A 144,179-nucleotide genomic window follows, 5' to 3' on the forward strand; every position below is an offset into this window, starting at 1 on the left:
AATGATGAGCTGTAGCAACGGTGCACAGTCGGGGAGAACACAATGTTATCTTGAAATTTTAGCGAGGGATCACCTTATAATCTATCGTCGTCCTAAGCAAAACAAGGTGCTTAAAAGGATTAACATCACATGCAAATCATAAGTGACATAATATGGCCATGAACTTGTGCTTCTTGATCTCCATCACCAATACACCGGCATGATCTCCATCGGCACCGGCACCACACCATGATCTTCATCATCATGATCTCCACCATTGTGCTGCCATCGAGGTTGTCGCGCTAATTACTATGTTGTTACTACTAAAGCTACTAACTAGCGATAAAGCAAAGCATCTCCAAGTGCAAAATAAATTTAAAGACAACCCTATGGCTCCTGCCGGTTGCCGTAGCATCGACGTGCAAGTCGATATTTAACTATACAACATGATCATCTCATACATCCAGTATATCATATCATGTCATTTGCCATATCATATCACAAGCATATCCTACAAAAACAAGTTAGACGTCCTCTAATTTGTTGTTGCAAATTTTACATGGCTGCTATGGGTATCTAGTATGATCGCATCTTACTTACGAAAAGTCACAACGGTGATATGCAAGTTGCTGCTTAACCTTCTCTAAGGACCACCTTGGTCAAATCCGATTCAACTAAAGTTGAAGGAACAGACACCCGCCAGTCATATTTATGCAACAAGTTGCATGTTAGTCGATGAAACCGGTCTCTCGTAAGCGTACGAGTAATGTTGGTTTGGGTTGCTTCAATCCAACAATACCGCCGAATCAAGAAAAGAATAAGGAGGGCAGCAAATTGAACATCAACGCCCACAAACTCTTTTGTGTTCTGCTCGAGATATCATCTACGCATGAACCTAGATCTGATACTATTGTTGGGGAACGTGGCATGGGAAACAAAAAAATTCCTACGGACACGCAATATTTATCCATTGTGATGATCATCTACGAGAGGATAGAGTAAATCTACATACCCTTGTAGATCGCTAAGCGGAAGCGTATATAACACAATTGATGTAGTGGAACATCTTGGAAATTCAAATCGCAGCCCGTCTCGCGATCTCATCATGATCCGTGCTGCGATTCCATCACGATCCATCCCGATCTAGTGCCGAACGGACGGCACCTCCGTGTTCAGCACACGTACAGCTCGATGGCGATCCCCGCCTTCTTGATCCAGCAAGATGGCACTACAAGAAATTGGTTCGTTATTGACCCCCCCCCCCCCCGCATTTTGGTTAAAGAATTGTCATTATTTTTAATTTATGACCTTTTTTATGACCAAATACTGAAGGTCAACAGTTGGCCAAGAATTAACAAAAATGACGTTCACAAATTTTTGGTCATAGACCTTATGACCAAAATGTTTTCATCATAAAACCCATGACAATAATTTTGGTCATTACTCATGCGTCTCAACCACATAGGATCTAATGTGTTGAGGTGATGTGGCATAATCCATGTGGCATCGAGGATGATGTGGCACTAATGATGACATGGAGTACACGTAGGATTTGACGTGGATTTGCCCACATGGTAGTTTACATGGGCCAAGCCCAATAAGCTTGGCCATTTTTAAACAAGCTAAAATATTTGAGCCCAATTACAGCCCAAATAATATCTGATCCAGCATAACTATTACTCGACCGTAATTCAGAATTAACCCTTTTTATTTTAGGCACATCCACGCCAAGCCAAAATTCTCATGGCAGTTGCACGTGTCCCATTTCCCATGTAAAAAAATAACTCTGCTCATTTCCAATAAGAGAGCAACAAATCACATTACCACCCATCAGCCACATGTTACAACGATGTTACAAACGAGAATGCGGAAATTAGAAAAAATAAAATTAACAATCATACAAACTGCACGCAATAGCAATTCAGCTAGCACTAACTACTAGCAATTTCCCATGCGGCGGTAAGTTTCTTCCTCAAATATTTTGCTTCTTGGCAACTAGAGACTGCTGCAAAAAAGGAACAAACATTCCAGTAGTGACTTTTATCAACATATTTAAGACAACAATAAAATATTTAGCACTTCATCACAATTACACACTTGCATACAAACATTATATACTATAGTAAAAGGCATGTACCATTGACTGAACACCGAAATTTCTATAAAAGCCATAATACAAACATTGAACATTGAACATTATATACTATAGTACAAGGGATAATGTAGCCCCAGGTATGTTGCATAGGATAAACATACAAGTGCAGACAAGATAGAAGCCATATGCTTTCATCCTTGCTAAAATTCTTTTAAGGCTTAGATATATTCGAATATAACTGTGAATTTACTCAAAGTTAACATGGTGAAGCTAAATACTAAATCCAATTATATATTCAGTACAATAAAGACAAAATATATGAGCTTGCACGGCCGGTGAGGACACGACAAGGTATATATGCGAGTGCACCTAGCTCACTTGAGCTGATATGAAAACTCATTTACATGCTAACCCAGTCCATGACAAAGTCTTCTGCACTAATTAACAAGTGAATGATTACAGATCAACCACCATGGTGCAGTACAACCAAACCTATAATGCATGGCATGGTGCAATCAAAATTTAACACGCATTGTATATCATCTCATCAGAAGGAGCAAGAATTGAAATGGAGTAATTGTTGTTTTACTCCTGCTATGTATTTTGATCGATCGAACACACAACCAAGTTCGTGTCACATGTTTGCATGGTAGCAATTGATAAATTGTACGTGTATCATTAGGCCATATGCAATTAAGAATGTTTGTCAGTCACAGGCAAAGCTTTGCTCGCCTTTTTATATCCATGTATATATATTTTGTTATAAACAAACATGTGCCTGTTTATATATAAAAGTGATTGAGATTATTCTGTCGTCTAGAGCGATTTAAAAAAAGTTTCCCAGTTTTCTTTTAGCTGAACTAATTTCGCATCTATTTAGAAGGCTTACTAACAACTATATAAAAATGAAGTTGTGGACTTAACATCAGTAAAAACTGTACATTTTGTTCTTTGAAAGAAGAAAAGGAATGGCATGCTTACTTTGCTAAAAACTGCATGCACGACTATTAATTCTTGATTTCTTGTTCAAGCCTTTGCTAAATTTAAAATGAGTTTTTGCCTAAGTGTTGTTACTGCAAGGAAGAATTTGTTTTATGCATAACACACACAAAAAAAACTATGACAAAAGATCCAGAGTTATGCCGAGAATTCAGATGGATAATTGGAACCCAAGTTAGCAAATGTGATTCTTAAGGGGGTGAAAGACTAGTTCGTGACAACCGATAGAAAATTACACAAGCACGCTAAAAGTGTTCCGGCTTTGTATATACTCGGTGAAAGTGTAGAAGCAGCGTAGTCACAATTTATCAGTTCCAACGAGGAGTTTAAAAGTAAATCAAAGTTTAATCTCGCAAACCACAGGTTTCACTAGATATGTACTAAACAAAACTGATTCTTCAACATAACCAAGAACTCAAGTAACAGTCCGGTGATACAGGGCATATCTGCTAGTTGTATACTCTAATCACTTCCAAGCCAGCACGTAACCAATATGTGTCAATTGCTTTCCTAGATGCTTTGGTAAATCGACCAGGCAAGTTGTGCTGCAATGTACCAATACCACGATCCTCATACAGAAAGAAAGAAAAACCGATTCTTGGCATAACAATAATGCAAGAAAAAAATCAAGAGGGCCAGCGGGGAGAAGATGTGTGAATATACCTTACCGACAATGATGAGACAACAGTCGTCCTTGGTGTTGTGCTTGGACAGCTCCTTGCTGCTGGCTACGCCTATAGGGATTTCCTTGGCAAATATGCAAAGGATTCCCCCGCGGCCTTGGATCCTTGCGTTGGTGTTCCCTTGAAAAGGAAAGGGTGATGTAGCATAGCGGCGGTAAGTATTTCCCTCAGTTTGAGAACCAAGGTATCAATCCAGTAGGAGGATCGCGTCAAGTCACAAGTACGTGCACAAACACAAAGAGCTTGCACCCAACGCTATGAAGGGGTTGTCAATCCCTTATAGATTGTTTGCAAAGTGAGAACTGAAAGCAAAAGTATACAAAGCAAAGTAAAAGTAAAAGCGGAGATGATAATTGTGAGTAGACCCGGGGGCCGTAGTGTTCACTAGTGGCTTCTCTCATGAAAGCAAGTAGACGGTGGGTGAACGAACTACTGTCAAGCAATTGATAGAACCGTGCAAACTCATGACGTTATCTATGGCAATGATCATACATATAGGCATCACGTCCAAAACAAGTAGACCGATACTTTCTACATCTACTACTATAACTCCACACGTCGACCGCTATCCAGCATGCATCTAGTGTATTGAGTTCATAAGAACAGAGTAACGCCTTAAGCAAGATGACATGATGTAGATGGACAATCTCAAATCTATGATGAAAGCCCATCTTGTTACCCTTGATGGCAACAACACGATGCGTGCCTTGCTGCCCCTTCTGTCACTGGGAAAGGTCACCGCACGGTATGAACCCAAAACCAAGCACTTCTCCCATTGCAAGAATCATAGATCTAGTTGGCCAAACAAAACCCAAGACTCGGAGAGACTTACAAGGATATCAAATCATGCATATAAGAAATCAGCAAAGACTCAAATCTAATTCATAGATAATGTGATCACAAATCCACAATTCATCGGATCTCGATAAACACACCGCCAAAGAAGATTACATCAGATAGATCTCCATGAAGATCATGGAGAACTTTGTATCGAAGATCCAAGAGGGAGAAGAAGCCATCTAGCTACTAACTACGGACCCGTAGGTCTAAAGTAGACTACTCATGAGTCATTGGAGAGGCAATGATGTTGATGTAGAAGCCCTCCAGCTCCAAAGTCCCCTCTGGCAGGGCACCGGGAAGGGTCTCCAGATGAGATCTTGCGGAAACGGAAGCTTGCGGCGACGCAAAAGTGGTTTCGTGGACGCCCTTATTTTTTCTGGGATTTTAGGGAATATATAGGCGAAAGAGCTAGGGCAGGGGAGCTCCAGGGGGGCCACAAGCCTGGTAGCCGCAGGCCCCTTGGCCGCGGCTACATGGCTTGTGGGCTCCCTATGGGCCTCCTACCTTGGCCCTCAAGTCCCCTCATCTTCTTCTGTTCTGGAAAAATTCATTTCGGGGATTTTATTCCATTTGGACTCCGTTCCAAAATCAGATCTGAAAAGAGTCAAAAACACAGAAAAAACAGAAACTAGCACTTGGCACTGAATTAATAAGTTAGTCCCAAAAAAGATATAAAAGGAATATAAAACATCCAAAGTTGACAAGATAACAGCATGAAACCATCAAAAATTATAGATACGTTTGATACGTATCACTCCTCTAGGGTCAGCGCCTCCTCTCGATCTCCCTCCCAAAAAACAGAAACATGTTAAGCTATCAGCACCTAGTAGTAGCATGGAGGCAAAGCAACTCAGAAGTATGGACAACCAACACTTGTACAGTTTTATTGGCATTAGTTATTCATAGTCTATGATTCAAGTGATTATGGAAATTATAAGAACCGGGCAGGTATACACTAGCAACCTGTAGATCAAATAATAAGTATGACAAAACTGAAAGTTTTGCATAAACATGAAAAAAACATCGTTTTACAACGACTTCTAAGGGACAATGAGGATCAGTGGTTACAAGTTACGGTTTGCTTAATTCTTAGAATCGAAATAGAACATCAAATTTTTGTAGCAAGGAATAGAACATTAAGTTACGGTCAAAGAGATGGTAGGAAAATGTGTTTTGATTGGGGACTAGGTGGCGGCGTCGAAGGAGAAACTCTAGCAGCTGATCCGAGCAAGGAGGCGGGGAGCTTGAATGGGTCGGATCTGGGATGCTCCTGCACGTTAGGGGAGGGAATGTAATGTAAGGGGAGAAAAATAAATCGAGTAGGAGAGGAGATGAGAGCGGGCTGGACCTGGATTGCGTTAGGGTAGTGGTGGAGCCGCTTCCTCCATGGCGTCCCGGAGCGTGAGCGAGGATGGCGTGCTGGATCGGAGAGGCAGAGGGTGTTGGAAATATGCCCTAGAGGCAATAATAAATTAGTTATTATTATATTTCTTAGTTCATGATAATCGTTATTATCCATGTTATAATTGTATTGATTGGAAACACAGTGCATGTGTAGATACATAGACAAAACACTGTCCCTAGTAAGCCTCTAGTTGACTAGCTCGTTGATCAAAGATGGTCAAGGTTTCCTCACCATAGGCAAGTGTTGTCACTTGATAACGGGATCACATCATTAGGAGAATCATGTGATGGACTAGACCCAAACTAATAGACGTAGCATGTTGATCGTGTCATTTTGTTGCTACTGTTTTCTGTGTGTCAAGTATTTGTTCCTATGACCATGAGATCATATAACTCACTGACACCGGAGGAATGCTTTGTGTGTATCAAACTTCACAACGTAACTGGGTGACTATAAAGATGCTCTACAGGTATCTCCGAAGGTGTTAGTTGAGTTAGTATGGATCGAGACTGGGATTTGTCACTCCGTGTGACGGAGAGGTATCTCGGGGCCCACTCGGTAATACAACATCACACACAAGCCTTGCAAGCAATGTGACTTAGTGTAAGTTGCGGGATCTTGTATTACGGAACGAGTAAAGAGACTTGCCCGTAAACGAGATTGAAATAGGTATGCGGATACTGACGATCGAATCTTGGGCAAGTAACATACCGAAGGACAAAGGGAATGACATACGGGATTATATGAATCCTTGGCACTAAGGTTCAAATGATAAGATCTTCGTAGAATATGTAGGATCCAATATGGGCATCCAGGTCCCGCTATTGGATATTGACCGAGGAGTCACTCGGGTCATGTCTACATAGTTCTCGAACCCGCAGGGTCTGCACACTTAAGGTTCGACGTTGTTTTATGCGTATTTGAGTTATATGGTTGGTTACCGAATGTTGTTCGGAGTCCCGGATGAGATCACGGACGTCACGAGGGTTTCCGGAATGGTCTGGAAACGATGATTGATATATAGGATGACCTCATTTGATTATCGGAAGGTTTTCGGAGTTACCGGGAATGTACCTGGAATGACGAATGGGTTCCGGGTGTTCACCGGGGGGGCAACCCACCCCGGGGAAGCCCATAGGCCTTGGGGGTGGCGCACCAGCCCTTAGTGGGCTGGTGGGACAGCCCAAGAAGGCCCTATGCGCCATAGGAAGAAAATCAAAGAGAAAAGGGAAAAAAAGGAGGAGGTGGGAAAGGGAAGAAGGACTCCACCTTCCAAACCAAGTTGGATTCGGTTTGGAAGGGGAGACCTTCCCCCCTTTGGCTCGGCCGACCCCCTTGGGGCTCCTTGAGCCCCAAGGCAAGGCCCCCCCTCTCCCACCTATATATACGGAGGTTTTAGGGCTGATTTGAGACGATTTTTCCACGGCAGCCCGACCACATACCTCCACGGTTTTCCCTCTAGATCGCGTTTCTGCGGAGCTCGGGAGGCGCCGTGCTGAGATAAGATCACCACCAACCTCCGGAGCGCCGTCACGCTGCCGGAGAACTATTCTACCTCTCCGTCTCTCTTGCTGGATCAAGAAGGCTGAGATCATCGTCGAGTTGTACGTGTGCTGAACGCGGAGGTGCCGTCCGTTCGGCACTAGATCGTGGGACTGATCGCGGGACGGTTCGCGGGGCGGATCGAGGGACATGAGGACGTTCCACTACATCAACCGCGTTCACTAACGCTTCTGATGTACGGTCTACAAGGGTACGTAGATCACACATCCCCTCTCGTAGATGGACATCACCATGATAGGTCTTCGTGCGCGTAGGAAAAATTTTGTTTCCCATGCAACGTTCCCCAACAGTGGTATCAGAGCCAGGTTCATGCGTAGATGTCTTCTCGAGTAGAACACAAAAGTTTTTTGTGGGCGGTGATGTGCGTTTTGCTGCCCTCCTTAGTCTTTTCTTGATTCCGCGGTATTGTTGGATCGAAGCGGCTCGGACTGACATTACTCGTACGCTTAAGAGAGACTGGTTTCATCGCTACGAGTAACTCCGTTGCTCAAAGATGACTGGCGGGTGTCAGTTTCTCCAACTTTAGTTGAATCGGATTTGACCGAGGAGGTCCTTCGATGAGGTTAAATAGCAACTCATATATCTCCGTTGTGGTGTTTGCGTAAGTAAGATGCGATCCTACTAGATACCCATGGTCACCACGTAAAACATGCAACAACAAAATTAGAGGACGTCTAACTTGTTTTTGCAGGGTATGCTTGTGATGTGATATGGCCAACGATGTGATGTGATATATTGGATGTATGAGATGATCATGTTGTAATAGTTAATATCGACTTGCACGTCGATGGTACGGCAACCGGCAGGAGCCATAGGGTTGTCTTTAAACTAACGTTTGTGCTTGCAGATGCGTTTACTATATTGCTAGGACGTAGCTTTAGTAGTAATAGCATGAGTAGCACGACAACCCCGATGGCGACACGTTGATGGAGATCATGATGATGGAGATCATGGTGTGACGCCGGTGACAAGAAGATCGTGTCGGTGCTTTGGTGATGGAGATCAAGAAGCGCATGATGATGGCCATATCATGTCACTTATGAATTGCATGTGATGTTAATCCTTTTTGCACCTTATCTTGCTTAGAACGACGGTAGCATTATGAGGTGATCTCTCACTAAAATTCCAAGACGAAATTGTGTTCTCCCCGACTGTGCACCGTTGCGACAGTTCTTCGTTTCGAGACACCACATGATGATCGGGTGTGATAGACTCAACGTTCACATACAACGGGTGCAAAACAGTTGCACACACAGAACACTCAGGGTAAGCTTGAGGAGCCTAGCATGTGCAGACATGGCCTCGGAACACATGAGACCGAAAAGTCGAGCATGAATCGTATAGTTGATATGATTAGCATAGAGATGCTTACCACTGAAACTATTCTCGACTCACGTGATGACCGGACTTGAGATAGTGGATTTGGATCATGTACCACTCAAATGACTAGAGAGATGTACTTTTTGAGTGGGAGTTCTTAAGTAATATGATTAATTGAACTAATTGTCATGAACATAGTCTAATGGTCTTCGCGAATTACGATGTAGCTTGCGCTATAGCTCTACTATTTTTATATATTCCTAGAGAAAATTTAGTTGAAAGTTGATAGTAGCAAACTTTGCAGAGGATTGTCCTCGTTGTTGCGCAGAAGGCTTATGTCCTTATTGCACCACTCGGTGTGCTGCACCTCGAGCGTCGTCTGTGGATGCTGTGAACATCCGACATACACGTTTTTGATGACTACACGATAGTTCAGTGCAAAATACTTAATGGCTTAGAAGCAAGGCACCGAAGACGTTTTGAAACGTCACGGAACATAAGTGATGTTCCAAAGAGATGAAATTGTGATTTCATGCTTGTGCCCTTGTTAAGAGGTACCAGACCTCCAACAAGATTCTTTGTCCACAAATTAAAGGAGAAAAGCTCAATCGTTGAGTGTGTGCTCAGATTGTCTGAGTACGACAATCGCTTGAATCAAGTGGGAGTTAATCTTCCAGATGAGATAGTGATGGTTCTCCAAAGTCACTGCCACCAAGCTGTGAGAGCTTCGTGATGAACTATAACATATCAAGGATAGATACAATGATCCTTGAGCGATTCGCGATGTTTGACACTGCGAAAGTAGAAATCAAGAAGGAGCATCAATAGTTGATGGTTAGTTAAACCACTAAGTTTCAAGAAAGGCAAGGGCTAGAAGGGATACTTCGTGAAACGGCAAAACAGTTGCTGCACTAATGAAGAGACCCAAGATTAAACCCAAACCCGAGACTAAGTGCTTCTGTAATGAGGGTAACAGTCACTGAGGCGGAGCAACTCTAGATACTTGGTAGATAAGAAGGCTGGCAAAAGTCGAAAGAAGTATATTTGATATACATGATGTTGATGTGTACTTTACTAGTACTCCTAGTAGCATGAGGGTATTGGATACCGGTTCGATTGCTAAGTGATTAGTAACACGAAATGAAAGCTACGGCGTAAACGGAGACTAGCTAAAGGCGAGGTGACAATACGTGTTGGAAGTGTTTCCAAGGTTGATATGATCAAACGTCGCACTCTCCCTCTACCATCGGGATTGGTGTTAAACCTAAATAATTGTTATTTGGTGCTTGCGTTAAGCATGAACATGATTGGATCGTGTTTATTGCAATACGATTATTCATTTAAAGAGAATAATGGTTACTCTATTTTCTTGAATAATCACTTTCAATGGTTTATTGAATCTCGATCATAGTATTACACATGTTCATGATATTGGTGCCAAAAGATACGAGGTAATGATGATAGTACCACTTACTTGTGGCACTGCCGCTTGAGTCATGTTGGTATAAATTGCATGAAGAGGCTCCATGCTGATGGATCTTTATACTCACTTGATTTTGAATCACTAGTGACATGCAAATCATACCACATGAGCAAGGCCTAGTTTTCATTGAGATGAAATAAGATAGTAACTTGTTGGAAGTGATACATTTTGATGTATGCAGTCCAATGGGTGCTGAGGCACGCAGTGGATATCATTATGTTCTTGCTTCAATGACGATTTGAGTAGATGCTAGAGTATTTGCTTAATGAATCACAAGTCTGAAATATTGAAAAGTTCAATTCTGTTTCAGAGTGAAGTTCGTCGTAACAAGAGGATAAGCTGTCTACGATATGATCATAGAAATGAATATCTGAGTTACGAGTTTTGGTACGCAGTTAAGACAATGTGAAAATTGTTTCGCAATTCATGCCACCTAGAACATCATAGTGTGATGATGTGTCTGAACGTCATAGCCACACACTATTTAGTATGGTGCATGCTGTGATGTCTCTTATCGAATTACCACTATCGTTTATGGGTTAAGCATTAGAGACAACCGCATTCACTTTAAATAGGGCACCGCGTATTTCCGTTGAGATGACACAGTATAGACTGAGGTTTAGAGAAATCTAAACTGTCGTTTCTTGAAAGTTTGGGGTTTCGACACTTATGTGAAAAAGTTTCAGTCTGATAAGCTCGAACCCAAAGCGGATAAATGCATCTTAATAGGATATCCAAAACAGTTGGGTACATCTCCTATCTCAGATCTGAAAGCAAAGTGTTTGTTTCTAGAAACGGATCCTTTCTCGAGGAAAGGTTTCTCTCAAAAGAATAGAGTGGGAGGGTGGTAGAACTTGATGAGGTTATTGAACCATCACTTCAATTAGTGTGTAGCAGGGTGCAGGAAGTTGTTCCTGTGGCGCCTACACCAATTGAAGTGAAAGCTGATGATGGTGATCATCGAGCATCGGATCAAGTTACTACAAGCCTCGTAGGTTGACAAGGTCGCGTACTACTATAGAGTGGTACGGTAACCCTGTCTTGGAGGTCATGTTGTTGAGCAACAGTGAACCTACGAGTTATGGAGAAAGCAATGGTGGGCCCAGATTCCGACAAATGGCTGGAAGGCATGAAATCCGAGAGAGGATCCATGTATGAAAACAAAGTGTAGACTTTGGAAGAACTACTTGATGGTCATAGGACTATTGAGTAAGGATGGATATTTAAAAGGAAGACAGACGATGATAGTGATAGGTCACTATTAAGAAAGGCTCGACTTGTCGCAAAGATGTTTCCGACAAGATCAAACAGTTGACTATGATGAGACTTTCTCACTCGTAGCGATGCTAAAAGTCTGTTGGAATTATGTTAGTAGTTGCTGCATTATTTATGAAATATTGCACATAGGATGTCAAAACATTGTTTCCTCAACGGTTGCCTTGAGCAAACATTGTATGTGATACAACCAGAAGGTTTTGTCGATCCTAAAGATACTAGCAAGTATGCAAGCTCCAGCGATCCTTCAATGGACTGGTGCAAGCATCTCGGAGTTGGAATATACACTTTGATGAGATGATCAAAGATTTTGGGTTTGTACAAGGTTTATGAGAAACTTGTATTTCCAAAGAAGTGAGTGGGAGCACTATAGAATTTCTGATGAGTATATGTGGTTGACATATTCTGGATCAGATGTAATGTAGAATTTCTGTAAAGCATACAAGGTTGTTTGAAAGGAGTTTTCAAAGGAGTACCTGGATTGCGCTACTTGAACGTTGAGCATCAAAGATCTATGGAGATAGATCGAAAGCGCTTAATGGAAGTTTCAACAAGATGCATGCCTTGACAAGTTTTTGAAGGAGTTCAAAATAGATCAGCAAAGAAGGAATTCTTGGTTGCGTTGTGAGGTGTGAATTTGAGTAAGACTCAAAACCCGACCCCGGCAGAATAAAGAGAATAGACGAAGGTCGTCTTCTATGCCTTAGCCGTAGACTCTAAAGTATGCCATGCTGGGTACCGCACCTGATGTGTGCCTTGACTCAAAGTCTGTTGAGAGGTACAGAAAGTGATCCATGATTGAATCACTAGCAGCGGTCAAAATTTATCCTTAGTAACTAATGGACTAAGGAAATTTTCTCGATTATGGAGGTGGTTGAAGAGTTCGTGTAAAGGGTTACGTCGATGCAAGCTTTGACACTAATCCGAATAACTATGAGTAGTGAAACGGATTCGTATAGTGGAGTAGATATTTGGAGTATTTCCGAATAGCACGTAGTAGCAGCATCTATAAGATGACATAAAGATTTGTAAAGAACGCACGGATCTGAAAGTTTCAGAACCGTTGACTAAAACCTCTCTCATGATCAAGACGTGATTAGACCCCATGACTATATGGGTGTTGGATTCGTTGGAATCACATGGTGATGTGAACTAGATTATTGACTCTAGTGCAAGTGGGAGACTGTTGGAAATATGCCCCAGAGGCAATAATAAATTAGTTATTATTATATTTCTTATTTCATGATAATCGTTTATTATCCATGCTATAATTGTATTGATTGGAAACACAGTGCATGTGTGGATACATAGACAAAACACTGTCCCTAGTAAGCCTCTAGTTGACTAGCTCGTTGATCAAAGATGGTCAAGGTTTCCTGACCATAGGCAAGTGTTGTCACTTGATAACGGGATCACATCATTAGGAGAATCATGTGATGGACTAGACCCAAACTAATAGACGTAGCATGTTGATCGTGTCATTTTGTTGCTACTATTTTCTGCGTGTTAAGTATTTGTTCCTATGACCATGAGATCATATAACTCACTGACACCGGAGGAATTCTTTATGTGTATCAAACGTCGCAATGTAACTGGGTGACTATAAAGATTCTCTACAGGTATCTCCGAAGGTGTTAGTTGAGTTAGTATGGATCGAGACTGGGATTTGTCACTCTGTGTGACGGAGAGGTATCTCGGGGCCCACTCGGTAATACAACATCACACACAAGCCTTGCAAGCGATGTCACTTAGTGTAAGTTGCGGGATCTTGTATTACGGAACGAGTAAAGAGACTTGCCCGTAAACGAGATTGAAATAGGTATGAGGATACTGACGATCGAATCTCGGGCAAGTAACATACCGAAGGACAAAGGGAATGACATACGGGATTATATGAATCCTTGGCACTAAGGTTCAAATGATAAGAACTTCGTAGAATATGTAGGATCCAATATGGGCATCCAGGTCCCGCTATTGGATATTGACCGAGGAGTCACTCGGGTCATGTCTACATAGTTCTCGAACCCGCAGGGTCTGCACACTTAAGGTTCGACGTTGTTTTATGCGTATTGAGTTATATGGTTGGTTACCGAATGTTGTTCGGAGTCCCGGATGAGATCACGGACGTCAAGAGGGTTTCCGGAATGGTCCGGAAACGAAGATTGATATATAGGATGACCTCATTTGATTACCGGAAGGTTTTCGGAGTTATCGGGAATGACGAATGGGTTCCGGGTGTTCACCGGGGGGGGCAACCCACCCCGGGGAAGCCCATAGGCCTTGGGGGTGGCGCACCAGCCCTTAGTGGGCTGGTGGGACAGCCCAAGAAGGCCCTATGCGCCATAGGAAGAAAATCAAAGAGAAAAGGAAAAAAAAAGGAGGAGGTGGGAAAGGGAAGAAGGACTCCACCTTCCAAACCAAGTTGGATTCGGTTTGGAAGGGGAGACCTTCCCCGCTTTGGCTCGGCCGACCCCCTTGGGGCTCCTGAGCCCCAAGGCAAGGCCCCTCCTCTCCCACCTATATATACGGAGGTTTTAGGGCTGATTTGAGACGATTTTTCCACGGCAGCCCGACCACATGCCTCCACGGTTTTCCCTCTAGATCGCGTTTCTGCGGAGCTCGGGCGGAGCCCTATTGAGATAAGATCACCACCAACCTCCGGAGCGCCGTCACGCTGCCGGAGAACTCTTCTACCTCTCCGTCTCTCTTGCTGGATCAAGAAGGCCGAGATCATCGTCGAGCTGTACGTGTGTTGAACGCGGAGGTGCCGTCCGTTCGGCACTAGATCGTGGGACTGATCGCGGGACGGTTCGCGGGGCGGATCGAGGGACGTGAGGATGTTCCACTACATCAACCGCGTTCACTAACGCTTCTACTGTACGGTCTACAAGGGTACGTAGATCACACATCCCCTCTCGTAGATGGACATCACCATGATAGGTCTTCGTCGTAGGAAAATTTTTGTTTCCCATGCGACGTTCCCCAACAGAGGGGACGTGGTGAGGAAGAGAGGGAGCAATTTGACGAGCGGGAGGGGACGTACTTACCTGAGTCGTCGGAGCCACGCCGGCTATGCGGCGGCCGAAACCCTATCCACGAAATATGGTCGCGCGTGGCTGCTGGAGGACACGGGCGTCGGATCTGTCCGGAGAGGATTGAGGAGCGGAAGTACGGGATCACGGATTCACGGTGGTGTTCGGCGGTAGATCCTGAAGAACGAAACTGAGCGGATCCGGCAGCATTCGCATGGAGAGTGAAAGGATGGTACGGGTGACGAACGTGGGCGAGGTAGGCAGCCGGGGCGATGCGTCGGACAGGGGCAGCGGGTGGGGGAGACGACAAGCAGTGGCGGCGGCGGTGAGGATGTGAGAGAGGAGATTACTGGGCATCGTGGCGGCGGCGGTGAGGATGGGGGAGACGACATGGTGTTTGTTTGGCTGCTAGGGTTACGCGATCAAGTTATATCTGACTTCTTTTTAGTATGTCCGGCGGGATAACTTTTTTGTGAAGAAAAACACCATGGAACTCATGGGAGGAATTAAAATCCAGATCGCTCGTCCACTCACAGTGATAACAAAATTATAGTAAATCCTCCTACTACCCCCACGGTTATTAAAACTAAAAAAGACATTTCAAACTTTTGGTAATTTTCGCAAGCATGTGCATATATGGAGTGACACTTCAATAATATTTATGGACATTGCTTACAATAAAGTTACTCAAATAAATTTTATTTTATACTAATATTTAATCTATTTGTAAATATGTCATGTTGAATGAATTTTGATACCAACAATAAAATCCTACGACCACAAAGTAACAATGAGTCAGATCTTGTCTATTAGCAATGAGACAATGTTGTTTATAATAAAATTACAAAAATTAATTTTATTTTATACTAATATTTAACCTATTTGAAAATATATCATGTTCAAATGATATCATATTTTTCACAAGGGTGCATCTTGGAATGAAAAACAATGTTGCCTAAGAAAGTTTTCATTTTTTTTTGAACGAAAATTTCATTTTCCATTTTTCGAGTGGCCAAAATGAGTTTTTTTGTGTCGGGACCCCGATCCTAAGCCATAGGAATCCAGCCTGTAACACATCACATCTCTTTGCGGTCTCACGCACGGTTATCCCCACGGCTGCAGCCTTACCTTAGCCGGGACCGTTTGCGCCTTTTGACTCGCGTATGCAATTGTGTCGCTAGCAATCCAGTGACACAGAACCCGGATCGACATGTCTAGTCATAAACCAAAGCGGCAGTTCCGCACAGGGACACGCATACATGACCCAGCAAAGCAGGTGTCGGTCATCAGCGAATGTAGATGAGTCGTAGCAAGCTACAGGGACTCCATTACATCGCGTGACATTTCCTCAAAGGGGATAGACACAGCAACAAAGAAGGACACATGTCGGTCAACCAATGTGTCCGGAGAAGTAGCGAACTACCATGGCTCGTTGGATCACAAAGGGGCATTTCCCTGCAAGGAATGCTGCTGAAGCCTACGACTAGGTAATCGAACCCCATACATATCAAGTACAACACACGTACGCATGGCATACCGATATGTATAGATACATCGATGGCATCACAACAAAACCATAAACATGCAAACTTTATTTAGAAGGCTCGGAAGAGCCACACACATAATATTACAAAGTAGGGGTCTCACGACCCTTCATCACAAGTCAAACACACAATTCTTACAAGCCAGCGGAAGAGTAAAGTTGTCTGAGTACAGACAGATGGAAAGATAAAGTAACATGGCCTGACTATCTATAGACCCACCCTAGGGCCAGACCGTAGCTGGGATACCAGCTACTCGTCGTCGTCGATGTCTAGGTAGAACCCTCCATTAGGGTCATTAACAACCTCTGCAACAATTATTAAGCAAACATGAGTACAAAAGTACTCAGCAAGACTTTATGATAAGCTATCTACTCATACAATGTGTCAATAAGGAATTGTTGGGTTTCATGCGGAAAGCCAGCACTTGACTCGTGGCTAGACAACTTGCATTTTTAAATAAATTTTACAACTTGATTTCTCACACACGAGTCCACTAACACCACAACAATACTCCATCGTGGAATCATTCCGTCTCCATACGGAAATGCCGTCCACGACACTCACGCTTATCTTGACAATTTTATGAGTAGCCATTATAGTTATCTATGCACAACATATGCTTCCAAGTAGTCCATATCTGAGCACGCAGCTATTCGAATAGATCATAACCCTGCAGAGGTGTACTTCTTCACACACGCTATCGCCACTTATCGCCATGTGCACGTCATGCACCTCGGCAACCTTCAAGCGGAAGCCCAGCGAGGGAGTCGGCCACGACCGTTAACCATGCTAATAATTAGTCCAGGTCTATCGCCTATCTGAGGGTAACACGCGCGGAAGTCCGCCCGAGGTTTCCGCCACGGCCCCAAACGATGTGCGCAGGGTTCCCAAGTCCACCATCCGGGTGCCACTTGGTACACCGTGCCACTGCCTACCGCATCATAGCCCACCTCTAAGGTTAGCGCTACGCACGGCCTCCAGCATGACTATAAACACCAGAAACTACTTGCAACTCCTGGACCGAGTACTAAGCGATTAATAAGTCGAGAGGGTCAATTAAGTATCCCAACGCGTGGTAGTATCTAGTCTTGGATTACATACACGAAACTCAGTTCCTAAGGACGGTTCCAATGAAACAACCCGCCATGTACTCCTACATAGCCTTTCACCGGTACCTTTACCAAATCAGGTTCAACACACAACCTTTACTTACTGAACACATTCTCACAATTCTGTTCATCACCTAGATGACAGACCATACACAACTCTAAGCATAGCATGCATAGCAGGATAAGGCACATCATGGCTCAAGCATCTACCAGGTATGCTAGGTTGCAAGGTTCACCTATTTATTGTGACAAAGACAGGTCATGCAAAGGAAGTGGGTTCAACTAACGTGGCAAAAGAATTTGAAGCATTTGATCCTAATGCAATAAGTCAGTGCAGGAGCGAGAACATGGGATTTATCGAGATGATCAAAATGGTTGGTTGCCTTGTTGCTCAGCAGAGGGACAATATCCGTCAGTCGAATATTCGGTGGAATCCGGAGGAGCGGAGCCTACCGTTAGAAATGACATCAATCAATATCAATCATATGCAACAAGATGATGCATGAGCATGGCATGAAGATGAAAGCTGTTAGGCTAATGTAGCTATCATTTATTAAGTTGAAGTTGATTTGAATCAAGATTCAAATATCACTTCAAACCAGGTATTTTTCGAATACCCTTTTAATTGATTCGACCTGATGCTTAGGTCATCTTGTTTTAACATGCATGGGAATGATATGTTGAGTTGCTGGTTGTGATTGAGCATAGTTTGGTCATGGCATTTGAAGTGGAATTCAAATGAATTTCAAATTCCAAATCTATATTTTTTAATAAGGTTATCCCAATCATCATTTAATCTGTTTGGTGATGTTAACATTTTCAAACATGTTTGAAAATATCAAAATCAGATTCCTTGGATTTTTCTGATACTTTTTCATATATAAATTGTTTTCATTGGAGTTACACATTATTTTCTATGATTTTTAGAAGTTTTGGGCATTTTATGGAATTCTTTTATAACAGAAAAGCTATTTATTGCGTCAGGCCCACGTCAGCATGGCGTCAGCTGTCGGCCAACCTGGTCAGGTCAAACCTGACACGTGGGAGCCACTGGTCAGCGTCACAGGGCTAATCCCACGCTGACCAGCCCCTAAGTGAGTTTGACTCGAGACTGGGCCCACTATCAGCGTTTGTTTATCACTTAAACTTGAGGATTAGTGCGGCCAGGTCATCCCCTGCCGGAGACTGACCGGCGGCGACCAGATCCGCGGCGTATCCTCGCAGGAGGGACGCCAAAGATCGCTGTGGTGCTCGGGGTCAAGTGCCGAGAGCACTAGGAGGATCCCCAGGCTCGGCCTCATCCATTACGGGCTTCAGGAAGGACTGCGAATGACCGGAGGTCACCGGCGACGAGCTGAGGCGGTAGCCGGAGCTCGGGCTCGTCGGTCTAGTGGCTAGCGTGCAGGAAAATGAGGGGAAGAAGAGGGGAAACACGCGCAAGCTCACGGTGGAGGCGATCGGAAGCTCAGACGGCTCGGGGAGGTGCTCTGGACGTCGAATCAACAGAAGCTTGCCGGCGGCCGGAGGTTGAAGACGACGACGATGTGGCGCAGCAGAGCTCGGGCAGGTTGAATGCTTCGGCGTACACGGCTAGCTCCACGGGGCGGAGAGAATGGAGCACTCTAAGGGACTATCCTGTGGCTAGAGGGCTCGGGCAGCTCGAGCTCGAGCTTCTGTCAATGGCGGCAGGAGGAGAGGGAAGAAACCGAGAGGAGGGAGAGGAATGGATAGCGGGGACGGATAGGGACGCGCTCGGGGTAGGCATCCCCGGTGTCGCGCTGTCCTGGGGGGCACCGGAGCGCGCCACGGCGAAGCAGGAGGTGGAGGAGTCGTCGTGGGCGTTCACTCCTCTGCCAGAAGGTAGGAGGAAGAAGACGCCCCTGCCCCTGTGCGCTGGGCTTCCTCACGTGAGCGTAGCTTAGGGTTTTTTCCATTTTTTTTATTTCTTCAGTTTCTGTTTATACTTTCTGACATTTGTTTTTATTTATTTTTTTCTCCAAACTATTCCTAAAATAGTTTGAATAATACTGGAGTGTTAGTTGGTATATTCCCGACCACATATAAAGTTTTCAACATTTTTGGAAACTTTGAAATATTTGAAATCAAATATATAATTGATTTCAGTAGCTTTTAACTTAATTTAAAATGCCAAAAGCATTTTGAAAATATGTTTCACTTCTAATATCTTGTTTTCAACAAATATCAGAAAAGTTGAACTTTTCTTGAGGCCATTTTGGGTTCATTGATTTTAACAAGTTTTGAATTTCCTTGAATTAGAAGTGGCTAGGGTTTTGGGGGTTTTGTTTCACCACTTGCTTTGAATTTGTTTCAAATTCTTGAATGCAAAGAAGGTAAACATGAGCACAATGCTAAAACCTAGTTAGGGATCCAAGGATGTGACAACTCACCCCCACTCAAAAGAATCTCGTCCCCAGATTTAGAAGTCGTCGTGAATAACGCGGGATACTCAAGTCGGAGACGATCCTCTCTTTCCCATGTTGCCTCCTTTTTTGAATGATTTGACCATTGAACTTTAAGGAACTTGGGGTTTCCACATCGAGTGGTACGCTCAGCTTGATCAAGAATACGCACAGGGTATTCTCGGTATGAAAGGTTATCTTGGAGATCAAGCGTTTCGTGGTCCACTTCGCGGATAGGATCCGAAAAGCAACGCCTGGGTTGCGAGACGTGGAAGACATCATGAACCTTGGAATGCGGAGGAATTTCCAACTGGTAGGCAACTTCTCCTTGTTTGGCAAGAATGCGAAAAGGACCCATGTAACGAGGAGCCAACTTTCCCTTGATACCGAATTGATGGGTACCCTTCAAAGGTGTAACCCGAAGGTAAGCCTTCTCGTCAACTTCAAAGGTCACAGCCTTATGATGACGATCATATTGGCTCTTTTGACAAGACTGGGCTATTTTCAACTTTTCACGGATAATGCGAACCTGCTCTTCTGCATCCTGGATCATATCCGGGCTAAAGAGTTGCCTCTCTTCGGTTTCTGACCAATTAAGAGGTGTTCGACATCTTCGTCCATAGAGAACTTAAAAAGGGTCTTTGCCCAAGCTTGATTGATAACTATTGTTATAAGCAAATTCGGCGAATGGAAGGCACTTCTCCCAATTCATACCGAACGATATAACACAAGCTCCGAGCATATCTTCTAGGACTTGATTCACTATTTCTACTTGACCACTTGATTGAGGATGGAAAGCAGTGCTAAAAGATAAGTGAGTCCCCATAGCATTCTGAAAACTTTCCCAGAAGCGAGAAGTAAAGATACTTCCACGGTCCGAGTTAATCTCCAGGGGAACACCATGAACAGACACTATTCGAGAGATATATAACTCTGCTAGCTGGCTAGCTGTTATACTCTCCCGAACTGGAAGAAAATGAGCTACTTTGGAGAGACGGTCAATGACCACAAAGATAGCATTATTTCCTTTCTTGGTCTTGGGAAATCCATTAATGAAATCCATACTGACTTTATCCCATTTCCATTCAGGAATAGCTAAAGGTTGAAGGGTGCTAGCAGGCCTTTGATGTTCTGCCTTAACTCGACGACAAACGTCGCAGTTAGCAACGAACTCAACAATTTCTCTCTTCATCCTAGTCCACCAAAACCTCTGGCGTAGGTGCTGATACATCTTAGTACTACCAGGATGAATGGTGAGAGGAGAATCATGAGCCTCCTTAAGGATTAATTGTCGTAGATGTTTGCTCTTAGGAACCACTAAACGGTTCTGAAAGAACACAACACCTTTCTCATTGATGGAGAAATCCCTAGCGTTTTCGCTAGCAATATTCTCCTTGATCCGAGATATACCCTTATCATAAACCTGAACGGCTATGATTTGATCCTTAAGAGTAGGCTTCGCCACCAGGGTAGAAAGGAATCCTTGAGGAACAATATGAAGATTTAACTTCCGAAATTCCTCATAGAGATGTGTTTGACCTTGTTGTAGCATCAAATTGTTACAATAAGACTTACGACTTAGTGCATCAGCCATAACATTGGCCCTCCCCGGGGTGTAAGTTATCCCTAAGTCATAATCTGTGATCAACTCAACCCATCGTCTTTGCCTGAGATTCAAATCCGGCTGGGTGAAGATATATTTGAGACTTTGGTGATCAGTGAATACTTCGCAACGATTACCAAGAAGGTAATGTCGCCATGTCTTAAGTGCATGGACTACAGCTGCAAGCTCAAGATCATGTGTGGGATAATTATCCTCATGTGGACGCAACTGTCGAGATGCGTATGCAATCACATGACGATCTTGCATGAGAATGCAACCTAATCCTTGTCGTGAGGCATCGCAATAGATAACAAAGTCCTTACAAAAATCTGGTGGTAGCAACACAGGTGCGGAAGTCAGGCGTCTTTTCAGTTCCTGAAAACTATGCTCACACTATGGTGTCCACTCGAACTTTTTATCTTTCTTGAGGAGTTCAGTTAGAGGCTTTGCAACCCTGGAGAAATTCTCGACAAAGCGGCGACAATAGCTCGCTAGACCAAGAAAACTCCTAACTTGCTTAACCGATTCAGGTTGAGTCCAATCAAGGACAGCTTGAAATCTCTCGGGATTGACAGCAATACCCTTACCAGAGATTACGTGACCTAGATAGGTCACTTCTGGTAACCAAAATTCACATTTTGAAAACTTGGCATAATGGCGATGCTCTCGAAGTTTCATCAATACCAGCCTTAGATGCTCGGCATGTTCTTGTTCGTTCTTTGAGTAGATGAGAATGTCGTCGAGGTATACTACAACGAATTTATCCAAATACTCCATGAAGATTGAATTCATCAAGCGAGAGAAGGTGGATGGGGCATTGGTTAAACCGAAGGACATGACGGTGTACTCGTATTGGCCATAACGAGTGACAAAAGCCGATTTTGGAATGTCCCCGTTCTAGATCTTGATTTGATGGTATCCCAACCTCAAATCCATTTTTGAAAAGACCGAGGATCCAGCGAGCTGATCATATAGGTCGTTGATCCTGGGGAGCGGATACTTGTTCTTTATGGTGACCAGATTAACTCGTCGGTAATCTACAACCATCCGATCCGTTTCGTCTTTCTTCTTGACAAAGAGGACGGGACAAGCCAAGGAGAAGAGCTAGGACGAATGAAACCTTTATTCAAGTCCTCATCTACTTACTTCTTAAGTTCGGCTAGCTCTAGGGGTGCCATCTTATATGGTCTTCTGGCTATTGGAACAGTTCTCGGAACAAGATCTATCGCAAACTCTACATCTCTATCAGGTGGAATTCCTGGCAGTTCCTCTGGAAAAACATCCGGGAAGTCACGGACTACCGGAATGTCTTCAAGTTCCGAAAGAGGGTTGCCATTGAGGGAATAGAGTTGCCATTTGGCAACTCGAGTAGAGACATTGACTATCTCACCCGAGGGATGGGTAAGCTGAACATTTCTGGAATGAGTATCAATCTTGGCATAGTGAGCTGACATCCAGTCCATACCCAAGATGATATTAATATCCGAAGATTTCAGGGCTATCAATGATGCTAGAAAAACTAGCCTGTCTACTAGAATTTCATTGTCATAGGTTATCCTGGAGGTTTGCCACTTACTACCGGGGGTTTGGACAACCAATGGAATCGGCATATCACAGAAAGACATGTTATGCAACTGTGCATAACTTTCTGAAATGAAGGAATGAGAAGACCCAGTGTCAAAAAGAACAGACGTTGGGTGATGATTAACAAGGAGCGTACCCAGTATGACGTCGGGATCCTCTACAGCTTCTTCTGTTGAAACATAGTTCACACGGCCACGTGCAGGAGTTGGCTTCACATAGTAAGCTTTGCCCGACTTGCCTTGCCCAACGGACTTTCCGGGTTGCTTGGCACCCACATTCTGAGGACACTCACGGGAATAGTGCCCTCGTTCTCCACACTTGTAACAGATCACTTGATTGGCACGTGGTGCTGCATTGCTAGCTGGACCACCATAGGTTTTTGCTGGAGGGTTGGACTGATTCGTCTGAGGCGCCACATAGGATGTCCTCGGAGTGTATCTTGGCGGCAGAGAACTGTTTGGAACCCATAGCCTACGTTTAGGAAACGCGGAACCAGATGACGAGCCAAAGTCACGGGAGTGCTTCTTTGTGGCTTCATAGTCGGTATGACCAGTCTCGGCACTGATCGCCTTGTTGACCAGGGCTTGGAAACTTGTACATTCGTGGAGGCGCCAGTCACAACGAAGCTCACGGCTCAAGCCCTTACGGAATCTTGCTTGCTTCTTGGCGTCAGTAGATACCTCCTATGTTGCATAGCGGGCGAGGTTACCAAACTCGCGGCTATAGGCATCCACAGTCAACTTTCCCTGGGTGAATGCACAGAACTCCTCTCTCTTTCTGTCCATCAGGCCCTCTGGAATATGGTGCAAACGGAAGGCTGCACTAAAGTCTGCCCATGTAGCTGCTGGTTCAGCAGGACGCATGGCTTCAAAGTTCTCCCACCACAGATTGGCGGGTCCTTCCAGAAAGTATGCCGCAAAGGTCACCTTGTCGGCCTCAGAAACATTTGCGGAGCGAATCTTACCTAAAATACTGCACATCCAATCATCAGGGTCAAGGGATCGACGGAGTGATGGAACTTTGGAGGATTCAACTTCACAAAGTCATTGAGCGACACTGCAGCATTCCTAGGCTGACGAGCCGTATTTTTTTCAATACGCTCTAACAGTCGGTTGGTCTCCCTTTTGTTTCTCTCTGCCTCAAGCATAACTTCCGCCAGAGAGGGCGGGTGAGGCAGTTCTTCCTATGACGCTTGACTACCCTCGCCTTGCTCATGAGCAGGGGCACGGTTCAACCTGGTGAACACCATCCTGACAAACAAACTCATAGCTTAGACCAATATCATCATCAATACTAGCTATGGGTTAAGGATGCACTCAACACATGGAATGCGGAAATGAATATCCGAACAGCATGGTAACAAGCAACTCTATATATACACCATGGTTCATACACACCATTACATAGTTCAGTACAACCTTAACCGAAGAACAAACTACTGAAAATATGAAACTACTCATCAGAGGCTTCCAAGCTTCCTATACATTATTTATCTATGCCTCCGGAATTCATTTCACAACACAAGCATACTTCACAAGTCACACAGGACTCTGAAAGTATAGCTACTACCATACTATCCTTCCACTCATGGTTCAGGCATCCGCATAGAACATCTCATAAAGATTGCCTCCATGGCCTGGAAGCTCAACCTGTGGATCAGGAAATACTCCAGCCTGAGATCCCTGGGGTCCGTAAGGACACGGATTTGGCCTTGGACCCCTGACTGGTGGTAGTAGAGGTCCCCGAAGAGGGGTGACTCCTCCTATAGCAGGCCAGTCTACATGAGCCGGAAGATGGGTTCTAACAGGGTTCAGCATCTTCATACCTTGTCTGGACTACCGGTGCCAGCTGCGTCAAAGCCGTCCACAAACGGGCACGTGTAGCATAAAGCTCCATACGGAGGGCACGAGCATCCCTCTCTCTATTCTCTAGCATCTCAGCAGTGGACTGCAGCAGCAGATCCACCATAGAGGAATCAAAGTAGACCCCACTGAGGTATCCTTCTTCACCTGGTTGAGAGGCAGGAACATAGCAGAACTCGGAATTCTGCAGCAGTGCATGTCTAGCCCTCATGATGGTCAGCATTGAATAGGCAGCATCTTGTACTGCCATGTCAATAGTGACTCCCAATCCATAAGACCAATGGATTGGCTCCTCAGCTCTAGGGTAATCTAGGAATACCCTAACAGTGCAGAGGTACTGGCTCTGATTAAAATCCCGGTACTGCTCCTCCACTGTGTACTCTGGGTACCAGCTGTAACCGGACACCGACATCATCCTGACTAGCATGGCAGTATGACCTGGCACATCAGTGCACCTAGTCAGACGAACCACCTGATGAGAAGGACGGCCAGGCATATGAAAATAGATAGTAATGCAAAAGCATTAGAGCTCTGAATACAAAATTGGGCAGCATAACGGTTGTAAATGCTCAAAAACAATTTGAGACAACCCATAAAATAGAATAGCGTAATCACTCAACCATCAAGTTCAATTCTCTGATCATCAAACTTACTTCCTTTTCCTTGGGATAAAAGAAACCCAAAACAACTCTCGACCCGTTGTCCGATAATCTACCGATCAGAAACACGAGCCTAAAAGAAGATGAGTAACCTAGTCCTTAATCCCCGCAGAAAAGACGAGGATGACCAGAATAGAATAACTTGAGAAGAGAACAAGAGTCTTACGTTCCCTTCCACAAACAATTCCCTTATATATAACTAAAGCAATTCTAGACTCAACTTCGGCCAGTTTGGCTTAGTAATCCTATAGTCAGTCAAGCTCTCATACCAACGCTGTCGGGACCCCGATCCTAAGCCATAGGAATCCAGCCTGTAACACATCGCATCTCTTTGCGGTCTCATGCACGGTTATCCCCACGGCTACAGCCTTACCTTAGCTGGGACCGTTTGTGCCTTTTGGATCGCGTATGCAATTGTGTCGCTAGCAATCTAGTGACAGAGAACCCAGATCGACATGTCTAGTCATAAACCAAAGCGGCAGTTCCGCACAGGGACAAGCATACATGACCCAGCAAAGCAGGTGTCGGTCATCAGCGAATGTAGACGAGTCGTAGCAAGCTACAGGGACTCCATTACATCGTGTGACATTTCCCTAGAGGGGGCAGACACAGCAGCTAAGAAGGACACATGCCGGTCAACCAATGTGTCCGGAGCAGTAGCGAACTACCATGGCTCGTTGGATCACAAAGGGGCATTTCCCTGTAAGGAATGCTGCTAAAGCGTACAACTAGGTAATCGAACCCCATACATATCAAGTACAACACACGTACACATGGCATACCGATATGTATAGATACATCGATGGCATCACAACATATCCATAAACATACAAACTTTATTTAGAAGGCTCGGAAGAGCCACAGACATAATATTACAAAGTAGGGGTCTCACGACCCTTCATCACAAGTCAAACACACAATTCTTACAAGCCAGCAAAAGAGTAAAGTTGTCTGAGTACAAACAGATGGAAAGATAAAGGCACATGGCCTGACTATCTATAGACCCACCCTAGGGCCAGATCGTAGCTGGGATACCAGCTACTCGTCGTCGTCGATGTCTAGGTAGAACCCTCCATTAGGGTCATTAACAACCTCTGCAACAATTATTAAGCAAACATGAGTACAAAAGTACTCAGCAAGACTTTAGGATAAGCTATCTTCTCATGCAATGTGTCAATAAGGAATTGTGGTGTTTCATGCGAAAAGCCAGCACTTGACTCGTGGCTAGACAACTTGCATTTTTAAATAATTTTTACAACTTGATTTCTCGCACACGAGTCCACTAACACCACAACAATACTCCATCGTGGAATCATTCCGTCTCCATACGGAAATGCCGTCCACGACACTCACGCTTATCTTGACAATTTTATGACTAGCCATTATAGTTATCTATGAACAACATATGCTTCCAAGTAGTCCATATCCGTAGACGCGGCTATTCGAATAGATCATAACCCTGCAGGGGTGTACTTCTTCACACACGCTCTCGCCACTTATCGCCATGTGCACGTCATGCACCTTGGCAACCTTCAAGCGGAAGCCCGGCGAGGGAGTCGGCCACGACCATTAACCATGCTAATACTTAGTCCAGGTCTATCGCCTATCTGAGGGTAACCCGCACGGAAGTCCGGCCGAGGTTTCCGCCACGACCCCAAACGATGTGCGCAGGGTTCCCAAGTCCACCATCCGGGTGCCACTTGGTACACCGTGCCACTGCCTACCGCATCATAGCCCACCTCTAAGTCAGCGCTATGCACGGCCTCCAGCATGACTATAAACACCAGAAACTACTTGCAACTCCTGGACCGAGTACTAAGCGATTAATAAGTCGAGAGGGTCAATTAAGTATCCCAACGTGTGGTAGTATCTAGTCTTGGATTACATACACGGAACTCGGTTCCTAAGGACGGTTCCAATGAAACAACCCGCCATGTACTCCTACATAGCCTTTCACCTGTACCTTTACCAAATCAGGTTCAACACACAACCTTTACTTACTGAACACATTCTCACAATTCTGTTCATCACCGAGATGACAGACCATACACTACTCTAAGCATAGCATGCATAGCAGGATAAGGCACATCATGGCTCAAGCATCTACCAGGTATGCTAGGTTGCAAGGTTCAGCTATTTACTGTGACAAAGACAGGTCATGCAAAAGAAGTGGGTTCACCTAACGTGGCAAAAGCATTTGAAGCAGTTGATCCTAATGCAATAAGTAAGTGCAGGAGCGAGAAAATGGGATTTATCGAGATGATCAAAATGGTTTCTTGCCTTGTTGCTCAGCAGAGGGACAATATCCGTTAGTCGGATATTCGATGGAATCCGGAGGAGCGGAGCCTACCGATAGAAATGACATCAATCAATATCAATCATATGCAACAAGATGATGCATGAGCATGGCATAAAGATGAAATGTGGTAGGCTAATGTAGCTACCATTTATTAAGTTGGAGTTGATTTGAATCAAGATTCAAATATCACTTCAAATCAGGTCTTTTTCGAATACCCTTCTAATTGATTCGACCTGATGCTCAGGTCATCTTGTTTTAACATGCATGGGAATGATATGTTGAGTTGCTGGTTGTGATTGAGCATAGTTTGGTCATGGCATTTGAAGTGGAATTCAAATGAATTTCAAATTCCAAATCTATATTATTTAATAAGGTTATCCCAATCATCATTTAATCTGTTTGGTGATGTTAACTTTTTCAGACATGTTTGAAAATATCAAAATCAGATTCCTTGGATTTTTCTGATACTTTTTCATATATAAATTATTTTCATTGGAGTTACAGATTATTTTCTATGATTTTTAGAAGTTTTTGGGCATTTTATGGAATTCTTTTATAACAGAAAAGCTATTTATTGCGTCAGGCCCACGTCAGCATGGCGTTAGCTGTCGGCTGACCTGGTCAAGTCAAACCTGACAGGTGGGGGCCACTGGTCAGCGTCACAGGGCTAATCCCTCGCTGACTAGCCCCTAAGTGAGTTTGACTCGAGACTGGCCCACTGTCAGCGTCTGTTTATCGCTTAAACTTGTGGATTAGTGCGGCCAGGTCATCCCCTGTGGGAGACTGACCGGCGGCGACTAGATCCGCGGCGGATCCTCGCAGGAGGGACGCCAAAGATCATTGTGGTGCTCGGGGTCGAGTGCCGAGAGCACTGGGAGGATCCCCAGGCTCGGACTCATCCATTACGGGCTTCAGGAAGGACTGGGAATGACCAGAGGTCACCGGCGACGAGCTGAGGCGGCAGCTGGAGCTCGGGTTCGTCGGTTTAGTGGCTAGCGTGCAGGAAAATGAGGGGAAGAAGAGGGGAAACACGCGCAAGCTCACGGTGGAGGCGATGGGAAGCTCAGACGGCTCGGGGAGGTGCTGTGGACGTCGAATCAACAGAAGCTTGCCGGCGGCCGCAGGTTGAAGACGACAGCGATGTGGCGAAGCAGAGCTTGGGGAGGTTGAATGCTTCGGCGTACACGGCTAGCTCGACGGGGCGGAGAGAATGGAGCACTCGGAGGGACTATCCTGTGGCTAGAGGGCTCGGGCAGCTCGAGCTCGAGCTTCTCTCAATGGCGGCAGGAGGAGAGGGAAGAAACCGAGAGGAGGGGGAGGAATGGGTAGCGGGGACGGATAGGGACGCGCTCGGGGTAGTCATCCCCGGTGTCGCGCTGTCCTGGGGGGCACCGGAGCGCGCCACGGCGAAGCACGAGGTGGAGGAGTCGCCGTGGGCGTTCACTCCTCTACCACAAGGCAGGAGGAAGAAGACGCCCCTGCCCCTGTGGGCTGGGCTTCCTCAGGTGAGCGTAGCTTAGGGTTTTTTCCATTTTTTTCTTTCTTCAGTTTCTGTTTATACTTTCTGACATTTGTTTTTTATTTATTTTTGGCTCCAAACTATTCCTAAAATAGTTTGAATAATACTAGAGTGTTATTGGAATATTCCCAACCACATATAAAGTTTTCAACATTTTTGGAAACTCTAAAATATTTGAAATCAAATATATAATTTATTTCAGTAGCTTTTAAATTAATTTAAAATTCCAAAAGCATTTTGAAAATATGTTTCACTTGTAATATCTTGTTTTCAACAAATATCAGAAAAGTTGAACTTTTCTTGAGGCCATTTTGGGATCATTGATTTTAACAAGTTTTGAATTTCCTTGAATTAGAAGTGGCTAGGGTTTTTGGGGTTTTGTTTCACCTCTTGCTTTGAATTTGTTTCAAGTTCTTGAATGCAAAGAAGGTAAACATGAGCACAATGCTAAAACCTAGTTAGGGATCCAGGGATGTGACATTTTGTGAAGGATCTACCATATATTTGTTGCAAAATTAGAAAAGTAAATTTTCTAAAATACTAAGACATACTTAATGTACAATTGGCAAATTGTTGTGTGTCAAAAGCTTTGAACCACCTCTCGTGAAAAAGATAAATTTCTGCCGATTCACGTGGAAGTGGGTCAAATTTGAACTACACTTGTCTCATAAATTACGAGAAACAAAGATTGGATCGTGTGCTTAGACGGATTGTTAGATGGGTACCAAATTTTGTGGAGAGCTATGGTCTCGGCATATAGAATATGTGGCAAAATTTCAACTCATTAGGAGCTGCCTATCTAGTACTTCATTCACAAAGCTTCTAGCTGAACAGAAACTTTGGAAATTTGCGGAGGACGATTTAATAGGCAAATAGAGCTAAAAAAGTTCATGAGGCGATGATTTGGGTAGGAAAGAGTGCCCAAAATTTTTGAGGGCAATCAAGAAAATATAAATCCCGACCTTTCAACATACTTATACTTTGTGGCCTTGTCGACACCTATACAAGACACGTAGGTGAAATTGTCGAGTTGTCTTCCCAGTCACCTTATTTAAGCCTATGACCTTCTTAATTTTGTCATGAAGGACCTACAATGCGGGCATAAATAGAGCTACACATGCCAGTGACCATTTTGTGCAATGGGATTATGACCTTCTTGATAGAGATGGTCAAAATTTTCTAGGGTTTGGACCCTCTTAGACACCTCATGACCTTTTTGTAAATTTTAGTCATAGATCTATGATCAATTCAACTGTCGTCATTTATTTTTGTCATAAACAACCTTATTTCTTGTAGTGTGGACGGGGAGGTAGATGAGTTCTCCAGCACGGTGGCATGGTGGTGGTGGTGGTGAACTAATCCAGCAGGGCTTCGCCTAAGCACCGCCGAACTAGACTAGAGGAGAAACCGATCTAGATGAAGTAGAGGGAGCACGTGGCAATTAGGGTTACGTTTGCCTCTAATTCCTCTAATATATATAGGAGGGAGGGAGGGGAGGAGGCAGCCTCAAACCTTCAAGGTTTGGCCGAAATTGGAGGTGGAGGAGTCCTACTCCAATCCTACTAGGAGTAGGATTCCTCCTCTCCACTTGGAAACCCTTTCCTCCTTTTTCACCTTTGGGTTTTTTCCTTCTCAAACCTCATGGGTCTTAGTGGGGGCTTAGGCCAGTCCACTAGGGGCTGGTTTGTCTCCTCCCACAGCCCATGAGGCCCCTCGGGGCGTGACAACCCTCCCCATGGTCCCCGGTACCCTCCCGTCACTCCCGGTACACTATCGAAGTACCCGAAACATTTGCGGTGACCAAAACAGGACTTACTATATATCAATCTTTACCGTCAGACCATTCCGGAGCTCCTCGTGACGTCTAGGGTCTCATCCAGGACTCCGAACAACTTTCGGTTACCAACACCTATAACTCAACTGTACCGAAACGTCACCGAACCTTAAGTGTGCAGACCCTGCGGGTTCGAGAACTATGTAGACATGACGTGAGACATTCTCCGGTCAATAACCAATAGCGGGACCTGGATGTCCATATTGGCTCCTACAAATTCTACGAAGATCTCTATCAGTTGAACCTCTATGTCGAGGATTCAGTTAATCCCGTATGTTGTTCCCTTTGTCCTTCGGTATGTTAGTTGCCCGAGATTCGATCGTAGGTATCTCCATACATAGTTCAATCTCGTTACCGGCAATTCTCTTTACTTGTTCCGTAATACAAGATCCCGTGACTAACTCCTTAGTCACATTGCTTGCAAGGCTTGTTGTGCTGTTGTATTACCGAGTGTGACAACCCAACAGACACCTTCGGAGATACCTGTAGAGCACCTTTATAGTCACCTAGTTACTTGCGATGTTTGATACACACAAGGTATTCCTCCGGTGTCCGAGAGTTGCATGATCTCATGGTCATAAGAACACATACATTGACATGCAGAAAACAGTAGCAATAAACTGACACGGTCATATGCTACGTTCATAGTTTGGGTCTTGTACATCACATCATTCTCCTAATGATGTGATTCCGTTATCAAGTGACAACACTTGTCTATGGCCAGAAAACCTTGACCGTCTTTGATCAACGAGCTAGTCAACTAGAGGCTCACTAGGGACAGTGTGTTGTCTATGTATCCACACATATATTTGAGTTTCCAATCAATAAAATTCTAGCATGGATAATAAATGACTATTACGAACAAGGAAATATAATAATAACCAATATATTATTGCCTCTAGGGCATATTTCCAACATCAATACCATTATAATGCTTGATTATTATCTGACCGAATTCTATTCTCGTAAAGTTTTGCATGCGACATCAACCGGGGAATAATCTATGTGCATACTTTGTTTGCGAGAACATTCGCTCCTTTACGGCCGAACTGCCACTAAACTAGTAACTCTACGTAAACATTATTCACATTTTTTATATTCATGGTCTAATATATATATATATATATATACGCACATATAAAATATTCATATTGGTCTCCTTTAAAAGATGACGAAGAAGCGGGAGGAACTCCTCCAAACGGAATGCATACGAGCACTTCAAGAGGAATTTGCCGGATTTTTGCTGGATGAGGTCATAGATCCAAGGGAGAATACCACTACTCCGGTTAATCCATGCATGTAATTTATCTGCAAGTTGTAAGAGAAATTGTATATACCAAATATATATATATATATATATATATATATATATATATATATATATATATATATACACACGGACGAGATATTCTATGATATACGTCCTACGAGAAGTCCTACGAGAAATTCTATGATGTATGTACCAAATTCTATGATATGTTTGAAATAAAAAAGAATTAAATGGAAAATAAAAAATTAAAAGCAAAAATAAACAATAAACCCCAAAATCCCAAAACACTCAAACCCCAAATCACAGAATCCTTTAGTCCTGGTTGGTGTTACCAACCGGGACTAAAGGTCCCTGCCCCTGGCACACTCTGACAGCCACGTGAAAAGGACTTAGTCCGGTTCGTGGCAAACCGGGACTAAAGGGAGGGGGACTTTTAGTCCCAAGTTAATAGTCCCGGTTGGTGAACCGGGACTATAGGCCCTCCCCAACCGGGACTATAGCCCCGTTTTCTACTAGTGAGCTTGGCTTCAGCCGGCAGATTGCACGCGGTTGTGAACTGCCTCGTCTGTGTGACGCGTGTCCTGCAAGTCTCACCTAGCATTATCTTTTACGGTTTTGCAACTGAACCCTTGTTGCAGGTTTTCCACCCCAACAACTCGTATGTTGCAGGATCTGGATCAGGATCCCTCATACGCAATTGCCTCCGATGTTTTTCCATGGCTTCCATTCTTCCTCTAATTTGTGCAACATTATTTATATTGTAAAAGTTTTTTCGCAACATTACCCATGTTGCAAAAAAAGAAAGACAAAAAAATGGCAATACTTGAATGTTTGTGCAACATGAACTCTCTTGCAAAGAAGGTTCTGCAACACTGATTTTGTTGCAATAATGAGGACAAGGTTAGACCGTTGATTCGATAAAATCTAACGGCTGCTAAAGGGGACGGAACTTTTCACATTATCTGACGACGGACGGGTAGTGCTGCTATAAGAAGAAACATTGCAGTTGGCGCGATATGATAAAAGGCAAGAATAATAAATCTTTTCGACGAGAAGTAGCCGCCTTGGTTTATTTTCTACTAACTATAATTGTTTATGTACAGAAAAAGTATTAATTAAGGGAAGAAGGGTAAGAACTTGACTGCATGACTGTGCTTCTTTAGACCTCCTCGTGGTTTTGCCTGCGTCCTAGTGCTCATTTTTTTAGAGAATGTCCTTAACAAAAGTGGAAGGAAAAGGCAAGAAGGAACGTCTGAATCTGAGCGAATGAAGAAACGAGAGGTAGCGTCTTCCGTATCCTAATTCCCTTTATTTCAGCAAGGTGCATACAGACTGTTCCTCGTCGTCGGAAGCGTCAAATATATACTGAGGAAACTGGATCACGCAGCCTTGGCCGCATTCCACGAGAAATTTTGACCTATCATCGTTCTCCGCCGCACCTACCGCAGGATGAGATGTCGACCCGGCTGAGCCTACGATGATTCCAAGTTGGCACCACCCCGAGCTCAGTCTCCTTTCCGTCGCCAAGCAAACCACCACGTTTCTATTCTGCTACTGTACTACTTTACTACATACATTCATATCGAAATAAATCTAAGACAATAATTTTAAAACGGAGGGAGTATGTACTAGTATAACAGATAAACTAGTACTGCCGCAAGGATCCGACATGGCACCCACTGTGGAGACCGGAGACCGATCAAGCACCTAGCTAGCTGTTAGATATTAATTAATAAATTAATTCTTATGTCTATTGACAACCGTCATCTGTTTTGAAGGGATGCCTCCGAACAAACACCTCTTCTTCGCACCTCTTTCAGATATATACATACTTGAGAATCAATAAAAAGATGACTGCTGATTCGCTTCCATTCAATCTCGTTTTAACTCTAACACGTTATCACGCACTCTGCTCTCCATTAGAGAGATAGGCCACGACAAAAGAAGAACAGGGAAGAATAGGGGCATCAGTCCTCGTTGATCCAGAAGACGCGATCCGAGCCTCCCCGCGCCACCGATTCCTAGCGCCGCCTCGCCCCCGCCGTCGTCGCGTCTCCGGCAAGACAGGACCCCGCCATGCCGATCTCATCGTCCCTCTCCGCGCGCCTCGCCCCCGGTCCCGCGCCCATGGCCGCGCCCGCACGGTAGGGCCCTTACGTCCGCCCCAGGCCGAGGCAGACACAGCCGCGACTCACATCCTCACGACGTGGTCGCGCTCGCGCCCGCGGCCCTGTGACGCGACTTCCGACGGCGGCGCGCGCAGCCCGGATTCCGCCCTGGCGGCCGCTGCTAACGCCCGTCGGTGCCCCCATTGTCAGGTGTGGCGGTCGGCGCGGCCTTGGACCACGATTCTCCGGCGGCAACCTCCACGCTATCCGGCTTCACATCCGTGACATTGCCGTTGCCGCGAGTCCCTCTGCTCGCCGCCGCCTGGTGGTCTCTAGCTCCGTGCCGTCGAGCAACCACGGCCGCGGCACAGGGTAGTGGAACCCAGCGGCTCTCGGCCTCGCCGCCATCACCAGCACACTGCCAGGACGCCGCCGATGCTGGCCTTTGTGACGGTCGCGCCGCAGTCCGTGGCGCCGCTACCGGTGCATTGCCTTGAACCGGCCGATGTCCTCTCTTCACCCCTGCAGTACGACGTGACCGAAGATGCAGAGATGACTACCTTATGCTAATGTCTTGTCATTTTAACAAGATGACTACCTTCGAAATGCTCTTCCAAATAGTAATATGTGACTACCTCTAGATATCATAAGGTAATATTGATATCTACTGTAAAAAGATTTTACAGACTATCCACTATTACTGCAAGGTCTACATCATGTCATTTTGACAAATGATTGCCTTTAAAGTGATTTCATACATTTAGCATAACATAAGGTAATAGAATTATAAACATCTACTGACAATAGTCAGACTATGTTTTCTATTACTGCGAGATCTACACCATATTGGTGATTATCTTTAAAGTGTTATCCTATATAAATTGAGGTCTACACATATGGCTATATGGCATCAGCCGTACTAAAATTTGCTCCTCTGAAGCAATTGTTGTTGTTCACTAAAATGATTTACTATCGTAGTAAATTCATGCATGATTATTGCATGTTGAATGGTATTATCTACCAATATCAATTATTCAAGCCTTATTTTGCTTGAATATGTCATAGGGAACTACATTAATATTTGCATTTACTTGTGATTACCTTCTATTACATTGGTAAAATACATGGCAATGAAGCCTACGACAATATTTCTAATTATAGTGTCATTCATCCATCAAGATAGACCACATAATTTATGACAATGATTAAGTGTCTCAACACTTTCGCAAGGTCCATAGGACATCGTGGTTATAATTTCATAGTGACTAACCAATGTTAAGCATGCAAGTCTATATGTTTTGGCAGTGACTCTAAAGTCACACACTTCCTCAAGAATGAAGTCCAAAACATTAGCAATAATTTAATCACATGTGTTATATTGAAGGATACACCCAGGTTCACCAAAGATCACCTTGACCATGATTGTTCTCAAACAAATCATTTATTTATAGATGCCACTTACTCCTAGAAGTAAATTAAATAAATGCATTAGCATTTTCAAGTAACGCATGGCTCACATTTCCAAATACAGTAAGTACATGTTAGGTGAGATTATTTATTATAAGATGATTTACGACATCAGTCGTTGTATCCACCCGAGGTATTATTGCTACTATAACCTCACCTTCGGAATATGTGTCATGGCTATTCTCTTAATAGCTAAGTATGATCATATGTATTTCATCTCTCACCAACTTCACTTAGTTCTCAAACTAAGTACATAATGGATGAATATTTATTCACCTTGAATATTTCCCTTAAGAGAAACATCCTGCCCCAAGCACATTTGGAATGATCACCCAATAATTTTTCAAGACCTCAAGTCTATCGTAACTTACAATTTTGGTAATTATAAAATCAACTTGAAGTTGAGATCTCATGATCTGACATTTTCATATGCATATCAGGTTGAAAAGCCCTTGATACACTTTACATCTCCTTATGATGGTATTACCATTTTCATGGTAAAGAAACATGTTATTTCTTAAACTCATCATATTCACCCAACGGGTGCTTCAAATATTTGCTAGCATTGAGAATACTATGCATGTCAGTGGTCACAAAATAGAACAATGAGGCATTCAAAGTAAAGTGGAGGATAAAGACAACCAACGACATAATTACCTTTTAATTAGTAATTGATCATTTTAAAAAGACCGCAAAGACAACTCTCAAGTTTGTAAAATGTATGGTTACATGAATATCGTACCTATGATTACCAAACCCTCAAACATATGGTCAAACCACACCATGAGTTTATTAAAAGGCAAATAATTCATTGTGGTATTTGAAAATTTGCAAACATACGACCAGAAACTATTCTGGTAAATGATGTTCTCGAATCTTCATCAGAAGGAGAACCAAAAATATAGTGCAATAAAAGAATGATCGATTCGTTTGTGCCTATGATATGTTTGCATAACTCATTTTTCCGTAATATGGAAGACCTCATGTAATATCCCGATTATTCCCAAAATATTGTTTGCCTATAGTCGTACTACTACATGTAGTATAAATGTCCAATATCCTATTTCTTGGACATTATATTTGATAATTTTTGCATGTATGAATCAATTCATACTCAGTTTTGTTGCGTACACAATAATTTTCTAAATCTTACAAAATATTTGGTTTTAAGCCTTACAATCCAGGTTTGGGGTTGTTTAGAAAATTATTGACAATTCTATTGATCACAACTTAACAAGTTGCAAAATTTCTCAAATCATCAGATTTTATGTGCACCACATGTGCCATAAGGGAAATTAATTTAAAGAACTCTCACCTTACAATTCTAAATGAGCCAACTCATTCTTCCTTGAACACATTCAGAAGATATGTGCATTCTCAACCATTGTGTGGTATTTTATAGATACTTTATGGTACTCATGGAAACATTTATAAAATGATTTCTAGTGTGTCTCTTGTCACACAAACCATGAATGATATAACTAAATCAATTGCTCAAATTCTTAAAGTAAGAGCAAGTTATCCTAAACAAGGGATAAATCCATTCGAATGGACAACTTTGTTGAACTCATTTCACAAGAAATATCTGATTATATATAATACTTTATGTACATATCCAAAAATGGTTTAGTTCAATATCTTATCAAAGATAGTGAAATTAATAATATGACCAAACTTATAGAATCATGATTTACTAGCCTCATGCTAGACAAATACGGCATTACACACCGTAAGTATGATATAAATCATACCAACTGCATAGCATACTACTTTCCCCTTTTAGTAATTACGTGGAAATCAATAAAGTATTTCCTATCTGCGATAATTCGGTTACATACCGATATCACCACTCCAGCATACATGAATGGGCTCTCACAGAAAATTAGGGATCTAAGTGAGGAATGACAATTTATCCGTCAATCAAAATTATTCATAGCCCGTATGTTGATTGCATCAGCAATAAGGACATTTCTCGCATTAGGGGGAGATAAGTACCACAAAGAATGCCAAGAAATAAATTAGGAATGTTATTCACATTCAGTCCTTATATCCACGTACTCAAAGAATCTGAACAAGAAGTTTAGAATCACATATTTGCAACACATTGCAAATCTGCCACATACATTTACTGATGACAAATGTGTCACTCAATTTTATATTCCTGCAGTAAAGTGTCAGAAAGAGTGGAGGTACCTGATAAACCACTCTTCTCCCGAAATGAGAGCAAGAGGGGGAGAAATCTGACCACACGAGATATAATCTCGCATATGCTTCCGCGGAAATAGAGGAAATCAAATCCTCAACCAGTAAATGTAATTCAACATCAAGTTGAAAGACACCTCACTGGATGCTCATCATCCAAAGCCCGACATAAATGTGCACAAATGTTTTCGTGTCGGGACATCGAAACACCTTGACTCCATTGTTGTAGGAAATCACAAGGAGTTAAAAGGAATAAATACATTTCCACAAATTTCATTGATTCCTCCAGAATCATATAACATAAGTCTACATTTGTCAACATATATTTCTTCTGAAAATTGCTAAAACCTTTTGGGCCCTGAACCAAAATCCATGGTAGAGTGCCTCTTGTACTCATATTGGTTCACATAAAAGGAAGCAAGTAATGAAGAATAGCACTCGCTCTACAAACGACTGGTATTTACCACAGTAATACCTACTCCTCATAAGTATCTTCCATATGGAATACTAAAAACTTCTCATTCATAGACAAAGTCAATGAGGTGGTGAGAAAGCTAGTCTTGTAGCAAAAGGGTTCACGCAGAGACCTGACATCAAATTATGATGTAACATACCTTCTTGGTATGAGTGGAACTATGTTTCGATAATAAATACCATTGGCAGTACAAATAATATTATCCATGCAGTTGATGGATGGAGTGGCTACATACTCATATGAGTCACCCATTTCGGAAATATATATTAAAGTCCCTGAAGGGCTTACAATTCCGAATCCAAAATAAATCGCAACATATTTGTGTAAAATTTCAGAAGTCACTCTATGACTAGAAATAGTCGTGAATCATATGGTACTACCGACTAGACGAGTTCCTTCTTCAGAGGATTACTCAAAGGATGATGATTGTTTATGTGTTAATAAAGGAATACCAAAATTTTATTTCCTTCCATCACCTCAGTGTATATGATGATTTCATCATCAATGTCTCTACAAGACCTAAACATACATAAAATCATCTCAAGACGGAAAATTTGGATTCAACCAAATTTAGCTTAAGTTTACAACTTGAGCATTCTCTCAAGAATACATATCAGTCTACATATATCCAAACATATACGAGAAGTTCAATTTGGATATATCGTATCAACAAAATACATGTATGGTCATACTACCTTTAATAAGGTACAAATCCCTTCATACCTAGGGGTGATAATGAAGTGATACTAGGACCTGAAGTTCTATATCTCACTAATGCCAAAGCACTCATATACTTGCAAACTACGTCAGGCCTGACACTATATTTGCTATCTTTATTCGGAGTGCAACCTCAAACAAAAGGTATATGGTTGATATAAGTACTATCATCTTATATCTGAAGATTACAGTAAATCTTGGATATTTCCATCAGGAAATAGAAGATATGACCATGATATGATGTAATGATATTGGCTCTTTATTTGATCCCAACGATGCCATATCAATGACTGAATTTGCTGGAATAGCCTTCACATGGAAGTCATATAAATGGATTTTAGTGGTTATTTCCAGTTATCATTCTAGCATGATTTCTTTATCTAAAGGCATTGCAAAATATGCATAACCTAGTAGAATGGTTAACCACACTCAAAATCATGTGGTTGAGATTCATCAGAATCACATAACTTGACTTATCAAGATACTTCCACTTGTGTTACTCAATACCTATAGGTTATATGAAGAGCAATATCATAAATCACATTGCTCGGAAATTACTTAGCCTCACGGATTATAGAAAAGTGAGGAAATAATTTGCAAACAAACTACTGTTATAATCCAACAGATTATACACAATCTCATGATCATGTCAATGGAATTGGTATGAGACATCCTTCATATTTGCAAAGTTCAGGGGGAGTAATCTCCCAAACTATAACCTATTAACAATCATCAGATTGCATATATTGTACTCTTTTTCCCTTGATGAGTTTTCCCTATTGGTTTCTCATAAAAGGTTTTTAATGAGACAATATAAACACAAGTGTCTTTATATGCCATATCATTTTCTCCTTGTATTTTTCCCGTTGGGTTTTAAAGGAGTTTTCAATGGCATGTACGATTGCACTCTTTTCCCTTATGAGTTTTCTCTCAAAGTTTCTCATAATGGTTTTTAGTGAGGCAATATCTTCTCAAAGATCATATGTCATACTTTCTATTTTCCCTACCAGGGTTTTTAAAGGAAGTACTCAAGACATATTAATTGTTCTCTAAACTTATCAATGAGTTTTCTCCTTCTTCAAAAGTTTTTCTCATATGAGTTATCAAGAGACAATAATCATCATATGTTGCATAATTTTCTCCTTATTTTTCCCCACTGGGTTTAAAGAAGTTTTAGCAACATATCTACTCTATTCTCCTCATATTTTTCCCACAGGGTTTTTGGGGGACACTCTCAAGATTATCTGGAAGATTTCTCAAGATGGAAGATCTATATGCAAGAAGCTTTCAACGATGAAACATTCAAGGAGAGGTGTTGTAAAAGGGGGAGTGTTAGAAATTAATTAGTAGATTAATTCAAGGGATATGTCCAACCCGAATAGTCGTGTCTCCTCTTTGTGTCTATTGCCAACAGGCACCTGTTCTGGAGGGATGCCTCCGAACAGACACCTCTTCTTCGCACCTCTTCCAGATGTATATGTACTTGAGAATCAATAGAAAGAGGACTGCTGGTCCATTCACTTCCATTCAATCTCGTTCACTAGTGGAAAACGGGCCTTTGGCCGGGACCCTTTAGTCCCGGCCTGCCTCTGGGCCGGGACTAAAGGCACATCCACGTCGCCCCAATTCTTAATGCCTCCCTCGAGGCTTTAGTCCCGGCCCGTAAGGAGCCTTTAGTCTCGGTTCGTGTCCCAAACCGGGACTAAAGGGCTACGCGGTGGGCAGTGGTGGTGGTAACCGTTCGAATCCCCCTTTAGTCCCGGTTGGTGGCTCAACCCGGGACTAAAGGCCTAACACGTGGCCTGTCGTAGTGGTGGCAACCGTTGGTATACCTCTTTAGTCCCGGTTGGTGGATCAACCCGGGACTAAAGGCCCAAAACGGTTTGCATCCCGCGTCGTTTCGGGCGATGAAAAGCACGAACCGAAGCACAGTCGCCATTTCTCTGTTTCTTCTTCTCTCTTGCTCTCCCTCTCTGTTATTCTCCTCTCTTCTTCCCTTCTCTTCTTCCACCATGCCAACTCGCTTTGAAAAGGTGCTCGCACATGGCACGACCATGCTCGATGTCGTGTACACGAACGAGAGCAGGGAGGTGCCGTTTTTTCTTGAACAGTTGAAGGAACGATGGCTTGACGCCGCAATGGATCATGAGAAGTTCTTGGGGCTTGATCTGGAGTACACGGTCGATCAACGCGGTGTTGCCGTCATCCAACTATGCTTCGCACGCCATGTCTTGATCTTCCAATGGGCGAGGTAAGTTTTGAGGCTTTCTTTGATCCAAGATAATGACATTGTAAGTTTATTTGTTTCAATCATAGTTGGTTCCCTTCAAATAGTTGTAGTGAAACAATTTTGATTAGTTGAAGGGGAACACAATCTAATTGGAATAGTGTTCCATAATCTGAAAAATCGTATTAGAATCAACTAGTGTTTAATATGTTCCATTGGAATCATAGTTGGTTCCCTTCAAATAGTTGTAGTGAATTTTTTTTGATTAGTTGAAGGGGAACACAATCTGATTGGAATAGTGTTCCATAATCTGAAAAATCGTATTAAAATCAACTAGTGTTTAATATGTTCCATTGGAATCATAGTTGGTTCGCTTCAAATAGTTGTAGTGAAACAATTTTGATTAGTTGAAGGGAACACAATCTGATTGGAATAGTGTTCCACAATCTGAAAAGTCTGATTGGTTCAATATGTTCCATTGAAATCATAGTTGTAGTGATACAATTTTATGCGGTGTTCTTTGATCCAAGGTTATGAAAATTGCATATAGCTAGTGATCTCTCTAGGTTCCATTGGATAGCAATATGATATGTCATAGTCATGAAAATTGCATATAGCTAGTGATCTCTCTAGGTTCCATTGGATAGCTATAGTGATCTCTCTAGGTTCCATTGCATATGTTCTATTTGAATCCTAAAGATAATTTTCTCTTTAGTTGTAGTGAAACATGTTTCCTTATTGCAGCAGTATGTAACATTTGTTCCATTTTAATTTATTTCTGTTGCAGAAGTGACAAGCATTGTCCAGAACTCATCGACTTCCTTCACAGCGGCATCACTTTTGCTACCGTTGACATAAGAACGACAAGTTGAACATGAGGTACAACTTCGGTATTGAGATACCAACTGGTTGCCTCATTGATCTCCAAACGGTATTCAGGCTTCGACATGTCAGGACTTTGATGGCTCTTATGGCAGTTGCCTTGATCGACGAGGAATATGGTGATATGAATACCAGTTTCCCAAAGTCTCAGCACAAACTTTGGGAGAAGGCCCCACTTGACCCTACCAACATTGAGTATGCAGCAAAAGATGCATACGTTTCATACGAGTTGTACCGCAAGATTCGAGTCGTCAACTATGGCGAGCATCACCTCGAGGAAGGTGGACATTCTGATTCAGACGATTCAGATGAGTAGTGTTCTCAACATCGAACACTTGTATATATATCTATGGTAGCTATTATTATGTACTGTTTAGACTAGTATCATGTACTGCTTGGACCAATTTATATATGTCTAGTTTCTGTTTGTGCCATTATAGTTTCCAAATTTGAATGGTTTAGCCCTTTCTAACTTCATTTGCTACTTTTGAATGGTTTAGCCCTTTCTAACTTCATGGTATCATGCATTTCGACCACATATATATACAAAAAGTCTTCAGTTCAAATAAGTTCAAAAAATGAAATCCCTTTTGTAACAGATCTGTTTTTGATTAAAACAGTCATTTAAAAATGAAAGACCATTAGTCCCACGTGGCGTGCAGCGGAACCACGTGGCGTGCAGCAGAACCACGTGGCGTGCCGCGGAACCACTTTTGTTGTGGGGGTCGCTTTTCCTTCTTCTCCTTGTGCTAGATATTTGTTATGCATTAGGGAAAGAAGGAATAGCGACCATCATCGACGGTCAAAAAATCAGGTGACGGAGTGTCCACCATACATGAGAGAAGAAGAATGCCGACTGTTGTTGTGGGGGTTGCTTTTCCTTCTTCTCTTTGTGCTAGATATTTGTTATGCACAAGGGGAAGAAGGAGTAGCGACCATCATCGACGGTCGAAAAATCAGGTGAGGGAGTGTCCACCATACATGAGAGAAGAAGAATGCCGACTCTTGCTGTGGGGGGTCGTTTCTCCTTCTTCTCCTTGTGCTAGATATTGGTTTTTAACACATGCTACGTGGGTGAAATGATGATAGCATGCCAACTTTCAACATTTTCATAGTTCATTTGTAGTGTTTTTCAATTTAAGGGTCAACTAGCTCAAAAAAAATAAGTAAATGCACGAAGAATACCAAATGAAGTCAGAAATTCTTGAAATTTTGTGATGTGCCTTTGAATGGTGCATTTTGAACACACAAAAATTATGGAGTTCAAATAAGTTCAAAAAAAATGAAATCCCTTTGTAAGAGATGAGTTCTCGTTCGAAACCCTCATACTTCGAGAGAGATTGTCCGTTTTGTACACGAAGTGCATCCAGTTTTTGTCGTAGCCCTCTCAACTTTTCAACACATGCTATGTGGGTGAAATGATGATAGCATGCCAACTTTCAACATTTTCATAGTTCATTTGTAGTGCTTTTCAATTTCAGGGTCAACTAGCTCAAAAAAAAGTAAATGCACGAGGAATACCAAATGAAGTCAGAAATTGTTGAAATTTTGTGATGTGCCTTTGAATGGTGCATTTTGAACACACAAAAAGTATGGAGTTCAAATAAGTTCAAAAAAATGAAATCCCTTTGTAAGAGATGAGTTCTCGTTCGAAACCCTCATACTTCGAGAGAGATTGTCCGTTTGTACACGAAGTGCATCCAGTTTTTTTCGTAGCCCTCTCAACTTTTTAACACATGCTATGTGGGTGATGATAGCATGCCAACTTTCAACATTTTCATAGTTCATTTGTAGTGCTTTTCAATTTCAGGTCAGCTAGCTCAAAAAAATAAGTAAATGCACGAAGAATACCAAATGAAGTCAGAAATTGTTGAAATTTTGTGATGTGCCTTTGAATGGTGCATTTTGAACACACAAAAAGTATGGAGTTCAAATAAGTTTGAAAAAATCAAATCCCTCCTTAACAGATGAGTTCTCGTTCGAAACCCTGATATTCGAGAAAGATTGTCCGTTTTGTACACGAAGTGCATCAAGTTTTTTTCGTAGCCCTCTCAACTTTTTAACACATGCTATGTGGGTGAAATGATGATAGCATGCCAACTTTCAACATTTTCATAGTTCATTTGTAGTGCTTTTCAATTTCAGGGTCAACTAGCTCAAAAAAAATAAGTAAATGCACGAAGAATACCAAATGAAGTCAGAAATTGTTGAAATTTTGTGATGTGCCTTTGAATGGTGCATTTTGAACACACAAAAAGTATGGAGTTAAAATAAGTTCTAAAAAATGAAATCCTTTTGTAAGAGATGAGTTCTCGTTCGAAACCCTGATACTTCGAGAGAGATTGTCCGTTTTGTACACGAACTGCATCCAGTTTTTGTCGTAGCCCTCTCAACTTTTTAACACATGCTATGTGGGTGAAATGATGATAGCATGCCAACTTTCAACATTTTCATAGTTCATTTGTAGTGTTTTTCAATTTAAGGGTCAACTAGCTCAAAAAAAAAAGTAAATGCACGAAGAATACCAAATGAAGTCAGAAATTCTTGAAATTTTGTGATGTGCCTTTGAATGGTGCATTTTGAACACACAAAAATTATGGAGTTCAAATAAGTTCAAAAAAATGAAATCCCTTTGTAAGAGATGAGTTCTCGTTCGAAACACCGATACTTCGCGAGAGATTGTCCGTTTTGTACACGAAGTGCATCTAGTTTTTGTCGTAGCCCTCTCAACTTTTTAACACATGCTATGTGGGTGAAATGATGATAGCATGCCAACTTTCAACATTTTCATAGTTCATTTGTAGTGCTTTTCAATTTCAGGGTCAACTAGCTCAAAAAAAAAGTAAATGCACGAGGAATACCAAATGAAGTCAGAAATTGTTGAAATTTTGTGATGTGCCTTTGAATGGTGCATTTTGAACACACAAAAAGTATGGATTTCAAATAAGTTCAAAAAAATGAAATCCCTTTGTAAGAGATGAGTTCTCGTTCGAAACCCTCATACCTCGAGAGAGATTGTCCGTTTTGTACACGAAGTGCATCCAGTTTTTTTCGTAGCCCTCTCAACTTTTTAACACATGCTATGTGGGTGAAATAATGATAGCATGCCAACTTTCAACATTTTCATAGTTCATTTGTAGTGCTTTTCAATTTCAGGGTCAGCTAGCTCAAAAAAATAAGTAAATGCACGAAGAATACCAAATGAAGTCAGAAATTGTTGAAATTTTGTGATGTGCCTTTGAATGGTGCATTTTGAACACACAAAAAGTATGGAGTTCAAATAAGTTCAAAAAAATCAAATCCCTCTGTAACAGATGAGTTCTCGTTCGAAACCCTGATACTTCGAGAGAGATTGTCCGTTTTGTAAACGAAGTGCATCCAGTTTTTGTCGTAGCCCTCTCAACTTTTTAACACATACTATGTGGGTGAAATGATGATAGCATGCCAACTTTCAACATTTTCATAGTTCATTTGTAGTGCTTTTCAATTTCAGGGTCAACTAGCTCAAAAAAAATAAGTAAATGCACGAAGAATACCAAATGAAGTCAGAAATTCTTGAAATTTTGTGATGTGCCTTTGAATGGTGCATTTTGAACACACAAAAATTATGGAGTTCAAATAAGTTCAAAAAAATGAAATCCCTTTGTAAGAGATGAGTTCTCGTTCGAAACACTGATACTTCGCGAGAGATTGTCCGTTTTGTACACGAAGTGCATCTAGTTTTTGTCGTAGCCCTCTCAACTTTTTAACACATGCTATGTGGGTGAAATGATGATAGCATGCCAACTTTCAACATTTTCATAGTTCATTTGTAGTGCTTTTCAATTTCAGGGTCAACTAGCTCAAAAAAAAAGTAAATGCACGAGGAATACCAAATGAAGTCAGAAATTGTTGAAATTTTGTGATGTGCCTTTGAATGGTGCATTTTGAACACACAAAAAGTATGGATTTCAAATAAGTTCAAAAAAATGAAATCCCTTTGTAAGAGATGAGTTCTCGTTCGAAACACTGATACTTCGCGAGAGATTGTCCGTTTTGTACACGAAGTGCATCTAGTTTTTGTCGTAGCCCTCTCAACTTTTTAACACATGCTATGTGGGTGAAATGATGATAGCATGCCAACTTTCAACATTTTCATAGTTCATTTGTAGTGCTTTTCAATTTCAGGGTCAACTAGCTCAAAAAAAAAGTAAATGCACGAGGAATACCAAATGAAGTCAGAAATTGTTGAAATTTTGTTATGTGCCTTTGAATGGTGCATTTTCAACACACAAAAAGTATGGAGTTCAAATAAGTTCGAAAAAATGAAATCCCTTTGTAAGAGATGAGTTCTCGTTCGAAACCCTGATACTTCGAGAGAGATTGTCCGTTTTGTACACGAACTGCATCCAGTTTTTGTCGTAGCCCTCTCAACTTTTTAACACATGCTATGTGGGTGAAATGATGATAGCATGCCAACTTTCAACATTTTCATAGTTCATTTGTAGTGTTTTTCAATTTAAGGGTCAACTAGCTCAAAAAAAATAAGTAAATGCACGAAGAATACGAAATGAAGTCAGAAATTCTTGAAATTTTGTGATGTGCCTTTGAATGGTCCATTTTGAACACACAAGAATTATGGAGTTCAAATAAGTTCAAAAAAATGAAATCCCTTTGTAAGAGATGAGTTCTCGTTCGAAACGCTGATACTTCGAGAGAGATTGTCCGTTTTGTACACGAAGTGCATCTAGTTTTTGTCGTAGCCCTCTCAACTTTTTAACACATGCTATGTGGGTGAAATGATGATAGCATGCCAACTTTCAACATTTTCATAGTTCATTTGTAGTGCTTTTCAATTTCAGGGTCAACTAGCTCAAAAAAAAAAGTAAATGCACGAAGAATACCAAATGAAGTCAGAAATTGTTGAAATTTTGTTATGTGCCTTTAAATGGTGCATTTTGAATACACAAAAAGTATGGAGTTCAAATAAGTTAAAAAAAATGAAATCCCTTTGTAAGAGATGAGTTCTCGTTCGAAACCGTGATACTTCGAGAGAGATTGTCCGTTTTGTACACGAAGTGTATCCAGTTTTTGTCGTAGCCCTGTCAACTTTTTAACACATGCTATGTGGGTGAAATGATGATAGCATGCCAACTTTCAACATTTTCATAGTTTATTTGTAGTGCTTTTCAATTTCAGGGTCAACTAGCTCAAAAAAAATAAGTAAATGCACGAAGAATACGAAATGAAGTCAGAAATTGTTGAAATTTTGTGATGTGCCTTTGAATGGTGCATTTTGAACACACAAAAAGTATGGAGTTCAAATAAGTTCGAAAAAATGAAATCCCTTTGTAAGAGATGAGTTCTCGTTCGAAACCCTGATACTTCGAGAGAGATTGTCCGTTTTGTACACGAAGTGCATCCAGTTTTTGTCGTAGCCCTCTCAACTTTTTAACACATGCTATGTGGGTGAAATGATGATAGCATGCCAACTTTCAACATTTTCATAGTTCATTTGTAGTGCTTTTCAATTTCAGGGTCAGCTAGCTCAAAAAAATAAGTAAATGCACGAAGAATACCAAATGAAGTCAGAAATTGTTGAAATTTTGTGATGTGCCTTTGAATGGTGCATTTTTAACACACAAAAAGTATGGAGTTCAAATAAGTTCAAAAAAATGAAATCCCTTTGTAAGAGATGAGTTCTCGTTCGAAACCCTAATACTTCGAGAGAGATTGTCCGTTTTGTACACGAAGTGCATCCAATTTTTGTCGTAGCCCTCTCAACTTTTTAACACATGCTATGTGGGTGAAATGATGATATCATGCCAACTTTCAACATTTTCATAGTTCATTTGTAGTGCTTTTCAATTTCAGGGTCAACTAGCTCAAAAAATAATAAGTAAATGCACGAAGAATACCAAATGAAGTCAGAAATTGTTGAAATTTTGTGATGTGCCTTTGAATGGTGCATTTTGAACACACAAAAAGTATGGAGTTCAAATAAGTTCAAAAAAATGAAATCCCTTTGTAAGAGATGAGTTCTCGTTCGAAACCGTGATACTTCGAGAGAGATTGTCCGTTTTGTACACGAAGTGCATCCAGTTTTTTCGTAGCCCTCTCAACTTTTTAACACAAGCTATGTGGGTGCATAACAAAATAGTTAATAGTTTGGATAGTCAAAACAATTACTTTTGAAAATAGAAAATAGTTTTGAATTATTTATTCAATTTCAAACACTTTTCATTATCATAGTTTTGTCAAATTGTCAAATATGCAAAAAGAATTTTAATAAACATAGTTTTTAATTGAAAATAACAAAATAGTTAATAGTTTGGATAGTCAAAATAATTACTTTTGAAAATAGAAAATAGTTTTGAATTATTTATTCAATTTCAAACACTTTTCATTATCATAGTTTTGTCAAATTCTCAGATATGCAAAAAGAATTTTAATAAACATAGTTTTTAATTGAAAATAACAAAATAGTTAATAGTTTGGATAGTCAAAATAATTACTTTTGAAAATAGAAAATAGTTTTGAATTATTTATTCAATTTCAAACACTTTTCATTATCATAGTTTTGTCAAATTCTCAAATATGCAAAAAGAATTTTTAATAAACATAGTTTTTAATTGAAAATAACAAAATAGATAATAGTTTGGATAGTCAAAATAATTAATTTTGAAAATAGAAAAAAATTGAAACTATATGAGAATTCATAGAGAAAATTCAATCTAAATTCAAAGTGAACTCACTTTGAATTCATATTGAATTTTCTCCATAATTTCGAATATAGTTTCAATTTTCAGTGAGTTTAGGCCCGTAAGCCTGCTTTAGAGAGGAGCTCGATGGACAAGCTGCGACGGGGCTTAGAAACAAGTGTTAGTCCCCCTCGCTGGGCGAGGTGGGACTAAACTTATCGTGCAGCCGAGGAGGGGCTATAGTCCCAGGTGGAGCCACGCCCCGGGACTAAAGACCCCCTTTAGTCCCGGCTGGAGCCACGCACCGGGACTAAAAACCCCCTGCTTCCCGCCTTCTGGTCTGCCCGAAAAGAGGCCTTTAGTCCCGGGTCGTGGCTCCACTCGGGACTAAAGGGGGTCTTTAGTCCCGGTTTGAGCCACGCGCCGGGACTAAAGATCCACCTATATAAGCGGGACTTCAAAAAATTCCAACCAAAATCGTTCATTTCTCTTCTTCTTCCTCTCTTTCTCCTACCCGGTGCGGCACAGCGACGAACTCGACGACGCCGTCAGGCTGCCCGCCGTCCTCCTCGCCGCCGCGCCGTCCTCCTCGCTGTCGCGCCGTCCTCCTCGCCGCCTGCCGTCTTCCTCATCGTCGCGCCGTCCTCCTCGCCGCCGTGCCGTCCTCCTTGCCGCGCGCCGTCGACACCTCCGGCCGGTAAGCCCCCCGCCCCCTCCTCCCCAACACTCCGACCAGTAGAAGAATAGAAGAAAAAGGAGAAGAAAAGAAGAAAAAGGAGAAGAAAGGAAGAAAAAGGGAAGAAAAGAAGAAAAAGATTTTTTTTGTCATTTAATTCCTATTGTTATTAGGTTTGTGCTAGATTATTAGGGTTAGTAATATTTAGAATTAGGAAAAAGGAAAATAATAAGAGGAGGAGAAGAAAAGAAGAAAAAGGAGAATTAGAAGAGGAGGAGAGGAGAAGAAGAGGAAAAATAGAAGAAGAGGAGAAGTAGAAGAAGAGAAAAAATTAGAAGAGGAGGAGAGGAGAAGTAGAAGAAGAGAAGAGGGGAAGTAGTAGAAGAAGAGGAGAAGTAGAAGTAGAAGAAGAAGTAGAAGAAGAGGAGAAATAGAAGAAGAGGAAAAATTAGTTTAGGGTGTATATGCTTAAGTGTTAATAGTGTTTCTTAGATTATTGCTTAATTTTGCTATTGTATATGCTTAAGTGTTAATAGTTTAATTTTGCTATTGTATATGCTTAAGTGTTAATAGTTTATTTTTAGCAAGAAAATTAATAGAACTAGTTTATTTTTTTAGTTCATTTTACGATGCCTATCCCGCATCCTCGTCGTCGACTCGGCGGAGGACACCTGCTTGATCAGAGGGATCCTGTCCGGGACTGGGCTCCGCCCGGCTGGTATTGGGAGGTGCTACCTTCCGGGGGGTGTAGGTTAGTGAGGAGCCAGCCCGTCGTTGACCCGATCCTTGTTTGGTGGCGGTCGCGTGGGCCAGTGAGGGTGCCGAGGCTTCCGGACACCGCGGAGGTGGTACGTCACCGTGTCAGCGAGGAGGATGAGCACGTCCGTTGCTACATGGTTGCGTTGGAGGGCAGGTTCGAGCATACCTGGAAGGTTCTTCGGGGATCTCACTGGAGCTATGATCCTGTGATGGTTCCTTCTCTTTGGGTGTCCACTGCCCGCGCCGATACCCGTCGGGCGCTACGGTTCTAGATGTATCAATGATGCTATATGTATGATAGTATTCGAGGAGTATTAGTGATAATATTCGATGATGTACGGACAAAAGAGATGATGTATTTGCTTATAATTGAATGCATGCTAATTTGAATACTACTTTATTTTACGATTTGGTTTTGCTTATTGAATGCTCAAATTGGAAAAGTACTCCTACTTTGAATACTATGCAGAAATCTAGGAGTCCCGGGTGGAGCCACGACCCGGGACTAAAGTTGTTTTGGAACGGAGTTCCTGATAGAATAATTCTTTTTTGGTACAAAGGTTAAGAGAATCCGTTTTTTGCAGAACTATGGATCCACATATCAGGAACCTCGAAGAGGAAGAACTTCTCGAAGATATAATCAAAGACGGCCCCGACGTTGAACCAGTTGAATCTCCGTAGTCATATCTAAACCCCAACGTTGGAATGGAGGTCGAGCGACACGAAGATGAAGCCGATGGGGCACGAGATAGGTCCAATGACGGAGAAGGTGATAGCCCCACTGATGGAGAAGCCGGTGGAGAAGCCGGTGAAGAAATAATAAAGTCCGGCGAGGTATACATATGAAGTTCGACAATCACTTGTAATATGTGAAAAATATTGGAGATAGCTCTATATTGTATACATATACATTCATTTGACGAATGTTTCTCCCTCTTAGGCCTCCACATCGAGCAAAGCTACGAAACGAGGCCCGACTAGAAAGTTGGATGGACGGACGCATTACAACTTTGAGGTGATATTGCCTACGGGCGAACCCAAGCTTCCTAAGAATGCTGCTGACACATTCAAGAAGCAATGCGGAGTTCTCGTTAGGGATCACGTCCCGATCAGCGTTCGGGAGTGGAACAAGCGCAAAGGGGCAACCGATAGTGACTATGTCGCCGAAAGTTACAAAGATAATCTTTGGAATGATCTCATGTCACATTTCAACCTGCCAGAATGAAGACGCCGCAGACAAACTGAGGGCCAAAGTCAAGCAGTGGACTCTAAAGAAGATGGTCGAACTGTTCCGTAGCTGGAAGAAGAAGCTATGGAAAAACTATCTGAAGACAAAGAAAGTGCGAGTATTCGAGGGGTATCTAGCCAAGCAGGCGAATCACTGGAAGGCATTTCAAGAGTACAAGGAGTCAGAAGATGCCCAGGCATTATCAGAAAAGAACAAGATAAATGCCGACAAGAAGAAATATCACCACAAGCTGGGGCCAGGGGGCTATGAGACTGCCATCCCAAAGTGGGATACGAAAGAGCAAGATCTGCTAGATAAAGGCATCGTACCTGAACCACTCCGTGGTGAGTGGGAATTGAGAGCAAGAAATTGGTTCCTTGCACATGGTGGGTCGTACGACGAAAAAACAGGGGACCTCATCTGCAGTGACGGTCTTAGGATACCCAGGGAGAATTGGAAAAGGATAGTGAAAGAAATTAAGGAGGGAAAAAGAAAGTTCACTGCAGATAGAGAGAAAGATTTGCTCACACTGGTCCTCGGCAATGACGAACATGGAGGACGAAGGCGAGGCTTCGGTCCTTCTTACCCATGGTGGCTTGGGTTTGCCAGAGACCAAGACACTTACAGAAGCCGAGAGAGAGCAAAGAAGCGGCAGCAGGATGAGGAGAATGACAAGTTCAACCAGTTGCTTGCCAGGATTAACGAGCAACAGAAGTAGATTGATGAGCTTAGAGGAGTAGCGCGCCAGGAAGATCCTGCACTTGATATTACCGGCGCCCCATCTAAGCGGAAAAGCAGCGTGGCTGAATCTGAGGCCCCGCCCGACGATGCACGAAGAATGATAGAGGGCGGTCCCGGCTACCCCGTGGATGGAATCAAGGAGTCAACATCATGTGAACTCCATCAAAAATTCAAGAACATATCCATGAAGGTGGCCGTCGGACAAGCTTTACCTTTTGTCCCTGATGCACGCTGGCATGGCCGTGAGATTCCAGCTGGCTTTGCTAAAGTCAGGGTGGATGAAATCATGACGGGGTTTCATGATATGGAGCTCGACATAGCTGGACCCGAAGATGAGAGGACACTCGGAGAAGTACTGGGTGGAGTCATCCTATGGGACAAGAACTACATCAAGCTTCCAGGCTCGGCCCCAAGGACAACACCGCCTCCGAGTCGTCGCAGGTCACCTACACCTCCATTACCTCCAAGCCCTCCACATGACGTCGGCCAGCACAACACGAGTCCATCTCGATCACCGCCGCCGGACTTGGGTCGTCCGTCTCCGCTGCCGCCCGCACAGGATACTAAGCGGAAGCGTGCCGCCAAGAACGCTCCGCCGACGATTCCTAAGCGACGGGGCCCCCAAAGCGCAAACGGTCGCCCCTCCCAAAGGTACCTCATGCTAATCTTCCTATCAGACCTTATGATCGTACCCCCGAGGAAAACGCCAGGATAGCAAAGGAACATCATGATGCGCAGGTGAAAAATAAGGAACCCGAGCCCCGCCCGGAATACACCGAGAAGCAAATAGCATGGGCAAAAGACTTCATGACCCTTCCATCACAGTATGACTTACACCATAAGCCTGATGACTATACACGCACATTGCAGAAGGAAGTGAAAAAGAGCAGATCACGTGCAAGTGCAAGTGGGAGCAAATCAAGTTCAACTACAAGCAAGAAAAAATCAGACATTCCTCAGCTTGGACAACAGGCCAAACAGTCGATCCCACCCCTCAAGGTGTTAACCGAGAATGTCCCCCCTCCGGTGCAGGGGCAAGCGTTTGAAATAGCAAAGGAGTGGGCGGCTGAATGTGGTGTCTCGGTTGAAGATTTGCTGGCTTCGCAAGACGACAGGATACCCAAGGCTGTGGTAGCCCCTAAGCCACAGTTTGTCATGGGAGAGCCTTTGGTCAGCAAAGATGATCTCCCAACAAATATGCGTTACTTGCATCAATGGTACTTAAGTGAATCAAAGAATGGGAGAACGATGATCGTGCTGAGTGTCCCACGGGAGTACTACGGCCGCCCCAAAGAAATCCATATCGACTTTGATGAACTCTTCCAGATGTACAATGGCGACGCCCTCGACAAATCGCTTATGAGTTGCTATTGTGTGTAAGTTTTTCAATTCGTTGTCTACATATAACTTGTTTAGTTATTTCAATTCATTGTCTATATATAACTTGTACTCTATTATGCAGAATGAAGGTTCTGGATTGTAAAAGTAAGAACATCCTAAATATTGGGTTTATTGACCCAGGTAAAATACATATAGCGACGCTAACTGATAAACCCAAGGAGACGGAGGAAAACCTTCTAAGGTTTCTAACAGATCAAAATTTCAGTAACCACATACTGTTTCCATACAACTTCAGGTGAGGGTCTTTACTCTGTTGTGTCCATTCACTTATAAGTGTAATTGATAAGTTACTGACACACACACACACACACACACACACACACACACACACACACACACACACACACACATATATATATATATATATATATATATATATATATACATGCAGCTTTCATTGGATTCTGTTGGACATTCAAATTGATAAGGGAAGAGTTGATGCCTTCGACCCATTATCGAGACCCTTGGAACAGTTCCAAAGCCTGCAGGACATGCTCCAAGGGTAATTTCAGTCATTCTTGCGCTCTATCGGTCTCTTTCGATGATTTTCTGATATATCAATTAATGAAAAACTTAGCAAATCATTATCCTTGTCGGGCAGGGTTTGGAAGCGGTTCAAGTGCGTGACTCCCGGTATCGAGCCTGAGAAGCTGACCTTTAGAGCGGCTCAGGTAAGTAGTAGTATGATATACTTCTATTTTCAATACATTTATGATGCTAGATTATTATTTTGATTATATATATTCTATTCTCGTAAAGTGCGACCAGCAGCCACAGGGAACGCATCTATGCGGATACTATGTTTGCGAGACCATTCGCACGTTTACCTCTGAGCACAAGGATCACAGATTCGACGTAAGCAATGGACATTCACACCTCTATTTTTACCCGTCATTCTTTGTTATCATGATTGATATTCATATTCATCTCCTCTTTTTATATAGCACACGGCCATGAGGACGAAGGTCCTACCAGAGCAACGCGCGATTGCTGTTGCAGAGGAGCTTGCGGGATTTCTGAGGACGAAAGCTATAGATGACAAAGGACGATTTAGTGTAGCTAGGGGCCATTACTGATGTTCGTCCATGTAATCGAATAGACGGGCTCTAGTCCCGATAATTCAGATCTCCATATAATTGTATATATATGCTCGCTTGTAAGATAAGTTAATCTTATATATATGTGCATAATTATTTTTATTTAAATTATATGAAAACTAATTCCCGAACACCAAACGAGGCATCACGTTAATCTCCCGAACACCTAAACCCTAAAACCCTAAAACCCAAAAATAATTTCATTCAAAAAAAACCCAAAAATAAGCAAAGTCTGAAACTCCTTAGTCCCGGTCCGTGTAACGAACCGGGACTAAAGGGCCTGCCCCTGGGGCGGCTACGAGGCGCCCACGTGGAGCACCTTTAGTCCCGGCTTGTAACAAGGCCGGGACTAAAGGTTAGGCCTTTAGTCCCGCCCCTTTAGTCCCGATTGGTGAACCGGGACTAAAGCCCCTTACGGGCCGGGGCTAAAGGCCCCGTCCCCACTAGTGGTTTTACTCTAACACTAGCCACCACCTACTACGTCGAAACTTTCCGCTTCGTGCGACTGAGAAGGGGTGCACGCATGTGTTGGCGAGAGAGGCTTGAATATTTATTGGGAGTACCTAGAACTCATCTAGCTGAGTTATACTATGGTCTCATTCACCTGATGATGTAAGCTGATGTCATGTTTTAATAGTCCCAATCCGTTTTTAATGGCCTGTTTTTCGCCTGTTTTTCTTTTCACAAAAAATCGCAAAAAAAAAACAAGCAACAATGGAATTTGGAACTCACGATCAATCACTACCCAATGTGTGTTGCAAGCTACTACAGCTGGTGGCCGTTGGTTGTTAAGAAACAGCACAAAACTATAAAGAACTATCTAGCGTGACAGATCGAACAACTTTAGCATTTTCCAGATATTTCTTGAAAAACTTTTTTTTTTAAACTTACTAACATCTTTCGAAATACCCCTTGTTTTTATTAATTTTAAACAAAATTGTAAACATGAATATTTTGTGAACTGGTGAACAGATTTTCGAAGGGCACATTTTTTGAATTTCCTAACATTTGAAAGCATGGACATTTTAAAAATACTAAAGAAAACTTGAAAAGCGTAATAATTTCTTAAAAATGAAAAAAGAAAATTAAACACAAAAGAACAGAAATAAAATAAATTAGGACCGGTCTTCAAATTTTTTCCAATTACGATTACCCTAGAGAAATTTGCAATTGCGATAACGTCCAAAAAACTTGCAATAGTCATTACTTTAGACTTCTAGAGAAACTGGCAGTTGCGACCGACCTTGAAAAAGTTATGATTGCGATTACCCTAGAGAAACTTGCAACTGCGATTACCCTAGAGAAACTTACGGTTGCGACTACCCTGGTGAAACTTGAAGTTGTGATCATCCTTAAAAAATTGCAATTGCGACTACCATAGATAAACTCACATTGTCGACGTGCATTAAAAATTACAAGTGAAACTACCCTAGAAAAACTTACAGTTATGATCGTTCTTCAAAAACTTGCAGTTGCGATTACCCTAGAGAAACTTACAATTACGAACAGCCTTAAAAAACTTACAATTATGACTACCCCAGATAAACTTTTAGTTGCGACCAGCCTTAAAAACTTGCAATGATGACCACCCTAAATTTTTTTACAGTTGTGACCAGCATCGAAAACTTACACTTGCGACTATCCTAAAGAAACTTGTAGTCGTGACCGGCCTTTAAAAACTTGCAATTGCGACTATCCTAGAGAAATTTGCAGTTGCGGCCGGCTTTCAAATAACATACAATTGCGACTATCCTAGGAAAACTTGTAGTTGCGACCGGCCTTTGAAACTTGCAATGACGACTAACCTAAAGAAACTCAGGTCTTGAAAACTTGTAATTGCTACTACCCTTGAGAAATTTGCACTTGCGACCGACGTAAAAAAACTTGCAATTGCGACCACCGTAAAGAAACTTGCAGTTGCGACTGGTCTTTAAAAAATATACAATTGCGACTATCCTAAAAAGACTCGCAATTGTGACCAGCTTTGAAAAGTTGTAAATGCGAGTATCATAGAGAAACTTGTAATTGTGACCGGACTTTGAAATAGTTATGACCCCCTCCCAAAGAAAAACATGGAGTTACATTCCTACTTAAAGATGGGAAGAAGACTGATGAACAACCGCGGTCGTCGATCGAGGTTCTATTAAAGAAAGTAAAGTCATGATGGGCCGTGAGCATCGTTCATGAAAAATCAGGGAAAAAGAATAAAGAAAAAAATAAGTCGTAACAGGCAGCGCGCAAAGTTCATTCGACAACCAACATGAATCCTGGCACAATTCGATATGACGGCTGATGGCGTAAATAAAAAATAAAACTCTGGTTGTGAGATAAAAAATAAAAAATAATATACAAACAAAAAAACAATACAGACTAAAGAAGGAAAAAGGAAAAACCAAATTATAAAAATAAAAATCTTTAAAAAAGATAAAACAAGAGGAAAAGCCTATAAGGAAAATATAGACAATCAGATTTGAGGGAGTGAGTGGAGGAATGGAGGAAAAAGCTCACGAGAAATGCATAAAGGCTATCCTTCACTCACCCCGTTCTGTATAGTAGGCTGACGAAACAAGGCCAGGTCGATCTATTCGAAACGCACACCCAGCACCCCTACTCTCAGGGCAAACTGTCCAGAATGTTCCATGGACAAAAAACAAACAGATAACAGGCGTGCTGGATATCACAAATCACAGCGTGTATTTTATCATATGTGAATGAGATCACATACAAATCTCAGCTAGCTGGGAATCAGCAAAACCCAAAAAATATCTCATGAAGCACGGTACTACTCCCTCCGATTCCTAAATATAAGTCTTTAAAGAAGTTTCATTAGTGGACTACATACGGATGTATATAGACATACTTTAAAATGTAAATTCACTCATTTTGCTTCGTATGTAGACTACTAGTGAAATATCTTAAAAGACTTATATTTAGGAATATCAACGAAAAACTGATACGACAGCTACTCGTATATGCCAACGAAAAGAAGATACGACAGCTACTCGTATACAACGCGAAACAGGTCTGGGCTGTGCATAGAAAATGGATACGGTCCAGCTGCAAACGCTCCCTGTCAGCGAAAACGGCTGCGGCCAAACGAAAAAAGAAAACGGGCCGCGACATATCGGTGAGAAGCTGGCCACCTCGACTAAACACGAATCACAATGCAACAAAATGGACGGCAGTCCCGTGATGGCGGCGTGGACGGCTTGGCGGGGCTGGGCCTCGGCGCGCCTTCTTCCCCGCTCCGGTTGGTGATGGGCGGGTCCCGTGGTGGCGGTTTGGCGGCGTGGTGCGGCGGAGCTCCGACGCGGGATGGGTCTTCTAGCGGGCTGGAGGACAGGACGCCGTCCAGTGGTGTTGCCTCCGCAGCGACTGCGGCCGACCCTTGACCCCGATCTGGACCTGGATCTGGATCTGGTGGTGCTCGGGCCTAGGTCATGGTGGCTTCGGAGGTGTCGTGTCGCTGGGGGTGCTACGTGGAGGACGTGCTTGGTGGCTCCCCGGTGCCGCTGGCGCGGTGGCTTTGTGGGAGGCGTGTGGGCTAGCGGAGGTGCTGTGCGTGGGGTTGTGGTGTTGAGAGGTGCTCCGGGCGAAAGCTTGCCGGACAAGAGCTTGCCGGCCGGCGGTGGTGGCGGCTGTGGACGTCGTCTCACCTTCTTGGAGGCACCGTTGAGGAGTTCTCTTCCTACACACCCTCGGATCCAGTTCTTCGGGTGAAAACCTTAGGCCTGGTTGGGCCGGACGACGGCGTCGGCATCGTCGCTTCCTCCTTGGGGGCGTCGTCTTGAAGAGCTTTGGATTTCGATTGCACTCTCCAGGGGCTAGACGCTCGTGACATTGCGGTCGGCTGGGGCACGTCGGCAATGTGGATGATCTGGGCGGCTTCTTGTGCGGCAACGATGGCCCCTTCAAGTGGAGAAGGATTTGTTGTTGGGTTCTGGTAGTCGGTCTCGTCCGGCGTGTTCGAGGGGTCGCCGTGCCTCTCTTGTCTTGTGAAGTCGGAGCTGTTTGAGGGGGATCCTTGCGGTGACGATGACGTGACGACGGGTGGTCGGTTCTGGCGCTGGCTCGGCGCAGGTCCTGTGCTTTTCTTCCTTCAATGCTTGTCGGCTGAGTCGAAGCTGCCTGGTCGCCGGCGCGTGTGGTGGACTTTTGGCGTTGTCCGACGCAGGCCTCTACGCTTGTCTGCGGTGGAGGCTACATCGGTGGTCGTCGATGGTGAAGTCGGAGTCGCCCTCGCGGAGGCGTGATGACGATGACGTCGGATTACAACCTCGACGGAGCTCTTCCCCTAGGCGGCGTGTGTGCGTTCTTGTGTAGGTTGCCAGGTCGCCCTGTGTGCCTTGTCGTGGTGGGCGCATTGTGACGGTTTTAGTCCGGTTTTCCGATTATTAACCGGACAACTCTCTTCGACCTTTTTTAATGAGATCGGTACCTAAGGGACCGCGTTTCAAAAAAAAACAATGCAACAAAATCTGACGGCTCAGCTAGCTGAGTTTTAGCAAAACCGATATTTATTGGGCAGTGGATGGATCCCATCAAAGTCCAAGTTAAACCTGCTATATAAAGCTCCGGGGCAGCAGAAACACAGCAGCAGCAGAAGACAGAGGAGCAACCAAAACCTGAGGCGAGCTCAGAGTTCACAGAGGACGCAGCGACTACCTTCCGCCTCTGAAAAATCCATCACCTCCTAGTCAAGACAGCTCGCCGGCGACATGGACGCCATGGAGAGAGGCGAGCACGCGTTGCTCCTGCCCGAGGTAACGGTCGTCGAGTCGATTAATTACCTCCGCCGATCTTCCTCCTCCTCCTCCCCTGCTGCCACATGATCGTTCTTGAACTTGTCAACACAGATTCTGTTCTCGTTCCTAACAATTTCTGCAATGTCTCTGTTACAGAGTCACGACCCAAAGATTCAAGAGGACGATAGCCTGCAGGTGCCGCTCCTGAAGCATAAGAAGCACGGCGGCAGCAGCAAGGCACCCGCAGTAATTCTATGTAAGCAAACCTCCATCTTGTACAGATTCAAGAGGACTATCTTCTTGAAATTGTTTCTTCAGTTAACAAAAATGTACAGTACTTTTGAAAATTAAATGGAGGGGAGCTAGTGGTTTAACTGAACTGTGCAGTGTTCGAATGCCTGGAGAGCACGGCGTTCAATGGCATCTCCACCAACCTGGTGGTGTACCTGGAGACTGTCCTCCACGGCACCAACCTCGCCAGCGCCTCCAACGTCGCCACCTGGTTCGGCACCAGCTACCTCACCCCGCTCTTCGGTGCCATCATCGCCGACACCTTCTGGGGCAACTACAACACCATCCTTGTCTCCCTCGCCGTCTACCTCCTCGGCATGATGCTCGTCACCTTCTCTGCGTTCGTGCCCACGACCACGGCGGCGCTGTGCGCGGCGGGTGCCTCGTGCGCCACCGCCGGCACGTGGCTGCTGAGCTCGCAGACCGTGGCTTTCGTGGGGCTGTACCTCGTGGCGATCGGGTGCGGCGGGGTGCGCTCGTCTCTACTGCCGTTCGGCGCGGAGCAGTTCGACGACGAGATCGCGGCGGACCGGGAGGGCAAGGCCTCCTTCTTCAGCTGGTTGTACCTCTGCGTGAGCTTCGGCCCCATCATCTCCGGTGTGTTCCTCGTCTGGATCCAGCAGAATATCAGCTGGGGCCTCGGCTTCGGCATAGCCACCGCCTGCATCGCGCTCGCCTTCGCCGCCTTCGTGCTCGCCACACCCATGTACAAGCGCCGGATGCCCACCGGCACGCCGCTGAAGAGCCTCTGCCAGGTCGGTACCGCCGCGTGCAAGAAGATCAGCATCAAGGTGCCCGCCGAAGCCGGACACCTCTACGAGGTCAGCGACAAGATCGACACACCCCAGCCCAAGATCGCGCACACCACCGACTTCAAGTTCCTCGACAAGGCGGCCGTCGTCACGCAGTCGGACATGGAGAAGAGGCCGGAGGAAGCGACCTCGTGGAAGTTGTGCACCGTGACTCAGGTGGAGGAGCTCAAGATCCTGCTCCGCCTGCTGCCCGTCTGGATCACCAGCGTCGTCGTGTCATCGGCCTTCTCGCAGATGAACACCACGTTCGTGCAGCAGGGCAGCGCCATGGACATGACCATCCTGTCGGTGCCGGTGCCCGCTGCGTCGCTGGCCTCCTTCGAGGTGATGTGCGTCATCACATGGGTGCTCCTGTACAACAAGGTGATCGTGCCGGCGTTGAGGAGATTCTCCTCCAGTGGTGACGGCGAGCCGTCGCCGCTGCAGCGGATGGGTGCCGGGCGGCTCCTCATGGCGCTCACCATGGCGGTGGCGGCGCTCGTGGAAATGAAGCGGCTGGACAGTGCGGCGCGTGGGGAGGAGATCAGCATCTCGTGGCAGCTGCCGCAGTACTTCTTCCTGGCCGGCGGGGAGGTCTTCTGCTACATCGCGCAGCTAGAGTTCTTCTTTGACGAGGCGCCCGACACCATGAAGAGCATGTGCACGTCGCTCGCTCTGCTCACCATCGCGCTGGGGAGCTACATGAGCTCCTTCATCTACGCCATCGTGGAGGCCTTCACGGCGACGGGAGACAGCCCCGGGTGGATCTCCGACGACCTCAACAAGGGCCACCTGGACTACTTCTTCTGGGCCATGGCTGCAATGTGCACGCTCAACTTCGTCGTGTACAGCGGCATCGTCAAGAACTACAGGCTCAAGACCGTCATCTCGTGATCGCTCGCGCAAGGATTCAGGATTCCATTACATTACATTACACTGTATTATACAAGAAACAATAGTTAGGAGTAGCCAGGTACATTTATAGACAAGAAACGGTGAGAAGAAAATGTAAGATATAGATTTCTTTTCAGGGGCCGCAGTACAACCAATGGATGAGTAAAATGCATGATTACCCCCTGTACTTGCTGGCTAGGTCCAAAATGTTCCTGTAACTCAGGAAGTGTATCAATATGGTCCCAATACTTGTTAATGCAGTGTCAAAACGGTCCTCAAACTTGTTGCATCGATCGTGGCATACGGTCACACATATGCTTCACGTATACAACAACGTACTAGACGTGAAACGTCAGCATTCTACGTGGGTGTTACCTGTTGGCGTGAGAAAGATTATTTTTTGAAACAGATTGTAGAGTGTGGGAGGGGATAGCTCTAGTTCTTCTTCAAACAAAGGTACAGTCTTTATTATCTATGATTTTAATCCATGTCCTTCGTCACCGGCTGGTGTCAACGGACTAGCGTCGTCTCGACTATTCTGCAACGAGCAAAACAGAGAAAGAACTATGCTGGGACTCAAACAAAGGTGCGGTCTTTATTATCTATGATTTTTATTTTGTTGCTTTTCTATGTCGTACGTGTCATGTCGTCTCCCTGGACTTATCTATGTAGGATACCCATCTATGTAAGGGTACGGCGGTTTGCATCTTATTTATGTAAGTTATTATGTGTGTTCAAAAATATTCGTGCCTAAAAAGATCATTTGTGTGTGTTTCCAAAAAATACATTATGGCAGTGCAAACATGCTTTTCCAAAAATTCATTACAAAACATAGAAAAATCACTCTCACGCATGTGCAAACATTCAATACAAACATGCGTTTTTAAACCCTAGTCATGGGCTCACTATGTATAGACTCCTTCCCTTTCCATGTCAAAGTCTTTCCATCTAGCCTAACGGGTACCAGCGCAGCCAGAAATGCCACAAACTCACCCGTCTTGGATTTGAGTCCCAGCCGACACTCGGCTCTTGGCTCTGAATTTGTCCCACAGCGAAACCTTTTTTTACAGAAAGGCAGAGGAGAGAGTTGCACTTCATTGATCAAATTTTCTGAATTTCTCTTTTCTCACCTTTTTCAACATTTTTTCATACAATTTCAAGCTTACAAATTCCTCCCAAATTCATGCCTTTCCATACAATTTCAACATTACGCCCAGTGCAATTATCATACCTACAAATGACCAAATGTAATTGCAAATGGGTATTTCTGCTTGATCTTCGAGCTTCCTAATCTTCTGGTTCAACCTCCTAAGCTTAACATCTACCTCTATGTCATTGCGTCCTCTGCCCTCTGTCTCTGGCACGACGGACAAAGGAATATCGGCATCGCTACGCGCTCCGGCCTCTGGATCCGCGAGGTGGCGCGGGAGCTAGAAGAAGACATTGAGCTCGGAGCCGAAGAAGATCTCAACGCCTCCGCGCCCTCCACACCGTCGTCACCGCGCCCTACACCGCCCGGAGATGAAGGGGATCTCGACGCCACCCTCTCGGTCTCCTGCGCCCGGCTCCTAGCTACCAACTATGGTCGATGCCCACCTCTACGTGTGTCCGCCTCCAACCCCGTCCCTCGCTCGGTTGATTCGTTGCTCACCGCTGCGAGCCTCGGGGGCGCGCGCCGCCGCTTTTATCGCAGACCCACGGCCAACAACGGCTCTCTACTGGGTCCCATAAGCCACAAGAGCAACAACTCTCTGCTAGGCCCCACAAGCCACGAGAGCAACGTCCAGCAACGGTCTAATCATGTAGCGCATCTCCGCCTACCGCCTGGTCCCATCTTTAAGGATCTAGTCACACACGTTGACCTGATGGAGACGACAATACTCACGGAACGAGTAGCTGCGCACAGACTAGGGGCAAATCTGATGATGATTCGTCACTGAGGGCAAAATTGAGCATATAGACACCACCAAGGGCAAAAAGATAATTAACCCACATTGAGAAAGGTTATATAAATGTCGGCCTCTAATTCCGTATGAACGTGCATCAGCTGTGATGGTTAATTAGCAGGCGCAGGCGGATACATTACAACCAGCCGGGGATCCTTGTTTCGAACCCTAAATAACTCAATTTTATTTTTACCTATTTCTTTCCACTTGGTGACAAGTGGGCCATGTGCTGATGCGGCACACACGGCACGCTTCTTTATGCGCAAACGTATGCCAGGACCGGTGCAACAAGTTTGAGGACCGAATAGAGACCATATTAACAATATTGGTACACTTCTTGAGTTCGAGAACCGTTTTGGTCCTAGCCAGTGAGTTTGGGGGGCAATGGTGCATTTTACTCACCAATGGATTGGCAGAAACATACTTTTGGATTTTTTATGCCTTTTTATTTTCTCCATCCAATATTAAATCTATCTGTATATACATACAGATATAAAAAAAATGAGGGGGCCTGATTTAATTAATCTTGACCATCAAACCATGTCAATCCAACGCTCTAGGTTACTCTAGTAGTGAGCACTCAACACGTTTAGTGTGTAATTATATACCCAATATGAAAAGACTCAAAGAGGCTGATCCAATTAATCCTGGCCATCAAACCATGTCAATCCAACGCTCTAGATTTCTCCAACGATGAGCTCTCAACATGTTTAGCATGTAATTAATATAATACCAAATATCAATGTTTGTGCTAATCACATATTAATTAGTATCAACATCCAAGTACGTACATGATGACAATGGTGGCAATGGTGAAAAAGTGGGTGAGTTAGTAGTGTTTTATCGTACGTACATGATGACAATGGCGGCAATGGTTCAAAAGTGGATGAGTTAGTAATGTTTTATCGTACATACTTGATGATAATGATGTCAATGTAGGCAACGGTGACAATGGTTGAAAAATCGCAGAGTAATTGATATCCAACCTATTAATATCAACATCCAATTAATTTCCTTCTCAATATGGACATGCATTGCACCGTCGCATTTACTAATTAAACAAAACATCCCAAAAATTAGAAGGAAAAGAAACAATAATATACAAAGGAGATATAAAATGGCTACAAACCCGGCGATTGCAAAAGACACGTCAAGAGAGGTTTCCTGGTTAGCAAACATCAAAACAAGCAGTCATAGGTCCCCTAATAGGCAGTACGAGCAACTCTAACCGGTCGACCTAAATAGACGGTAATTTTGTCCGTTTTTATCCGTTTGGGTCAACCGCCCGCTCCGCGTTTGTCCGCTGTTTTTTAGTCGATCGTGCGCCCAACACATGTGACCCATTTATGTTCGCATATTTAAGATTGAAAAGGCCTCCATGTCGACGCCTAAAAGTTCATGTCGGCACCATGCCAGCGGACGGCATACATTGCCAGCTTACAGAAAACCACCATGCAGTTCATGCTGGCACACTTGTCAGCGAACAACACATATGCCAGCACACCAAAAAGGACGGGAATTCGACCACGCCATGTCGGCCCGTGGTCATGCCAGCAAACTTGCGAGCATAAAAAAAGGGATTGTGACCTCCGTCGCAGATCACAACTGGTCGAACTTGAGTATTCCGGCCTGCATTTTCTCGAACCATAGCCTCTTCCTCGACGACACGGTATCCAAATCAACATTCATGATCTCCACGCTCGTCTTCATTCTTGCGAGGGCCACTTCTTTCGCCTTGGTCTTGGCATTCGTGGCCTCGGTCTCGAGCATTTTGGCTTGCTTCGCCTCCTTCAACTGAAGCATCTGGGCTTGCCTCTCCACGTCCATCTCGAGCCTCCTCCTTTGGATTTCCATAAAGGCATTCATTTGCTCTTCCTTTTCTTGTCGGCGCTTCTCCTCCCTCAAGTACTTCTTGCTTATCATGCCCTCCATCTTTTCAAGCAAGGCGATCGACGCTGCGTCCCGCTTGTCCTCCTTCTTTAAGTTGGTCTCCCCCCGCGGCCGAGCCTTCTCGCCATCACCATGGTCCTCTACAGCTTCTTTCCCCCATGCGCCAAGAGGGCGACATATTGCGCCTTAAACTTCTCCTCCCCCTTGATGATAGTCCAACAATGGGAGAGATGGAAGGCCTTGTCGTCGTGTTGAACCTTGAATGCCTCCAAAGCTTGAAACACCTACATATCAAACCAAGCAAGCACATGTGGGCAAATGGACATGCAATCCACGAAAAAAATGCGTGGCACCAAAAGGGAATGAGAGGGCATGCATACCATGTCTTGCATGCCGAGGCTGCTCACGGGGCGTGTCTTGATGCTCTCATAGGTGGCACAAAAATTGTTGCACTCTTGTTGATCACCCTCCAACGCTTCGAAAGTGATACCCATCCACGCTTTCTTTGCATTTAGTACGGGGGAAACTTCTTGCGCTCATGGAACTCAAGAGGAACACGAGTCCATAAGGCTGACCACTTTTGTTCAGCGCCGACCTTTGGGTCTTTCCCGGTGTCCCTTCAACACTCACAAAGGAGCATGTCCTTGGTCGGCGTGTATGCCTTCGTCCGTTTGCTCTTGCGCTTCGTCTTTGCCCCGACAACAGTTTGGTTGGCAAGCTCCTCCTCGAACAAAGGCTCCTCGTCGATGTCCATGTCATCCTCCTCCTCCACAAGGCCATAGTCCTCCGGGAACTCATGGTCGAGCAGGAAGCCGTCTAGGCTGACCTGATCTTGCATGAAGGTGTCATGTGGATCATTGGTGGCTTCCGTGAATGGCACTCGGCCGTCCTGGCTTTGGATCTCATCGGGATCGTACGTAGCCGCAGAGTAAGCACCAGCCGCCGGTGCCGCCTTCGAAGATCACGTTATCGAGGAAACGGTTGGCCGTGTCATCATCGACGGCCGCATGCTTTTCGTCGAACAGATTGCGGGCATCACTGAGCATGTCCACTGGCATCTCGTGGTGGTGTTTCCTCATGCCTCCGGACGATGATACGCCTGCCATTGGTGTGGCGTTGAGGCCAGTGGTCACCGGCGCGGGCGTGGAAGGGGCCACGATGCTCACCTCCAGCGAGCATTCCCCGGAGAAGCGGCTTCCTTGAGGGTAGACGTGGAAGCCGGGAATCGGCTGCGTGTAAGACACGCGCATCGACTCCGGCGGCATCATCCGCGGATATGCTGACAAGCCCGTGCTGGCCGTGGCCGCGGAAATGGCGGCGATATGCTTGTGCTGGCTAGGGTTTTAACCCTAGGCACAACAAGGCCTCCATCGTTTGTCGCCTTCACCCGGGCATTGGTGCGTTCGTGCTGCGCGGCGGCGACGGGAGCTTCCTCACCCCTTGCATTCTACGCGTGCCTCCGACCCTTCCTCTTGGCCGACTCCACAGCTCGTTCCTGGGCGTCAACTCCTTCTTTTTCTTCTTGGGCGGTGCGGCGGCCTTGCGGGGGAGCGGGGCTTGCCTCTGGCTTCGGCGATGGCGCCGGACAAGGCGATGGAGGCGGCGGCCTCGAGGTCGTCGTCCATGGCAGTGGGAGCGGGCGCGGGAGGGTTGGGGGAAAATGGAGGGGAAAAGTGGCCGCTTTGTTGCTGACTTGCGGGCCAGGGAGGGGAGTAGGCGCGCGTCCGCCTTGTGTCCGTGCCGACGCAAATCAGGCTCAAAATGTGGTCGTGAATCGATCGGCAGGCGGACAAAAAACGTACACGCATCCATTTGGGTTGGCGCGTTGGGGCAACTTTTTGTCCGCGCGGACCCTAATGGATGGCGACGAATGAAATGGGTCTCCCTGTTGGAGTTGCTCTAACCAACCCCTAAAAAAATATAGAAATATTGCACCAACACAAGTACTTTCAAAGTTGAGTCAAGTGCTACAAGGAGGAAAATCAACATCTGTCAACGGTTGACGCTCAAAAGTGTCACAAGGTGCAACACTGGAAGGATCATAAAAGGTGGTCATAACACAGAAGTGATTCTCTTTATGAATTTGTAAGTTTCAGATTCAATTTTGTCAGAATTACCAAATTTCATATTTAGTTTTGCAGTTATCGTCTGTGTCGGTGTTAGAAACTTTCAGATTCGTTGTCTTTGAATAAATGTTAGACAATCTATGTTATCTATGTACGGAAATTGTTTTTGGAGGTTGATCTCCATGGAGGCCTTCCAATGTAAAATTCAAAATTCATGCAAATTCGTATTTTTACATTTATTTATTTTTTGAAAAAATACAGAGGTAGATGAAGGCCTAATGTACAAGTGTGTAAACTTTTGGAATGAAATAAGTTGAAATGAGGGCTGTACAAAGAAAAACAAATCCGAGGCTTTTTAACACATGATACTATTCATCCTCCGAGATCATGAATTTATCTTTTTTGTACATGTCGCACTTCAATGTAACTGAAATTTTACACACATATACCTCACATCCTATTTTAGTTGTACATTTTTTTTCATATTTTATAAAACCAAACTTTTCAAATTTATTCTTTTTCAAAAATTCGGTCTTCATGGAGTCCGGGAGCCAAAACAACCTTCTCATGTATGTGAGCCTAAATGTTATCTACTTCCTCCGTCGAAATTACTTATCGGATAAATGAATAAAAATGGATGTATCCCTTTCCAAACCCCACCTTGTGTGGGAGCTTCTATGCACTGGGTCTGTTCTTTATCTAGAACTAAAATACATCTAGATACATTTATTCTCATGACAAGTATTTTCGGACGGAGGGAGTATATATGATGCCTACCTAAATGCTTTCATCCTATTTAAATTTCTTGTAGGCTTTATTCAATAATTATATAAAGTAAGATATACCATAGCAGCTTCAGGAACATATTGTGATTAGGGGATGCAAACAATTCGTGTAACAAAGACATAACTAAACATAATGTAGATAATATGGTTCTTAACGCAACTTAATATCCATACTTAGCATCAAGGCCATTGCACCTTGGCATTATAGATTAGGGGCATTACAACACCATCCCACCAACACCCGAAATGATCTGAAATCATGACAGTTCATAGGAACTTCATAGATAATATGATAACTAAGATGCATATATGCATCAAATTTCAGTCTTGGGTCAGTTATATATATAGGCCTCCTATTTACTTACCCATCACAGCTAGCACTTCACTCCTCCATGACAACTTCTTTGATCTTGTCTAGCCTTTCCTTGCATCCATGACTAGCCATCGGGAGCACAACAATGACATGCTCCGACTTCTTCTTCTCTTCTATAAGGAGGTCTCTATACACCTTTATCTTCTTCATGGCCTTCCTTGTGTTATGGACACTGTTCAGGAAATCGTTGGATTCATTGATTTATCATTCGATTTATCGCTACTCGTGGGGTGACCGATAAGCCTTATATTCACCGAAATTCATCGATAAATCGGGCCTATTCATAACATTTTGTTCACAAAAACTATGTTTATTTATGTTTTTTGGACCTTGCTATGGAGTACGTACTTTGTCTTATAGTGTTTTTCATTATACAAGGATTCAAAGGTTAGAAATCAAGGTAACACTTTAGTCCAATATTGTTTTGGTGTTGAATATAACATGTTTTAGTGTTGGGAACCTGGGATTTGCCAAAAATGGCCGATTAATAGTCGACCAATAAAATTGATTAATCGATCGATTTTTGTTTAATCTCTAACCCCCTGTTGACCGAGACACTAACAATAAGCGATATCCTCAACATTGGTTATGAATTATATCAGCTTGAGTACGAAGAATGCACCTATGTTCTTTTTTGATCTTAAGCTTCTTCATTTGAAGCTCAATCTTTGCCTCCTCCTGTAGTTGCTTCTTCTTCTCCTTCGGTTCATTGATTGCATGGCTAGTGTAATCCATGTCATGAGATTTCATTCCATCATGATTATCAAACAAGTTGGATAAATCATTCAAAAGTTGGTTGTACTCATTGCCCAATGTATCAAGTTTCTTCTCGAGTTTCGTCACCTCTGTTCATGAGCCTCATTGTCCTCAACTCTACCAAGGTTCTGCTCATGATACATATCCCAGAGCTTGGTTAGGCACCTTTGTAGAAGGACAGACCAAGGGGCATCTACACACTGCACACCACCAAAATTCACACCATTCTAAATTTACAAACAAATTCACTTGTGACTAAAATAGTGAAAGGGGTAGACTAACACATAAACACTAGCTAAATTCATACACATCAGCACAACACCACGTCTATACTACAATTACACGCTAATTTACATTAGCACGGAAAAATTGAGACCAAGAGTTACATAAATACTAATTGAACAATAATTACAGAAAAAATAACTAAACAACATTTACAGAAACATCAGAAAATCCCGTATTTTGTTTCCGTTGCACATACATTCATACAAGTGCACATATATTCACAGAAATTCAGATAGACAAGTGCACATAATCTATAGTTTCAGAGAAATACAGACAAACAATTCATCGTTCTTCTTACCTGAGTAGCACAACCAATGAATCTCCTCCATGTGGCAGTGCCTTCAAATGCCACAAACACTACTAGAATCACAGAATTTGCCATCTGCCTTGTCTTTGCGGTGTGCTGGCTGATGGCAAAGAGCCTCTTTGCCGTCATCTAGAAGCACAATAGACGACAAAAGCTTGGCCGATGGCAAAGGCAATATTTGCCATCGGCCAAGCCTTTGTCGTCTACCAGCGGACGACACAGAAGGCCTCGACAGATGGCAAAGGGGCGAGGCCCCACCCCAACAATTTGTCGTCTGTCAGTTGACGGCACAGAAGGCCCCGACAGACGACAAAGGGAAAAGGACCCACCCCCTGACAGCTCGCGCCAAACCCACCCCACCCGAAACTTTGTCGTGTGCCTCCTCCCCTTTGTCGTCCGCCTGCAGACGACAAAGGGGACGGTAGCTAATGGTCAGCGCCGCCCCCACTCCACCCCACTCTCCTCTCACTCTCTCTTTCGCCCCTGACCTCCCCGCCGCACCACCGCAACCGCCGCGGCCGCCATCGCGTGGTGCCACCGCCCTTCCTCACCGCTGGCTCCACCCCCTTCTTCCCCAGCATTGGCGCCACCCCTCTCCTCCAAAGCGGCGCCCCCTCCCCGCGGTGAGCCCCCCCGACAGATCGCCCCCGCCACCGCCCCTGCCCACCTCGCGCGCAGTCTTGGTGCCCCACCACCCCTGCCCACCTCGCACGCAACCCCGGTGCCCCATCGCCCCGGAGCCCCTACCGGCCCTAGAGCCCTTGTCGGCCCCAGAGCCCCACCGCACCGGAGCCCGTGCACAGCCCCGGCGCCCCAACCGCCCCGATATTTTTTTTTCTTTTTTTCTAATGTTTAGTTGATTAATTAGTTTAGTTTAGTTTTCTATTATTTAGTTCATTAGTTTAGTTTAGTTTTTTGTTATTTAGTTCATTAGTTTAGTTTAGTTTATGTTATTTAGTTCATTAGTTTTGTTATTTAGTTGATTAGTTTAGGAGAAGAGGAGAAGAAAGGAGGAAAATTGAAAAGAAGGAAGAAGAAGAAGAAGAAGAAGAAGAAGAAGAAGATGAAGAAGAAGAAGAAGAAGAGGAGGAAAAGAGGAGAAGAGGAGGAGAAGAAGAAGAAGAAGAGGAGGAGGAGAAGAGGAGAAGAAAGAGGAAAAATGAAAAGAAGGAATAATAATAATAACAAGAAGAAATGAAGAAGAGAAGAAGAAAAGAAGAAGAAGGAGAAGAAGAAGGAGAAGAAGGAGAATAAGGAGGAGGAGGAGGAGGAGGAGGAGGAGGAGAAGAAGAAGAAGAAGAAGAAGAAGAAGAAGAAGAAGAGAACAACAACAACAACAAGAAGAAGAAGAAGAAGAAGAAGAGGAAGAAGAAGAAAAGGAAGAAGAGGGGAAAAGAAGAGAAGGAATAAGAAAACGACACCCTAACACCCCGACATGATGCCCCGACACCCCGACACGATATCCCGACACCCCGGCACAAAACACCGCGAAGCTGTTAATACGCCGCCCCCGACGCCACTGGCCCCAACCCCCGACACCTCTTCGGCATCTTGTTGACCGAAATGGTGATCTTCAGCCTTCCAGATGCTGCCGGCCGTGGACCCCAGGAGAATGCTCGGAGAGGAGAGGAGTGGTAGAGAAGAGAGGTCTCTGAAACCGGAAGAGTTGGCGTGGTGACCCTTCGACCGTACGTCGCCATACCTGAGGGCGCCGGGGACGAGTGAGTTAGGGGGGTCCTCGACGTCGATGGAACCCTAAATGAAATCTATATAGGTCATATAGTTGTGTTAGGTGATATATTTTTCGATTTTGTTAATGAACACAAAATGTTTGTGTTGATCGGGTGGATTTACATGTGCAGTTGTCTCGTTGCTGCGAGGTCTGCTGTTCGAAGACCTCCCCGTGCGTTCGACGAGCTCCGCCCCTGCATTCGTGGGTGAGTACAAATGAAATCTCCTCCTCGCCCATTAATTTGCTCTGGGTCGGTCTTCGGATGAAACTTGCAGATATAGGTACATTAAATTATCAGTACGAGTGACCAGTATGCGTCTCCCGTTCGAAAGGGTAACAATTATAAATATGCATGCATTTGCATATATTTATAACCATGATTCTTCCGAATTTTCCAACGTTATCCATGGACAGCCCGAGTATGTTTAGATTGGGTTTGTTTTCCATATGCTTTGTTCCGGATCTGATGCATAATTTCGTCAGTGCCCCCCTGTTGTTCTGTGGATACACATCCTCTATGTTTATTGTCGAAACGTGTATCAGGAGAACGGCGGGGAGGTGCTGCCAAAATTTTGCGTTGGATCCGGAGCAGAGCATGGGAAAACGAACCCAATGTCCACATACTCGGGTGGGATTAGGACCTGTCTTTACCTATTAGCTTGTAGGTTGCATGGACGTAATAAAACTGGCGAACTTGATTAATTGATGAATATATATGCTGAATTATATATATATATCTTGTGTGTTTAGTAGCTAGGCAAGATGAGTGATCGTGCGTGGATGTACACCGGTCACCCTAGTCAGAAAGAGATGACGTAAGAATGGTTTCCAAAAACCAAGGACTTTGTGAAAGCCACATTTGCAAATGGCCAGGAAACAAACTGATATTGTCCGGCATTAGACTGTGAAGCGCCCTGCGGGCCCGGGTTAGGGAACCCATCGAACGGGCTTCAGTGTGACCCGGGCGTACCGAACTGTTCCTGTCGTCCGCCTTGGTCACCTCCTTGACCTTTCTTGAGCGCCTCAGGTCGAAATTCTTGCATCACATAGCAATCCTCCCAAGAGTGGGTAGACGGCCCTTCGGCGGTGGCGCGCTGTGGGCAGGGGCCTTTGAGCACCTCGTGATAATTGCGTGGTTTCTTCCCGCTGAAGCCCCTTTTCTTCTAGCGTTGATTCCCGTTGCGAGCATTTGTGTTAGCAACGAATTCTGTGACACCTTCTTGTTGTCTCCTTTTACCTTGTCCCGCGTGGTTGTGCTTGCCCCGCCCCTGGAACTGGGAGTGACCTTTTGATGACTCGCCTCTCCTGGCGGTGCTAACCTTGTCGTCATCTTCCCCGGGATCTTTAGTGTCATCTGACTCGGCGTACCTGGTCACAGTGTCCATCAACTCGCCCATGTCCTGCAACTTGCGCTTGAGTCGCCCAAGCTTCAGCACCAAAGGCTCGTAGTGACAATTTTTCTCCAGAATTAGCATTGCGTGAGCCGCCGAGATGCCATCTGATGAATGAATGACCCCTGCAACCCGCCCCGTCCAATGATGGGACGACTCATCCGGTCGTTGGACGCAGTGTTGCACGTCAACGATGGTTATCGGGTGTTTGCAAGTTCCTCAAATTTTTTTGATGAAACGTTCCTTCAATTCCACCCAGGTGTTGACGGAATTGGGCGGCAGGGTTTTCAATTATGTGCGCGCCGTACCCTCGAGCATCATGGTAAAATACTTGGCGCAGACCGCCTCATTCACATCGAGCAGATCCATTGCAAGCTCATAACTCTCGATCCACGACCCTCGCTCGAGATCTGGCGTGTAATTGGGTACCTTTCTTGGCCCTTTGAAATCTTTTGGCATGCGCTCATTGTGAAGGGCGGATGTTAGGCAGGGCACCCCCAACGTTCCTGCCGCCTGTATCAATCGACGCGGGAGGAGGCTGGGTATAAGCTGGATAACCTTGACTCGCCGCAGCTCCGTCTCCATTAAATGGGCGGCTCGCTCCGCATCCACAAGATCTTGAGCTCGTGTATCGGGCATCCTGAGCGGGTTGGTTGGTACCTCTTGAGCCTGCGTTGGTTTTTCCCTTGAAGAGGAAAGGGTGATGCAGCATAGTAGCAGTAAGTATTTCCCTTAGTTTTAGAACCAAGGTATCAATCTAGCAGGAGTATCAAGGCAAGTCTCCAAAGTACTTGCGCAAAAACAGCAAACTTGCACCCAACGCTACAAAGGGGTTGTCAATCCCTTCACGGTTAACTGCAAGGTGAGATCTGAAGGTGGAAAGTGCAACGAAGTAAAAGTGTGGAGCTGAAAATATGATGTGAAGTAGACCCGGGGGCCATAGTGTTCACTAGAGGCTTATCTCATGATAGCAAGTATTACGGTGGGTGAACGAATTACTATCGAGCGATTGATAGAACCGTGCAAAGTCATGACGATATCTAAGGCAATGATCATACATATAGGCATTACGTCCGAGACAAGTAGACCGATAATGTATGCATCTACTACTATTACTCCACACATCAACCGCTATCCAGCATGCATCTAGTGTATTAAGTTCATGACAAACGGAGTAACGCCTTAAGCAAGATGACATGATGTAGAGGGATAAATTCATGCAATAGATATAAACCCCATCTTTTTACCCTTGATGGCAACAACATGATGCGTGCCTCGCTACCCCTTCTGTCACTGGGTGAGGTCATCGCACGGTATGAAGCCAAAACCAAGCACTTCTCCCATTGCAAGAATTATAGATCAAGTTGGCCAAACGAAACCCACAACTCGAAGATAATTACAAGGATGTGAAATCATGCATATAAGAGATCAGAGGAAACTCAAATAAGATTCATAGATAATCTGATCATAAATCCACAATTCATCGGATCTCGACAAACACACCGCAAAAGAAGATTACATCGGATAGATCTCCATGAAGATCATGGAGAACTTTGTATTGAAGATCCAAGAGAGAGAAGAAGCCATCTAGCTACTAGTTATGGACCCGAAGGTCTGTGGTGAACTACTCACACAACATCGGAGAGGCAATGGTGTTGATGAACAAGACCTCCGTATCTGAATCCCCCCTCCGGCAGGGCACCAGAACGTGCCCCAGATGGGATCATGCGGAGACAGTAGTTTGCGGCGGCGGAAAGGTATTTTCGTGGCTCTCTCCCGTGGTTTCAGATTTTTCGGGGATTTATAGGCGGAAGAGGTATGGCAAAGGAGCCACGGGTGGCCCACAAGCCTGCTAGGCGCCCCCAGGCCACGGCTAGGGGGCTTGTGGCCTCCCCTGGGACCCTTTGCTTTGGTCCTCAAGCTCCCTGCATATCTTTTGTTCCGGAAAAAAATCATTTCGAAGATTTTTTTCCGTTTGGACTCCATTTGATATTCTCCCCTGAAAAAGATCAAAAACACGAAAAAAACAGGAACTGACACTTGGCACTGAGTTAATAAGTTAGTCCCAAAAAAGATATAAAATGCATACAAAACATCCAAAGTTGACAAGATAATAGCATGGAACCATAAAAAATTATAGATACGTTGGAGACGTATCAAGCATCCCCAAGCTTAACTCATGCTCGTCCTCGAGTAGGGAAGTGATAAAGACTGAATTTTTGATGTGGAATGCTACCTAACATATTTGTCCTTTGCAACTTCTTTCATGTGACATGAATGTTCAGATCCGTAAGATTCAAAACAATAGTTTGCTATTGACATGAAAACAATAATACTTCAAGCAAACTAGCAAGGTAATCATGAACTTTCGAAATAACAACGCCAAAGAAAGTTATCCCTACAAAATCATATTGTCTGGCTATGCTCCATCATCCCCACACAACGAATTTAAATCATGCACAAGCCCGACATTGGCCAAGTAATTGTTTTCGCACTCTTACTTTCTCAAACCTTTTTCAACTCTCACGCAATACATGAGCGTGAGCCATGGATATAGCACTATAGGTGGAATAGAGTGTGGTGGAGGTTGTGAGGCAAAAAGGAGGAGATGGTCACATCGACTCGGCGTATCAACGGGCTATGGAGATGCCCATCAATAGATATCAATGTGAATGAGTAGGGATTACCATGCAACGGATGCACTTAGAGCTTTAAGTGTGTGAAAGCTCAAAAGGAGAACTAGTGGGTGTGCATCCAACTTGCTTGCTCACGAAGACCTAGGGCAATTTTGAGTAAGCGCATCATTGGAATATACAAGCCAAGTTATATAATTAAGATTCCCACTAGTATATGGTGGTGACAAAACAATAGACTCTCAATCATGAAGAACATGGTCCTATTATGAAGCACAAGTGTGGAAGAAGATAGTAGCATTGTCCCTTCTCTCTTTTTCTCTTTTTTTTTGTTTGTGCTCTTCGGCCTCTTTTAATTTTTTTGGTGGGCATCTTTGGCCTCTTTTCATTTTTCCTCACATGGGACAGTGCTCTAATAATGATGATCATCACACTTTTATTTACTCACAACTTAACACTTAAAGCAATGATTACTCTATAGGAAATGCCTCCGGCAATGTATTGGGATGTTCAATGATCTAGCTTAGCGTATGACGTTGAAACATCTCGCTAGCTATCTTACGATCATGCAATGGCAATATGAAAGTGATGGCGCATGTCATGAGACGGAACGGTGGGAGTTGCATGGCAATTTATCTCGGAATGGCTATGAAAAGGCCATAATAGGTAGGTATGGTGGCTGTTTTGAGGAAGGTATATGGTGGTTTGTGTCCACCGGCAAAAGTAGCGCGACACTAGAGAAGCTAGCAATGGTGGAAGGTGAAAGTGCATCTATACCATGGACTCACATTAGTCATGAAGAACTCATATACTTATTGCGAAAGTTTTATTAGTAATCGAAACAAAGTGCTAAACGCATACTCCTAGGGTAAGGGTTGGTACGTATTAACCATCACGCGATCTCGACCGCCACACAAAGGATGACAATCAAAATATCGATTATGCTCCGACTTCCTAACATAGCGGTTCACCATACGTGCATGCTACGAGAATCACTAACTTCAACACAAGTATTTCTAGATTCACAACACCCTACTAACATGACTCTAATATTACCAAATCCATGTCTCAAAACTAACTGAGAGGAATCAAACTTCTCTTTACTAATCAATGCACATGAATATGGAATTTTTTATTGTATCCTCTTTGGATGCATATCAACTTTAGGACTACTTTCGTAGCACAAGCCAATTACAAAGTTACTCAGGGTGAGCACTCTCAAAAAGATAATTGAAGATCGAGAGTTCTTATTTCTCCAAAATATTACACCGTCATGCTCTAAAAATATCTAACTGAAGCACTAGAGCAAAGTTATCTAGCTCAAAAGATATAAGTGAAGCACATGCGAGCTAAATTGCCTAACTCCAAAGATATAAGCGAAGCTCAATGAGTATTCTAGCAAATTCACGATGCGTGCGTGTCTCTCTCAAAAAGGTGTGCAGCAAGGATGATTGTGACACAACAAAAAGAAAATACTCCTATAATACATGACGCTCCAAGCAAAACACATATCATGTGGTGAATAAAAATATAGCTCCAAGTAACCTTACCGATGGATGGAAGACGAAAGAGGGGATGCCTTCCCGGGGCATCCCCAAGCTTAGGATTTTTGGTGTCCTTGAATTTGGCTTGGTATGCCTTGGGCATCCTTAATCTTGAGTTGTTCCCACTCTTTATCCCATTGTCCATGAGAACATCACCCAAAACTTGAAAACTTCACAACACAAAACTTAAACAGAAACTCGTGATATCATTAGCATAAGAAAACAAACTACCACCTCTTTAGGTACTGTAGAAAACTTGATTTCTATTTATTTTGGTGTTATATTACTATATTCTCACTTTTCCATGGATAGTACCCCCGATACTATCCATAGTTTCATCAAAATAAGCAATCAACACAACAAAAACAGAATCTGTCAAAAACAGACCAGTCTGTAGCAATCTGTATACTTCGTATACTTTTGTTATCTCAAAAATTCTGAAAAATTACAAAAATTTGGGCAATTGGCATATAAACCAGCAGAAAAAATAATGAACTCAAAAGTTCTTTCTGGATAAAAATGAAAAATAATTTCGTGAGCAAAAAGTTTTTGTCTTTTTCCAGCATGATCATACAACCATCACCAAAACTAGTCATAAAGGTTTTACTTGGCTCAAACACAAAAATAAACACAAAAAACACAATCATAACAGAATTATGATGGTGTGGACGCAACAAAACAGAAAGCAAAAAGAAAAGATCAATTCATTGGGTTGCCTCCCAACAAGCGCTATTGTTTAACGCCCTTAGCTAGGCATAAGGCGATAGAATCACGCATCGTCGTCTTTGGTACTCAAACCATAAGTAGCCGTCATCTTGGATTCATATGGCAATCTTATTTTATTTCTAGGAAAATGTTCCATGCCCTTCTTTAATGTAAATTTAAATCTAATATGCCCTTCCTTCATATCAATGAGAGCACCAATAGTCCTTAGGAAAGGTCTACCAAGAATGATAGGACATGTCAGATTGCAATCAATATCAAGCACAATGAAATATACGGGTACATAGTTCCTATTTGCAATAATAAGAACATAATTGATACTTCCCGGAGGTTTCTTAACAGTAGAATCCGCAAGATGCAAATTAAGAGAGCACTCATCAATCTCATTGAAGCCTAGAACATCACATAAAGACTTTGGAATAGCGGAAACACTAGCACCCAAATCACACAAAGCATTGCATTCATAGTTTTTGATCTTGATTTCGATAGTAGGTTCCCACTCATCATGAAGTTTTCTAGGAATAGAAACTTCCAACTCAAGTTTCTCTTCAAGAGATTTCATCATAGCATCGACGATATGATTGGTAAAGGCCTTGTTTTGGCTATAAGCGTGTGGAGAGTTTAGCATGGATTGCATCAAGGAAATACATTCAATCAAAGAGCAACTATCATAATTGAATTCCTTGAAATCCAAAGTAGTAATTTAATTACTACTCAAAGTTTTGATATCCTCTACTCCACTTTCAATGCTTTTAGCATCAAGATAGATAGACTCCGAATCATTGGGGTGTTTCTCAACCATCATCATTAGGTTTGACATTAGAAAACAAGGATTCAATGGGAGTCAAACCAAGCACTTTAAGATCTTCGTGATTCTCATCATGAGAACACGCCTTTTTAAGCCATTCATGTCTAGCATGAATTTGGGCGGTTCTTTCTTTACTCTCATTCATGGAAACACGCATAGCTTTCAAAGTTTCATCCATATTGATCTTGGGAGGAGCACATCTCACTTTCAAAGCATCAATATCAAGAGACATTCTATCAACGGTCCTAGCCAAGTCATCAATTTTGAGTAGTTTTTCTTGTATGGACGCATTGAAAATCTTTTGCGAGTTGATAAACTCTTTAATATTACTCTCTAAATCCGAGGGTAATTTATTGTAATTTCCATGAGCATTGTTGTAGGAATTGCTAAAGTTATTAGAGGGATTACTAGGAAAAGGCCTAGGAATATAGTTACCTCTAAAACCATTGTTGCGGACAAAATTATTCCTACCAACAAAATTAACATCCAAGCTCTCATTGCTACTCTCGAGCAAGGAAGACAAGGGCATATCATTTGGATATAAAGGAGCACCTTTACTAGCAAACAATTTCATTAACTCATCCACCTTAGCACTCAACGAGTTAATTTCTTCTATATCATGCACTTTTTTACTAGTAGGTGACCTTTTAGTGTGCCATTGAGAATAGTTTGTCATGATATTGTCTAGGAGTTTTGTGGCTTCTCCTAATGTGATTTCCATGAAAGTTTCACCAGAAGCAGAATCAAGGATATTTCTAGAAGCAAAATTCAAACCAGGATAGAAGATTTGTATAATCATCCAAAGACTCAAGCCATGAGCGGGACAATTTTTAATCATCAATTTCATTCTCTCCAAAGATTGTGCAACATGTTCATGATCTAATTGCTTAAAATTCATGATATCATTACGGAGAGAGATAATCTTAGCCGGTGGAAAATACTTGGATATATAAGCATCTTTGCACTTGTTCAAAAAATCAATACTATATTCGGGCAAAGATGAAAATCAAGTTTTTGCTCGATCTCGCAATGAGAACGGAAATAGCTTCAATTTAATCACATCATTATCCACATCTTTCTTCTTTTGCATATCGCATAACTCAATGAAGGTATTAAGATGGGATGCAACATCTTCACTAGGAAGGCTAGAAAATTGCTCTTTCATAACAAGATTCAGCAAAGCAGCATTGATTTCATATGATTCCGCACTAGTGGCGGGAGCAATCGGAGTACTAATAAAATCATTATTATTAGTATTCGAAAAGTCACAAAGTTTGGTGTTTTCAGTCATGGTGACTTCAGGAAGCAATACAAGCACACAAGCGAACAGAAAGCAAGCGAAAGAAAAGGGCGAACAAAAAAGGCAAATATTTTTTCTGTAATTTTTGTTTTTCAGAAGTGGGGGAGAGGAAAACGAGAGGCAAAAAAAAGTAAATGGAAGAGATGAGTTTGCGACAGTTACTTGGATAAGATTCACTTAGAATAATCCCCGGTGCCAGAGATTGACACGTTGGAGGAAGACTATTCTTGACTTGATTCTCCCCGGCAACGGCGCCAGAAATCCTTCTTGGCTACCTCTTGAGCTTGCGTTGGTTTTTCCCTTGAAGAGGAAAGGGTGATGCAACACAGTAGCAGTAAGTATTTCCCTCAGTTTGAAAGCCAAGGTATAAATCTAGTAGGAGTATCAAGGCAAGTCTCCAAAGTACCTGCGCAAAAACAGAAAACCTGCACCCAACGCTACAAAGGGGTTGTCAATCCCTTTACGATTGATTGCAAGGTGAGATCTGAAGGTGGAAAGTGCAACGAAGTAAAAGTGTGGAGGTGAAAATATGATGTGAAGTAGACCCGGGGGCCATAGTGTTCACTAGAGGCTTCTCTCATGATAGCAAATATTACGGTGGGTGAACGAATTAGTGTCGAGCAATTGATAGAACCGCACAAAGTCAGGATGACATGTACGACAATGATCATAAATGTAGGCATCACGTCCGAGACAAGTAGACCGATACTATCTGCATCTACTACTATTAGTCCACACATCGACAGCTATCCAGCATGCATCTAGTGTATGAAGTTCATGACAAATGGAGTAACACCTTAAGAAGGATGACATGATGTAGAGGGATAAATTCATGCAATAGATATAAACCCCATCTTTTTACCCTTGATGGCAACAACACGATGCGTGCCTCGCTATCCCTTCTGTCACTGGGTGAGGTCACCGCACGGTATGAACCCAAAACCAAGCACTTCTCCCATTGCAAGAATTATAGATCAAGTTGGCCAAACGAAACCCATAACACGAAGAGAATTAAAAAGGATATGAAATCATGCATATAAGAGATCAGAGGAAACTCAAATAAGATTCATAGATAATCGGATCACAAATCCACAATTCATCGGATCTCGACAAACACACCGCAAAAGAAGATTACATCGGATAGATCTCCATGAAGATCATGGAGAACTTTGTATTGAAGATCCAAGAGAGAGAAGAAGCCATCTAGCTACTAGCTATGGACCCGAAGGTCTGTGGTGAACTACTCAGGCATCATCGGAGAGGCAATGGTGTTGATGAAGAAGCCCTCCGTGTCCGAATCCCCCTCCGGCAGGGCACCAGAACATGCCCCATATGGGATCTTGCGGAGAGAGAAGCTTGCAGCGGCGGAAAAGTATTTTCGTGGCTCTCTCCCGTGGTTTCAGAATTTTCGGGGATTTATAGGCGGAAGAGGTAGGGCAAAGGAGCCACGGGGGGCCCACAAGCCTGCTAGGAGCGCTCCCCAGGCCACGGCTAGGGGGCTTGTGGCCTCCCCCGGGACCCTTTGCTTTCGTCCTCAAGCTCCCTGCGTATCTTCTGTTCCTGAAAAAATCATTCGGAAGATTTTTTCTGTTTGGACTCCGTTTGATATTCTCTCCCGAAAAAGGTCAAAACACGGAAAAAACAGGAACTCGCACTTGGCACTGAGTTAATAAGTTAGTCCCAAAAAAGATATGAAATGCATACAAACCATCCAAAGTTTGGCAGGATAATAGCATGGAACCATCAAAAATTATAGATACGTTGGAGACGTATCAACCCAACGAGGAGCAGAAAGATCTGACAAGTGGTTTTCAGCAAGGTATTCTCTGCAAGCACTAAAATTATCGGTAACAGATAGTTGTGTGGTAAGATGATTCGTAGAAACTAGCAAGTAACAAAGGTACGGAAAAGTGGCCCAATCCCTTTTGTAGCAAGGGACAAGCCTGGACAAACTCATATAGGAGGTAAAGCGCTCCCGAGGACACATGGGAATTTCTATCAAGCTAGTTTTCATCATGTTCATATGATTTGCGTGCGCTACTTTGATAGTTTAATATGTGGGTGGACCGGTGCTTGGATTCTGCCCTTACTTGGACAAACATCCCACTTACGATTAACCCCTCTCGCAAGCATCCGCAACGACGAAAGAATAATTAAGACAAAGTCTAACCATAGCATTAAACTAGTGGATCCAAATCAGCCCCTTACGAAGCGAGGCATAAACTAGGGTTTAAGCTTTTGTCACTCTAGCAACCCATCATCTACTTATTACTTCCCAATGCCTTCCTCTAGGCCCAAATAATGGTGAAGTGTTATGTAGTCAACGTTCACATAACACCACTAGAGGAAAAACAACATAGAACACACCAAAATATCGAACGAATACCAAATTCACATGACTACTTATAGCAAGACTTATCCCATGTCCTCAGGAACAAAAGTGACTACTCACAAAGCATAATTATATTCATGACCGGAGAGGTATTGAATAGAATCAAGGATCTGGACATATAAACTTCCACCGAGTAATCCAACTAGCATCAACTACAAAGAGTAATTAACACTAATAGCAACCTTACAAGTACTAATCGGAGTCGCGAGACGGAGATTGGTTACAAGAGATGAACTAGGGTTTGGAGATGAGATGGTACTGATGAAGATGTTGATGGTGACGAGTCCCCTTCGATGAGAGGAGTGTTGGTGATGACGATGGCTACGATTTCCCCCTCCGGGAGGGAAGTTTCCCCGACAGGACGACCCTGCCGGAGCTCTAGATTGGTTCGGCTCAAGTTCCGCCTTGTGGCGGTGGCAATTCCTCCCGAAAGCCTCCTCTTGATTTTTTCTGGAACGAAACCCTCCTTATAGGAAAAGAGGGGAGCCGGAGGGCCAACAGGGAGCCCACAAGCCCCTAGGCGCGACCAGGGGGGTAGGCCGCGCCTAGCAGGCTTGTGCCCTCCTGATGGCTCCCCTCTGGTACTTCTTCCGCCCAGTATTTTTTATAAATTCCAAAATAATTCCTCGTTGATTTTCACGACTTTTGGAGTTGCGTAGAATAGGTATCTCAAACTTGCTCCTTTTTCAGGCCAGAATTCCAGCTGCCGGCATTCTCCCTCTTCATGTAAACCTTGTAAAATAAGAGAGAAAAGGCATAAGTATTGTACCGTGAAGTGTAATAACAGCCCATAAAGCGATAAATATCAACATAAAAGCATGATGCAAAATGGACGTATCAACTCCCCCAAGCTTAGAATTCGCTTGTCCTCAAGCACAAACCGAGATCAATAAATATGCCCACATGTTTATTGATAGAGGTGTCGACAAAACAAGATACAGTCATGCAGGCATCATGATCATAATCAGAACATCAATATCATCATATAATCTCTTATGCTAAAGTGACAAATCCTTCACAAAGTAAAGTATGGATCGAGAACCTTATTGAGAATTAATTACCAATAGCCTTTAGTCATTGAAGCAATTGCAATTTATCATAACATCGGAAAGAGTCAAATAAGAGCTTGTAAAGAAAATCCACATACTCAATCATCCTTTCGTCTTCTACAATTTCTAAAACTCATGCGGTACTCATGAGATCAAAGTTTCAGTCTGACACAAAGAAAGATAGGGGCTTATATCAACACTAATAATTCATGAATACTTACTTCCAAGTTGACATATGAATATAGATCTTTCCCTAGCATATGATGTTAGCCAAGATAAAGGCGAAATAAGGAATTGGTGTTGATCACCATGACACTTTTAGGGACAAAAAGTAAAGTTACAAGATAGGCCCTTCGCAGAGGGAAGCAGAGGTTGTCATGCGCTTTTGGGGTTTGGATGTGTGACCTCTTAGTGCGAAGGAACGTCATTTTATATTGCCTCCTGTGATAAAGAACTTTATTATGCAGTCTGTCGCTTTTATGTCTTCCTCATCAGAGGTTCGTACAAAGCTTATTTTCCACACACTAATAGATCATACATATTTAGGGAGCAATTTTTATTGCTTGCACCAATGACAACTTACTTGAGGGATCTTGTTCAATCGAAAGGTAGGTATGGTGGACTCTATGGCAAAACTGGGTTGAAGGTTTATGGATGCAAAGTAGTATCTCTACTTAGTGCGAAAGTTTTGGCTGATATGAGGTGGAAGCAAGCGTCACATGCTAAGGGATCTCTAGTCATATAACATTGTTCAGAACCAAGCAAATATAATTCATTATGTTGTCTTCCTTGTCCAACATCTATTTCTAAGCATGTAATAGTTTAATGAGTGTTCAAAATTATAGACGGTGCCCAAGATGATATATTTATATGTGAACCTCTCCTTCTTTATTACTTCCTATTAATTGCAACAATGACCAAGGTCTACATTTGTCCACCCACAACATGTTTCAATCAACATTCTTTTTATATGTGAAGCCATCACTTCCCATAAGATCATTACATGATCTTTCATGCTTTTGTTCTTTTATTATTCTTTTCTTTAGATCATGGGATGAAGCAAGGCCCTAACTAAAACACTCTTTATTATATGACTCATGGACTCGAATACATTGGGGGTGACACAAAGAAAAACTCAAGCCTAGAACACTAAGAACTTTATTCTACTAGAGAAAGATAAAACCAAAAAGGATCGAACTAAGAAAAAGGTAAAGGCAAAAGATGTGATGGTGATACGATACCGGGGAAACTCCCCCAAGCTTGGCACAAGCCAAGGGGATTTCCCATACCCGTGCTTAGTTGAGTTCCTTCGGAGGTGATGGTGGTGGAGTTGTTGCAACCTGGGTTTGATCCTCCGTCTTCCAAGGCATAGGTGCTCCATCATGGAAAGATGATCGAGTCTCCGGAATCCTCAAATCTGCAGCCAACCGTATTGATTTAAATCTATACTCATACTCATAGTTTTGGTTCTGCAGGTCATAGATCTGGGCTTGGAGGTGATCAATTCTGTCATAGAGCCTAGAGAGGTGCTTCCCGATGTCATTGGCATCGATCTTGTGCTTGTTGGTGAACTCTGTGATCATCATGTGGTTGGTGTTGAGTCCGCGTTCCACCATCCCTTGGCACTTGAAGACTTTCTCCTCCATTGCCTCGAGCCTTGCCTCCATGCTTCCAGTGTTCTTGGGCCCCTCAACATCACGGATGTGCAGCACCCCCTCACGCATCTCGATAGATTGAGGGTGTTGTAGCACTCCCGCGAGGTAGGGATTGATGACCTTCTCAAAGAACTTGTCCTTCAAAGCTTTTGGGGACGCCATAGCGATCTAGATCTGTCTGCACAGCAGCTTGAAACGAAAATAGATGAAAATTGCGTGATATGAGGGTGAGACCTTTCGAGAGAATATATAATGATTTTTTCCCGACCAGAAGGAGTAGTCCGGAAGAAAACAGAGTCCGGGAGGTACACGAGGTGCCCACAAGCCCCCAAGGCGCGACCAGGGGGGGTAGGCCGAGCCTAGCAGGCTTGTCGCCTCCTCGTGCGCTTTCCGGACTACTTTAATTTTTTCTATTTTTCTAAAAATTCCAAAATGGAGAAAATTTCCTACTGGAAAAGTTTTGGAGTCGGTTTACTTACCGAATCACGTACCTCTTCGTTTTCAGAGTCTGAAACAGGCTGATAAATATCCCTTATGTACTCCTCTAGAGTTATGGTATTGATAATATTGCTTTCAACATTTGTTGGAGTACCTGAGATATAATGCTTGATTCTTTTCCCATTTACCACTCTCGGAAAATTACCTTCCGTGTTTTTGATCTTGATGGCAGCGGAACGATATACTTCCTCAACAATGTAAGGACCTTCCCATTTAGAGAGAAGCTTGCCTGCAAAAAATCTTAAACGAGAATTGTATAGCAAGACATAATCACCTACATTGAACTCACTTTTTTGTATCGTTTTATCATGCCACCTCTTAACCTTTTCTTTCAACAAATTGGCATTTTCATATGCGTGAGCTCTCCATTCATCAAGTGAGCTAATATCAAATAACCTCTTCTCACCAGCAAGTTTGAAATCAAAGTTGAGCTCTTTGATTGCCCAATAAGCCTTATGCTCTAGCTCAAGAGGTAAATGACATGCTTTACCGTAAACCATTTTGTACGGAGACATGCCCATGGGATTCTTATAAGCAGTTCTATAAGCCCACAGTGCATCGTTGAGCTTCTTAGACCAATTCTTTCTAGACCTGTTGATAGTCTTTTGCAGAATTAGTTTAATCTCTCTATTGCTTAGCTCTACTTGACCGCTAGACTCGGGATGATAGGGAGATGCAATTCTATGATTGACATCATACTTAGCAAGCGTTTTACGGAAAGCACCATGAATGAAATGTGAACCACCATCAGTCATTAGATATCTAGGGACTCCAAATCTAGGGAAAATAACTTCTTTAAGCATCCTTATAGAGGTGTTGTGATCAACACTACTAGTTGGGATAGCTTCTACCCACTTAGAAATGTAATCAACAACAACTAGGATATGAGTATACCCATTGGATTTTGAAAAAGGTCCCATATAATCAAAACCCCAAACATAAAATGGTTTAATGACAAGTGAATAATTCATAGGCATTTCTTAACGTTTACTGATATTACCTATTCTTTGACATTCATCACAAGACAAGACAAACTTACGGGCATCCTTGAAGAGAGTGGGCCAATAGAAACCTGATTGCAATACCTTGTGTGCAGTTCTATCTCCCACACGGTGTCCTCCGTAAGCCTCGGAGTGACACTTCTGTAGGATCTGTCCCTGTTCATGTTCAGGTACAAACCATCTAATAACACCATCTACTCCTTCCTTATAAAGGTGAGGATCATCCCAAAAGTAATGTCTCAAATCAAGGAAGAATTTCTTATTTTGGTGGTATGTGAAACTAGGTGGTATATATTTGGCAATGATATAATTTGCATAATCAGCATACCACGGTGTACTACGTGAAGCATTGATGACATTCAATTGCTCATCAGGAAAGGTATCATCAATAGGTTGTGGGTCATCAAGAATATTCTCCAACCTAGACAAGTTATCTGCTACGGGGTTCTCAGCACCCTTCCTATTAACAACATGCAAATCAAATTCTTGTAGCAAGAGGACCCATCTGATAAGTCTAGGTTTAGCATCTTTCTTTTCCATGAGATACTTAATATTAGCATGATCAATGTGAATAGTGACTTTGGAATCAACTATGTAAGATCTAAACTTTTCACATGCAAACACGACTGCTAAAAATTCCTTTTCAATAGTAGCATAGTTTCTTTGGGCACTGTCTAGAGTTTTACTAGCATAATGAATAACATTCAACTTCTTATCAATTCTTTGTCCTAGAAAAACACCAACAGCATAATCACTAGCATCACACATGATTTCAAAAGGTAAGTTCCAATCAGGTGGTTGAACAATAGGTGCAGTTATCAAGGCCTTCTTAAGTATTTCAAAGGCTTCCTCACAATCATCGTCAAAAACAAAAGGAATATCCTTTTGCAAGAGATTGGTAAGAGGCCTAGAAATCTTAGAGAAGTCCTTAATGAACCTTCTATAGAAACCAACATGACCAAGGAAACTTCTTATACCTTTGATATCTGTAGGGCATGTCATTTTCTCGATCGCATCAACCTTAACCTTATCGACTTCAATACCTCTTTCAGAAATTTTATGTCCTAAGACGATGCCTTCAATACCTTATCGACTTCCATAACTCTCTCTATCTCATTCTTTTCATCCATATGCATATCATTTTCATGCTCAAGCAAGTATTGCTCTAAAGGATCAGTAGGAGGCACAACAATAGAAGCTAGAGCAATAATTTCATCCTTACTAGACAACTCTTTTTCATGAGGTTGTCTACCAAACTTGGAGAAATTGAACTCATGTGACACACCTTCAAAGCCAACAGTGACAGTTTGTTTCTCACAGTCAATATGAGCATTGACAGTATTGAGGAAAGGTCTACCAAATATGATGAGACAAAAGCTATCTTGTGTGGTAGCAAGAACGAGTAAATCAGCAGGATACTTAGTTTTACCACACAGAACTTCAACATCCCTAACAATTCCCAAAGGCCAGATAATATCTCTATTGGCAAGCTGAATAGTGACATCAATAGTTTCCATCTCGACAGGTGCAATCTCGTCTTTAATTTCATCATATAAAGATTGAGGTATTGCACTAACACTAGCACCCACGTCACATAAACCATGATAACAATGATCTCCTATCTTAACAGAAACAACAGGCGTGCAAACAACATGCCTATGTTTGTCTCTAGCATGTGGTTTAGCAATTCTAGCTGCATCTTCACAGAAGTGAATATCATGGCCATCAACATTGTTGGACAAAAGATCTTTGATAATAGCAATGCTAGGTTCAACTCTAATTTTCTCAGGGGGTGTAGGTGTTCTAATGTAGCCCCTGCGTGTCACAGTTGAAGCTTTAGAATGATCCTTTATTCTAACACGGGAGGGTGGTTTCTCAATGTAAGCACTAGGAATAGTAGGTTCATTATAAGCAATGACTTTCTGTTCAACTGGATTGGATTTAACTGCATTGACTTCTAAGGGAGGATGATATTTAAACCACTTCTCTTTAGGGAGATCAATGTGAGCAGCAAATGATTCACACAATGAAGCTACTATCTCAGAGTCAAGTCCATATTTAGCGCTAAAATCACAAAAAGTATTTGTTTCGACAAAGGATTTAACACAATTAAACTTGAGATTTATACCTGACTCCTTACCTTCATCAAACTCCCAATCTTCAGAGTTGCATTTAATTCTTTCCAATAAATTCCATTTGAAGTCAATATCTCTCTTTATAAAAGAACCGGTACAAGAAGTGTCAAGCTTGGTACGATTGTCATGAGAAAGCCGAGCATAAAAGTTCTGAATAATAATTTCTCTCGAGAGCTCATGGTTGGGGCATGAACATAACATTGACTTAAGCCTCCCCCAAGCTTGAGCGATACTTTCTCTATCACGAGGCCAAAAATTATAGATATAATTCCGATCACGATGTACCAAATGCATAGGATAAAACTTTTGATGAAATTCCAATTTCAATCGGTTGTAGTTCCATTATCCAGTATTATCACATAGACTATATCATGTAAATGCTTTATCCCCCAAAGATAAGGGAAAGACCTTCTTCTTGACCTCATCCTCGGGCAAACCCGCAAGCTTAAATAAACGACAAACTTCATCTACATAGATTAGATGCAAGTCGGGATGTGATGTTCCATTTCCTGTAAAAGGATTAGCCAACAGTCTCTCTAGCATACCCGAAGGAATTTCATAAAAAATATTTTCAGTAGGTGCAGCAGGTTGAGGAGAAACTCCTTGTGCTTCCGTTCGAGGTGAAGACACCCCTAACAAGCTACTCAAAGGATTAGTTTCCATAGTGACAAGTGACAATAAATTTCAGCACACTATATAAATGTTTCCTTACCAAAGGCGCTTCACACCCCGGAAACAGCGCCAGAAAAGAGTCTTGATGACCCACAAGTGTAGGGGATCTATTGTAGTCCTTTCGATAAGTAAGAGTGTCGAACCCAACGAGGAGGAGAAGGATCTGACAAGTGGTTTTTAGCAAGGTATTCTCTGCAAGCACTGAAATTATCGGTAACAGATAGTTGTGTGGTAAGATGATTCGTAGCAAGTAGCAAGTAACGAAGGTGCAGCAAAGTGGCCCAATCCCTTTTGTAGAAAGGGACAAGCCTGGACAAACTCTTATAGGGGTTAAAGCGCTCCCGAGGACACATGGGAATTTCTGTCAAGCTAGTTTTCATCTTGTTCATATGATTCGCGTTCGCTACTTTGATAGTTTTATATGTGGGTGGACCGGTGCTTGGGTGCTGCCCTTACTTGGTCAAACATCCCACTTATGATTAACCCCTCTCGCAAGCATCCGCAACTATGAAAGAATAATTAAGACAAAGTGTAACCATAGCATTAAAGTAGTGGATCCAAATCAGCCCCTTACGAAGCGACACATAAACTAGGGTTTAAGCTTCTATCACTCTAGCAACCCATCGTCTACTTATTACTTCCCAATGCCTTCCTCTAGGCCCAAATAATGGTGAAGTGTTATGTAGTCGACGTTCACATAACACCACTAGAGGGAAAACAACATACAACGCATCAAAATATTGAACGAATACTAAATTCACATGACTACTTATAGCAAGACTTATCCCATGTCCTTAGGAACAAAAGTGAATACTCACAAAGCATAATTGTATTCATGTCGAGAGAGGTATTGAATAGCATCATGGATCTGAACATATAATCGTCCACCGAGTAATCCAACTAGCATCAACTACAAAGAGTAATTAACACTACCAGCAACCTTACAAGTACCAATCGGAGTCGCGAGACGGAGATTGGTTACAAGAGATGAACTAGGGTTTGGAGATGAGATGGTGCTGATGAAGATGACGATGGCGAGAATTTCCCCCTTCGGGAGGGAAGTTTCCCTGGCAGGACGACCCTACCGGAGCTCTAGATTAGTTCTGCTCAAGTTCCGCCTCGTTGCGGCGACGATTCCTCCCGAATGCCTCCTCTTGATTTTTTCTGGAACGAAACCCTCCTTATAGAAGAAGAGGGGAGCCAGAGGGCCAACAGGGAGCCCACAAGCCCCCTACGCGCGGCCAGGGGGGTAGGCCGCACCAAGCAGGCTTGTGGCCTCTTGGTGGCTCACCTCTGGTACTTCTTCCGCCCAGTATTTTTTATAAATTCCAAAATAATTCCTCGTTGATTTTCACGACTTTTGGAGTTGCGCAAAATAGGTATCTCAAACTTGCTCGTTTTTTGGCCAGAATTCCAGCTGCCGGCATTCTCCCTCTTCATGTAAACCTTGTAAAATAAGAGAGAAAAGGCGTAAGTATTGTACCGTGAAGTGTAATAACAGCCCATAAAGCGATAAATATCAACATAAAAGCATGATGCAAAATGGACATATCATGAAATCCTTCTTGCTACGTGTTGAGCTTGCGTTGGTTTTTCCCTTGAAGAGGAAAGGGTGATGCAGCACAGTAGCACTAAGTATTTCCCTCAGTTTGAGAACCAAGGTATCAATCTAGTAGGAGTATCAAGGCAAGTCTCCAAAGTACCTGCGCAAAAACAGCAAACTTGCACCCAACGCTACAACGGGGTTGTCAATCCCTTCACGGTTAACTACAAGGTGAGATCTGAAGGTGGAAAGTGCAACGAAGTAAAAGTGTGGAGCTGAAAATATGATGTGAAGTAGACCCGGGGGCCATAGTGTCCACTAGAGTCTTCTCTCATGATAAGAAGTATTACGTTGGGTGAACGAACTACTGTCGAGCAATTGATAGAACCGCGCAAAGTCATGACGATATCTAAGGCAATGATCGTACATATAAGCATCACGTCCGAGACAAGTAGACCGATACTGTCTGCATCTACTACTATTACTCCACACATCGACCTCTATCCAGCATGCATCTAGTGTATTAAGTTCATGACAAACGGAGTAACGCCTTAAGCAAGATGACAAGATGTAGAGGGATAAATTCATGCAATAGATATAAACCCCATATTTTTACCCTTGATGGCAACAACACGATGCGTGCCTCGCTACCCCTTCTGTCACTAGGTGAGGTCACCGCATGGTATGAACCCAAAACCAAGCACTGCTCCCATTGCAAGAATTATTGATCAAGTTGGCCAAACGAAACCCACAACTCAAAGAGAATTACAAGGATATGAAATCATGCATATAAGAGATCAGAGGAAACTCAAATAAGATTCATAGATAATTTGATCATAAATCCACAATTCATCGGATCTCGACAAACACACCGCAAAAGAAGATTACATCGGATAGATCTCCATGAAGATCATGGAGAACTTTGTATTGAAGATCCAAGAGAGAGAAGAAGCCATCTAGCTACTAGCTATGGACCCGAAGGTTTGGGGTGAACTACTCACGCATCATGGGAGAGGCAATGGTGTTGATGAGGAAGCCCTCCGTGTCCGAATCCCCCCTCCGGCAGGGCACCAGAATGTGCTCCAGATGGTATCTTGCGGAGGCAGAAGCTTGTGGCGAAAAAGTATTTTCGTTGCTCTCTCCCGTGGTTTCAGATTTTTCGGGGATTTATAGGTGGAAGAGGTAGGGCAAAGGAGCCATGGGGGGCCCACAAGCCTGCTAGGCGCACCCCCAGGCCGCGGCTAGGGGGCTTGTGGCCTCCCTCGGGACCCTTTGCCTTGGTCCTCAAGCTCCCTGTGTATCTTCTGTTCCGGAAAAAATCATTCCGAAGATTTTTTTTCCGTTTGGACTCCGTTTGATATTCTCCCCTGAAAAAGGTCAAAAACACGGAAAAACAGGAACTGGCACTTGGCACTGAGTTAATAAGTTAGTCCCAAAAAAGATATAAAATGCATACAAAACATCCAAAGTTTGACAAGATAATAGCATGGAACCATAAAAAATTATAGATACGTTGGAGACGTATCAAGGCGCGCCCCCCAGGCCGCGGCTAGGGGGCCTGTGGCCTCCCCCGGGACCCTTTGCCTTGGTCCTCAAGCTCCCTGCGTATCTTCTGTTCCCGAAAAAATCATTCTGAAGATTTTTTTCGTTTGTACTCCGTTTGATATTCTCCCCTGAAAAAGGTCAAAAACACGGAAAAAACAGAACTGGCACTTGTCACTGAGTTAATAAGTTAGTCCCAAAAAATATATAAAATGCATACAAAACATCCAAAGTTTGACAAGATAATAGCATGGAACCATAAAAAATTATAGATACGTTGGAGACCTATCAAGCATCCCCAATCTTAACTCCTGCTCGTCCTCGAGTAGGGAAGTGATCAAGACTGATTTTTTGATGTGGAATGCTACCTAACATATTTGTCCTTTGCAACTTCTTTCATGTGACATGAATGTTCAGATCCATAAGATTCAAAACAATAGTTTGCTATTGACATGAAAACAATAATACTTCAAGCAAACTAGCATGGTAATCATGAACTTTCGAAATAACAAGGCCAAAAAAAGTTATCCCTACAAAATCATATAGTCTGGCTATGCTCCATCATCCCCACACAACGAATTTAAATCATGCACAACCCCAGTATTGGCCAAGTAATTGTTTTCGCACTCTTACTTTCTCAAACCTTTTTCAACTCTCACGCAATACATGAGCGTGAGCCATGGATATAGCACTATAGGTGGAATAGAGTGTGGTGGAAGTTGTGAGGCAAAAAGGAGGAGATGGTCACATCGACTCGGTGTATCAACGGGCTATGGAGATGCCCATCAATATATAACAATGTAAATGAGTAGGGATTACCATGCAACGGATGCACTTAGAGCTATAAGTGTGAAAGCTCAAAAGGAGAACTTGTGGGTGTGCATCCAACTTGCTTGCTCACGAAGAACTAGGGCAATTTTGAGGAAGCCCATCATTGGAATATACAAACCAGGTTATACAATGAAGATTCCCACTAATATATGGTGGTGACAAAACAAGAGACTCTCAATCATGAAGAACATGGTGCTATTATGAATCACAAGTGTGGGAAAAGATAGTAGCATTGTCCCTTCTCTCTTTTTCTCTTTCTCTTTTTTTGTTTGGGCTCTTCGACCTCTTTTCATTTTTTTCTCTTTTTTTTGATGGGCATCTTTGGCCTCTTTTCATTTTTTTCACATGGGACAATGCTCTAATAGTGATGATCATCACACTTTTATTTACTCACAACTCAACACTTAGACTAATGATGACTCTATAGGAAATGCCTCCGGCAATGTACCGGGATGTGCAACGATCTAGCTTGGCGTATGACGTTGAAACATCTCGCTAGCTATCTTACGATCATGCAATGGCAATATTATTGGAAATATGCCCTAGAGGCAATAATAAATTAGTTATTATTATATTTCTTTGTTCATGATAATCGTTTATTATCCATGCTATAATTGTTTTGATTGGAAACACATTGCATGTGTGGATACATAGACAAAACACTGTCCCTACTAAGCCTCTAGTTGACTAGCTCGTTGATCAAAGATGGTCAAGGTTTCCTGACCATAGGCAAGTGTTGTCACTTGATAACGGGATCACATCATTAGGAGAATCATGTGATGGACTAGACCCAAATTAATAGACGTAGCATGTTGATCGTGTCATTTTGTTGCTACTGTTTTCTGCGTGTCAAGTATTTGTTCCTATGACCATGAGATCATATAACTCACTGACACCGGAGGAATGCTTTGTGTGTATCAAACGTTGCAACGTAACTGGGTGACTATAAAGATGCTCTAAAGGTATCTCCGAAGGTGTTCGTTGAGTTAGTATGGATCAAGACTGGGATTTGTCACTCCGTATGACGGAGAGGTATCTCGGGGCCCACTCGGTAATACAACATCACACACAAGCCTTGCAAGCAATGTGACTTAGTGTAAGTTGCGGGATCTTGTATTACGGAACGAGTAAGGAGACTTGTCGGTAAACGAGATTGAAATAGGTATGCGGATACTGACGATCGAATCTCGGGCAAGTAACATACCGAAGGACAAAGGGAATGACATACGGGATTATATGAATTCTTGGCACTGAGGTTCAAACGATAAGATCTTCGTAGAATATGTAGGATCCAATATGGGCATCCAGGTCCCGCTATTGGATATTGACCGAGGAGTCACTCTGGTCATGTCTACATAGTTCTCGAGCCCGCAGGGTCTGCACACTTAAGGTTCGACGTTGTTTTATGCGTATTTGAGTTATATGGTTGGTTACTGAATGTTGTTCGGAGTCCCGGATGGGATCACGGACGTCACGAGGGTTTCCGGAATGGTCCGGAGACGAATATTGATATATAGGATGACCTCATTTGGTTACCGGAAAAGTTTCGGGCTCATCGGTAGTGTACCGGGGGTGCCGGGAGGGGTGACGGGGACCATCGAGAGTGGTGTCAAGCCCCAAGGGGCCTCATGGGCTATGGGAAGAGATAAACCAGCCCCTTGTGGGCTGGAATAAGTTCCCACTAAGGCCCATAAGGTTTGAGAAGGGAAAACACAAGGTGGAAAGAGTTTCCAAGTGGGAAGGTGGAATCCTACTCCAAGTAGGATTGGAGTAGGACTCCTCCACCTCAAATTTCGGCCAAACCTTGAGGGTTTGAGTCTGCCTCCTCCCCTCCCTCCCTCCTATATATAGTGGGGTTTTAGGGCTGATTTGAGACAACTTTTGCCACGGCAGCCCGACCACATACCTCCACGGTTTTACCTCTAGATCGCGTTTTTGCGGAGCTCGGGCGGAGCCCTGCTGAGATTAGATCACCACCAACCTCTGGAGCGCCGTCACGCTGCCGGAGAACTCATCTAACTCTCCGTCTCTCTTGCTGGATCAAGAAGGCCGAGATCATCGTCGAGCTGTACGTGTGCTGAACGCGGAGGTGCCGTCCGAGCGGATCGTGGGACGGATCACGGGACGGTTCGTGGGGCGGATCGAGGGACGTGAGGACGTTCCACTACATCAACCACGTTTCTTAACGCTTCTGCTGTGTGATCTACAAGGGTACGTAGATCGGAAATCCCCTCTCGTAGATGGACATCACCATGATAGGTCTTCGTGCGCGTAGGAAAAGTTTTGTTTCCCATGCGACGTTCCCCAACAAATATGAAAGTGACGACGCATGTCATGAGACGGAACGGTGGGAGTTGCATGGCAATATATCTCGGAATGGCTATGAAAAGGCCATAATAGGTAGGTATGGTGGCTGTTTTGAGGAAGGTATATGGTGGTTTGTGTGCACCGGCGAAAGTTGCACGGCACAAGAGAAGCTAGCAATGGTGGAAGGTGAAAGTGCATCTATACCATGGACTCACATTAGTCATGAAGAACTCATATACTTATTGCGAAAGTTTTATTAGTAATCGAAACAAAGTGCTAAACGCATACTCCTCGGTGAAAGGTTGGTAGGTGTTAACCATCGCGCGATCCCGACCACCACAGAAAGGATGACAATAAAAAAATCAATTATGCTCCAACTTCCTAACATAGCGGTTCACCATACGTGCATGCTACGGGAATCACTAACATCAACACAAGTATTTCTAGATTCACAACACCCTACTAACATGACTCTAATATTACCAAATCCATGTCTCAAAACTAATTGAGAGGAATCAAACTTCTCTTTACTAATCAATGCACATGAATATGGAAGTTTTTATTGTATCCTCTTTGGGTGCCTATCAACTTTAGGACTACTTTCATAGCACAAGCCAATTACCAATTTACTCAGGGAGAGCACTCTCAAAAAGATATAAGTGAAGATCTAGAGTTCTTATTTCTCCAAAATATAACACCACCGTGCTCTAAAAAGATCTAAGTGAAGCACTAGAGCAAAGTTATCTAGCTCAAAAGATATAAGTGAAGCACATACGATCTAAATTGCCTAACTCAAAAGATATAAGCAAAGATAAATGAGTATTCTAACAAATTCACGATGCGTGCGTTGTTGGAAATATGCCCTAGAGGCAATAATAAATAGTTATTATTATATTTCCTATTTAAAGATAATCGTTTATTATTCATGCTATAATTGTGTTGAATGAAAACATAGATACATGCATCGATAAATAGACACTACAATGTCCCTAGCAAGCCTCTAGTTGGCTAGCCAATTGATCAAGGATAGTCAAGGTTTTCTGACTATGTGCAAAGTGTTGTTGCTTGATAACTCGATCACATCATTAAGGGAATCATGTGATGGACTAGAGCCAAACTATGAACGTGGCATATTGATCGTGTCATTTTATTGCTATTGTTTTGTGCATGTCAAGTATTTGTTCCTATGACCATGAGATCATATAACCCACTGGCACCGGAGGGATGCCTTGTGTGTATCAAACGTCACAACGTAACTGGGTGACTATAAAGGTGCTCTATAGGTATCTTCGAAGGTGTCCGTTGGGTTAGTATGGATCAAGACTGGGATTTGTCACTCCGTGTGACGGAGAGGTATCTCGGGGCCCACTCGGTAATACAACATCACACACAAGCCTTGCAAGCAATGTGACTAAGTGTAAGTCACGGGATCTTGTATTACGAAACGAGAAAAGAGACTTGCCGATAACGAGATTGAAATAGGTATGCGGATACCGACGATCGAATCTCGGGCAAGTAACATACAAAAGGACAAAGGGAATGACATACGGGATTGCCTGAATCCTTGACACTGAGGTTCAACCGATAAGTTATTGAGAGAATATTTAGGATCCAATATGGGCATCGAGGCCCCGCAATTGGATATTGACCGAGGAGTACCTCGGGGCATGTCTGCCTAGTTCTCGAACCCGCAGGGTCTGCACACTTAAGGTTCGACGATGTTTTAGTATAGTGGAGTTATATGTGTGGTTACCGAATGTTGTTCGGAGTCCCGGATGAGATCACGGACGTCACGAGGGTTTTCGGAATGGTCTGGAGACGAAGATTGATATATAGGATGACCTCACTTGGTTACCGGAAAGTTTTCTGGCATTACCGGGAATGTACCGGGAGTGACGAATGGGTTCCGGATGTTCACCGGGAAGGGCCAGCCCACCCGGGGAAGCCCATAGGCCCTAGGGGTGTCACACCAGCCCTTACTAGGCTGGTGGGACAAACCAAAAGGGCCCTATGCGCAGGAGATAGTAAATCAAAGAGAAAAGGAAAAAAGGTGGGAAGGAAGGGAAGGACTCCACCTTTCAATCCTAGTTGGACTAGGATTGGAGGTGGACTCCTCCACCTCCTTGGCCGGGGGACCCTTGGGGTCTTGCACCCAAGGCAATCCTCTCCACCCCTCCTCCTATATATAGTGGAGTTCTAGGGCTGTTTTGAGGCAACTTTTGCCACGGCAGCCCGACCACAAACACCACGTTTTTTCCTCTAGATCGTATTTCTGCGGAGCTCGGGCGGAGCTCTGCAGGAGTAGATCCTTCACCACCACCGGAGCACTGTCACGCTACCGGAGAACTCATCTACTTCTCTGTCTTTATTTTTGGATCAAGAAGGCCAAGATCATCGTCGGGCTGTACGTGTGCTGAACGCCGAGGTGCCGTCCGTTCGGCACTAGATCGGAGCGGATCGTGGGACAGATCGCGGGACGGTTCGTGGGACGGTTCACGGGGCAGATCGAGGGACGTGAGGATGTTCCACTACATCAACCGCGTTTCTTAACGCTTCCTGCTGTGCGTTCTACAAGGGTACATAGATCCAAATCTCCTCTCGTAGATGGACATCACCATGATAGGTCTTCGTGCACATAGGAAATTTTTTGTTTCCCATGCGACGTTCCCCAACAGTGGCATCATGAGCTAGGTTCATGCGTAGATGTATTCTCGAGTAGAACACAAAGGGTTTTGTGGATGATGATGTTCGATTTCCTGCCCTCCTTAGTCTTTTCTCAATTCAACGGTATTATTGGATTGAAGCAGCCCAGACCGACATTATTCGTACGCTTAGGAAAGACTGGTTTCATCGCTTGACATGCAACCTCGTTGCATAAAGATGACTGGCGGGTGTCTGTTTCTTCAAGTTTAGTTGAATTGGTTTTTACCAAGGCGGTCCTTGGAGAGGTTAAATAGCAATTTGCACATATCCGTTGTGGTTTTTGCGTAAGTAAGATGCGATCTACTAGATACCCATTGCAACCACGTAAAATATGCAACAACAATTAGAGGACGTCTAACTTGTTTTTGCAGGGTATGCTTGTGATATGATATGGCCAATGACGTGATATGATGTATTGGATGTATGAGATGATCACGTTGTAATAGTTACTATCGACTTGCACGTCGATGGTACGACAACCAGCATGAGCCATATGGTTGTCTTTAAACTAACGTTTGTGCTTGCAGATGCGTTTACTATATTGCTAGGACGTAGCTTTAGTAGTAATAGCATGAGTAGCACGACAATCCCGATGGCGACAAGTTGATGGAGATCATGGTGTGGTGCCGGTGACAAGAAGATCGTGCCGGTGCTTTGGTGATGGAGATCAAGAAGAACATGATGATGGTCATATCATGTCACTTATGAATTGCATGTGATGTTAATCCTTTTATGCACCTTATTTTGCTTAGAACGACGGTAGCATTATGAGGTGATCTCTCACTAAAATTTCAAGACGAAATTGTGTTCTCCCCGACTGTGCACCGTTGCTACAGTTCATCGTTTCGAGACACCACGTGATGATCGGGTGTAATAGACTCAGCATTCACATACAACGGGTGCAAAACAGTTGCACACCCGGAACACTCGGGTTAAGCTTGACGAGCCTAGAATGTGCAGACATGGCCCCGGAACACATGAGACCGAAAGGTCGATCATGAATCATATAGTTGATATGATTAGCATAGGGATGCTTACCAGTGAAACTATCCTCAACTCACGTGATGATCGGACTTGAGCTAGTGGAATTGGATCATGAACCACTCAAATGACTAGAGAGATGTACTTTTTGAGTGGGAGTTTAGCAAGTAATTTGATTAGTTAAACTCTAATTATCTTGAACATAGTCTAAGTCCACTTTGAAAATATTTGTGTTGTAGATCAATGGCTCACGCGACAGTCACCCTGAATTTTAATACATTCCTAGAGAAAGCTAAGTTGAAAGATGATGGAAGCAACTTTGTAGACTGGGCTCGTAATCTTAAGTTGCTCCTGCAAGTTGTGAAGAAGGATTATGTCCTTAATGCTGCGCTAGGAGATGAACCACCCACCGTGGCTGACCAAGATGCTAAGAACGCTTGGTTTGAACGCAAGGAGGACTACTCAGTAGTTCAATGTGCAGTCTTGTATGGCTTAGAGATGGGACTTCAACGTTGCTTTGAGCGTCATGGAGCATATGAGATGGTCCAGGAGTTGAAGTTTATCTTTCAGAAGAACGCCCGGATCGAGAGGTATGAGACCTCCGATAAATTCTATGCTTGCAAGATGGAGGAGAATTCGTCTGTCAGTGAACATGTGCTCAAAATGTCTGGGTACTCAAACCGTCTAGCTGAGCTGGGGATTAAACTCCCGCAAGAGGCTATCACTGACATAATTCTTCAGTCACTGCCACGAAGCTATAAGAGCTTTGTGTTGAACTATAACATGCAAGGGATGAACAAGTCACCCGGCGAGTTATTCGCGATGCTGAAAGTCGCAGAGTTAGAACTCCGTAAAGAGCACAAGTGTTGATGGTGAATAAGACCACTAGTTTCAAGAGAAACGACAAAGGAAAGAAGGGTAATTCAAAGAAGAGAGGCAAGCCTGTTGCCAATCCGACGAAGAAGCCCAAAGCTGGACCTAAGCCTGAAATGGAGTGCTATTATTGCAAGGGTATGGGTCACTGGAAGCGCAACTGGCCCAAGTATCTGGCTGATAAGTAGGCGGCCAAGGAAAATTCAGGTATATTAGATATACATGTTATTGATGTGTACTTAACCAGCTCTCGTAGTAGTGCCTGGGTATTCGATACCGGTTCTGTTGCTCATATTTGCAACTCGAAACAGGAACTGCGGAATAAGCGAAGACTGGCGAAGGATGAACTGACGATGCGCGTGGGAAATGGTTCCAAGGTTGATGCAATCGCCGTCGGCATAGTTTCACTTCAATTACCATCAGGATTAGTTATGAACTTAAATAAATGTTTTTAGTGCCTACGTTAAGCATGAACATTATATCTGGATCGTGTTTATTGCGAGACGGTTACTCGTTTAAGTAAGAGAATAATGGTTGTTCTATTTCTATGAGTAATATCTTTTATGGTCATGCACCCAATGTGAGAGGATTGTTCATATTGAATCTTGATAGTGATAATACACATATACATAACACTGAGACCAAAAGAGTTAGAGTTAACAATGATAGCACCATGTTTTTATGGCACTGCCGCTTAGGTCATATTGGTATAGAGCGCATGAAGAAACTCCATACCGATGGGCTTTTGGAGTCACTTGACTTTGATTCACTTGACACGTGCGAACCATGCCTCATGGGCAAGATGACTAAAACTCCGTTCTCCGAAACAATGGAGCGTGCAAGTGACTTGTTGGAAATCATACATACCGATGTGTGTGGTCCCCTGAGTGTGGAGGCATGTGGCGGATATCGTTATTTTCTCACCTTCACTGACGATTTGAGTAGATTTGGTTATGTCTACTTGATAAAGCACAAGTTTGAGACGTTTGAAAAGTTCAAACAATTTCAAAGTGAAGTCGAAAATCATCGTAACAAGAAGATCAAGTTCCTATGGTCTGATCGCGGGGGTGAATATCTGAGTTTCGAGTTTGGTGCTCACTTAAGACAGTGTGGAATTGTTTCACAATTGACACCGCCTGGAACACCACAGCGTAATGGTGTATTCGAACATCGTAATCATACTTTATTAGAGATGGTGCGATCTATGATGTCTCTTACCGATTTGCCGTTGTCGTTTTGGGGTTATGCATTAGAAACAGCTGCATTCACTTTAAATAGGGCACCATCAAAATCCGTTGAGACGACACCATATGAACTGTGGTATGGCAAAAGACCAAAGTTGTCGTTTCTTAAAGTTTGGGGATGTGATGCTTATGTCAAAAAGCTTCAGCCTGAAAAGCTGGAACCCAAAGTGGAAAAGTGTGTCTTCATAGGTTACCCAAAGGAGACAGTTGGGTATACCTTCTATCTCAAATCCGAGGGCAAAGTGTTTGTTGCTAAAAACAGAGCTTTTCTTGAGAAGGAGTTTCTCTCGAAAGAATTGAGTGGGAGGAAGATAGAACTTGATGAGGTTGTCAAACCTCTAATTCCTCTTGATGGTGGCGCAGGGCAAGGGGAAACCCCTGTTGCTGCGGCACCGGTTGAGGAACAAGTTGATGATGATGACCATGAAACTTTGGATCAAGTTATTGTCGGACCTCGCAGGTCGACAAGATCACGTACTGCTCCCGAGTGGTACGGTAATCCTGTCTTGATGATTATGTTGTTGGACAACAATGAACCTGCGAATTATGAAGAAGCAATGGTGGGCCCGGATTCCAACAAATGGCTGGAGGCCATGAAGTCCGAGATAGGATCCATGTACGAGAGCAAAGTGTGGACTTTAGAAGTACTACCTGAAGGCCGCAAGGCTATTCAGAACAGATGGATCTATAAGAAGAAGATAGACGCAGACGGTAATGTGACCGTTTATAAAGCTCGACTTGTGGCAAAGGGTTTTTCACTATTTCAAGGAATTGACTACGATGAGACTTTCTCACCGGTAGCGATGCTTAAGTCTGTTAGAATCATGTTAGCAATAGCTGCCTTTTACGATTATGAAATCTGGCAGATGGATGTCAAAATGGCGTTCCTTAACGGTTTTCTTAAGGAAGAGTTGTATATGATGCAACCCGAAGGTTTTGTCGTTCCTAAAAATGCTGACAAAGTGTGCAAGCTCCAGCGATCCATTTATGGACTGGTGCAAGCATCTCGGAGTTGGAATAAGCGTTTTGATCAGGTGATCAAAACATTTGGGTTTGTACAAGTGGTTGAAGAATCTTGTATTTACATGAAAGTGTGTGGGAGGTGTGTGGCGTTTCTAATATTATATGTGGATGACATATTGCTGATTGGAAACAACGTGGAGCTTTCGGAGAGCATAAAAGGTTACTTGAATAAAAGTTTCTCTATGAAGGACCTTGGAGAAGCTGCTTACATTCTAGGCATTAAGATCTATAGGGATAGATCAAAACCCTGATAGGACTTTCACAAAGCACATACCTTGATAAAGTTTTGAAGAAGTTCAAAATAGAACAGTCCAAGAAAGGGTTCTTGCCAGTATTACAAGGTATAAAATTGAGTAAGACTCAGTGTCCAGCAACTGCGGAAGATAGAAAGACAATGAGTTCCGTCCCCTACGCTTCGGCCGTAGGTTCTATCATGTATGCAATGATGTGCACTAGACCAGACGTCAGCTTGGCCATAAGTATGGCAGGCAGGTTTCAGAGTAATCTAGGAGTGGATCACTGGACGACAGTCAAGAATATTCTGAAGTACCTGAAAAGGACTAAGGAAATGTTTCTCGTGTATGGAGGTGACAAGGAGCTCGTCGTAAAAGGTTACGTCGACACAAATTTTGACACCGATCCGGATGACTCTAAGTCTCAAACCGGATACGTATTTATTCTTAATGGGGGTGCGGTTAGCTGGTGCAGTTCCAAGGAGAGCATCGTAGCAGATTCTACATGTGAAGCGGAGTACATGGCTGCCTCTGAGGCGGCAAAGGAGGGTGTCTGGATGAAGCAGTTCATGACAGATCTTGGAGTTGTGCCGAGCACACTAGATCCATTGACTCTGTTATGTGACAACACTGGTGCCATGGCCTTAGCAAAGGAACCAAGGTTTCACAAGAAGATCAGACACATCAAACGACGCTCCAACCTCATCCGCGACTACGTCGAGTTAGAGGACGTGAATATTTGTAAAGTGCACACGGATCTGAATGTAGCAGACCCGCTGACTAAACCTCTTACATGGGCACAACATGATCAACACCAGAACTGTATGGGTGTTTGATTTATTACAATGTAAATCGCATGGCGATGTGAGGACCAAATTATTGACTGTAGTGCAAGTGGGAGACTGTTGGAAATATGCCCTAGAGGCAATAATAAATAGTTATTATTATATTTCTTGTTTAAAGATAATCGTTTATTATTCATGCTATAATTGTATTGAATGAAAATGTAGATACATGTGTGGATAAATAGACACAACAATGTCCCTCGCAAGCCTCTAGTTGGCTAGCCAGTTGATCAAGGATAGTCAAGGTTTTCTGACTATGTGCAAAGTGTTGTTGCTTGATAACTGGATCACATCATTGAGGGAATCATGTGATGGACTAGCCCCAAACTATGAACGTAGCATATTGATCGTGTCATTTTATTGCTATTATTTTCTGCGTGTCAAGTATTTGTTCCTATGACCATGAGATCATATAACCCACTGGCACCGGAGGGATGCCTTGTGTGTATAAAACGTCACAATGTAACTGGGTGACTATAAAGGTGCTCTACACGTATCTCCGAAGGTGTCCGTTGGGTTACTATGGATCAAGACTGGGATTTGTCATTCCGTGTGACGGAGGGGTATCTCGGGGCCCACTCGGTAATACAACATCACACACAAGCCTTGCAAGAAATGTGACTAAGTGTAAGTCACGGGATCTTGTATTACGGAATGAGAAAAGAGACTTGCGGGTAACGAGATTGAAATAGGTATTTGGATACCGACGATCGATTCTCGGGCAAGTAACATACCGAAGGACAAAGGGAATGACATACGGGATTGCCTGAATCCTTGACACTGAGGTTCAACCGATAAGTTATTCGGAGAATATGTAGGATCCAATATGGGCATCCAGGTCCCGCTATTGGATATTGAATGAGGAGTACCTCGGGGCATGTGTGCATAGTTCTCGAACCCGCAGGGTCTGTACACTTAAGGTTCAGCGTTGTTTTAGTATAGTTGAGTTATATGTGTGGTTACCGAATGTTGTTCGGAGTCCCGGATGAGATCACGAACGTCACGAGGGTTTACGGAATGGTCCGGAGACGAATATTGATATATAGGATGACCTCATTTGGTTACCGGAAAGTTTCCGGGCATTACCGGGAATGTATAGGGAGTGACGAATGGGTTCCGGATGTTTACCGGGAGGGGCCAGCCCACCTGGGGAAGCCCATAGGCCTTAGGGGTGCCGCACCAGCCCTTGGTGGGCTGGTGGGAAAGCCCAAAAGGGCCCTATGCGCAGGAGATAGAAAATCAAAGAGAAAAGGAAAAAAAGGTGGGAAGGAAGGGAAGGACTCCACCTTCCAATCCTAGTTGGACTAGGATTGGAGGTGGACTCCTCCACCTCCTTGGCTGGCGGACCATTGGGTCTTGGACACAAATGCAAGCCTCCCCTCCCCTCCTCCTATATATAGTGGAGTTCTAGGGCTGATTTGAGACAACTTTTGCGACGGCAGCCCGACCACAAACACCACGGTTTTTTTCCTCTAGATCGTATTTCTGTGGAGCTCGGGCGGAGCCCTGCAGGAGTAGATCCTTCACCACCACCGGAGTGCCGTCACACTACCAGAGAACTCATCTACTTCTCAGTCTTGCTTGCTGGATCAAGAAGGCCGAGATCATTGTCGAGCTGTACGTGTGCTGAACGCGGAGGTGCCGTCCGTTCGGCACTAGATCGGAGCGGATCGTGGGACGAATCGCGGGACGGTTCATGGGACGGTTCGCGGGGCGGATCGAGGGACGTGAGGACGTTCGACTACATCAACCACATTTCTTAACACTTCCTGTTGTGCGATCTACAAGGGTACGTAGATCCAAATTCCTCTTGTAGATGGACATCACCATGATATATAGGTCTTCGTGCGCGTAGGAAAAAATTTGTTTCCCATGCGACGTTCCCCAACATGCGTGTCTCTCTTAGAAAGGTGTGCAGCAAGGATGATTGTGACACAACAAAAAGAAAGGACTCCTATAATACATGATGCTCCAAGCAAAAAACATTTCATGTGGTGAATAAAAATATAGCTCTAAGTAACGTTACCGATGGATTGAAGACGAAAGAGGGGATGCCTTCCCGGGGCCTCCCCAAGCTTAGGCTTTTTGGTGTCCTTGAATTTGGCTTGGGATGTCTTGGGATCCCCAAGCTTGAGCTCTTTCCACTCTTTATCCCATTGTCCATGAGAACATCACCCAAAACTTGAAAACTTCACAACACAAAACTTAAACATAAACTCGTGATATCATTGCAAATCCTATACCAAGTATCCTTTAAATTTTCTGCCTCATTCTGTTTGAAATTGAGAACTTCGCTCTCAGGAGTATCGTTCAAAGCGATAGGACCAGCCATAAGGATAGGTAAACTATCCCTCACAAGCAAAACAGAAAGCAAGCGAAAGAAAAAGGCAAACGGAAAAGGCAAATTTATTTTTATTTTTTGTTTTTCATAAGCGGGGGAGAGGAAAACAAGAGGCAAAAAAGAGTAAATGCAAGAGATGAGTTTGCGACAATTACTTGGATAAGCTTCACTTAGAATAATCATCGGTGCCAGAGATTGACACGTTGGAGGAAGACTATTTTTGACTTGTTGCTCCCCGGCAACGGTGCCAGAAATCCTTCTTGCTACCTCTTGAGCTTGCGCTGGTTTTTCCCTTGAAAAGGAAAGGGTGATGCAGCACAGTAGCAGTAAGTATTTCCCTCAGTTTGAAAACCAAGGTATCAATCCAGTAGGAGTATCAAGGCAAGTCTCCAAAGTACCTGCGCAAAAACAGCAAACTTGCACCCAACACTACAATGAGGTTGTCAATCCTTTCACGGTTAACTGCAAGGTGAGATCTGAAGGTGGAAAGTGCAACAAAGTAAAAGTGCAGGGCTGAAAATATGATGTGAAGTAGACCCGGGGGCTATAGTGTTCACTAGAGGCTTCTCTCATGATAGCAAGTATTATGGTGGGTGAACGAATTACTATCGAGCAATTGATAAAACCGCGCTAAGTCATGACGATATCTAAGGCAATGATCATACATATAGGCATCACGACGAGACAAGTAGACCGATACTGTCTGCATCTACTACCATTACTCCACACATCGACCGCTATCCAGCATGCATCTAGTGTATTAAGTTCATGACAAACGGAGTAACGCCTTAAGCAAGATGACATGATGTAGAGGGATAAATTCATGCAATAGATATAAACCCCATCTTTTTACCCTTGATGGCAACAACACGATGCCTGCCTCGCTACCCCTTCTGATACTGGGTGAGGTCATTACACGGTATGAACCCAAAACCAAGCACTTCTCCCATTGCAAGAATTATAGATCAAGTTGGCCAAACGAAACCCACAACTCGAAGAGAATTACAAGGATATGAAATCATGCATATAAGAGATCAGAGGAAACTCAAATAAGATTCATAGATAATCTGATCATAAATCCACAATTCATCGGATCTCGACAAACTCACCGGAAAAGAAGATTACATCGGATAGATCTCCATGAAGATCATGGAGAACTTTGTATTGAAGATCCAAGAGAGAGAAGAAGCCATCTAGCTACTAGCTATGGACCCGAAGGTTTGTGGTGAACTACTCACGCATCGTCGGAGAGGCAATGGTGTTGATGAAGAAGCCCCCAGTGTCCGAATCCCCCCTCCGGCAGGGCACCAGAACGTCCCACTTATGATTAACCCCTCTCGCAAGCATCCGCAACTACAAAGGAAGAATTAAGACAAAGTCTAACCATATCATTAAACTAGTGGATCCAAATCAGCCCCTTACGAAGCGACACATAAACTAGAGTTTAAGCTTCTGTCACTCTAGCAACCCATATTTACTTATTACTTCCCAATTCCTTCCTCTAGGCCCAAATAATGGTCAAATGTTATGTAGTCTACGTTCACATAACACCACTAGAGGAAAAACAACATACAACGCATCAAAATATCGAACGAATACCAAATTCACATGACTACTAATAGCAAGACTTATCCCATGTCCTCAGGAACAAAAGTGACTACTCACAAAGCATAATTGTATTCATGACCAGAGAGGTATTGAATAGCATCAAGGATCTGGACATATAATCTTCCACCGAGTAATCCAACTAGCATCAACTACAAAGAGTAATTAACACTACTAGCAACCTGACAAGTACCAATGGGAGTCGCGAGACGGAGGTTGGTTACAAGAGATGAACTTGGGTTTGGAGATGAGATGGTGCTGATGAATATGTTGATGGTGACGAGTCCCCTCCGATGAGAGGAGTGTTGGTGATGACGATGGCGACGATTTCCCCCTCCGGGAGGGAAGTTTCCCCGGCACGACGACCCTGCCGGAGTTGTAGATTGGTTTTGCTCAAGTTCCACCTCGTGGCGGCCGCGATTCCTCCTGAAAGCCTCCTCTTGATTTTTTGGGACGAAACCCTCCTTATAGCAAAAGAGGGGAGCCAGAGGGCCAACAGGGAGCCCACAAGCCCCCTAGGCGCGACTAGGGGGGTAGGTCGCGCCTAGAAGGCTTGTGGACTCCTGGTGGCTCCCCTTTGGTACTTCTTCTGTCCAGTATTTTTTATAAATTCCAAAATAATTCCTCATTCATTTTCATGACTTTTGGAGTTGCGCATAATAGGTATCTCAAACTTGCTCCTTTTTCAGGCCAGAATTCTAGCTGCCGGCATTCTCCCTCTTCATGTAAACCTTGTAAAATAAGAGAGACAAGGCATAATTATTGTACCGTGAAGTGTAATAACAACCCATAAAGCGATAAATATCAAAATAAAAGCATGATGCAAAATGGACGTATCAACTCCCCCAAGCTTAGACTTCGCTTGTCCTCAAGCGGAAACCGAGATCAATAAATATGCCCACAAGTCTAGAGATAGAGGTGTCGACAAAATGAAATACGAACATCCAGGCATCATGATCATAATCAGAACAACAATATCATCATATAATCTCTTATGCTAAAGTGACAAATCCTTCACAAAGTAAAGTATGGATCAAGAACCTTATTAAGAATTAATAACCAATAGCCTTTAGTCATTGAAGCAATTGCAATTTATCATAACATCAGAAAGAGTCAAATAAGAGTTTGTAAAGCAAATCCACATACTCAATCATCCTTTCATCTTCTACAATTGCTAAAACTCACGTCGTACTCATGAGATCAAAGTTTCTGTCGGACACAGAGAAAGATAGGGGCTTATAGTTTTGCCTCCCAACTATTTACCTCAAGGGTAATGTCAACAATAATAATTCATGAATACTTACTTCCAAGTTGACATATGAATATAGATCTTTCCCTAGCATATGACGTTAGCCAAGATAAAGGTGAAATAAGAAATTGGTGTTGATCACGATGACATTTGAGGGACAAAATGTAAAGGTACAAGATAGGCCTTTCGCAGTGGGAAGCATAGGTTGTCATGCACTTTTGGGGTTTGGATGTGTGACCTCTTAGTGCGAAGGAACGTCACTTTATATTGCCTCCTGTGATAAACAACTTTATTATGCAGTCTTTCGCTTTTATATCTTCCTAGTCACAGGTTCGTACAAAGCTTATTTTCCACACACGAATAGATCATATATATTTAGGGAGCAATTTTTATTGCTTGCACCGATGACAACTTACTTGAGGGATCTTATTCAATCCGAAGGTAGGTATGGTGGACTCTCATGGCAAAACTGGGTTAATGGTTTATGGATGCACAAGTAGTATCTCTACTTAGTGCGGAAGTTTTGGCTGATATGAGGTGGAAGCAAGCGTCACATGCTAAGGGATCTCTAGTCATATAACATTGTTCGGAACCAAGCAAATATAATTCATTATGGTGTCTTCCTTGTCCATCGTCTACTTCTAAGCATGTAATAGTTAATGAGTGTTCACAATTATAGACGGTGCCCAAGATGATGTATTTATATGTGAACCTCTCCTTCTTTATTACTTCCTATTAATTGCAACAATGACCAAGGTCTACGTTTGTCCACCCACAACAAGTTTCAATCAACATTCTTTTAATATGTGAAGCCATCACTTCCCATAAGATCATTACATGATCTTTCATGCTTTTTTTGTTTTATTATTCTTTTCTTTAGATCATGGCATGAAGCAAGGCCCTAACTAAAACACTCTTTATTATATGACTCACGAACTCGAATACATTGGGGGTGACACCAAGAAAAACTCAAGCCTAGAACACTAAGAACTTTATTCTACTAGAGAAAGATAAAACCAAAAAGGATCGAACTAAGAAAAAGGTAAAGGCAAAAGATGTGATGGTGATACGATACCGGGGCAACTCCCCCAAGCTTGGCACAAGCCAAGGGGATTGCCCATACCCGTGCTTAGTTGTCTTCCTTCGGAGGTGACGGTGGTGGAGTTGTTGTAGAGGTCTTGAACCTGTTTAATTACCTATTGAGCACAAAATTCTGCTCCTTCAGATCGTTAATTTCCTCTTCAAGCCTCAACACCCTTTGGCATAATTCTTGCTTACTCTCCTACAAAAGACGAGAAGGGAAAAACAAAATCTTAGGCTTCTTCCTTGAGTCAGGGAGGCTTGACTTCTCTTCATCGGAACTTGTTCCTTCCTTCCCCTTGGGATCATAATTTTCTTCCTCATCAGTGGTCCAACCATAATGATCCAAGTCCCCATAGACCTTGGGGTTAGCAAGGTAATCGGCCACATAACTCTCCCCCTTTGAATCTTGAGAATACATCTGGCTCTAAATCGGCGGCAGAAACTGTCTCGAAACGAAAACAGAGGATATTTGTGTGATACGAGGGTCAGACCTTTCGGGAGAATATATAATGAATTGTTCCGACCAGAAGGAGTACTCCGCAAGAAAACGGAGTCCTGGAGGCACACGAGGTGCCCACAAGCCCCCTAGGCGCGGCTAGGGGGGTAGGCCGCGCCTAGCAGGCTTGTCGCCTCCTCGTGCGCTTTCCGGACTACTTTAAATTTTTCTAATTTTCTAAAAATTCCAAAACGGAGAAAAAATCCTACTGGAATTTGTTTGGAGTCGGTTTACTTACCGAATCACACACCTCTTCGTTTTTGGAGTCTGAAACAGGCTGATAAATATCCCGTATGTACTCCTCCGGAGTTATGGTATTTATAATATTGCTTTCAACATTTATGGGAGTACGTGAGATATAATGCTTGATTCTTTGCCCATTTACCACTCTCATAAAATTACCTTCAGTGTTCTTGATCTTGATGGCACCGGAACAATATACTTCCTCAACAATGTAAGGACCTTCCCATATAGAGAGAAGCTTGCGTGCAAAAAATCATAAACGAGAATTGTATAGCAAGACATAATCACCTACATTGAACTCACGTTTTTGTATCCTTTTATCATGCCACCTCTTAACCTTTTCTTTGAACAACTTGGCATTTTCATATGCTTGAGCTCTCCATTCATCAAGTGAGCTAATACCAAATAACCTCTTCTCACCAGCAAGTTAGAAATCAAACTTGAGCTCTTTGATTGCCCAATAAGCCTTATGCTCTATCTCAAGAGGTAAATGACATGATTTACCGTAAACCATTTCATACGGAGACATGCCCATGGGATTCTTATAAGCAGTTCTATAAGCCCACAGTGCATCATCGAGCTTCTTAGACCAATTCTTTCTAGACCTATTGACAGTCTTTTGCTGAATTAGTTTAATCTCTCTATTACTTAGCTCTACTTGACCACTGGACTAAGAGTGATAGGGAGATGCAATTCTATGGTTGACATCATACTTAGCAAGCGTTTTACGGAAAGCACCATGAATAAATTGTGAACCACCATCAGTCATTAGATATCTAGGGACTCCAAATCTAGGGAAAATAACTTCTTTAAGCATCCTGATAGAGGTGTTGTGATCAGCACTACTAGTTGGGATAACTTCTACCCACTTAGTAATGTAATCAACAACAACTAGGATATGAGTATACCCGTTGGATTTTGGAAAAGGTCCCATATAATCAAAACCCCAAACATCAAATGGTTCAATGAAAAGTGAACAATTCATAGGCATTTCCTGACGTTTACTGATATTACCTATGCTTTGACATTCATCAGAAAACAAGACAAACTTACGGGCATCCTTGAAGAGAGTGGGCCAATAGAAACCTGATTGCAATACCTTGTGTGCAATTCTATCTCCTGCATGGTGTCCTCCGTAAGCCTCAGAGTGACACTTCTATAGGATATGTCCCTGTTCATGTTCAGGTACACAATGTCTAATAACACCATCTACTCCTGCCTTATAAAGGTGAGGATCATCCCAAAAGTAATGTCTCAAATCAAAGAAGAATTTCTTGTTTTGCTGGTATGTGAAACTAGGTGGTATATATTTGGCAACGATATAATTTGCATAATCAGCATACCACGGTGTACTACGTGAAGCATTGATGACATTCAATTGCTCATCAGGAAAGCTATCATCAATAGGTTATGGGTCATCAAGAACATTCTCCAACCTAGACAAGTTATCTGCTACGGGGTTCTCAACACCCTTCCTATCAACAATATGCAAATCAAATTCTTGTAGCAAGAGAACCAATCTGATAAGTCTAGGTTTAGCATCTTTCTTTTCCATGAGATACTTAATAGCAGCATGATCAGTGTGAATAGTGACTTTGGAATCAACTATGTAAGATCTGAACTTTTCACATGCAAACACGACTGCTTAAAATTCCTTTTGAGTAGTAGCATAGTTTCTTTGGGCACTGTCCAGAGTTCTACTAGCATAATGAATAACAGTCAACTTCTTATCAACTCTTTGTCCTTGAACATCACCAACAACATAATCACTAGCATCACACATGATTTCAAAAGGTAAGTTCCAATCAGGTGGTCGAACAATAGGTGTAATTATCAAGGCCTTCTTAAGTATTTCGAAGGCTTCCTCACAATCATCGTCAGAAACAAAAGGAATATCCTTTTGCAAGAGATTGGTAAGAGGCCTAGAACTCTTAGAGAAGTCTTTAATGAACCTTCTATAGAAACCAGCATGACCAAGGAAGCTTCGTATACCTTTGATATCTGTAGGACATTGCATTTTCTCGATCGCATCAACCTTAGCCTTATCGACTTAAATACCTCTTTCAGAAATTTTATGTCCTAAGACGATGCCTTCATTAACCATAAAGTGGCACTTATCCCAATTCAAGACAAGATTGGTATCTTTACATCTCTGCAAAACTCGATCAAGGTTGCTGAGGCAATCATCAAAATAAGATCCGTAAACGGAGAAGTCATCCATAAAAACCTCAACAATCTTTTCACAAAAGTCAGAGAATATAGCCATCATACATCTTTGAAAGGTAGCAGGTGCATTACATAAGCCAAAAGGCATACGTCTATAAGCAAAGGTACCGAAAGGGCAGGTGAAATTGGTTTTCTCCTGATCAGATTATGCAACAGGTATTTGGGAGAAACCAGAATAACCATCTAGAAAGCAGAAGTGTGTGTAATAATCTTTCTAGCATTTGGTCAATAACAGGCAAAGGGTAATGATCTTTCCTAGTGGTTTTATTCAATTTCCTAAAATCAATCACCATCCTATAGCCAGTAATAATCCTCTGTGGGATCAATTCATCCTTAGCATTAGGGAAAATGGTAATACCTCCCTTCTTAGGGACGCAATGCACCGGACTTACCCAATCACTATGAGCAACATGATAGATAATACCTGCTTCCAGGAGCTTTAGTATTTCTTTTCTTACTACCTCTTTCATCTTAGGATTTAATCTCCATTGATGATTGGCAACTGGTTTGGAATCAGGATCGATTTACTTTTTGTGCTGGCATAGAGTGGGACTAATGCCCTTAAGATCATCAAGAGTATATCCAATAGCAGCACGGTGCTTCCTCAGAGTTTTTAGTAACTTCTCTTCTTCATGCTCTGAGAGGCTAGCACTAATAATAACATGATATATCTCTTTTTCATCAAGATAAGCATACTTAAGAGTATCAGGCAACTGTTTAAGCTCAAACATAGGATCACCCTTTGGTAGGGGTGGATCTCCAAGCAGTTCAACAGGCAAGTTGTTCTTAAGGATAGGATGTTGTTCAAACATAACTCTATCTATCTCATTCCTTTCATCCATATGCATATCATTTTCATGCTCAAGCAAGTATTGCTATAAAGGATCAGTAGGAGGCACAGCAATAGAAGCTAGAGCAATAATTTCATCCTTACTAGACAACTCTTTTTCATGAGGTTGTCTACCAAACTTGGAGAAATTGAACTCATGTGACACACCTTCAAAGACAACAGTGACAGTTTGCTTCTCATAGTCAATATGAGCATTGGCAGTATTGAGGAAAGGTCTGCCAAATATGATGGGACAAAAGCTATCTTGTGTGGTAGCAAGAACAAGGAAATCAGGAGGATACTTAGTTTTACCACACAGAACTTCAACATCCCTAAAATTCCAAAAGGGCAGATAGTATCTCTATTGGCAAGCTGAATAGTGACATCAATAGGTTCCATCTCGACAGGTGCAATCTCGTCTTTAATTTCATCAAATAAAGATTGAGGTATTGCACTAACACTAGCACCCACGTCACATAAACCATGATAACAATGATCTCCTATCTTAACAGAAACAACAAGCGTGCCAACAACAGGCCTATGTTTGTCTCTAGCATGTGGTTTAGCAATTCTAGCAGCATCTTCACAGAAGTGAATATCATTGCCATCAACATTGTCGGATAGGAGATCTTTGATAATAGCAATGCTAGGTTTATCTTTAATTTGCTCAGGGGGTGTAGGTGTTCTAATGTATCCCCTACATATCACAGTTGAAGCTTTAGAATGATCCTTTATTCTAACAGGGGAGGGTGGTTTCTCCATGTAAGCACTAGGAACAATAGGATCATTATAAGCAAGGACTTTCTCTTCAATTGGATTGGGTTTAACTACATTGACTTCTAAGGGAGGATGATATTTAAACCACTTCTCTTTAGGGAGATCAATGTGATCAGCAAATGATTCACACAATGAAGCTACTATCTTAGAGTCAAGTCCATATTAAGCGCTAAAATCACAAAAAGTATTTGTTTCGACAAAGGATTTAACGCAATCAAACTTGAGATTCATACCTGACTCCTTACCTTCATCAAACTACCAATCTTCAGAGTTGCGTTTAATTCTTTCCAATAAATTCCATTTGAAGTCAATATCTCTCTTCATAAAAGAACCGGTACAAGAAGTGTCAAGCATGGTACGATTGTCATGAGAAAGCCGAGCATAAAAGTTCTGAATAATAATTTCTCTCGAGAGATCATGGTTGGGGAATGAATATAACATTGACTTAAGCCTCCCCCAAGCTTGAGCGATACTTTCTCTATCACGAGGCTAAAAATTATAGATATAATTCCGATCACGATGTACCAAATGCATAGGATAAAACTTTTGATGAAATTCCAATTTCAATTGGTTGTAGTTCCATGATCTAGTATCATCACATAGCCTATACCATGTCAATGCTTTATCCCCCAAAGATAAGGGAAAGACCTTCTTCTTGACCTCATCCTCCGGCAAACCTGCAAGCTTAAATAAACCACAAACTTCATCTACATAGATTAGATGCAAGTCGGGATGTGATGTTCCATCTCCTGTAAAAGGATTAGCCAACAGTTTCTCTAGCATACCCGAAGGAATTTCATAAAAAATATTTGCAGTAGGTGCAGAAGGTTGAGGAGCAACTCCTTGTGCTTCCGTTCGAGGTGAAGATACCCCGAACAAGCTCCTCAAAGGATTAGTTTCATAGTGACAAGTGACAATAAATTTCAGCACACTATATAAATGTTTCCTTACCAAATTCCACTTACCAAAGGTGCTTCACTCCCCGGCAATGGCGCCAGAAAAGAGTCTTGATGACCCACAAGTGTAGGGGATCTATCCTAGTCTTTAGATAAGTAAGAGTGTCAAACCCAACGAGGAGCAGAAGGGTCTGACAAGTGGTTTCCTGCAATGTATTCTCTGCAAGCACTGAAACTATCAGTAATAGATAGTTGTGTGGTAAGATGATTTGTAGAAAGTAGCAAGTAACAAAGGTGTAGCAAAGTGGCCTAATCCCTTGTGTAGCGCTCCCGAGGACACATGGGAATTTATGTCAAGCTAGTTTTCATCATGTTCATATGATTCGCGTTCGCTACTTTGATAGTTTGATATGTGGGTGGACCGGTGCTTGGGTGCTTCCCTTACTTGGACAAACATCCCACTTATGATTGACCCCTCTCGCAAGCATCCACAACTACGAAAGAAGAATTAAGAAAAAGTCTAACCATAGCATTAAACTAGTGGATTCAAATCAGCCCCTTACTAAGCGACGCATAAACTAGAGTTTAAGCTTCTGTCACTCTAGCAACCCATCATCTACTTATTACTTCCCAATGCCTTCCTCTGTGCCCAAATAATGGTGAAGTGTTATGTAGTCGACGTTCACATAACACCACCAGAGTAAAAACAACATACAACGCATCAAAATATCGAATGAATACCAAATTCACATGACTACTTATAGCAAGACTTATCACAAGTCCTCAGGAACAAAAGTGACTACTCACAAAGCATAATTGTATTCATGACCAGAGAGGTACTGAATATCATCAAGGATCTGAACATATAATCTTCCACCGTGTAATCCAACTAGCATCAATTACAAAGAGTAATTAACACTACTAGTAACCTTACAAGTACCAATCGGAGTCGCGAGACGGAGATTGGTTACAAGAGATGAACTAGGGTTTGGAGATGAGATGGTGCTGATGAAGACGTTGATGGTGACGAGTCCGCTTCGATGAGAGGAGTGTTGGTGATGACGATGGCGACGATTTCCCCCTCTTGGAGGGAAGTGTCGCCGGCAAGACGACCCTGCCGGTGCTCTAGATTGGTTCTGCACAAGTTCCGCCTCGTGGCGGCGGCGATTCCTCCTGAAAGCCTCCTCTTGATTTTTTGTGGAACGAAACTCTCCTTATAGCAAAAGAGGGGAGCCAGAGGGCCGACAGGGAGCCCACAAGTCCCCTAGGCGCGGCTAGGTGGGTAGGCCGCGCCTAGCAGGCTTGTGGCCTCCTGGTGGCTCCCCTCTGGTACTTCTTCCACCTAGTAAGTTTTATAAATTCCAAAATAATTCCTCGTTGATTTTCACGACTTTTGGAGTTGCGCAGAATAGGTATCTCAAACTTGATCCTTTTTCAGGCCAGAATTCCAACTACCGGGATTCTCCCTCTTCATGTAAACCTTGTAAAATAATACAGAAAAGGCATATGTATTGTACCGTGAAGTGTAATAACAGCCCATAAAGTGATAAATATCAACATAAAAGCATGATGCAAAATGGACGTATCAAGTTGATACGTCTCCGTCGTATCTACTTTTCCAAACTGTTTTGCAAGTGTTTTGGACTCTAATTTGCATGATTTGAATGGAACTAACCCGGGCTAACCCTGTTTTCAGGAGAATTGCCATGGCGTTGCTTTTGCGCAGAAATAAAAGTTCTCGGAATGATATGGAAATTTACGAGGATTTTTGTGGAATATATAAAAAATACTGGCGCAAGAATCGACCGGAGGCGTGGAGCGAGGAGCCCACAAGCCCAGGAGGCGCGCCCACCCCCCCCTCGCCGCGCCTAGCAGGCTTGTGGGGCCCTCAAGGCTCCGCCGCCTCCAACTCCAGCTCTATTTAGTCCCTTTCGTCCGGAAAAAATCAAGGAGAAGAGTTCATCGCGATTTCCGATACGGAGTCGCCGCCACCACCGGTCCTTCCTCTGGAGCGCAGATCTGGAGTCCGTTCTAGGCTACCTCTTGAGCTTGCGTTGGTTTTTCCCTTGAAGAGGAAAGGGTGATGCAGCACAGTAGCAGTAAGTATTTCCCTGAGTTTGATAACCAAGGTATCAATCCAGTAGGAGTATCAAGCCAAGTCTCCAAAGTACCTGCGCAAAAACAGCAAACTTGCACCCAACGCTACAAAGGGGTTGTCAATCCCTTCACGATTGATTGCAAGGTGAGATCTGAAGGTGGAAAGTGCACTGAAGTAAAAGTGTGGAGCTGAAAATATGATGTGAAATAGACCCGGGGGCCATAGTGTTCACTAGAGGCTTCTCTCATGACAGCAAGTATTACGGTGGGTGAACGAATTACTGTCGAGCAATTGATAGAACCGCGCAAAGTCATGACGATATCTAAGGCAATGATCATACCTATAGGCATCACGTCCGAGACAAGTAGACCGATACTGTGTGCATCTACTACTATTACTCCACACATCGACCGCTATCCAACATGCATCTAGTGTATTAAGTTCATGACAAATGGAGTAACGCCTTAAGAAAGATGACATGATGTAGAGAGATAAATTCATGCAATAGATATAAACCCCATCTTTTTACCCTTTATGGCAACAACACGATGTGTGCCTCGCTACCCCTTCTGTCACTGGGTGAGGTCACGGCACGATATGAACCCAAAACCAAGCACTTCTCCCATTGCAAGAATTACAAATCAAGTTGGCCAAACGAAACCCACAACTCGAAGAGAATTACAAGGATATGAAATCATGCATATAAGAGATCAAAGAAAACTCAAATAAGATTCATAGATAATCTAATCATAAATCCACAATTCATCGGATCTCGACAAACACACCGCAAAATAAGATTACATCGGATAGATCTCCATGAATATCATGGAGAACTTTGTATTGAAGATCCATGAGAGAGAAGAAGCCATCTAGATACTAGCTATGGACCCGAAGGTCTGTGGTGAACTACTCACGCGTCATCGGAGATGCAATGGTGTTGATGAACAAGCCCTCCGTGTCTGAATCCCCCTCCGGCAGGGCACCAGAACGTGCCCCAAATGGGATCTTGCGGAGATAGAAGCTTGCGGCGGCGGAAAAGTATTTTTGTGGCTCTCTCCCGTGGTTTCAGATTTTTGGAGGATTTATAGGCGGAATAGGTATGGCAAAGGAGCCACGGGGGGCCCACAAGCCTGCTAGGCGCCCCAAGGCCGCGGCTAGGGGGCTTGTGGCCTCCCCCGGGACCCTTTGCCTTGTTCCTCAAGCTCCGTGCGTATCTTCTGTTCCGGAAAAAATCATTCTAAAGATTTTTTTTCCGTTTGGAATCCGTTTGATATTCTCCCTTGAAAAAGGTAAAAAAAACGAAAAAAACATGGACTGGCACTTGGCACTGAGTTAATAAGTTAGTCCCAAAAAAGATATATAATGCATACAAAACATCCAAAGTTTGACAAGATAATAGCATGGAACCATAAAAAATTATAGATAAGTTTGACAAGATAATAGCATCCCCAAGCTTAACTCATGCTCGTCCTCGAGTAGGGAAGTGATAAATACTGAATTTTTGATGTGGAATGCTACCTAACATATTTTTCCTTTGCAACTTCTTTCATGTGACATGAATGTTCAGATCCGTAAGATTCAAAACAATAGTTTGCTATTGAAATGAAAACAATAATACTTCAAGCAAACTAGCAAGGTAATCATGAACTTTCGAAATAACAAGGCCAAATAAAGTTATCCCTACAAAATCATATAGTCTGGCTATGCTCCATCATCCCCACACAACGAATTTAAATCATGCACAACCCCTGTATTGGTCAATTAATTGTTTTCGCACCCTTACTTTCTCAAACCTTTTTCAACTCTCACGCAATACATGAGCGTGAGACATGGATATAGCACTATAGGTGGAATAGAGAGTGGTGGAGGTTGTGAGGCAAAATGGAGGAGATGGTCACATCGACTCAGCGTATCAACGGGCTATGGAGATGCCCATCAATAGATATCAATGTGAATGAGTAGGGATTACCATGCAACGAATGCACTTAGAGCTATAAATGTGTGAAAGCTCAAAAGTTGAACTAGTGGGTGTGCATCCAACTTGCCTGCTAACTAAGACCTAGGGCAATTTTGAGGAAGCCCATCATTGGAATATACAAGCCAAGTTATATAATGAAGATTCCCACTAGTATATGGTGGTGACAAAACAAGAGACTCTCAATCATGAAGAACATGGTGCTATTATGAAGCACAAGTGTGGAAAAAGATAGTAGCATTGTCCCTTCTCTCTTTTTCTCTCTCTTTTTTTGTTTGGGCTCTTCAGCCTCTTTTCATCTTTTTTGTTTTTTTTGGTAGGCATCTTTGGAATCTTTTCATTTTTCCTCACATGGGACAATGTTCTAATAATGATGATCATCACACGTTTATTTACTCACAACTCAACACTTAGAGCAATGATGACTCTATAGGAAATGCCTCTAGCAATGTACTGGGATGTGCAACGATCCAGCTTGGCATATGACGTTGAAACATCTCGCTAGCCATCTTACGATCATGCAATGGCAATATGAAAGTGACGGCACATGTCATGAGACGGAACGGTGGGAGTTGCATGGCAATATATCTCGGAATGGCTATGAAAAGGCCATAATAGGTACGTATGGTGGCTGTTTTGAGGAAGGTATATGGTGGTTTGTGTGCACCGGCGAAAGTTGCGCGGCACTAGTGTCGGGACCCCGATCCTGAGTCATAGGAATCCAGCCTGTAACACATCGCATCTCTTTGCGGTCTCACGCACGGTTAACTCCACGGCTGCAACCTTACCTTAGCTGAGACCGTTTGCGTCTTTTGACTCACGTATGCAATAGTGTCGCTAGCATTCCAATGTCACAGAACCCGGATCGACAAGTCTAGTCACAAACCAAAGTGGCAGTACCGCACAAGGACAGGCATACATGACCCAACAAAGCAGGTGTCGGTCACCAGCGAGTGTAGACGAGTCGTAGCAAGCTACCAGGACTCCATTACATCGTGTGACATTTCCTGAAAGGGGACAGACACAGCAGCTAAGAAGAACACATGCCGGTCAACCAATGTGTCTGGAGCAGTAGCGAACTACCAATGCTCGTTGGATCACAAAGGGGCATTTCCTTGTAAGGAGTGCTACTAAAGTTCACGACTAGGTAATCAAACCCCATACATATCAAGTACGGCACACGTACGCATGGCATACCGATATGTATAGATACATCGATGGCATCACAACATAACCATAAACATACAAGCTTTTAAGAGGCTCGGAAGAGCCACACACATAATATTACACATTAAGGGTCTCAGGACCCATAATAGCAGTCATTCAGTTACAAGCCAGCGGAAGAGTCTAAACTGTCTGAGTACAGACAGGGCAACTAGAAGGCACATGGCCTGACTATACTACAGACCCAACCTAGGGCCAGATCGTAGCTGGGACACCAGCTACTCGTCGTCGTCGATGTCTACGAAGAACCCTCCGTTAGGGTCATTAGCAACCTCTGCAACATTTATTAAGCAAACATGAGTACGAAGGTACTCAGCAAGACTTTAGGATATCTAACTACTCATGCAAGGTATCAAAAGAGTATTGTGGGGTTTCATGCGGAAAGCCAACATCTGACTCGTGGCTAAACAACTTGCATTTTTAAATAATTTTGACAACTTGATTTCCCGCACACGAGTCCACTAACACCACAACAATACACTATCGTGGAATCATTCCGTCTCCATACGGAATTGCCGTCCACGACACTCACGCTTATCTTGACAATTTTATGAGTAGCCGTTGAAGTTATCTATGAACAACATATGTATCCAAGTAGTCCATATTCGCGGAGGCGGCTATTCGAATAGATCATAACCCTGCAGGGGTGTACTTCGTCACACACGCTCTCGCCACTTATCGCCATGTGCACGTCATGCACCTCGGCAACCTTCAAGCGGAAGCCTAGCGAGGGAGTCGGCCACGACCGTTAACCACATTAGTACCTAGTCCAGGTTTATCGCCTTTCTGAGAGTAACCCATACGGAAGTCCGGCCGAGGTTTCCGCCACGGTCTCAAACGATGTGCGCAGGGTTCCCAAGCCCACCATCCGGGTGCCACTTGGTACACCGTGCCACTGCCTACCGCATCACGGCCCACCTCTCAGGTCAGCACCATGCACGGCCTCCAGCATTACTATAAACACCAAAAACTACTTGCAACTCCTGGACCGAGTACTAAGCGATTAATAGGCCGAGCGGGGTCATATTTCAGGGCCCAGCAGGTGGTAGTATCTAGTCTTGGATTACATACACAGAACTCAGTTCCTAAGGACGGTTCCAATGAAACAACCCGCCATGTACTCCTACACAGCCTTTCACCGGTACCTTTACCAAATCAGGTTCAACACACAACCTTTGCTTACCGAACACATTCTCACAATTCTGTTCATCTCCCAGATGTCAGACCATACACAACTCTAAGCATAGTATGCATAGCAGGATAAGGCACAACATAGCTCAAGCAACTATCAGGTATTCTAGGTTGCAAGGTTCGGCTATTTACTGTGACAAGGTTAGGTCATGCAAAGGAAGTGGATTCAACTAACATGGCAAAAGCATTTGAAGCATTTGATCCTAATGCAATAAATAAGTGCAGGAGCAAGAACATGGGATTTATCGGGATGATCAAAATGGTTGCTTGCCTTGTTTCTCAGAGGAGGGACAATATCCGTCAGACGGATATTCGGTGGAATCCGGGGGAGCGGAGCCTACCGAAATGAATGGCAACAATCAATAACAATCATATGCAAACAAGATGATGCATGAGCATGGCATGAGAATGCAAGGTGATAAACTAATATAGTCAACATGTATTAGGTTTGAAGTTGATTTGAATCAAATTCAAATATCACTTCGAACGAGGTATTCTGAGATACCGATTTAATTGATTCGACCTGATGCTCAGATCAACTTGATGTTAACATGCATGGGATGTCAAGTTCAGTTGCTGGTTTGTTGTTAGAGCAGTGTTTGATCATGTCAAACATAATGAAATTTGAATATTTTCCAAATTACATTTATAAACTATTTATAAGAATTGACTTATTCATTAATCTACATGTTTGGGTTCTGTAACTTTTTCAAACATGAACGAAAATAGCATATTCAGATTCCTTGAATTTTTTTGATACTTTTTCATATATAAATTATTTTCACTGGAGTTACAGATTAATTTCTATGAATTTTTGAAGTTTTAAACATTTCTAGAATTATTTTTATATTGGAAAATACTTTTACTGCATCAGCATGACATCAGCAGGTCCATGTGGCCGTTGAAAGTCAAACCTGACCAGTGGGACCCACTGGTCAGTGTCTCTGGTCAATTTTAGATTAGGATTAATCTTATTTAGTTAACTAAACTCACTGGACCCACATGTCAGTGTCTTATTAATTTAAATGATTTATTTTTATTATCTCTAATGTTGCCAAAGGCTGGCCCCACCAGTCAGTGGCTTAGGCCAGCCGAGATCCACCGGCGGCGAGGTCGTCCTCGCCGGCGGGGAGCCTCCGGCGAGCACCAGAACGTCGGGGGGGGGGGGGCTCGGAAATGACGCACAGAGGGCCAAACGCACGGCTGAGACCATGGGAGGAACGGCCACTCGATGGCGCGCACGATGGGACAAGCCCCAGGGGCTGGGGTGGCCGGGATCAATGCCGGCGACGAGCTTGGCGGCGACCAAGTTCGGCCAACGTCGAAGCCATCGAATACAGGGGCAAAACGCGCGGGGCTGGGCACTGAACGCATCTACATGATGTCCTGAGGCTGTTGGTGGCCTCAGACTGACCAACCCGTCACCGGAGGGCTGCCGGCGACGAGCTGCAGCGGCGGTCCTCGTCGGGCTCTGATGGAACTAAGTCTAGAGGAGGGGATCGACGGGGAGAGCTTAGGGGAAATGACCGCATGCTCACGTGGAGTGCAGTGGTGGCGTTAGTTTGCTCGGGGACGGGCTGAGGGCGACGAATCGAGCAGAGCTCGCCGGCGGCCGAAGGTTGAAGACGACGGTGCCGTGGGCGTTGCAGGGCTCGGGGTGGCTTCGGCTTCTGCAGGGAGGACCAGATCGACGAGGCGGAGCTAACGGCGTGCTCTGCAAGAGGATCCTATGGCTAGGGGCACGGGCAGCTCGAGCTTTGCTCGGGCTCCAATGGCGGCAGAAGGAGGGAGGAGAGATCCGAGAGGAGGAGGGGATCTGGCGCTGGGAATGGATAGGGTCGGCCACGGGGAGCTTATCCCCGTGCTTGCCAGCGTGAAACGGCGGCCAGGCAGCCAGGGAGCTGCGTGGAGGCGCGCGGCGACGCGGCGGCCACCTCCTGCTCCTACTGGCGAGGAGGAAGACGACAGGGGCAGCTGGGCCGGGCCGGCTAGGAGACAGGTAACTTCTTTCCCATTTTCTTTCTGTTTTATTTCTGTTTTAATTTCTGACATTGATTTACTATTTATATCAGTTCCCAAATAAATTATAAAAACTATGTTAAGCACCCTAGAATATTTGTTGGAATATTTCCAACCATTCATAAAGTTTTCAACATTTTTGAAAGTTTAAAGTTTGTGATTTCAAATTTAAAACTTGAAGCCAGTAGCTTTTTGCACTTATTTAAAATGCTTATAGTGTCAAGAAAAATGTTTTCTTCATTGCTCATTTACTTTCATGATTTATCAGAAAGTTTGAACTTTTCTTGAGGCCATTTTGGATTCATTGATTTTAACTAGTTTGAGATTTCCTTTATTTAAAGTAGTGGCTAGGGTTTTGAGTTTTTCCTTTACCACTTTCTTGTTCTTCTTGGAAAATTCTTAGATGCAATGCAAAGAAGACATGAACACAAGACTAACTTGCTTAAGGTGTTAGGGATGTGACAACTAGAGAAGCTAGCAATGGTGGAAGGTGAAAGTGGATCTATACCATGGACTCACATTAGTCATGAAGAACTCATATACTTATTGCGAAAGTTTTATTAGTAATCAAAACAAAGTGCTAAATGCATACTCCTAGGGGAAGGGTTGGTAGGTGTTAACCATCGTGCGATCCCGACCGCCACACAAAGGATGACAATAAAAAAATCGATTATGCTCCGACTTCCTAACATAGCGGTTCACCATACGTGCATGCTACGGGAATCACTAACTTCAACACAAGTATTTCTAGATTCACAACACCCTACTAACATGACTCTAATATTACCAAATACATGTCTCAAAACGAATTGAGAGGAATCAAACTTCTCTTTACTAATCAATGCACATGAATATGGAAGTTTTTATTGTATCCTCTTTGGATGCCTATCAACTTTAGGACTACTTTCATAGCACAAGCCAATTACCAAGTTACTCAGAGAGAGCACTCCCAAAAAGATACAAGTGAAGATCGAGAGTTCTTATTTATCCAAAATATGACACCGTCGTGCTCTAAAAATATCTAAGTGAAGCACTAGAGCAAAGTTATCTAGCTCAAAATATATAAGTGAAGCACATGCGAGCTAAATTGCCTAACTCAAAAGATATAAGTGAAGCTCAATGAGTATTCTAGCAAATTCACGATGCCTGCGTGTCTCTCTCAAAAAGGTGTGCTGCAAGGATGATTGTGACACAACAAAAAGAAAAGACTCCTATAATACATGATGCTCCAAGCAAAACACATATCATGTGGTGAATAAAAATATATCTCCAAGTAACGTTGCCGATGGATTGAAGACGAAAGAGGGGATGCCTTCCTGAGGCATCCCCAAGCTTAGGCTTTTTGGTGTCCTTGAATTTGGCTTGGGATGCCTTGGGCATCCCCAAGCTTGAGCTCTTTCCCCTCTTTATCCCATTGTCCATGAGAACATCACCCAAAACTTGAATACTTCACAACACAAAGTTTATACAGAAACTCGTGATATCATTAGCACAAGAAAACAAACTACCACCTCTTTAGGTACTGTAGCAAACTTGATTTCTATTTATATTGGTGTTATATTACTGTATTCTCACTTTTTCATGGCTAGTACCCCCCCCCCCCCGATACTATCCATAGTTTCATCAAAATAAACAATCAACACAACAAAAACAGAATCTTTTAAAAACAGACTAGTGTGCAGCAATCTGTATACTTCGTATACTTATGGTATCTCAAAAATTATGAAAATTTATGAAAATTTGGGAAATTGGCATATCCACCAGCAGCAACAAGAAACAACTCAAAAGCTCTTTCTGGATAAAATGAAAAATAATTTCGTTAGAGAAAAGTTTCTGTCTTTTTCAGCACGAGCAAACAACCATCACCAAAACTAGTCATAAAGGTTTTACTTGGCTCAAACACAAAAAGAAACACAAAAAACACAATCATAACAGAATTATGATGGTGTGGACGCAACAAAACAGAAAGCAAAAAGAAAAGATAAATTCATTGGGTTGCCTCCCAACAAGCGCTATTGTTTAACGCCCTTAGCTAGGTATAAGGCGATAGAATCACGTATCGTCGTCTTTGGTACTCAAACCATAAGTAGCCCTCATCATGGATTCATAAGGAAATCTTATTTTCTTTCTAGCGAAATGTTCCGTTCCCTTCTTTAATGGAAATTGAAATCTAATATTCCCTTCCTTCATATCGATGACAGCACCAATAGTCCTTAGGAAAGGTCGACCAAGCATGATAGGACATGTCGGATTCCAATCAATATCAAGCACAATGAAATCTATGGGTACATAGTTCCTATTTGCAATAATAAGAACATCATTGATCCTTCCCATAGGTTTCTTAATAGTAGAATCCGCAAGATGCCAATTAAGAGAGCACTCATCAATCTCATTGAAGCCTAGAACATCACATAAAGACTTTGGAATTGCGGAAACACTAGCACCCAAATCACACAAAGCATTGCATTCATAGTTTTTGATCTTGATTTCGATAGTAGGTTCCCACTCATCATGAAGTTTTCTAGGAATAGAAACTTCCAACTCAAGTTTCTCTTCAAGATATTTCATCATAGCATCGACGATATGATCGGTAAAGGCCTTGTTTTGGCTATAAGCGTGTGGAGAGTTTAGCATGGATTGCATCAAGGAAGTACATTCAATCAAAGGGCAACTATCATAACTGAATTCCTTGAAATCCAAAGTAGTAATTTCATTACTACTTAAAGTTTTGATATCCTCTACTCCACTTTCAATGCTTTTAGCATCAAGATAGATAGACTCCGAATCATTGGGGCATTTCTCAACCAAACTGGATTCATATCCAGCCCCATCATCATTAGGTTTGACATTAGAAAACAAGGATTCAATGGGAGTCACACCAAGCACTTTAAGATCTTCGTGATTCTCATCACGAGAACACGCCTTTTTAAGCCATTCATGTCTAGCACGAATTTGGGAAGTTCTTTCTTTACTCTCATTCATGGAAACACGCATAGCTTTCAAAGTTTCATCCATATTGATCTTGGGAGGAGCACATCTCTCTTTCAACGCATCAATATCAAGAGACATTCTATTAACGGTCCTAGCCAAGTCATCAATTTTGAGTAGTTTTTCTTCTATGGACGCATTGAATTTTTTTTGCGAGTTGATAGACTCTTTAATATTACTCTCTAAATCAGAGGGTAATTTATTGTAATTTCCATGAGCATTGTTGTAGGAGTTTCCAAAGTTATTAGAGGGATTACTAGGAAAAGGCCTAGGAATATAGTTACCTCTAAAAGCATTGTTGTGGCCAAAATTATTCCTACCAACAAAATTAACATCCAAGCTCTCATTGCTACTCTCAATCAAGGAAGACAAGGGCATATCATTTGGATCTAAAGGAGCACCTTTACTAGCAAAAAAATTCATTAACTCATCCATCTTAGCACTCAACGAGTTAATTTCCTCTATAGCATGCACTTTTTTACTAGTAGGTGACCTTTCAGTGTGCCATTGAGAATAGTTTGTCATGATATTGTCTAGGAGTTTTGTGGCTTCTCCTAATGTGATTTCCATGAAAGTTCCACCGGAAGCTGAATCAAGGATATTTCTAGAAGCAAAATTCAAACCGACATAGAAGATTTGTATAATCATCCAAAGACTCAAGCCATGAGCGGGACAATTTCTAATCATAAATTTCATTCTCTCCCAAGATTGTGCAACATGTTCATGATCTAGTTTCTTAAAATTCATGATATCATTACGGAGAGAGATAATCTTAGCCGGTGGAAAATACTTGGATATATAAGCATCTTTGCACTTGTTCCAAGAATCAATACTATTTTTGGGCAAAGATGAAAACCAAGTTTTTGCTCGATCTCGCAATGAGAACGGAACTAGCTTCAATTTAATCACATCATTATCCACATCTTTCTTCTTTTGCATATCGCATAACTCAATGAAGGTATTAAGATGGGATGTGGCATCTTCACTAGGAAGGCCAGAAAATTGCTCTTTCATAACAAGATTCAGCAAAGCAGCATTGATTTCATATGATACCGCACTAGTGGCGGGAGAAATCGGAGTACTAATGAAATCATTATTATTAATATTCGAGAAATCACAAAGTTTGGTGTTTTCAGTCATGTTGACTTCAGCAAGCAAGACAAGCACACAAGCAAACAGAAAGCAAGCGAAAGAGAAAGGCAAATATTTTTTTGTAATTTTTGTTTTTCAGAAGTGGGGGAAAGGAAAACGAGAGGCAAAAAAAAGTAAATGCAAGAGATGAGTTTGCGACAGTTAGTTGGATAAGCTTCACTTAGAATAATCCCTGGTGCTAGAGATTGACACGTTGGAGGAATACTATTCTTGACTTGTTGCTCCCCGGCAACGGCGCCAGAAATCCTTCTCGCTACCTCTTCAACTTGCATTGGTTTTTCCCTTGAAGAGGAAAGGGTGATGCTGCACAGTAGTAGTAAGTATTTCCCTCAGTTTGAGAATCAAGGTATCAATCCAGTAGGAGTATTAAGCCAAGTCTCCAAAGTACGTGCGCAAATACTATTCTTGACTTGTTGCTCCCCGGCAACGGCGCCATAAATTATTCTTGCTACCTCTTGAGCTGGCGTTGGTTTTTCCCTTGAACAGCAAAGGGTGATGCAGCACAGTAGCAGTAAGTATTTCCCTTAGTTTGAGAGCCAAGGTATCAATCCAGTAGGAGTATCAAGGCAAGTCTCCAAAGTACCTGCGCAAAAACAACAAACTTGCACCCAACGCTACAAAGGGGTTGTCAATCCCTTCACGATTGATTGCAAGGTGAGATTTGAAGGTGGAAAGTGCAACGAAGTAAAAGTGTGGAGCTGAAAATATGATGTGAAGTAGACCTGGGGGCCATAGTGTTCACTAGAGGCATCTCTCAAGATAGCAGGTATTACGGTGGGTGAACGTATTACTGTCGAGCAATTGATAGAAACGCGCAAAGTCATGACGATATCTAAGGCAATGATCATACATATAGGCATCATGTCCGAGACAAGTAGACCAATACTGTGTGCATCTACTACTATTACTCCACACATCAACCGCTATCCAGCATGCATCTAGTGTATTAAGTTCATGACAAACGGAGTAACGCCTTAAGCAAGATGACATGATGTATAGGGATAAATTCATGCAATAGATATAAACCCCATCTTTTTACCCTTGATGGCAACAACACGATGCGTGCCTCGCTACCCCTTCTGTCACTGGGTGAGGTCACCGCACGGTATGAACCCAAAACCAGGCACTTCTCCCGTTGCAAGAATTATAGATCAAGTTGGCCAAATGAAACCCATAACTCGAAGAGAATTACAAGCATATGAAATCATGCATATAAGAGATGAGAGGAAACTCAAATAAGATTCATAGATAATCTGATCATAAATCCACAATTCATCAGATCTCGAAAAACACACCGCAAAAGAAGATTACATCGGATAGATCTCCATGAAGATCATGGATAACTTTGTATTGAAGATCCAAGAGAGAGAAGAAGCCATCTAGCTACTAGCTATGGAGCCGAAGGTCTGTGGTGAACTACTCACGCATCATCGGAGAGGCAATGGTGTTGATGAAGAAGCCCTCCGTGTCCGAATCCCCCCTCCGACAGGGCACCAGAACGTGCCCCAGATGGGATCTTGCAGAGATAGAAGTTTGCGGCGGCGGAAAAGTATTTCCGTGGCCCTCTCCCGTGGTTTCAGATTTTTCGGGGATTTATAGGCGGAAGAGGCAGGGCAATGGAGCCACGGGGGGCCCACATTCCGAAGATTTTTTTCCGTTTGGACTCCGTTTGATATTCTCCCCTGAAAAAGGTCAAAAACACGGAAAATACAGGAACTTGCACTTGGCACTGAGTTAATAAGTTAGTTCCAAAAAAGATATAAAATGCATACAAAACATCCAAAGTTTGACAAGATAATAGCATGGAACCATCAAAAATTGTAGATACGTTGGAGACGTATCAAGTTGATACGTCTCCGTCGTATCTACTTTTCCAAACTTTTTTGCCCTTGTTTTGGACTCTAATTTGCGTGGTTTGAATGGAACTAACCCAGAGTAACGCTGTTTTCACAAGAATTGCCATGGTGTTGTTTTTGCGCAGAAATAAAAGTTCTTGGAATGACCTAGAAATTTACGAGGATTTTTTGTGGAATATATAAAAAATATTGGCGCAAGAATCAACTGGAGGCGTGGAGCGAGGAGCCCACAAGCCTAGGAGGCACGGGCACCCCCCTGGCCGCGCCTAGCAGGCTTGTCAGGCCCTCGGGGCTCCGCCGCCTCCAATTCCAGCTCTATTTAGTCCCTTTCGTCCAAAAAAAAAATCAAGGAGAAGAGTTCATCGCGTTTTACGATACGGAGGCGCCGCCACCAGCTGTTCTTCCTCTGGAGGGCAGATGTGGAGTCGTTCTGGTCTGCGGAGAGGGGAGATTGTCGGCGTCGTCATCACCAACCTTCCTTCATCGCCAATTCCATTATGCTCTTCACCGTTCGTGTGTAATCTCATCGTAGGCTTGCTGGACGGTGATGGGTTGGATGAGATCTATCATGTAATCGAGTTAGTTTTGATGGGGATTGATCCCTAGTATCCACTATGTTCTGATATTGATGTTGCTACTACTTTGCCATGCTTAATGCTTGTCATAGGGCCCGAGTGCCATGATTTCAGATCTGAACCTATTATGTTCTCGTTAATATATGTGTGTTCTTGATCCTATCTTGCAAGTTGTAGTCACCTACTATGTGTTATGACCCGGCAAACCCGGAGTGACAATAGCCGGAACCACTCCCGGAGATGACCATAGTATGAGGAGTTCATGTATTCACTAAGTGCTAATGCTTTGTTCCGGTTCTCTATTAAAAGGAGAACCTTAATATCCCATAGTTTCCATTAGGTCCCCGCTGCCACGGGAGGGATGGACAATAGATGTCATGCAAGTTCTTTTCCATAAGCACGTATGACTACATATGGAATACATGCCTACATTACATTGACGAAGTGGAGCTAGTTACATATCTCCCCATGTTATAACTGTTGCATGATGAATGTAATCCGACATAATTATCCATCACCGATCCAATGCCTACGAGTTTTTCCTACTGGTCCTTGCTATGTTACTTTTCTGCTACTGCTGCTACTGTTACTGCTACAGTTGTCACTACTGCTACTATTACTGCTACTGTTGTCACTGCTTCTACCGTTGCTATTGTTGCTATCACACTACTTTGCTACTGAAACTTTGCTGCAGATACTAAGTCTTTCAGGTGTGGTTGAATTGACAACTCAACTGCTAATACTCGAGAATATTCTTTGGCTTCCCCTAGTGTCGAATCAACAAATTTGGGTTGAATACTCTATCCTCGAACACTGTTGCGATCCCCTATACTTGTGGGTTATCAAGACTATTTTCTGGCGCCGTTGCCGGGGAGGCATAGCTCTATTCTCTGAGTCACATGGGATATACGTCTGTTGATCACTATGAGGAATTTGAAAGATCCAAAAACTAAAGTCTTGCCCTCAACTACGAGGACAGGTAAGGAACTGCCATCTAGCTCTGCACTTGATTCACCTTCAGTTATGAGTAAGTTTGCGACACCACCTCCTGCTAGAAATTTTGATATGTCGCCTGTGCTTGATGATGCTACTTCTGCTATCCATGATGCTTGTGATGATGCTTTTCTTGGTACTGCTTTGCCACTAGGTGCATTCCTTGATGCACAAATTGTAGAGTTGCTGCTGAATGTGATGATACTTCTGAAACTGCTGAGATTATTGAAGTAGAACCCGTTGTTTCCCCTTTTAGAACTAGCTCTCCTAGATATGAATTGCCTGATATACCTGAGGGTTATGTTATGGAGGGAGAGATAGCTCAGGACTTTCTTGCTTGTAAGGATAACTATGATTCTGAGAAATTACTGCGCAAGTGGAAAGAAAAATCTCTGAACGCTAGGATGAAATATGACCCGAAGTTTGCTACTTCGCCTATCTTTGTGACCGATAAGGATTATGAATTCTCGGTCGACCCTGAGTTAATCACTTTCGTCGAATGTGATCCTTTTCATGGTTATGAGTCTGAAACGTTGTAGCACATCTTACTAAGCTGCACGACATAGCCACCCTATTCACGAGTGAGGAAAAGATCCGCCACTACTATATCCCTAAGCTGTTTCCTTTCTCGCTAAAGGATGATGCTAAGACTTGGTTCACTTCTCTTGCCCTTGGTTGTGTGTGTAGTCCCCAGGATATGATCTACTACTTCTCTGAGAAATATTTTCCTGTCCATAAGAAACAAGCTGCCTTGCAGGAAATATATAACTTTGTGCATGTTGAAGAAGAGAGTCTCCCACAAGCTTGGGGGAGGCTTGTCCAGCTACTGAATGCTTTGCCTGATCACCCTCTTGAGAAGAATGAAATACTTGATATCTTCTATAATGGACTAACCGATGCTTCTAGGGACCACCTAGATAGTTGTGATGGTTGTGTTTTCAGGGAACGAAGTGTGGAACAAGCTGAAATTCTATTGAATAATATCTTGTGCAATGAGAATGCTTGGACTATTGCCGAACCACCTCCGAAGCCAACTCCGAAGAAAAGAGGTATTCTATTCCTCAGTCCTGAAGATATGCAAGAAGCCAAGAAATCTATGAAAGAGAAGGGCATTAAATCTGAAGATGTCAAAAATCTACCACCTATCGAAGAGATACATGATCTTGATAACCCGACACAGGTAGTAGAGGTAAATTCTCTTCGTAGATTCAATGAGAGTGATATTCCTTTTGATAAACCTGCTAGCTTATGTCTAGATGAATTTGATAACTTTGTTGCCAAACAACAAAGTTTCAATGATTATGTTAGCAGACAATTGGAACAAAACGCTCGTATGCTTAGTCATTTAAGTGCTTGTGTGGATAGAAATGTCAATGATCTTAAGCTTTTGAGTAAACATCCCTCTATGGTCACTACCCAGGTAGAACAAGTACTTAAGGATCAAAATAACTTGCTCAATGAGTTGAATGACAATTTTGTTAGAGTCGTCACTAGAGGTGGTAGAATGACCCAGGAACCTTTGTATCCTGAGGGTCATCCTAAGAGAATTGAGCAAGATTCTCAAGGAGTTAGCACTAATGCACCTAGTCATCCTGGTGATAGGAAGAAAAAGAAAGATGATAGAAACTTGCATGCTAGAAAACCTGCTCCTCTTGCACGTGAGAATCCTAACGATATCTCTATTTCTGATGCCGAAACACAATCTGGTGATGAACATGTTGGGGAACGTCGCAGGGGAAACAAAAAATTTCCTACGCGCACGAAGACCTATCATGGTGATGTCCATCTACAAGAGGGGATGAGTGATCTACGTACCCTTTTAGACCGTACAGCAGAAGCGTTAGTGAACGCGGTTGATGTAGTGGAACGTCCTCACGTCCCTCGATCCGCCCCGCGAACAATCCCGCGATCAGTCCCACGATCTAGTACCGAACGGACGACACCTCCGCGTTTAGCACACGTACAGCTCGACGATGATCTCGGCCTTCTTGATCCAGCAAGAGAGACGGAGAGGTAGGAGAGTTCTCCGGCAGAGTGACGACGCTCCGGAGGTTGGTGATGACCTTGTCTCAGCAGGGCTCCGCCCGAGCTCCACAGAAATGCGATCTAGAGGAAAAACCGTGGAGGTATGTGGTCGGGCTGCCGTGGAAAGTCGTCTCAAATCAGCCCTAAAACCTCCGTATATATTGGTGGGAGAGAGGGGACCTTGCCTTGGGGCTCAAGGAACCCCAAGGGGGTCGGCCGAGCCAAGGGGGGAAGGTCTCCCCCCCCAAACCGAGTTGGACTTGGTTTGGTGGGTGGGAGTCCTTCCTTCCCTTCCCACCTCCTCTTTTTTTTTCTCTTTGATTTTTCTTCCAATGCGCATAGGGCCCCTTTTGGGCTGTCCCACCAGCCCACTACGGGCTGGTGCGCCACCCTTAAAGCCTATGGGCTTCCCCGGGGTGGGTTGCCCCCCCGGTGAACTCCCGGAACCCATTCGTCATTCCCGGTAACTCCGAAAACCTTCCGGTAATCAAATGAGGTCATCCTATATATCAATCTTCGTTTCCGGACCATTCCGGAAACCCTCGTGACTTCCGTGATCTCATCCGGGACTCCGAACAACATTCGGTAACCAACCATATAACTCAAATACGCATAAAACAACGTCGAACCTTAAGTGTGCAGACCCTACGGGTTTGAGAACTATGTAGACATGACCCGAGAGACTCCTCGGTCAATATCCAATAGCGGGACCTGGATGCCCATATTGGATCCTACATATTCTACGAAGAACTTATCGTTTGAACCTCAGTGTCAAGGATTCATATAATCCCGTATGTCATTCCCTTTGTCCTTCGGTATGTTACTTGCCCGAGATTCGATCGTTAGTATCCGCATACCTATTTCAATCTCGTTTACCGGCAAGTCTCTTTACTCATTCCGTAATACAAGATCCCGCAACTTACACTAAGTCACATTGCTTGCAAGGCTTGTGTGTGATGTTGTATTACCGAGTGGGCCCCGAGATACCTCTCCGTCACACGGAGTGACAAATCCCAGTCTTGACCCATACTAACTCAACTAACACCTTCGGAGATACCTGTAGACATCTTTATAGTCACCCAGTTACGTTGCGACATTTGATACACACAAAGTATTCCTCCGGTGTTAGTGAGTTATATGATCTCATGGTCATAGGAACAAATACTTGACACGCAGAAAACAGTAGCAACAAAATGACACGATCAACATGCTACGCCTATTAGTTTGGGTCTAGTCCAATCACGTGATTCTCCTAATGACGTGATCCAGTTATCAAGCAACAACACCTTGTTCATAATCAGAAGACACTGACTATCTTTGATCAACTGGCTAGCAAACTAGAGGATTTCTAGGGACAGTGTTTTGTCTATGTATCCACACATGTAAATGAGTCTTCATTCAATACAATTATAGCATGGATAATAAACGATTATCTTGATACAGGAATTATAATAATAACTATATTTATTATTGCCTCTACGGCATAATTCCAACAGTCTCCCACTTGCACTAGAGTCAATAATCTAGCCCTCACATCATCATGCGAATTACATTGTAATAAATCTAACACCCATATAGTTGTGGTGTTGATCATGCTTTGGCCGTGGAAGAGGTTTAGTCAGCGGGTCTGCTACATTCAGATCCGTGTGCACTTTGCATATATTTACGTCCTCCCCTTCGACGTAGTTGCGGATGAGGTTGAAGCGTCGTTTGATGTGTCTGGACTTCTTGTGAAACCGTGGTTCCTTTGCTAAGGCAATTGCACCCGTGTTGTCACAGAACAAGGTTATTGGATTCAGTGCGCTTGGCACCACTCCAAGATCCGTCATGAATTGCTTCATCCAGACACCCTCCTTAGCCGCCTCCGAGGCAGCCATGTACTCCGCTTCACATGTAGAATCTGCTACGACGCTTTGCTTGGAACTGCACCAGCTTACCGCACCCCCATTAAGAATAAATACGTATCCGATTTGCGACTTAGAGTCGTCCGGATATGTGATAAAGCTTCCATCGACGTAACCTTTTACGGCGAGCTCTTCGTCACCTCCATACACGAGAAACATCTCCTTAGTCCTTTTCAGGTACTTCAGGATATTCTTGACCGCTGTCCAGTGATCCACTCCTGGATTACTCTGGAACCTACCTGCCATACTTATGGCCAGGCTAACATCCGGTCTGGTGCACATCATTGCATACATGATAGAACCTATGGCTGAAGCATAGGGGACGGAGCGCATATGCTCTCTATCTTCATCAGTTGCTGGGCACTGAGTCTTACTCAATCTCGTACCTTGTAAAACTGGCAAGAACCCTTTCTCGAACTGTTCCATTTTGAACCTCTTCAAAACTTTATCAAGGTATGTGCTTTGTGAAAGTCCTATCAGGCGTTTTCATCTATCCCTATAGATCTTAATGCCTAGAATGTAAGCAGCTTCTCCTAGGTCCTTCATAGAGAAACTTTTATTCAAGTAATCCTTTATGCTCTCCAAAAATTCTACGTTGTTTCCAATCAGCAATACGTCATCCACATATAATATTAGAAACGCCACAGAGCTCCCACTCACTTTCTTGTAAATACAAGATTCTCCAACCACTTGTATAAACCCAAATGCTTTGATCACCTCATCAAAGCATTTGTTCCAACTCCGAGATGCTTGCACCAGTCCATAAATGGATCGCTGGAGCTTGCACATCTTGTTAGCATTCTTAGGATCGACAAAACCTTCGGGTTGCATCATATACAATTATTCCTTAAGGAAACCGTTAAGGAACGCCGTTTTGACATCCATCTGCCAGATTTCATAATCGAAAAACGCAGCTATTGCTAACATGATTCTGACGGACTTAATCATCGCTACGGGTGAGAATGTCTCATCATAGTCAACTCCTTGAACTTGTGAAAAACCCTTTGCCACAAGTCGAGCTTTATAAACGGTCATATTGCCGTCAGCGTCCGTCTTCCTCTTAAAGATCCATTATTTCTGAATAGCCTTGCGGCCCTCAGGCAGTACCTCAAAAGTCCACACTTTGTTCTCATACATGGATCCTATCTCGGACTTCATGGCTTCTAGCCATTTGTTGGAATTTGGGCCCACCATTGCTTCTTCATAATTCGCAGGTTCATTGTTGTCCAACAACATGATTGATAAGACGGGATTACCGTACCACTCTGGAGCAGCACGTGGTCTCGTCGACCTGCGTGGTTCGACAGAAACTTGAACCGGAGTTTCATGATCATCATCATTAACTTCCTCCTCAACCGGCGTCGCAATGACAGAGGTTTCCCCTTGCCCTGCGCCACTATCCAGAGGGATGAGAGGTTCGATAACCTCGTCAAGTTATATCTTCCTCCCACTCAATTCTCTCGAGAGAAACTCCTTCTCGAGAAAAGCTCCATTTTTAGCAACAAACACTTTGCCCTCGGATTTGAGATAGAAGGTGTACCCAACTGTCTCTTTTGGGTAACCTATGAAGACGCACTTTTCCGCTTTGGGATCCAGTTTTTCAGGCTGAAGCTTTTTGACATAAGCATCACATCACCAAACTTTAAGAAACGACAACTTTGGCCTTTTGCCATACCACCGTTCGTATGGTGTCGTCTCAACGGATTTTGATGGTGCCCTATTTAAAGTGAATGCAGCTGTTTCTAGTGCATAACCCCAAAACGATAACGGCAAATCGGTAAGAGACATCATAGATCGCACCATCTCCAATAAAGTACGATTACGACGTTCGGACACACCATTACGCTGTGGTGTTCCAGGCGGTGTCAACTGTGAAACAATTCCACATTGTCTTAAGTGAGCACCAAACTCGAAACTCAGATATTCACCCCCACGATCAGACCGTAGGAACTTGATCTTCTTGTCACGATGATTTTCAACTTCACTCTGAAATTGCTTGAACTTTTCAAATGTTTCAGACTTGTGCTTCATCAAGTAGACATAACCATATCTACTCAAATCGTCAGTGAAGGTGAGAAAATAACGATATCCGCCGCGTGCCTCCATGCTCATCGGACCACACACATCGGTATGTATGATTTCCAACAAATCACTTGCACGCTCCATTGTTCCGGAGAACGGAGTCTTAGTCATCTTGCCCATGAGGCATGGTTCGCACGTGTCAAGTGAATCAAAGTCAAGTGACTCCAAAAGTACATCAACATGGAGTTTCTTCATGCGCTTTACACCAATATGACCTAAGCGGCAGTGCCACAAAAATATGGTGCTATCATTGTTAACCCTAACTCTTTTGGTCTCTATGTTATGCATGTGTGTATCTCTATCAAGATTCAATATGAACAATCCTCTCACATTGGGTGCATGACCATAAAAGATGTTACTCATAGAAATAGAACAACCATTATTCTGTGACTTGAAAGAGTAACCGTCTCGCAATAAACAAGATCCAGATATAATGTTCATGCTCAACGCAGGCACTAAATAACAATGATTTAAGTTCATAACTAATCCTGATGGTAACTGAAGTGAAACTGTGCCGACGGCGATTGCATCAACCTTGGAACGATTTCCTACGCGCATCGTTACTTCATCTTTCGCCAGCCTTCGTCTATTCCGCAGTTCCTGTTTCGAGTTGCAAATATGAGCAACAGAACCGGTATCGAATACCCAGGCACTACTACGAGAGACGGTTAAGTACACATCAATAACTTGTATATCAAATATACCTTATTTTTCTTTGGCCGCCTTCTTATCTGCCAAATACTTGGGGTAATTGCGCTTCCAGTGACCCATACCCTTGCAATAGTAAGACTCCGTTTCAGGCTTAGGTCCAGCTTTGGGTTTCTTCGTCGGATTGGCAACAGGCTTGCCGCTCTTCTTTGAATTACCCTTCTCGCCTTTGCCGTTTCTCTTGAAACTAGTGGTCTTATTCACCATCAACACTTGATGCTCTTTACGGAGTTCAGACTCTGCGACTTTCAGCATCGCAAACAACTCGCCGGGAGACTTGTTCATCCCTTGCATGTTGTAGTTCAACACAAGGCCTTTATAGCTTGGCGGCAGTGATTGAAGGATTCTGTCAGTGATAGCCTCTTGCGTTAGTTCAATCCCCAGCTCAGCTAGACGGTTTGAGTACCCAGACATTTTGAGCACATGTTCACTGACAGACGAGTTTTCCTCCATCTAGCAAGCATAGAATTTATCGGAGGTCTCATACCTCTCGATCCGGGCGTTCTTCTGAAAGATAAACTTCAACTCCTAGAACATCTCAAATGCTCCATGACGCTCAAAGCGACGTTGAAGTCCCGGTTCTAAGCCATACAAGACTGCACATTGAACTACTGAGTAGTCCTCCTTACGTGCTAACCAAGAATTCTTAACATCCTGATCAGCCGTAGCGGGTGGTTCATCTCCTAGCGCAGCATTAAGGACATAGTCCTTCTTTGCAACTTGTAAGATTAGCTTAAGATTACGAGCCCAGTCTACAAAGTTGCTTCCATCATCTTTCAACTTAGCTTTCTCTAGGAACGTATTAAAATTCAGGGTGACTGTCACGTGAGCCATGATCTATAACACAAATATATTCAAAGTGGACTTAGACTATGTTCAAGACAATTAGAGTTTAACTTAATCAAAATTATACGCTAAACTCCCACTCAAAAAGTACATCTCTCTAGTCATTTGAGTGGTTCATGATCCACTTACACTAGCTCAAGTCCGATCATCACGTGAGTTGAGTATAGTTTCAGTGGTAAGCATCCCTATGCTAATCATATCACCTATATGATTCATGATCGACCTTTCGGTCTCATGTGTTCCGAGGCCATGTCTGCACATGATAGGCTCGTCAAGCTTAACCAGAGTGTTCTGCGTGCGCAACTGTTTTGCACCTGTTGTATGTGAACGTTGAGTCTATCACACCCGATCATCACGTGGTGTCTCGAAACGATGAACTGTAGCAACGGTGCACAGTCGGGGAGAACACAATTTCGTCTTGAAATTATAGTGAGAGATCACCTCATAATGCTACCGTCGTTCTAAGCAAAATAAGGTGCATAAAAGGATTAACATCACATGCAATTCATAAGTGACATGATATGGCCATCATCACGTGCTTCTTGACCTCCATCACCAAAGCACCGACACGATCTTCTTGTCACCGGTGCCACACCATGATCTCCATCAACGCGTCACCATCGGGGTTGTCGTGCTACTCATGCTATTACTACTAAAGCTACATCCTAGCAAAATAGTAAATGCATCTGCAAGCACAAACGTTAGTATAAAGACAACCCTATGGCTCCTGCCGGTTGCCGTACCATCGACGTGCAAGTCGATATTATCTATTACAACATGATCATCTCATACATCCAATATATCACATCACATCATTGGCCATATCACATCACAAGCATACCCTACAAAAACAAGTTAGACGTCCTCTAATTTTGTTGTTGCATGTTTTACGTGGTGACCACGGGTATCTAGTAGGATCGCATCTTACTTACGCAAACACCACAACGGAGATATATGAGTTGCTATTTAACCTCATCCAAGGATCTCCTCGGTCAAATCCGATTCAACTAAAGTTGGAGAAACCGACACTTGCCATTCATCTTTGAGCAACGGGGTTACTCGTAGCGATGAAACCAGTCTCCCGTAAGCGTACGAGTAATGTCGGTCCAAGTCGCTTCAATCCAACAATACCGTGGAATCAAGAAAAGACTAAGGAGGGCAGCAAAACGCACATCATCGCCCACAAAAACTTTTGTGTTCTACTCGAGAAGACATCTACGCATGAACCTAGCTCATGATGCCACTGTTGGGGAACGTTGCATGGGAAACAAAAATTTTCCTACGGGCACGAAGACCTATCATGGTGATGTCCATCTACGAGAGGGGATGATTGATCTACGTACCCTTGTAGACCGTACAGCAGAAGCGTTAGTGAACGCGGTTGATGTAGTGGAACGTCCTCACGTCCCTCGATCCGCCCCGCGAACAATCCCGCGATCAGTCCCACGATCTAGTACCGAACGGACGGCACCTCCGCGTTCAGCACACGTACAGCTCGACGATGATCTCGGCCTTCTTGATCCAGCAAGATAGACGGAGAGGTAGGAGAGTTCTCCGGCAGCGTGAAGGCGCTCCGGAGGTTGGTGATGACCTTGTCTCAGCAGGGCTCCGCCCGAGCTCCGCAGAAACGCGATCTAGAGGAAAAACCGTGGAGGTATGTGGTCGGGCTGCCGAGGAAAGTCGTCTCAAATCAGCCCTAAAACCTCCGTATATATAGGTGGGAGAGAGGGGACCTTGCCTTGGGGCTCAAGGAGCCCCAAGGGGGTCGGCCGAGCCAAGGGGGGAAGGTCTCCCTGTTGGGGAACGTCGCATGGGAAACAAAAATTTTCCTACGCGCACGAAGACCTATCATGGTGATGTCCATCTACGAGATGGGATGAGTGATCTACGTACCCTTGTAGACCATACAGCAGAAGCGTTAGAGAACGCGGTTGATGTAGTGGAACGTCCTCACGTCCCTCGATCCGCCCCGCGAACAATCCCGCGATTCCCACGATCTAGTACCGAACGGACGGCACCTCCGCATTCAGCACACGTACAGCTCGACGATGATCTCGGCCTTCTTGATCCAGCAAGAGAGACGGAGAGGTAGAAGAGTTCTCCGGTAGCGTGACGGCGCTCCGGAGGTTGGTGATGACCTTGTTTCAGCAGGGCTCCGCCCGAGCTCCGCAGAAACGCGATCTAGAGGAAAAATCGTGGAGGTATGTGGTCAGGCTGTCGTGGAAAAGTCGTCTCAAATCAGCCCTAAAACCTCCGTATATATAGGTGGGAGGGAGGGGGGCATTGCCTTGGGGTCCATGGACCCTCAAGGAGTCGGCCAAGCCAAGGGGGAGGACTCTCCCCCCCCAAACCGAGTTGGACCAGGTTTGGTGGGAGGGAGTCCCCCTCCCTTCCCACCTCCTCCCTTTTTTTTTCCTTTTTCCTTTGATTTCTTATCCTTGGCGCATAGGGCCCTTTTGGGCTGTCCCACCAGCCCACTAAGGGCTGGTGCGCCACCCTTATGGCCTATGGGCTTCCCCGGGGTGGGTTGCCCCCCCCGGTGAACTCCCGGAACCCATTCGTCATTCCCGGTACATTCCCGGTAACTCCAAAAACCTTCCGGTAATCAAATGAGGTCATCCTATATATCAATCTTCGTTTCCGGACCATTCCGGAAACCCTCGTGACGTCCGTGATTTCATCCGGGACTCCGAACAACATTCGGTAACCAACCATATAACTCAAATACGCATAAAACAACGTCGAACCTTAAGTGTGCAGACCCTGCGGGTTCGAGAACTATGTAGACATGACCCGAGAGACTCCTCGGTCAATATCCAATAGCGGGACCTGGATGCCCATATTGGATCCTACATATTCTACCAAGATCTTATCGTTTGAACCTCAGTGCCAAGGATTCGTATAATCCCGTATGTCATTCCCTTTGTCCTTCGGTATGTTACTCGCCCGAGATTCGATCGTCAGTATCCGCATACCTATTTCAATCTCGTTTACCGGCAAGTCTCTTTACTCGTTCCGTAATACAAGATCCCGCAACTTACACTAAGTTACATTGCTTGCAAGGCTTGTGTGTGATGTTGTATGACCGAGTGGGCCCCGAGATACCTCTCCGTCACACGGAGTGACAAATCCCAATCTTGATCCATACTAACTCAACTAACACCTTCGGAGATACCTGTAGAGCATCTTTATAGTCACCCAGTTACGTTGCGACGTTTGATACACACAAAGCATTCCTCCGGTGTCAGTGAGTTATATGATCTCATGGTCATAGGAATAAATACTTGACACGCAGAAAACAGTAGCAACAAAATGACACGATCAACATGCTACGTCTATTAGTTTGGGTCTAGTCCATCACGTGATTCTCCCAATGACGTGATCCAGTTATCAAGCAACAACACCTTGTTCATAATCAGAAGACACTGACTATCATCGATCAACTGGCTAGCCAACTAGAGGCATGATAGGGACGGTGTTTTGTCTATGTATCCACACATGTAAATGAGTCTTCATACAATACAATTATAGCATGGATAATAAACTATTATCTTGATACAGGAATTATAATAATAACTATATATTTATTATTGCCTCTAGGGCATAATTCCAACAGTCTCCCACTTGCACTAGAGTCAATAATCTAGTCCTCACATCACCATGTGATTTACATTGTAATAAATCTAACACCCATACAGTTCTGGTGTCGATCATGTTTTGGCCGTGGAAGAGGTTTAGTCAGCGGGTCTGCTACATTCAGATCCTTGTGCACTTTGCATATATTTACGTCCTCTTCCTCGACATAGTCGCGGATGAGGTTGAAGCGTCGTTTGATGTGTCTGGTCTTCTTGTGAAACCGTGGTTCCTTTGCTAAGGCAATGGCACCCGTGTTATCACAGAACAAGGTTATTGGATCCAGTGCACTTGGCACCACTTCAAGATCCGTCATGAACTGCTTCATCCAGACACCCTCCTTAGCCGCCTCCGAGGCAGCCATGTACTCCGCTTCACATGTAGAATCTGCTACGACGCTTTGCTTGGAACTGCACCAGCTTACTGCACCCCCATTAAGAATAAATACGTATCCGGTTTGCGACTTAGAGTCGTCCGGATCTGTGTCAAAGCTTGCATCGACGTAACCTTTTACGGTGAGCTCTTCGTCACCTCCATACACAAGAAACATCTCCTTAGTCCTTTTCAGGTACTTCAAGATATTCTTGACCGCTGTCCAGTGATCCACTCCTGGATTACTCTAGAACCTTCCTGCCATACTTATGGCCAGGCTAACATCCGGTCTAGTGCACAACATCGCATACATGATAGAACCTATGGCTGAAGCATAGGGGAATGAGCGCATATGTTCTCTATCTTCATCAGTTGCTGGGCACTAAGTCTTACTCAATCTCGTACCTTGTAAAACTGGCAAGAACCCTTTCTTGGACTGTTCCATTTTGAACCTCTTCAAAACTTTATCAAGGTATGTGCTTTGTGAAAGTCCTATCAGGCGTTTTGATCTATCCCTATAGATCTTAATGCCTAGAATGTAAGCAGCTTCTCCTAGGTCCTTCATAGAGAAACTTTTATTCAAGTAACCTTTTATGCTCTCCAATAGCTCTACGTTGTTTCCAATCAGTAATATGTCATCCACATATAATATTAGAAACGCCACAGAGCTCCCACTCACTTTCTTGTAAATACAAGATTCTCCAACCACTTGTATAAACCCAAATGCTTTGATCACCTCATCAAAGCGTTTGTTCCAACTCCGAGATGCTTGCACCAGTCCATAAATGGATCGCTGGAGCTTGCACACCTTGTCAGCATTTTTAGGATCGACAAAACCTTTGGGTTGCATCATATACAACTCTTCCTTAAGGAAACCGTTAAGGAACGCCGTTTTGACATCCATCTGCCAGATTTCATAATCGAAAAATGCAGCTATTGCTAACATGATTCTGACGGACTTAAGCATCG

General features: G+C 43.3%; 1 protein-coding gene across 1 annotated transcript; it reads left to right on the forward strand.

Moving 5' to 3' along the window:
- Nucleotides 1-59,650: 59,650 nt before the first annotated feature.
- On the forward strand, nucleotides 59,651-61,795 carry LOC123403841 (protein NRT1/ PTR FAMILY 8.3-like). Its single transcript, XM_045097764.1, has 3 exons — nucleotides 59,651-59,800; nucleotides 59,939-60,038; nucleotides 60,170-61,795. Exons 1-3 carry the CDS (start codon nucleotides 59,756-59,758, stop codon nucleotides 61,756-61,758), a joined length of 1,734 nt encoding a protein of 577 aa, XP_044953699.1. The 5' UTR covers nucleotides 59,651-59,755; the 3' UTR covers nucleotides 61,759-61,795.
- The last annotated feature ends 82,384 nt before the right edge of the window (nucleotides 61,796-144,179 follow it).

The sequence above is a fragment of the Hordeum vulgare genome, chromosome 6H (assembly GCF_904849725.1).
Source record: "Hordeum vulgare subsp. vulgare chromosome 6H, MorexV3_pseudomolecules_assembly, whole genome shotgun sequence".
NCBI classification, from domain to species: domain Eukaryota; kingdom Viridiplantae; phylum Streptophyta; class Magnoliopsida; order Poales; family Poaceae; genus Hordeum; species Hordeum vulgare.

What these genes read in the sequence shown, in the direction of transcription:
- LOC123403841 (XM_045097764.1), top strand. Translation starts at nt 59,756, where the DNA reads ATGGACGCCATGGAGAGAGGCGAGCACGCGTTGCTCCTGCCCGAG. An exon ending in ACGCGTTGCTCCTGCCCGAG is followed by an intron (nt 59,801 to 59,938) that starts GTAACGGTCGTC and finishes TCTCTGTTACAG; the next exon opens with AGTCACGACCCAAAGATTCA. An exon ending in GGCACCCGCAGTAATTCTAT is followed by an intron (nt 60,039 to 60,169) that starts GTAAGCAAACCT and finishes TGAACTGTGCAG; the next exon opens with TGTTCGAATGCCTGGAGAGC.